Below are 144,179 nucleotides of genomic sequence, written 5' to 3'. Positions count from 1 at the left end.
AAGAAATCTGCCCAGAAATTGCATGTTTAATACTGATGACAGCAAGGCCACTAAGGCGTTCCTGTGACACGGTGGAGCTCAGGTAGGATTTGATGAGCTTCAGCTGTGAAAAGCTCCTCTCTGCTTCAGCTACGGTCACTGGAAGAGTAAGACACATTCTGAGAGCAGTCCACAAATATGGATACATTTCTGAGAGCTCCCTTTCGTGTATAAATATCAGCAGCTCAAGCAGGGCCATGGTCTTCGATGGCATGTCAGACAAGTTCTTCAGTTTCTGTGCAAGCTCTCTGCCATCCAAGTCTGAGTGTTCTTTATAGTGCAGTGTCATACTAAGGGCCTCACATTGTTCTGTCAGCTCCTCATTTGAGAGACTTTGGAAGGATGACAGCACTCCTAACGTCTCTCCCATATTTTCCAATGTGGAAAATCTTTCCTGAAGGGCTGAGGTTGCAGCATCAACAACGACATTGAGAAATGTCACCTCCAGCTTCTACAGGGCATCACTCAACGGCTCATCAAATGATTCGTATGAAAAGTGCCACTTTGTAGACCTCAGTCTTTTTGTTGTTGTACTGTAGATGGCCTCTACATTCATACCCTCGCAAATATCTTTGGCTGATGTTTGTGCGGCCATAAAGCCTGTTGCCCTGTAGTTGCTGAGACCTCTCTCTGTCTTTCTGAGAAGACTGACTGCAACATCCACATGCATACTGGGAGACTGCATCAGCTTGCTCACATGTTGGATCTGGCTCAAGATGTCATACAACACCACTGTACAGATGCTGAAGCGGTACGATGGCCACCTGTTTTTTCAGGATGGCCCATCCCTGTGTGGAGCCTGAGAACAAGGAGTACAGTTTGTGTAAGATGCCAAAGTAACCCGTGGCATCGACAGAGCTTTCAGCAGCATAAGGCACAACCAGGTTCAACGTGTGAGCCCCACGTGGCACAAATAGAGCTCTTGGATTCATTTCCAGGAGTCTGGCTTGGACACCTTTGTTTTTGCTTCTCATGTTGGCCCCAATACCTTAAGACTGTCCTCTGCAGTCCTCAAAAGGAATTTTTGAGAATCAGGGATGCCAAATGCGGACTTCTCTGCCTCCAAAAAAGCCTTAAAATGTTCCTTTATGTGGGGCTCCTTCAGTGACACAATTCTAATCACAATTGACAACTATTCAGTGTGGCTGACATCTGAGGTGCAATCTAGAATCATAGAGAAGAATTTTGCCAGCTTGATGTCACTCACCATTATTGAAAAGACCTTGCTGCTCAACAAATCAATGAGTTAATTCTGTATTTGGTGGCCAAGGTAGCTGGTGGTGTGACTCGAGGTCCTTTTTTGGACATGGTTATGGTGCTCTTTCATGACTGGATAAAATTGTGCCATCAGTTCAACCTCTTTGAGGACATTTCCATTTGATGGAGAGCACAGTGTTTCTGTGTTGTGTCTTAGTGCCAGATTTCTAATTGCCAGAGACTGCACAATAGCAATCAGACGTGTCAACACCTCTCTCCATCTTATCCTCTCAGCCTCCATAAGTGCCATCTCATGCTTTCAATTGTTTCCCTTCTTTTTATCCTCATTGCCAGTTATTTTCATGTTTTCATGCAGTTTGGTGTTCTGGGCTGCCGTCATCTGAAGTCAGCAAAAACTTGCATGATTCCAGTCAGTCAGTCCTGAGTTTGCTAAATTATTGTTCTTCTTAGAAAAGAGTTTGCAGCATAAGAGGCTGTTATTTCTTTCAGAATACACCAACCAACTTCTAGGGATTTTTTTCACCACTCACCAAGGTCTTCCTGAAATACTGGTGGTGGCAACTTCTTCCATCACTCTCATTCCCTGGGAAGACAAAGTCAGGTGGTACCTCACTTGGTCCTCTGAAAACTAGTTGTGTCCGAATTCTGTCAGTCAGAACTGAAGGCCAGTTAGCAGGGTCTGTAGACAGTGGTTCAACCTCAGCAGCAGGGTCTATAGACAGTGGTTCATCCTCAGCAGCAGGGTCTGTAGACAGTGATTCATCCTCAGCAGCAGGATCTGTAGACAGTGGTTTATCCTCAGCAGCAGGGTCTATAGACAGTGGTTCATCCTCAGCAGCAGGATCTGTAGACAGTGGTTCAACCTCAGCAGCAGGGTCTATAGACAGTGGTTCATCCTCAGCAGCAGGGTCTGTAGACAGTGATTCATCCTCAGCAGCAGGATCTGTAGACAGTGGTTTATCCTCAGCAGCAGGGTCTATAGACAGTGGTTCATCCTCAGCAGCAGGATCTGTAGACAGTGGTTTATCCTCAGCAGCAGGGTCTATAGACAGTGGTTCATCCTCAGCAGCAGGGTCTGTAGACAGTGGTTCATCCTCAGCAGCAGGGTCTGTAGACAGTGGTTCATCCTCAGCAGCAGGATCTGTAGACAGTGGTTTATCCTCAGCAGCAGGGTCTATAGACAGTGGTTTATCCTCAGCAGCAGGGTCTGTAGACAGTGGTTCATCCTCAGCAGCAGGGTCTGTAGACAGTGGTTCATCCTCAGCAGCAGGGTCTGTAGACAGTGGTTCATCCTCAGCAGCAGGGTCTGTAGACAGTGGTTCATCCTCAGCAGCAGGGTCTGTAGACAGTGATTCATCCTCAGCAGCAGGATCTGTAGACAGTGGTTTATCCTCAGCAGCAGGGTCTATAGACAGTGGTTCATCCTCAGCAGCAGGATCTGTAGACAGTGGTTTATCCTCAGCAGCAGGGTCTATAGACAGTGGTTCATCCTCAGCAGCAGGGTCTGTAGACAGTGGTTCATCCTCAGCAGCAGGGTCTGTAGACAGTGGTTCATCCTCAGCAGCAGGATCTGTAGACAGTGGTTTATCCTCAGCAGCAGGGTCTGTAGACAGTGGTTTATCCTCAGCAGCAGGGTCTGTAGACAGTGGTTCATCCTCAGCAGCAGGGTCTGTAGACAGTGGTTCATCCTCAGCAGCAGGGTCTGTAGACAGTGGTTCATCCTCAGCAGCAGGGTCTGTAGACAGTGGTTCATCCTCAGCAGCAGGGTCTGTAGACAGTGGTTCATCCTCAGCAGCAGGGTCTGTAGACAGTGGTTCATCCTCAGCAGCAGGATCTGTAGACAGTGATTCATCCTCAGCAGCAGGATCTGTAGACAGTGATTCATCCTCAGCAGCAGGATTTGGTGGGGATGCTGCTACAGGCATTTCTAATGGAGAGCACATAGGCATTAGTTTACACACATTATTCATAGCATTTATAGTGGTGGAACCTCCCACATACATACATACACAGTAATCATAAAATCATCATTGTTACCTACAATATCGAAACTTAAAACTTTGCAAAAGGGAAATTCTTTATTTTATGTTATGCAGGGATGCATACACAAACACATGTGCGTGTACCCACACATACACACTCGTGCGCACAAACACACCTGAAGAATCCTGCTGGGGAGAAGTGGAAGCAAATGGGTCTTCCTCCTCAGGCTCAGACAACATTTGTGAAGACAACTGTGGGGCTGAGGGTCCGAGATTATTCCTGAAAAGGCCTGTGTGGCTGAGGAGGTAGATGGCTCCTCATTCTGAGGCTCTGAGATGATTTCTGAAGAGGCCTGTGTGGCTGAGGAGGTGGATGGCTCCTCATCCTGGCCAGTGCCAGAGTGTGCTTCAAAATATTTCAGGAGTGCCCCTAAATACATTTGTTGCACAATTAAATATACCTGTCATTATGCACAATTTATCAAACTTTCAGAATAGGAACCAAATGAACCATACAATCTCCTTGGCTAATTCTAGGCACAAGACACCCCAAAAGACTCAATATATCACACAATATGCATAATACAGATGTCTTTTAAGTTAGCCTACAGCATTGGAAATTCCCCTTACTGAGCTCAGGACCTAGTCAATACAATCACAGAAAACACTTATGATGTCACCTCAATGAAAGTTAACCAAATCAATAATGTGCTATTTAGGTTGTAATCGTTTTGCTGCAGGCTACACACATTATCATGATGAATCTGTGAAATTATATCCAATGTTATGTAAGCTAGTTGGACAGAAAACTGAATATTGTTGTCCTATGCGTAATAGCATAGCAAGCAACATAGGCTAACAAACCTAAATATTATACTAGCCTACATCATTACATGCATAATATTATACTCATGAAGAGATGACATAGCTGCATACCTTTTATCTTTAGTGTGTTTCTCTTCTTCTTTCCTCTTTTTACTAAACTGGACACCTGGTAGCTTAGACCTTTTCTTATCCATTTGTGTTGATTTGGCACTCGAGCATCAATACATTATCCATCCCCAAACACTGTCAACTAAGAGTCAAGACTGAACCAATTCATCTTGGTGGTGTGCAGACTGGTTTTATATTACTCATAACGAGGTTTGTAATTGGGAGGCAACAGTACGTTCCAGAGTCATAGCAAGGAAGGAGAGTGATGGGGCGGAAGTTATTGAGGATGGTGGTGAGGATGGTGGTGTCCAGGCCTGGCTTTTATAAGAAAGAAGTAACTGCAGCTGTTTTGTAGTTGGAGTGGACGGTTCCATGGGAGAGGTTGACGATGTGTGTGATATATAAACAGGGAGCAGGCAGGCTTTGATGAGAACAGTGGGGAGAAGGTCCAGGAAGCAAGTTGTACTCTTGGATGACATGATGAGTTTTGAGATGTAGGGAGAGTCAATGGGAGCAAATTCGGACAGCCGGGTCTTAGGTGTGACGACTGGGAGGCTGACTGGGAGGCTGACTGGGAGGCTGACTGGGAGACTGACTGGGAGGCTGACTGGGAGGCTGACTGGGAGGCTGACTGGGAGACTGACTGGGAGACTGACTGGGAGACTGACTGGGAGACTGGGGAGACTGACTGGGAGACTGACTGGGAGGCTGACTGGGAGACTGACTGGGAGAATGACTGGGAGACTGACTGGGAGGCTGACTGGGAGACTGACTGGGAGGCTGACTGGGAGGCTGACTGGGAGGCTGACTGGGAGGCTGACTGGGTGGCTGACTGGGAGGCTGACTGGGAGGCTGACTGGGAGGCTGACTGGGAGACTGACTGGGAGGGGCAGCTGAGGGAGATGATGATCAATGATGAGTTTATTTTGGTGATCTTGGAGGTAGTAGAGAAGCTGTTGTCACTGGGCTGAAGTAGTCTGGGAGTTCTTTTTGGAGCTGTTGGGGATGTTGGAGTAGTAGGTGGTTGAAAATAAAAGAGAGCCGCACACTCTTGGAGCTCAGATGCAAATATTTAATACCACGTTTCGACAGCCAAGCTGTCTTCATCAGGGTATAATCCTTGCAGCACTGAAGGCATCTCTGTAGGTGGAGAGTTTATAGGCCTCAGTGTGGACATTTTGAGCACAAACGACCTGATAAGGTGCTCCAGGCAGCGGCTAGCTTCCTTCAGGGTGCGAAGTTCATGGGGTAAACCAGGGGGAGGAAAAGGAGACCGGTTTAGTTTGGAGGGGGGCCAGAGAGTTGAGGGAGAGCAGTATTGGATTGGGCAACTAGTTAATCAAATCAAATTTGATTGGTCACGTAAACGTGGTTAGCAGATGTTAATGCGAGTGTAGCGAAATGCTTGTGCTTCTAGTTCCGACAGTGCAGTAATATCTAACAAGTAATCTAACAATTTCCCAACAACTACCTAATACACACATCTAAAGGGGTGAATGAGAAATGTACATCAAATCACATTTTATTTGTCATACACATGGTTAGCAGATGTTAATGCGAGTGTAGCGAAATGCTTGTGCTTCTAGTTCCGACAATGCAGTAATAACCAACGAGTAATCTAACCTAACAATTCCACAACTACTACCTTATACACACAAGTGTAAAGGGATAAATAATATGTACATAAATATATATGAATGAGTGATGGTACAGAACGGCATAGGCAAGATGCAGTAGATGGTATCGAGTACAGTATATACATATGAGATGAGTAATGTAGGGTATGTAAACAAAGTGGCATAGTTTAAAGTGGCTAGTGATACATATATTACATAAAGATGCAGTAGATGATATAGAGTATAGTATATACATATCCATATGAGATGAGTAATGTAGGGAATGTAAACATTATATTAAATGGCATTGTTTAAACTGGCTAGTGATACATTTTTTACATCAATTTCCATCAGTTTCCATTATTAAAGTGGCTGGAGTTGATTCAGTATGTTGGCAGCAGCCACTCAATGTTAGTGATGTCTGTTTAAGATAGAAGCTGTTTTTCAGTCTCTCGGTCCCTGCTTTGATGCACTTGTACTGACCTCGCCTCCTGGATGAAAGCAGGGTGAACAGGCAGTGGCTCAGGTGGTTGTTGTCCTTGATGATCTTTATGGCCTTCCTGTGACATCGGGTGGTGTAGGTGTCCTGGAGGGCAGGTAGTTTGCCCCCGGTGATGCATTGTGCAGACCTCACTACCCTCTGGAGAGCCTTACGGTTGTGGGCGGAGCAGTTGCCGTACCAGGCGGTGATACAGCCCGACAGGATGTTCTCGATTGTGCATCTGTAGAAGTTTGTGAGTGCTTTTGGTGACAAGCCAAATTTCTTCAGCCTCCTGAGGTTGAAGAGGCGCTGCTGTGCCTTCTTCACAACGCTGTCTGTGTGGGTGGTCTAATTCAGTTTATCCGTGATGTGTACGCCGAGGAACTTAAAACTTACTACCCTCTCCACTACTGTCCCATCGATGTGGATAGAGGGGTGCTCCCTCTGCTGTTTCCTGAAGTCCACAATCATCTCCTTTGTTTTGTTGACGTTGAGTGAGAGGTTATTTTCCTGACACCACACTCCAAGGGCCCTCACCTCCTCCCTGTATGCCATCTCGTCGTTGTTGGTAATCAAGCCTACCACTGTAGTGTCGTCTGCAAACTTGATGATTGAGTTGGAGGTGTGCGTGGCCACGCAGTCGTGGGTGAACAGGGAGTACAGGAGAGGGCTCAGAAAGCACCCTTGTGGGGCCCCAGTGTTGAGATCAGCGGGGTGGAAATGTTGTTACCTGCCCTCACCACCTGGGGGCGGCCCGTCAGGAAGTCCACTACCCAGTTGCACAGGGCGGGGTCGAAACCCAAAGTCTCTAGCTTGATGACGAGTTTGGAGGGTACTTTGGTGTTAAATATAAATATACATATAAATATATGGATGAGCGGTGGCCGAGCGGCATAGGCAAGGTGTAATAGATGGTATAAAATACAGTATATACATATGATATAGGTAATGTAAGATATGTAAACATTATTAAAGTGCCATTATTTAAAGTGGCATTGTTTAAAGTGACTAGTGATTCATTTATTAAAGTGGCCAGTGATTGGGTCTCAATGTAGGCAGCAGCCTCTGTGAGTTCGTGATTGCTGTTTAGCAGTCTGATGGTCTTGAGATAGACGCTGTTTTCTGGTCTCTCTGTCCCAACTTTGATGCACCTGGACTGACCTCACCTTCTGGATGGTAGCGGTGTGAACAGGCAGTGGCTCGGGTGGTTGTTGTCCTTGATGATCTTTTTGGCCTTCCTGTGACGTCTGGTGCTGTAGGTGTCCTGGAGGGCAGGTAGTTTGCCTCCGGTGATGTGTTGTGCAGACCGCACTACCCTCTGGAGAGCCTTGCAGTTGAGGGAGGTGCAGTTGCCGTACCAGGCTGTGATACAGCCCGACAGGATGCTCTCGATTGTGCATCTGTAAAAGTTTGTCAGGGTTTTGGGTGACAAGCCGAATTTCTTCAGCCTCCTGAGTTTGAAGAGGTGCTGTTGCGCCTTCTTCACCACACTGTCTGTGTGAGTGGACCATTTCAGTTTGTCTGTTGTGTACGCCGAGGAACTTAAAACTTTCCACCTTCTCCACTACTGTCCCTTCGATGTGGATAGGGGGGTGCTCCCTCTGCTGTTTCACAATCATCTTCTTTGTTTTGTTGACATTGAGAGGTTGTTTTCCTGACACCACACTCCCAGAGCCATCACCTCCTCCCTGTAGGCTGTCTTGTCTTTGTTGGTAATCAAGCCCACTACTGTTGTGTCGTCTGCAAACCTGATGATTGAGTTGGAGGCGTGCATGGCCACGCAGTCGTGGGTGAACAGGGAGTCACAGGAGGGGGCTGAGCACGCACCCTTGTAGGGCCCCAGTGTTGCGGGTCAGCGAAGTGGAGATGTTGTTTCCTAACTTCAGCACCTGGGGGCGGTCGTCAAAGTCCAGGACCCAATTGCACAGGGCGGGGTTGAGGCCCAGTGCCTCCAGCTTGATGATGATCTTGGAGGGTACTATGGTGTTGAATGCATTTTTACACAGGTATTCCTCTTGTCCAGATCGGAAAGGGCAGTGTGATGGTGATTGCATCATCTGTGGACCTTTTGGGGCGGTAAGCAAACTGAAGTGGGTTTAGGGTGGCCGGTAAGGTGGAGGTGATATGATCCTTGACTAGTCTCTCAAAGCACTTCATGATGACAGAAGTGAGTGCTACGGGGGCGGTAGTCATTTAGTTCAGTTATCTTTGCCTTCATGGGTACAGGAACAATGGTGGCCATCTTGAAGCATGTGGGGACAGCAGACTGGGATAGGGAGCGATTGAATGGGGCGGCAGGGTAGCCTAGTGGTTAGAGCGTTAGACTAGTAACCGAAAGGTTGCAAGTTCGATTCCCCGAGCTGACAAGGTACAAATCTGTCGTTCTGCCCCTGAACAGGCAGTTAACCCACTGTTCCCAGGCCGTCATTGAAAATAAGAATTTGTTCTTAACTGACTTGCCTAGTTAAATAAAGGTAAAAAAAATAATAATAATGAGTTGGGGGTGTGGTCAAGGGGCAGGGCAGAGCAGATGGCATCAGAAAGTTTGAGGGGGTCAACCGCTTTGATGTTGCGGAAGGAGATGAGGCGTTTGTCAGTGTTGTGGGGTGAGGATGAGGTGGAGAGAAATGAAGGATCTTGTAGTCAGACAGTGGGAACAGGGATGGGGACTAACCTACTTATAGCCAGCGAGCATTAGAACCCACAGTCAAAACACATCTGAAACACAACCTTTGCCAGCAGAGCAAAAGCAAAGAGAGAGCGGAAACGTACTCAATGACATTGGCGGCTGGGGCCCACGCGATAGCAAAGTGGTGGCTGGGGCCCACGCGATAGCAAAGTGGTGGCTGGGGCCCACGCGATAGCAAAGTGGTGGCTGGGGCCCACGCGATAGCAAAGTGGTGGCTGGGGCCCACGCGATAGCAAAGTGGTGGCTGGGGCCCACGCGATAGCAAAGTGGTGGCTGGGGCCCACGCGATAGCAAAGTGGTGGCTGGGGCCCACGCGATAGCAAAGTGGTGGCTGGGGCCCACGCGATAGCAAAGTGGTGGCTGAGTTACCAGAGCGAGAGCCAGGGAGAGAAGTGCTAGCCGGCGAATAAGCAGGAGGAGGCAGGAGCTACACCGAGCCGTGGGAGAGTCAAAGAGGGTAATCCAATAGGTATTCCAGAGGGCGAGGGAAATCCAAAATAGATAAATTCCCAAGGCAATAAACCAGAGGTGGGTCAGGGAACCAAGAGCCCAGCGATCAGAGGAAGAATCCAGGCAGGTGGAGGTGATCACAGCAGCGCCATCCAGACTCAGAGGTAGGCCAACATCCAACTAGCAAGCTAGCTAGCACTAATATCCAAGCTTCCACGGTTTCTACGAGTCACAACACTCCAGTAGCCTTAAAGTGGACAAAAACAACAGGCCGAAAAGTAGACAAAACCAACACTTAACGAAAAACAGACGAGTGAACACTGTTACTAAACAGGTACCAGGGAGAAGCGGCAGTCAAGCCAGCATATACTCTGGCCCGGAAATGACATCGCAGTGACTCACTGCTAATGTTTTGCCAGTGTAATTGAGACTGCAGTGCATGCACTTTCTCATCCTACAGTTACAAATAACAACTCCATTCAGAATATTAAGTAGCAGCCCAGTTGGCTCTTGGTCGGTATAGCCTATCCTTCTCTTTTAACTTTTAATTCTGTCATTTTAATTTAATCTCCCATTGATTAGATATCTCCTAACTTTTGCCCCACACGGAGGCTCTATGAATGTAGCCTATTACCGCTTTGATGACTTATGACTGGCCAACAACAAGCTACACGCGCCATTCTCCACTCTCGTGGAAAGCAAGAGCAGCAGCATAAGTTATCACATTTCTCTCTCTCTCGTCTGCAGCTGTCGCATTTGGATCTGTATGGGCCCTTCCGGACAAGTCGGTTAAAATTACACGTACCCAATCAAATCAGACCCAGACCTGTGACATTATCTAGAATTCGGGTCCCGGATCAGGTCTTGAGTACTCTGGTGCAGGTGGATCCGTGAAGACCTCTTAGTTCCAAGGTCTGCCCAAAACAGCCTTTAAACACAGGACTGGTAGTGCTGCCATGGAGGCCCAGACTGTAAAGTCACCCAAGTGTGCAGATCGCCTGCAGTCGGCTGGTTCTCCTTCACCCACCCCACCCTTGCCTGCCACCAGAACCCCCAGCACCCCCCCCGAAAGGTCCAGGGCCACTCATTGGCAAAATATGGAATGGCTGCAGGACAAAAATGGAATGGCACTTTTGGGGGTTGATGGTGTTGAAAATATTTTTACATATTCCCTTTTGATACTGTGATACTTTGTCTCTTACTCTTTACCAATACAGTGTTCCCTGTGCTAAAAGTCTGTCTGGAAATGTATCCTCTGTATAATTCTAGCTGTGGCAAATTGGAGTTTAAATATAACCCATTAATCATGTGAATCTGGTCTTGGCAATGGTGTTTCTTATTCGAACAGAGGATCAGGGAGAGATGGATGCTCAATAATGACTCTGACCAGGATGCATGGCTGCTTTTCTTCTCCTCTTGTCCATGCCTGCTGTGAGATCTGGCCCAGTGTAGAGTATAGACAGAAAGCAGCACTTCATAATGTGTGTATGGAGCCTAGCCAGGACACTACAGGGGCCAAATCCACTCTGGCTCTTCTGTCTAAGCCCCTGGTTGGAAGAGAGGGGCCTCTGTGAAAGCACAGAGCCCCCTGGAGCTGAACAGTGAGGAGGAGTGTGGAGTGTGTCTATGGAGTGTGATAGTGGTGCCTGATCCAGTGGGCTGTCAGTATGAGTGTGTCTGAAGGAGTGTAATATGTGTGAGTTGATCTGAAGGGAACTTTAGAGCCAGAAAACTTGTCTGGGATCAGCAGTAATTGCCCACCTTGGTCGGGGACATTAGCACTTTTCTAGCGCTCTCTCGCTCTGATCTTCCTCCGTACTGTCATCTCTCAGGAAAATCCCCTCATGACTGAGCCCAGAATGTAAATGCGCAATTTTACCTCCCCCCCACAAGCAGGCTTTGTTGCCTCTCCCATTTAGCTTTTTTTACATTTTTATTTTTTATCTCAGCACTTAAAAGCAATTATACCCTAAATATGAATACTTTCGAACAGACGTTGCTATTCAAAAGTATTTTTCCTCCCTTCATCTGTCTCCATTTTGCCTTATGGGCTAAATCAAAGGGAGGACAGTCAAGGTGTCTGGTGTCTGAAGATCTCACTCCCCGGCTGCAAAAAAAGAGTTGTTGTAATGTGATCTCACGTTAAGGATGAGATCAAAACAATGGGGATGCGCCACGTCACTGCAGAGGAACCATGGGAACTGTTTCTGAGCCCAGCGATAAACTGCTGCTACTCACTGTTTATTATCTAAGCATAGTCACTTTACAAATTACCTCGACTAATCTGTACCCCAGCACATTGACTCAGTACCGGTATCCCCTGTATATAGCCTCGTTATTTTTATGTAATTTTGAACTGCATTGTTGGTTAAGGGCTTGTAAGTAAGCATTTTAGGGTAAGGCCTGTTGTATTCGGCGCTTGTGACAAATAAAATGTCATTTGATTTGATTTAACTGCCAGACGAGGGGGGGTGGAACACAGTCACGTGCTGGCCACATGATGAGATAGGACTCTATAATGCAGAAACACTGTTGTGGATAGGAGGGCCACACAACAGTGTCTGATATTCACACCTGGAGATTCAGGCTCAAAGTTACCAGTCTTGTCTGGATGTTTGTGTGATACTGCTGCTCATGAGGATGATGACGATTATGTTAATTGTGCTCGTGCTAGATGATGATGATCACAGTGGTGACGATGAAGAAGAGCAGAGTGATGATGATTTATCAGAGGCTGTGGATTGGTTTGGAATGATCCCTCTGTGTCAGTCCTCAGTTATTAGAAGACACGGGTCAATAGATCTGCAGACCACCCTTGTGTGGCATCTATCTACATCTACAAAGGAGCAGATAAGGTCCCACTTTATTTGGATAGACCAGATAGTCCATCTGTAGATGCTCTACAGATACTATCAACAAAATATTTGTTGATTAGCAACTGCTTGCTAAGGTTATGGTTAGGGTTGGGTTTAGAATAAGGTTAGGTCTAGGGTAAGGTTTAAGGTTAGGGTTGGGTTTAGAATAAGGTTAGGTCTAGGGTAAAGTTTAAGGTTAGGGTTAGGGTTGGGTTTAGAATAAGGTTAGGTCTAGGGTAAGGTTTAAGGTTATGGTTAGGGTTGGGTTTAGAATAAGGTTAGGTCTAGGGTAAGGTTTAAGGTTAGGGTTAGGGTTGGGTTTAGAATAAGGTTAGGTCTAGGGTAAGGTTTAAGGTTAGGGTTAGGGTTGGGTTTAGAATAAGGTTAGGTCTAGGGTAAGGTTTAAGGTTAGGGTTAGTAGATAGTTAGTTGAAATGTTACTAATTGTCTGTAGAGCATCAACAGATGGACTATCCAAATAAAGTGTGACCGCAGATTATCTACAGAGAAAAACATGAGGTTACGCACCCTAAACAGAAAACATAAGTACAGTATGGCATTTTATATTGAAAACGGCACTGTCGTTATTGCCTCTCCATAGCAGCTTCCACTGGGAAGCATAAAGTGAAAGGAGGATTCGCATATCCAGTTTTAACAAGCCTTTGTTTTCCCATGTGACTGAAAACAGACTAAAACAATCATCATTTTACTCACTGCCTGTGCACACAGATGTAAAAAGCGATAGAGATAAAGAAAGAGAGCGAGAGATTGTGTATGTGAACTAGAGAGTGAGCATGTTCACTTCTCATGCAGGAAGTGAACAGAGACCTGGTCCACAGGGATCCCCGTTTCCCCTTTTCGCCTCGCTCCCCCCCCACTCAACTCTAGATTCCACGGTAATGGAGGGAGGCCCGAGAAGAGCCTGGCAAAGGCTAGAAGTGTGTGCGTGTGTAATTTAATGTTGTATGAAGGAAGCACTAGCTCTTCACATGAACATGCGATTGTTATTCAGAGTTTACTGTGTGAGAAAGAGGACAATGTGTATCGATTATCAGGGAACTGTATTGGAAACAGTTCAACTGTGTGGATGTTTTTTTAAGACATTTCTGGGAAACCTTTTTTTTTCTCCCTCTAATTAGTTGTCCTACTGTAGGTCACTGATGATGCACAGATATATAAAGTTGAATCCAAAATAAGGAATCTAACTCAAGAACCTAATACAGTGCATCAGTGTTGTTCTGAAATGGTCTGAAAGAGTTGCTTTGCACTCTATTTCAAATGTTCTGTTTTACTCTATGAATGTGGCCTAATCAAATGAAGGGTAATTTGGTATGAAAATATGAAGCTATGTGGACATTATGTAATGAAGGAACCCACAAGGAACAACTCAAACCCATTAAGTGGTCATAATTAAGAATGTGTATGTTGTGGTCTTGGTCAGTAAACCCCATGACCACCCACTGGACACAGACGTCAATTCAACATCTATTCCACGTTGGTTCAACATCATTTCATTGAAATAATGTGGAAACAATGTTGATTCAACCATGTGTGCCCAGTAGGCATGGTCTTAGTTAAGGAACTTGCGGTCTGATCGTCTGTCCTGCTGTAGTGGTCTTGCAGGGGAGTAAGGGAGAAGCTCTTTTTGTCTATAAAATAGCGCTGCTTCTCATGAAGTTATTATAAATAAATAAAAATGTATCCTCAACTCAAATTCATGTAGGCAGTTGATGATAATATAAAAGTAGCAAATTGAGAAGGGCATGCAACTGTAACAATTATTCAACAGCACTTCACCTGCACCATATACAATGAGAACTGGACAGTCTGATCAAAGATGAGAGCAGATTTTCTAAGCTTTCCCAACCATTTTGTTTCAAACTAAGCTCTGATACTGTGTCTCTCCACACAGGGGCATTACGTTTATCTACATCTGATAGTGTGATTTCGTCAGATAATTTTCTGAGTTGGTCCTTCGCCAATGATCCTCATGGGTCTCCGTGGTAACAGAGGTTTAGCTCCATGGAGAGTTCTTCCGCTGTGGGAACTGCATGGTGTTTGGAGAAACAGAGAACTGTCTCTGTAGAGTTACATTGTATGAGAAACTACTTTAAGTGGGAGATTCTCACCCATTCTTCTTCTGCATCTCTCTCTCTCTCTCTCTCTCTCTCTCTCTCTCTCTCTCTCTCTCTCTCTCATATATCATGTTCCTCAGTGTGAGAGGGGTTGTATCACTACTCTGATAGACCAAGAGCCCTTGGCTCTTCCCGTTCTCGGTCAATGTGTGGGAACCGTGATTTTGGACAGCAGCCGCTTTTCCCACCACCAGTCCAGTTAGAAAATAGACCCAGTCATACTAAGCACCCAAATCAAACCCATTTTAGCCCACTTGCCTCTTCTCACGAGTTCTGGGAGGAGAGATCAGCAGCTCCAGAATAAGCTCTAATGGGTTTCGTATGCAGGTACCGCTGGGCCGCTGTGGTCATGAGAAATTATGGCTTTACGATCATGCACTCTTTCCAAAAAAAACCTTTTACTTACTTCTTCCCAGTTTGTATTTATAAATAGCGTTTCTCATCTTTTCTTCTTCTCTAACTGAAAAATAGTATTTTCTCTTTCAATTGACTCGGTTTGACATCTCAATATCGGACACACCTTCTTTTGCGGGTCATTGGTTGAAGCCTTATTCAATCACACCTAACAGTCCAATAAGAGCTTTGTGGATGTACGCCCCATATGTTTATATAACACCCCGCACTGCTCTGGTTTCCTAATTTTTTGGTTCTTCACGTGTCTTTGGTTACTAGCCTGTTAAGCAGCTTTCTTTGAAAACTAGCTCTAAACTTAACTGTTCCTTTCGGTGTGGGTTACTACCCCACCATGGAGCGTTGAGTGGCAAATTTTTATATTTTCAGGAATTCAGTTTCACTTTACAGAGTGAAGTTACCTGAGTTAGCTTGTTAGCAGAGCTTTTTGTCGTTAGCCAGCTACAGTTCACCTTTTGCCTGGCCAACTCACAATTGGCATTGTTAGCTAGCTAGCTCCACTGCTTTATCATCCTGCTAATATCAGGTTCCCACACATTTTAGCTACTTCTACCCGGGGTCTCTAGCTCTCTGTCAGTTCCCATCACTCAGAGTTAGCTACCTGAACTTTTGAGTGTCCTGAGCACCACTGGTGTTTTAGCTAGCAATCTCTGGGCGAAACCCCCATTCGGTGTGTTTGGCTAGCACGAGCGGTATTGTTTCTTCAGTGTGTTACCACACCATTGAAGCCTTTTTCATTTCCGTGTGAAAGATAACCCAGCCGTCCGTTCTACTTCGAGATACTTGGTTTACACACAGAGTCGGCACTTGGTATCTCAAGCGGTGGCTCGGCTAGCTGGCTATCATCACTCAGGTGAAGATAGCGTCGCTGTTGGCTCTACTTTCACTACACTGAAAGTATAAATACGGCATTTTGTTTCCCACCACCCTGTTAAATAAAGTTTTCTGTTTCTACTTGCCTTGCTCAAGCGCACATTAACCTGTGTTTCTTCTGACTTTCCGTTGTAGTAGCAGTGCATGGAGTGGCTAGCTAGCCCCCTGGTAACTCGATTGGCTTTAGTCTGTCCGGGCGAAACGAGATGTCGACAGGCTTACCGGCCAAGTTATCAGGGAAGGGGGAGAAAAGCAGCACAAGCCTAGCAAAGCTTGCTCTGGCAATTGTGGGCATCACATGTCCGGTACCGATTCCCATCTGCTCTGTACTACTTGCCTCGGCGTTGAACACGCTATGGAGGCTCTTGTCGACCACACAAATTGTGTGCATTGTGCTCGTATGGGCTCCGGTGTCCTTAGAGCGAAGTACATGGAAAGTATTGCCCAGGCCTCATCCTTGCTCGAGGACGACTTTGCTGACAGCGAAGTCCCAGAGGAGGGAGAAGCTACTCAGGCGTCCCCTCTGTCTGTGCTTCAGGCTGTTTTGGAGAACCCTCCCCTTTCCCAGGGGGCGGACCTTAATTCCAACGAATCCGGAAGTGAGGACGACTGCAAGTCTCTTGCCGCATCAGGCAATGCCCTCTCTGACCAGGAGATGGAGTACGTTCTTGAATAATTGATCCTCTCTGCTCAGTTTGTGCTCCCCAGCCAGACTGAAGAGGTAGGGCAGGAGTCAAAACTGACCTCCCCTTATTCGAGGCAATCAGATGCTGCCACCCAACTTGATTTTGAGAATCTCACGCCTCCCCAACTTCTAAGAAGACTAGGATAGATACAATCTCCTCTCAGAGAAATTCTACATCCATCGGACAACGTGTACCAGTCTTCCTGGGTGGAGCCACTCAAGGCACGGCATGGAATCATCGGGATGGCTCAGCCCGCCTTCTGTGGAGCCTTCCCTGGCTGAGCACTTCGACCCGAAGGCTTTGAGCTCTACTTCCTCTGCCCCCAAGCTCACTCATCCCAATGACTGCTTCACCATGTCTATGTATGAGGATCTACCGATCTGCAGCTCAGGCGGGGTGTTCCGTGAACGCAGCTGCCCTCCTGTCCATCTACATGGCGGTGCAGGCTAAGGAGCTGTGCAACTCCCTGGCGAATGGTCGCACCATCACCCAGGAGAAGCTAATTGAGCAAAGTCACCTTGCCGACCATACCACCTGGACCCTCAAGTGTACCGCTGAGGCTTCTGGGAGGGTCATGGCGCACACAAACGTCGACCAGAGAGCCCTCTGGTTGAACAACGCAAGGGTGTCTGAGAAGGGGAAGATTGATCCCACCAGGTTCGAGTCTAAGAAATAGGAGATTGAGGCTCTGGGCTTCCTGATACCACAGAAACAAAGCCCCAGAAGCCCACGTTCTCCCAGTTTGTCACCATGAGGCCTCCTTCACAGAACTGGAGGATCCGTAAGAAGTCTCAGCAGCCTTCTCTGGCAGCTCCAACCCAGGGACAGACTCCGTCCGCTCACCAGAAACATGGTGCCTCAGGGCACAGGCCTCACTCCAAGCAACGAGCAGCAGAGATCCCTTCCATCTAGAGGGAAGGGGAAGAAGCGGCACACCTAGCACAAGGTGCGGCGGCTCAAGGAGCCGGCAGAGCTCCTCTGACCTTCCCACCAAATCATATCACATTTATTCATATAGCCCTTCTTACATCAGCTGATATCTCAAAGTGTTGTACAGAAACCCAGCCTAAAACCCCAAACAGCAAGCAATGCAGTTGTAGAAGCACGGTGGCTAGGAAAAGAAAGGCCAGTCTCCTCGGGAGTCCTGCGACAGGTCACACACGGCAGCGGTGTACAACGGAAGCCCCCCACCTCAAGATCCATAAACCCTCGTTGGGGCGGGTCAGCACCACTGTTCCCCAAGTTCAGTTCTCAAATAAAGAGTTTCCATCACATCCAGGCCCACGGCCGAGGATGATTGTTTTGCATAGGAACATTCTGAACAATCAACCTCTCGACGCCGTCCTTGTTTGGCCACCAGGCCTGGCAGGCCCCCTGTGGGACGAGACCCCCCCAGAGGACAGGCGGGTTCCCTTGCTCCTCACAGAGAGCAGTGACATGAGTGTGCAGTCCTACTCACCGTAGACCAGGAGTACAGACTACAATTCCACAAGGGCAAGCGGGTTGAATCCTCAGAGAGCCGTTTGAATGGTTCTGAGAGAGGAAGCCCCCAGGGCTTTGATGCTAACACATCGCATGCTGTTAGATTAAATTCTGCCAAATGAGTGGTTCACCACAGACCTCAAGGATGCTTATTTCCACATCAGAGTTCATCCTGCACACAGGTGATATCTAAGGTATGCCTTCGACGTGGCGAGAGCGACGGCTTTTCGTCACTGCCTCTGAGTTTGCCTGGGAACATCAGTCATGTACTGGATGTGTCTGAGTCTTCTTGGGCTCATGGCCTCCATGAGTATGGTAGTTCTGCTTGGTCTTCTCCTCATGAGGAGCATTAGGTGACCTCACTCTGCTTGGACCTGTCTCTCCACTGGCACAGGCGCGTGCTTCTCTCTGCAAAGTGTCTATCAGCACTTCAATGCTGGAGAGACCCATAAGGCCTTTCTGCCCTACTGTGAGAGCCTTCATGCGTAAAGTAGTGACAAGGGATGGGGGGCAGTCCACGAACGGAGTACGGTGGGCTTGCCTCCGAACGTAGTTGCCACAATTCAGAGCGCCAGAGCCCCTTCTACAAGGGGTCTTTACGACCTGAAGTGAAGGGTATTCGAGAGGCAGTGTGAGAGACGCGAATTGGTCTCCTTTCAGTGTTCCATCCCTGACATTCTCTCCTTCCTACAGGAATTGCTTGACAAGGGCAAGGCCTTTGTCGTTAAGGTCTACTTGGTGGCGATTTCAGCCTGCCATGTAGGACGAGGTGAGACGACGATTGGGGCACACCCTCTGGTTTGGCATTTTATGAAGGGAGCGTGCCGTCTCCGTCCAGTCTCCAAGCCACTTGCCACATCATGGGACTTGGGACTGGTTCAGGATGCACTTACAGGCAATCACTTTGAACCCCTGGAGACAGTGGATCTTAAGACTCTGTCTTATAAGACAGCCCTGTTGCTCGCCTTGGGTACGACCAAGTGCGTTTAGCGGCCTTCATGCGCTCTCGGTTCATCCGTCATGCACTCAGTTTGCCCCTGACTACTCCAAGGTTATGATTTGTCCTAACGCTGCGTTCATTCCTAAGGTCATTCCCAAGACTTATAGTAGTCAAGCCACTGACCTCTTTCTCCTCCACCCACCACCGTTCCTTTCTCCAGAGCAGCGACGCATTAACACGTTGTGTCCGATGCGCACCCTCCACATCTACATGGACAGGACGAGGCCATTCTGGAGTTGTGACCAACAGTTGTTTTGCTTTGCCAAAACAACAGGTTCAAACAATGCCTCTGGTTCAAACAATGCCTCTCCCATTGGAGGCTATCGCCAAGGCGTACAGTTGTCGGGGTTTGCAGTCTCCCCTGGTTGTCCAGGCACATTCCACTAGAGGAATTGCCACGTCAAGGGCACTGTTCAGAGGCATCTGTCTTGGAGATATGTGCTGCCGCTAGTTGGGCTTCCCCTCACACTTTTGTGAGGTTCTATTGCCTGGACGTTACTGCGCCCTCCCTGGTACACACACTCCTTGGCGCTGGAGCTGAGTAGGATGGATTATGTACATTATTATGTACCACAACAGGCTTTTCAGGAAACGAGCTATTGGCTATCGGGAATTTTTGCAAGTGTCCCATAGTGAGATGTCGAACTTAGTCGACTGAATGAGAACTTTGGGTTACGGTATTTAACCCCGGTTCTGTGAAGAAGATGAGGGAGACATCTCACAAGATTTACCCTCTTGCACAATTCGTGTAAGAGGTGGTTCTTAGAATGAGGAAACTGGAGCAGTGCAGGATGTTATATAGACATGCAGAGCCTGATTGGCCTGTTAGGTGTGATTGAATAAGGCTTCAACCAATGACCCACAAAAGAGGACATGTCCAATGGTGAGATGTCTCCTTCAGAGAACCGGGGTTACATGCCGTAATCCAAAGTTTTATGTTGTATTACTGTCATCTAGCTGATGAGTTGTGTGTTTGCTCACATGCATTTTGGTGTTTGTGTACCAGTATGTTTGATTGCCATGTATCTGTGGGATTGCTCACTGAAGAATAAATCTCCCAATCTCCTCATACTGTAAGACCATTCATCAAGCCGTCTGACTTCTATCACATCCATTCAACTTTGAGTGTGTTTCCCGTCTTCATGGAGAGCTACAGTTTTAGGAAGAGGGTAACAACGAGGGAACAGAGGGAACATTAAAAACACTGAACTCTTCTCGTCGTATGTCTATGACAATGCCAAAGCCAGATGGGAGTTCTTCTGGCCCTCACATGTGAAGCACATGCTCACAGAGTGTGTGAAAACAGCTGTAAAATTCCCCAGAGCTCTAGCTAATTGAAAGCTTACCATCTTCTCTTTGTATTTCCTGAGCCGTGGGGGAGCAGCGTGGAGGGACACTGGCTTTGTGATGAGACTAAAGGAAGTGGATGGGAGTGTTTGAGACAGCACAGATCAGTCATACACTGTGAAGTGGAGCGCCACTCATTCTGTGTGAGAATCTAACCGGTGTGAGATCTGTCAGCGGGGATTCTGTGTGTGTGTGTGGGTGGGGGTGTTCTGAGTTAATTGAATGCAGTGGTGTCTGGAGCCTGTGTGTGCGCATCCTGAGACTTTGTTGCCCACAGAAGGCCTGACAGAGCTAAACCCATACAGATGTAGGATCTTAATTTGAGCCAGTCTGCTACAGCAGGAAAATGATCCTGCAGCAACAGGAAATATTAATTATTATGGGGAGTAAATAATGGATATTTTTGTAGGGTTTGATCATTTTTTTGAAAGGGAAAATCAAGTCTGAAATTTCTAATTAGAAATTACAAACTTCAGAAGCCTTTTTAAACCTCAAATACACCAAGTTTTTAGTTTCCCGCATAGCAGGAAAGTTCTCCCTCAACGTGGTGATCAAATTAAGTTCCTACATCTGTACAGTGAAAAGAAAGGAGAGAATAAAAGAGGAGATGAGAGAAAAGAGTAGCTTGGGAGGAGAAGAAAGAGTTTAAAGGTAAAAAGGAAGAGAGAGAAAGCAGCATACCAGGGAGGGAGAAAGAAACAAGGGAGTGAAGGAAGCAGCATACCAGGGAGGGAGGAAGAAACAAGGGAGTGAAGGAAGCAGCATACCAGGGAGGGAGAAAGAAACAAGGGAGTGAAGGATGCAGCATACCAGGGAGGGAGAAAGAAACAAGGGAGTGAAAGAAGCAGCATACCAGGGAGGGAGGAAGAAACAAGGGAGTGAAGGAAGCAGCATACCAGGGAGGGAGAAAGAAACAAGGGAGTGAAGGAAGCAGCATACCAGGGAGGGAGAAAGAAACAAGGGAGCGAAGGAAGCAGCATACCAGGGAGGGAGAAAGAAACAAGGGAGTGAAAGAAGCAGCATACCAGGGAGGGAGAAAGAAACAAGGGAGTGAAGGAAGCAGCATACCAGGGAGGGAGAAAGAAACAAGGGAGTGAAGGAAGCAGCATACCAGGGAGGGAGAAAGAAACAAGGGAGTGAAGGAAGCAGCATACCAGGGAGGGAGAAAGAAACAAGGGAGTGAAGGAAGCAGCATACCAGGGAGGGAGAAAGAAACAAGGGAGTGAAGGAAGCAGCATACCAGGGAGGGAGAAAGAAACAAGGGAGTGAAGGAAGCAGCATACCAGGGAGGGAGAAAGAAACAAGGGAGTGAAGGAAGCAGCATACCAGGGAGGGAGAAAGAAACAAGGGAGTGAAGGAAGCAGCATACCAGGGAGGGAGAAAGAAACAAGGGAGTGAAGGAAGCAGCATACCAGGGAGGGAGAAAGAAACAAGGGAGTGAAGGAAGCAGCATACCAGGGAGGGAGAAAGAAACAAGGGAGTGAAGGAAGCAGCATACCAGGGAGGGAGAAAGAAACAAGGGAGTGAAGGAAGCAGCATACCAGGGAGGGAGAAAGAAACAAGGGAGTGAAGGAAGCAGCATACCAGGGAGGGAGAAAGAAACAATGGAGTGAAGGAAGCAGCATACCAGGGAGGGAGAAAGAAACAAGGGAGTGAAGGAAGCAGCATACCAGGGAGGGAGGAAGAAACAAGGGAGTGAAGGAAGCAGCATACCAGGGAGGGAGGAAGAAACAAGGGAGTGAAGGAAGCAGCATACCAGGGAGGGAGAAAGAAACAAGGGAGTGAAGGAAGCAGCATACCAGGGAGGGAGAAAGAAACAAGGGAGTGAAGGAAGCAGCATACCAGGGAGGGAGAAAGAAACAAGGGAGTGAAGGAAGCAGCATACCAGGGAGGGAGAAAGAAACAAGGGAGTGAAGGAAGCAGCATACCAGGGAGGGAGAAAGAAACAAGGGAGTGAAGGAAGCAGCATACCAGGGAGGGAGAAAGAAACAAGGGAGTGAAGGAAGCAGCATACCAGGGAGGGAGAAAGAAACAAGGGAGTGAAGGAAGCAGCATACCAGGGAGGGAGAAAGAAACAAGGGAGTGAAGGAAGCAGCATACCAGGGAGGGAGAAAGAAACAAGGGAGTGAAGGAAGCAGCATACCAGGGAGGGAGAAAGAAACAAGGGAGTGAAGGAAGCAGCATACCAGGGAGGGAGAAAGAAACAAGGGAGTGAAGGAAGCAGCATACCAGGGAGGGAGAAAGAAACAAGGGAGTGAAGGAAGCAGCATACCAGGGAGGGAGAAAGAAACAAGGGAGTGAAGGAAGCAGCATACCAGGGAGGGAGAAAGAAACAAGGGAGTGAAGGAAGCAGCATACCAGGGAGGGAGAAAGAAACAAGGGAGTGAAGGAAGCAGCATACCAGGGAGGGAGAAAGAAACAAGGGAGTGAAGGAAGCAGCATACCAGGGAGGGAGAAAGAAACAAGGGAGTGAAGGAAGCAGCATACCAGGGAGGGAGAAAGAAACAAGGGAGTGAAGGAAGCAGCATACCAGGGAGGGAGAAAGAAACAAGGGAGTGAAGGAAGCAGCATACCAGGGAGGGAGGAAGAAACAAGGGAGTGAAGGAAGCAGCATACCAGGGAGGGAGGAAGAAACAAGTGAGTGAAGGAAGCAGCATACCAGGGAGGGAGAAAGAAACAAGGGAGTGAAGGAAGCAGCATACCAGGGAGGGAGAAAGAAACAAGGGAGTGAAGGAAGCAGCGGATCTTTTCATGGCATCTCAAAAGGTAGAACTAGTTTAAGAGTTAGAGATTGTGGGCATTGTATTTCAGGTTAACCACAGAACTGATATCAGACCACCCTACGAGAGAGTGTGTTTAATCCTGTGGGCAGACATCAAATGGCCCAAATAGATGCCATCAGCACTGCATAAATTAACACCCAACCTTACAGTGGAAAAGAACACCGACATTCCTAACTTTGACTCTTTTGTTTTTTAACAAGTGACAACTTGCCAAGGTGCACTGTGCTGAGATTGCCAGGGTGGTGTCAGATTCCTGGGACGTGCTTTATTTACGCCCTGGGTACTGCCGTGTTGACAGCTGCGGCGTTTGTGAGGCACTGAGGAGTGTGGGTAATTTGCCAATGAGAGGCGTACTGATGGTAGACTGGGGGATAATTAAGAGGGTAGGCTTGGGTAATGCACCACCATTGAGATGATGAGATGACAACACAGAGAGAAGGGTTTTGTATTTCTGGGTCTAAGCCTAAGAGTGCATTGGATGAGAACATAATTTGCCAGAAAGTCATGAATTAGAATGCATTGAGTTTGATTAAACTTTTAGATGTTTTCCTGCTTTGTACCCATTAGTCTTCTGAGGTGATCCTGTTTGTATTTCTAGGGGTTGAATTATAACCTTTGCCAACGTGTTACCGTGTTCACTTTCAACACCTTCCCTTTGCTAACCATAGAGGTATTTACAATCCAGACTTTTGAATATTGAATGTCAGAATTGAAGAAGTATTATCCAGTGGAATGTCTTTGCAGTGAAGCTAATCATGTTGAAGAATTTGGTCGTAAATATTTGAGACCCCTCCAGTATTACTCAATGGTTCTATTGTGCTATTGTGTTATAATTTGTGTTGACATAACTTTTCTCCTTTTTTATTTTACCTTTATTTTACTAGGCAAGTCAGTTAAGAACAAATTCTTATTTTCTATGACGGCCTAGGAACAGTGGGTTAACTGCCTGTTCAGTGGCAGAGCGACAGATTTGTACCTTGTCAGCTCGGGGATTTGAACTTGCAACCTTCCGGTTACTAGTCCAACGCTCTAACCACTAGGCTATATTATAATTAGAATAAAAACAACGATCACGGGAAAAAGCTGAAATTGATGTTTTTTTTAATGAAAATTGTTAAAAACTACATTATCCGCACACTTTACAAGCACTTAATACAGTCTTTAAAGATATTACATGGATGAAAATTAAATTAACATATCAGCTTCAGACATACATGCTTTGAGCATTAAGAAAAAGGAAAGAGAGCAAAATGAATTAACATTATGGTATAACAAAATGAAGAGGAGCTTCTTTAAAATAAACATCAAAAGATCCAACAGAAAATAAAATACAATTAAATTGTATCATTTGGCCTCCCCCTGTTTTGCAAATGTCATATGATATACACACAACCTCTTTCATAAGAGTTGTGGACATGTTTTCGACAGATCTTGGAAACCAACCAAGGCTTTACAAAAGTTACCACAAACAATTTGTGTAAAACAACAGATCCAAACTTGCAATGGAACAATATTACAGGCATTTCTTTGGTTTTGATATAACCACATCATATCAGGTACATCTTTGGTTTCTCATAGCTGCATGAATTTTGCCCAATCTAAAGTTAGGCCTTCAAACCCAAAGGGATGAGTAGGAACACAGTCTAGGACATGCAATGTTTTCCCTCCACTCACCAGGAGATAGGAATGAATATTGATATTATTGATGGTCTTGAACAAGAATAAGGCATAGGGAAGTAGATACTGTATGTGATTAACCATCCCTAAATGGTAGAAAATGGGCTCCCAAGAAGCCCCAACAAGTCTCATCCTCCTCATTATCACAAAAAAAAAAAAACTCTGCCAGTTTGTAACATGAGACACCTGTCACCATGACTTAATTAAGTGGCTTTAACACAGCTCATACAAAGATGCTCTGTCCTGACAACATCTTAATCCTGGGCAGAGCCCTGAGCTGCTGGCACTAATGAGCAGTAAATTACAATAGGATGGAGAGAGATCCTGTTTATAAAGGCTTCAAAGGACTCACAGCTCATGAAGAACAAAGGGGCTTGTTTTTTTGTTAGGATTGCCCATGTTGTTGGTAAGAGGATCCCACTTTGACCTCCCTTATCTTCATCCCTACTCTAGGTGTCCCCCTGGGGTACAGGGATCATGGCTGCGACAGCATGGGGAAAGGCCCTTGAGAATGTGCAGACCTGTACCTTTACCTCTGTCACTGCTCAATCTACTGTGATTCTAGTAAGGATATCAGAAGCTTGTTCTCATATGTGTGTGTGTGTGTGTGTGTGTGTGTGTGTGTGTGTGTGTGTGTGTGTGTGTGCATTTGAAAATGAGCTTACTTCATCTCTAATGTTTTGTGAGTCAGTTTATTCAGACATGCCAAAATGGTTTGAGATGAAGCCAATTAAAGTCTGAGGTTTCAGTCGTTCTTCATGCAGGTTAGTATCTTTGTCTGATATACAAAGAAACAAGATCTGCATAGCCACATAATGTGGGTTGGATTGACAACTGTGTGTCTTAGGTATTTAACCATTTTTTTCTCTCTGAAAGGAACATCTGTGTACGTAAGAGTTTATTATGATAATTGAATGTTTAGAACAGTGCGATGACTTTGGGGCCTCAAGGAGGCTGGGGGGGGGATCTTTAATCTTGATAAGTAATGTGATTGGTGAAATGAATGCTGAGATCTGTGGTTCTGATGGTGGAATATCATGAAAGTTTTTAGTGCATCTACGCTACATTGGAATACAAAATAATAACAATAGAAGTGTATTTTTTTCATAATTTAGGAGCAATATATTACACAGATTCAAATTTTTATATTAAACAACAAATGAACAAAATAGTTATATAAAAAGAGAAGTTGGAGAGAATGCTAAATGATTTTGGGCATAAGTGAACATTTCCTTAAATTTGGCTCAAATAAATATAAAAAAGTAAACTGTTTTATCCAGTTCAAACATACTATACTAAAACAGTTTGCATACAGAATGAAAAAAAAAGCACTGAGTGTACAAAACATTAACAACACCTTCCTAATATTGAGCCTCAATTTGTCGGGCCATGGACTCTACAAGGTGTTGAGAGCGTTCCACAGGGATTCTGGCCCATTTTGGCACCAATGCTTCCCACAGTTTTGTGAAGTTGGCTGGATGTCCTTTGGGTGGTGGACCATTCTTGATACACACTGGAAACTGTTGAGCGTGAAAAACCCAGCAACGTTGCAGTTCTTGACACAAACCGATAAGCCTACTACCATACTCCATTCAAAGGCACTTTCATATTTTGTCTTGCCAATTCACCCTCTGAATGGCACACATACACAATCCATGTCTCAAAATCCTTATTAAACCTGTCTCCTCCCCATCATCTACACTGATTGAAATGAATATGTGACATCAATAAGGGATAATAGCTTTCACCTGGATTCACCTGGTCAGTCTATGTCATGGAAAGAGCAGGTGTTCTTAATGTTTTGTACACTCAGTGTATATATCATAAGTAAAAATAAAGAAAACAGTCCAACAAACTAAAACAAAAGGAATCCATAAAATTCCTGCTTAAAAAAAAGAAATCTGCTAATGTCCTGTACAGTCTTCAAAATATCAGCTATTCTACTGCATAGATTATCAATACATTAACAACTTTACAGGGGAGCTTCACTCGGACATCAGTACAAATAGTACATTAAATTGTCAAGCAATGCAGAATTACTTTGAGACCATGTATTGCTTTTAATGATGTTTCATGGACTGAAGGGTGAACCTCCAAACCTCACACCAAATAAAAGCTTCAGAATCAACTGTTATGTTACATTAGCAATACAGCCACAAGCCATCTAGGGCAGGTTCTGAGACACTCGTGAAGCAAACATCATATTTGACCTCTGTTATCACCTGACAGTGAAAGGCCGTTGAGGCAGTACAGTCACTGGTCTGGATGCTTAGCTTGTAATGCCAAGAAAGGTACTGTCATCTGAGGGAAAAGGATCGTTTTGGTCGTGTTGGCTAGTTAACCACAATAGCACTAGCATTTTTTCAGTTCATCAGCTACATAGAGTGAATGGCTATGAAGGTTTTGCCTTTCATAGTCTTTGGTATGCATGTACCTGTTTTTCAAAAGATCCTGATATATTACTATGGCTTTTTGTTGTAACACCATAACATCTATTTACAGTTATTTTGCATGTCTTACTCATCAATTGAAAAGCATGAGATTTGTATGGTTTCAGAGCCTCAGAGAGTAGTCCCTGTCACAGTGCAGGATATATCCATGGCTTGCATAAAGGCCACCTCTGGCCATGGCATCCTGACAGACAGTGAATGTCTTTGGTCAACTAGGAAAAGGGTACGAAGCGAGTGCGCGAGAAATAAAATACAAACATGCAGCATTTATTTTTGGGGGAGGATTCATCTTTTTTTGTTCGTTCATCTTCTTTACTTTTGCTCTTTCTCTCTTCTCTCTCCTGCATTTCCTCTAGCTGTCTGACAGTCAATAAGGCCTCCAGACAGACTCGTCCATGCGTCCAGTGCCGCTCATGGCCGTGGGGGAGTTGCTGTGGCTGCCGTCTGCCTCCACCCCCTCGCTCTGGTTGTTCAGGCCCTGGTTCATCAGGCTGTTGCCCCCTCCAGAGGCTGAGACTCCAGAGCAAGGCAGCAGGCGGGTGGGGGAACGCTCACCCCCGGTCCCGGCCGGGCCCACCATGGAGAACTGGTAGGAGCCGGACCCGGTGCCATAGTACAGGTGGTAGGGGGAGGAGTTGGACTGGAAGTGGCTGCCCTGGTTCTGGTTTCCAGGGTAGGGCGGGGGCAGGTAGGTGTGGTAGCGGGAGGAGGCGGACATGCCTGTCACACTGAGGCCTCCGATGCCCGTGCTGGAGGGGTTGGCTGAGTAGGTGAAGGCCCCTGGGTAGTGCATACGTGGGTCTGAGAAACGGGGGTCGGTCAGCGGGGACAGAGAAGGGAAGGTGGTCCTCTGGGGGAAGAGGTCAGCGGTGGGACCTGAGCGAGGGAGAAAGAAAAGACAGATTTGGTTTAGAAACTCCTGGCGCACATAGATCGAATTCATGGAAATGTTTCAGAGTCAAAGTGAGATAGGGACAGAGTTCCTTCCTTTGACAGGAAGCTGTAGTGAAGTACCACATCCCCAACTGACAGTGTGGGGCCTGAGACATCTGAGACATCAAGCTGTGACAGCACATCACCACACAGCTCTGTGAACCAGATGAAGTTATGAGTGTCCTCTCAGCCTTTAACATAGCCCTCCTACAGAACTGAACTGAACTAGAGTAATGTACAGGAACAGCGTTCTCTGTTGTTTGGAGGAATGAAAAGAGGTATTGTCAGAGCAGAGTGGTGCTTTGAGTAAACACTGACAGCTTGTTGTGCAGCGTGTGCTGTTGTGTAACTCTACATACCGTACATCAAACTGATGAGAGAGAACAGGAAACTAAAGAGGTAACCATCCCATTCAGACAAACAGAGGGAGGGAGAGGGAGAGATTTCTATGTATTTGTGTATTTTGTAAAAGTAATGCAAGCCGTCTCAATGTCACATTCTTGTCAGTGCTAAACTATCCTGAAGTGTAGTCACATAGGTAACACAGCACACAAAAGCCAGCTGTTTTGACTTAAATTTCACAGCCAAACATTCCCTAATTTATTCAACTGATCTTGCTCAAGGGTTTGACTCTGCAGTTTTTCTCGCTGGGATTTGGGGCAGCTCCTGTCACCAGCATATTTCCTTAAACACAACACCATACCGCCCCCCCCAAAAAACATGCATGACTGCAGGGTTAGGCTGATTTGTCAGTTCTTTCCAAATGTGTGTGTTTCAAGTTTTAATGTCACGTACAGTGAAATGCCTTTCTTGCTCTGACCCCAACAATGCACTAATCAATAAGAATGTAATACTAAAAATAACAAGAGAACAAAAACACACAAGAAATACAAATAAGAACAGGAGAAAGTAAGTAAGCATACTATATACAGGGTCAGCCAGTTCATTCGTGTGTTTGTGTGTCTCTCTCTACCATTGATCTGGTAGCTGGCTGTTTTGGCTACAGCATGCTGCCACCTACTGTACTGTAGTATCTGGGTTTGATAGGTACATACAGGGACAGATACACACACCATGCATTGAATGTATGCACCTAGGCCTTCAGCGAGCCTACCTGTTGGATCAGTCGGGTAGAGAACCCATAAAGGCTCCACTTACAATTACCAATATTGACAACAGTGATTTTTCTTCTTCATTCCGTGTGATGTAGGCTTCTGTAAACCAATAAACTGACTTTTAATATCTCTGTTAAACGGACTACCCTTGTATTTTAGTTGGGTTTTGACTGTCTCTATGCACACTCTCAGGACTCGACCCACTCACGCACACTGACACTCCAACACGCACATGACATGCACACACATTTATACTGACCACACACACACACACACACACACACACACACACACACACACACACACACACACACACACACACACACACACACACACACACACACACACAACCTTCGTTTACGCTGCTACTGATCTGTTTATCCTGTATATAACTTCTTACTTTCCCCTGTTCTTCAATTTGTATTTATTGTGTGGTTTCTGTTCTACGCTAGGTTATTTTCAATACTACATTGAGTTTGCAAGAAAGGCATTTCACTGTACTTGTGCACGTGACATTAAACCTTAACTCTCTACTCGATCAGTTTCACTTCTTTTTGGCAGGCAATCAGGAATGAAGGTTTGCTCAGGGTGCGGCAGTCAATCACCTCTGAGAAAGTAGGCCAACGAGCCATAGAACACCTGACAACTGTCACTCATCTCTTAGGTCACGTCTCACGGTTTTCTTGTAACTGAAGCCATGGTTTTTGGAATAAGAAATATATGTTGTATGACATTAAATATGCAGCATAGGCCTATATCTGAGACTTATTATGGCATTTGACTTTATTATGGATTTTGGTTTTGCCAATGCTCACCTGTGTCATCATTGGTAGGTCTCCCCCTCTTGCTATCCTACTGCAATGTAAATCATCCCGTTCCTTCCCTATATGCTGTTGCCCACAGTGTATTGATGTATAAAACATTAAGAACACCTACTATTTCCATGACATAGTCTGAACAGGTGAATCCATGATACCTTATTGATGTCACTTGTTAAATCCACTTCAATCAGTGTAGATGAAGATGTTAAATAAGGAATTTTAAGTCTTGAGGCAATTGAGACATGGATTGTGTGTGTGTGCCATTCAGAGGGTGAATGGGCAAGACAAAAGATTTAAGTACCTTTTAAGATTTAAGCACCCGTTTAAGTGTGTCGAGAACTGTAATGCTGCTAGGTTTTATACGCTCAACAGTTTCCCGTGTGTATCAAGAATGGTCCACCACCCAAAGGACATCCAGCCAACTTGACACAACTGTGGGAAGCATTGGAGACAACATGGGCCAGCATCCCGGTGGAACGCTTTCAACACCTTGTAGAGTCCATGCCCCGACGAATTGAGGCTGTTCTGAGGGCAAAAGGTGTTCCTAATGTATTGTAGAATCGGTGTATGTTTTAATCTAGATGTACATAGGGTAATGGGCTGGATGCTGATCTTGTCAGTAGAACTTTTTGTGGCCTGTAGCATGGGTGATTTTCTAGTACATAGGAAAGAATGGCATATGTGTACTGATGAATAGTTAGTTATTGGGTAAGGTGGACATGCAGGTATGCATGTATGCTCTGGAATTTGATTGACTTCCTTGTCTTTTGCTGTGGCTTGGGAGTGCTCAACCTACATTGTGATTGTCAACAGGTGTGACATGGTTCCTTGCACCTGCCCCCCCCGTCTGAACCTACTCATTTGTTTGTCTAATTCCACTGGATTTGGTTTGGACGGGCTCAGTGTTCCCACATGACTCTAGTATAAAATGTGGATTTGGATGGCAGAGAAAAGACAGGCTGTATTTGTGAAACAGCAAGCGCTTGCACGCCACAGCCCCGAGGGGGGAAGATGCTGAACTTGCGTGCCATAGTCTTGTTGAAATGTCTTTCCCCTACGTCTGGAGAATTGGGTCCGTTTTCAGCAACAAAAAAATATGTTCCTTTGCAATTTCCACGGCTCCTGCTTTCTTTTCTCAAGAACACATTTATTTTCTGCAGTTGAAAATCTCTTCCTTTTCGGATGAAGGGGGGTTAGTGAGGAGGGTTGGGGGTGTTGTTTCTTTTTCCAGAGTCTACCAGGCACCAGAGTCGGGCCCCGTATCTGATTTCACGCAAAGAAAATCCAAACCTTCAGCTGCTGTTGATTCAGTATAAGTGGAGTCGGCCCACTAATTCCTACCGGACTCCCAAAAAGCTCCCTTTCTCTCTCTCTCTCTCTCTCTGTCTCTCTCCATCTCTGTCTCCCTGATAAATATAGGCTTCAGGGTGGAGCCTGTATCTGTGGCACGGGGACTTGATGGCTCTGGCGGCCCACCCCACACATGATCTCTATTTAATTGTCGCCAGTGGAAACGTGTTGACTAAATTGCGGCGGGGAGAGGCTCCTGTATTTTGTCAGGGGAAACTCAACTGGACACTTATCACAACACCTTAATGGGGTTGTGTCCCATCACAACCTTGGCGGTGGGCCAGCCAGTCACCACCACGGGTTTACCTCTCAGCAGCTCAGCTGCTCCCTCTAGAGGAGACGGGTAGATCAGCAACTCTCTACTCACACACAGAACCACAGTTTTGCAATCTTCTGTTAGCTACCCTGATCTACACACACAGCCCCCTCCTCATCTCTCTGCCAGCTAATTATAGGCTGAGGCTCTGCGGCTCCGGGGCTCTGGGGCTGTGGTAACAGCGGGGCTGTGGGTACAGGGGAGGAGGAGTGTTGGATCTTTGGTCCTGATGCGGCCTTGCTGGTAGCAGCGGCCCACCCAACACATGATCTCCATTAGGCTCAGCTGAAACGTGTTGACTAAATTGCAGGGACAGGAGAGGGGATGGACCCCAGAGGGCTGGCTGGTGCGGCCCGCCGCCTGTGATGTTCCCACTCTAAAAGGGGTGGCGGCTGGGAATCAAGTTTTTTTTAATAGAGAACACATTGTTCTAGCGCGCTCCTTTTTCTCCTTCACTCTCCTCTCTCTCTCTCTCTCGCTCCCTTGCTTGTGTGCACGTTCCCATATTGAGTTCTGCCACACCGCAGGAGCGGGGGAAATCTCTTTCTCTCTGTCTCTCTCGCTTGCTCTCTGAGGTCCACTAGTCCACAGTCAAGCGTGTAACCCAGATATGGAGGGAGGTTTGCCTCATTTGCTTAGGGGAGAAACTGATTTTGGTTGTTAACATAAGGGCGAGCTGAGTTCGCCAGTGAGGTGTGTGTATGTGTGTGTGTGTGGGGGGGGGGATGCAAATCCAGGCCCTCACCTGTGAAATGTTTACTCAGGCTGAATGCAAACTGTGACGAGCAGCGTCCAGGGAATGGTGTCTCAGGCAAATAAGTGGAGGGGTGGGAAAGGGGGAGAAAACCTCAGACCAGACTGGCCCAGAGAGAGAGAGATGGAGAGAGAGATCTCTTCTCCTTTCATCTCCTTCCCTCAGACCGCAGCCAGAGAGGAGTGACTGTCCCATGCTTCCCAGACCATCACTGATTTAAGGGTAGATTAGATTTTTTGTTGATGAGTTGTGAGAATGAAAAGTTATGTTACGAAAGTTTGGCCAAGAAATACATTGCCAGGGAAATAATGTTGGTCCACATGCCAAAGAATTGGAGACACAAATGAACACAAATGATCCTTAGATGTTTGTTTAAGCGCTCAGGCCTTGGGGTTGGAGCTTCGCATCTGATGCAAATAGCCTTCACCTCTTACCGTGGCTCTTCTGAACTAGAACAACACGGTCAACAACCCCAAAGCCCTCTCCATTGCAGTCACTGTAGCATGTGAGCCCAGCAGGTTTTGCATGGCTCTACCTATCACTAGCAACACGATTGAGGCATTAGGGAGTTTGTGATGATACAACACCAAGATGTTCCTAATGCATCAATGAACCAGATGTGATTTATGAGTTTGTTAACTAAATCAACTGTTGTTTCCTTATTTGACCAGGTAAATTGACTGAGAACACATTGTCATTTTCAGCAACAACCTGGGGAATAGTTACAGCGGAGAGGAATGAGCCAATTGTAAGCTGGGGATGATGAGGTGACCATTGGGAATTTAGCCAGGACACCAGGGTTACCACCCTTACTCTTACGATAAGTGCCATGGGATCTTTAGTGACCACAGAGAGTCAGGACACCCATTTAACATCCCATCTGAAAGACAGCACCCTACACAGGGCAATGTCCCCAATCTCCGCCCTGAGGCATTTTTTTAGACCAGAGGAAAAGGTGCCTCCTACTGACCCTCCAACACCACTTCCAGCAGCATCTGCTCTCCCATCCAGGACCAAACCTGCGTAGCTTCAGAAGCAAGCCAGCAGTTGAATGCAGAGTGGTATGCTGCTGGCCAATGAGTTCTGGCCAGGTGGCATGTGCACTCTTCAATATTATTATTGATTGTAATAGTTTAAAAATCTGTCTCTCTGTAATTGGATATGAAGTTCATGATTAGACATGAGGACTTCTCCCCACTACCGTTAGTCCCCATCAAACGGCAATTCCACTTTTCACACCCTAGTGAGTATTTTGTTCTGAAGTGAATATCTGTCAAGGGAATGTCTCGCTCGCGTAGTGTCAAAAGTAAATATGTCAATCTATACATTCCATCTCTGCGTACATTCCATCTTCTAGTCATTGAAAAATGATGAAACTGCTGCATTGTGTTTGGAAATCACATCTAAAGTCTGTTTTACAACGGGGGCTTTCTCTTATCAAACCTTTTGAAAACCATGATTTTCCAACAAGCCTAATTGATGAGTCATACAGAAGGGGCTTAGTATGAGGATCATCAAGGAGTAACATTGAATGGTGTGTAAGCAGATGACTCAGCAGGTCTGGTGCAGTGTGCTTCGGTGGTTTCTGGGAAGAGAACGGGTGGGTGGCTGTGGGGCAGGAGAAGAAGAGTGCCAAAACACCAGGGAGGGAGGGAGGAAGGGGGTGTTTTGGAATGTTCTGGGATCCAGAGCTCTGAAGGCAAACCAAAACGCATTCCCCAAAATGTCACAACGAGTGGAACGCCCATTGCATATCCTTCGTCCCAGCTCTTCCATTATCTCTATATTAATTCCACCTTGTCAAAGAGATGATTGACTGACTATTGATATGAAGCAGAGTGTCTTAATTGTTGTTCTCAGCTACTCCTGAAGATGTTGGATAGTGTGAATTGGCTAGGGTAATGTTGTGTATGTAGCCCAAGCCTCCTCAATCATCCCCTCTCTGTACATTTCATGCCTGTTTTCTCAGACTAGTAATTATGGCCATCTCTTATTGCTCACCACGCCTCTCGTACTGCTCAGTGATTGGGCCTGGCATGTTATGATTAAGCCTCAGAAACAAACAAACAACACAAGCAAACCTCTTTCCCATATAGGCCTGTACAGAGATATGACTCTAAAACCGGGGTCATATAAGTAGAGCAGGATACTTGTTCACTTCCTACCGCTGTGCGAGGGTGTGTGACTGAGAGAGGCCGAAAGAAAGAGAACAAAACAAAAAAAAACGAGCGACAACAATAGAGAGAAAGCACAAGTGAGAAGTAAGGCGACGTAGAGCAGTTTGGGATAGGGGCCCCAGGTAGAGTAGATATAATATCTCTCTTACTTGACCATCTGAGGTCGTCCTCCACCTTGCATGTCTTCAGAGTTGGTGGGTCAATCTGGTCAGACCACAGGGCTGCAATGGACATAGATAGTATGTGTTAATGAAGGAGAATTTCGACATGACACTAGCCTGACACTACTGTAGTCTGGGCGTGTATGACAACGACCTCATTACATGAGTGTTTCTAATTCTGATGCACAGTAGAAGAGGATTAGAGAGAATTGTTTCCGGTTATGATTCTGTAGGTTCTGTGCATGTACTGTGTTCGAGTGAGGGGAGTGCAGATCTCTTCAATGCCCTAAAAAAAGCCAGCAACATGTCAAAGCTATCTGAGTGTGGTGGTTTGGCTGTCTACCTGTGACAGGCTTGCCTGTGCTGACTGAGCAGAGAGGAGGGCAGAAGGGGAGCTCTCACTGGAGTGAGACTAGAGAGAGGGCTTGGGAAAACAGGGCTGAGGGGCTGATGGAGCTAACAGAGATATTTTGGTTTCTCAGGGGTCTGGGAGGAGGAGGTGTGAGGCCTTTGTTGGCCTGTCCAGTCAGCCTGTCAGGGAGAGAAGAATCCTTACAAGCGCAGCGCGTGAGACCCTGGTTCACACTCAATGGCCACACCGCAGGAAGCTGACAATTTGACATGCAAAGAGTGTTAGTCTGCTCTCGGACAGAGATGGGGCAATTGTTACAAGCCAAACTGCACGAATGAACCGTGGACCTCAAACACGCATGCTTTTACTTGTACACGCACACACATGCACACACATGCCCACACATTCTCAAAAAAACACTAGTTCATATACAGATTCAGACATACTGATAGCAGAGAAACGGTTAGATGTTGGCAGTCATATACTGTATCTCCTGTTATGAACAAAAATATAAATGCAACATGCATCAATTGCACCGATTTTACTGAGTTACAGTTCAAATAAGGAAATCAGTCAATTGAAATGAATAAATTAGGTCCTAATCTATTGATTTCACATGACTGGGTAGGCATTCCTGCAGTCAGCATGCCAATTGCCACTCCCTCAAAACTTGAGACGTATGTGACGTTGTGTGACAAAACTGCACATTTTAAAGTGGCCTTTTATTGTCCCCAGCACAAGGTGCACCTGTGTACGGATCATGCTGTTTAATCAGCTACTTGATATGCCACACCTGTCAGGAGGATGGATTATCTTGGCAAAAGAGAAATGCTCACTAACAGGGATGTAAACAAATTTGTGCACAAAATGTAAGAGAAATTAGATTTTTGTGGGTCTGGACAATTTCTGGGATATTTTATTTCAGCTCATGAAACATGGGACCAACACTTTATATGTTGCGTTTGTATTTTTGTTCAGTATTTTTTCACACAACACAATGCCACAGATGTCTCAAGTTTTGAGAGAGCGTGCAATTGTCATGCTGACTGCAGGAATGTCCTCCAGAGCTGTTGCCAGAGAACTGAATGTTAAATTCTCTATCATAAGCTGCCTCCAACGTTGTTTTAGAGAATTTGTCAGTACATCCAACCAGACCACGTGTATGGCGTCATGTGGGCGACCGGTTTGGGGATGTCAACGTTGTAAACAGAGTGCCCTATGGTGGCAGTGGTGTTATGGTATGGGCAGGCATAAGCTATGGACAACGAGCACAATTGCATTTTATCGATGGCAATTTGAATGCACAGAGATACTGTGATCAGATCCTGAGGCCCATTGTCTCGCTATTCATCTGCTGCCATCACTTCATGTTTCAGCATGATAATGCACGGCCTTATGTCGCAAGGATATTTACACAATTCCTGTGAGCTGAAAATGTACCAGCTCTTCCATGGCCTGCACACTCACCAGACATGTCACCCATTGAGCATGTGTGGGATGCTCTGGGTCGATGTGTACAACAGCGTGTTACAGTTCCTGTCAATATCCAGCAACTTTACACAGCCATTGAAGAGGAGTGGGACAACATTCCATAGGCCACAATCAACAGCCTGATCAACTCTATGCGAAGGAGATGTGTTGCGCTGCATTAAACAAATGGAGGTCACACCACATACTGACTGGTTTTCTGATCCACGCCCAAACCTTTTTCTAAAGGTACTGTATCTGTGACCAACAGATGCATATCTGTATTCCCAGTCATGTGAAATCCATAGATTAGGACCTAATGAATTTATTCCAATTGACTGATTTCCTCATATGAACTGTAACTGTAACTCTGTAAAATCGTTGAAATTGTTGGCTGTTGCGTTGATATTTTTGTTCAGTATATTTATATTGCAGTTTTGACATGAACATACAGTAACTAAGGCCTGGAGAGTTTCTGGTCATGTCTCTGTCCCTAGCCGGGCTACAGTAACACTACACTATAGTATGAGCTGAGGAACAACATCCTAACCGCTATATTAGCAGTTGTGATCCTGACCTTGAGAGGGGCCAGAAACAGGGGGAGGAGGTGGAGGGGGATGTTCACCTATGCCCACACTGGGCCCAGGCTGGCTGGGGTTGGGGTGTGTAAAAGCTCTCTCACCCCCGGAGCTACTCAACTTCCTCTCCAAAGGCCCGGATCAGCACTTAGCCTCTGAGAGGTCCCGCGCTTCGCCCCACAATGGGAAATTCTTACACATAAATGGGGTTATTCAGAAAGGTTTCGAAGCAGCTGGTGCGATCCGCTCAAGAAAATAAACATTTCCTTCAAATATTTTGATTGGCTGGTGGACAACGTCAATACCAGCGGCACAGATTACCCCTGTTAATATGAGTCTCAGCCCCCTGGGTGGGGATAGAGATTGGGGGAAGGGGGTAGGTGCATTAGGGGTAGAAGACGACGGCTGCGTCACAAATATGAACGTTTTTGGGGTGGCATCAGTGATGGCTGGGAAGACACAAATAAACGCATGCTCTGCTTTTTGAAGTGCATTTGGAGATGAAAGGGCCAAAATGGCGTCTGTCCTCATGACTCCGGATTCGGCAGCGCCTCAGAGACATGTAATGCGCCTGTCGTAATGAAGCGTGTCATTGAGACACAGTGAATGCTGGGCCTTGTGCTGGCTTCCTGTTTCGCTTAGGCCCTAGGCGTCACCACGGAGAGATAGAATGTGAGAGAGAGAGTGAGAGAGAGAGAGACGCCAGCGAGGAAGGGAGAGGGAGAGAGCGTGTTAAAGAGCGAGTGAGAGGGGAGGAACATGGCCTTGGCTCAGCTATGTGGGACATTTGATATGTCTTTTGAGCCCTCACTTAAACATGAGTAAAAACAAACACATCGACTGAAAAATCCTATGTTCTATTTGAAAGCCCCCTGCCCTGCCTCCCTTTCCCCTCTCCTCAGACTCAATAGAGACTGTTCATTGCGCACATGTAGTTTCTGTAATTGCTGAAATGTAAAGCTCGACCCGGCTCTGATGTTAAATTATAACTAACACAAACAGTTGAGTCTGGGGAAAAAAAGCTCTCTTTTCTCTTTTTCCAGCTTACTGTTTAGAGATGGCTTCAAAAGAGTTTTTTTTAAATTGGAGAACAAAAACATTTTCAGTTTGAATAATTCAGATCTAACTAAGGTCACAAAAACAGAGTAACCACAAGTGCAGCTCTTAGGCACCATAACAAATAAACCCCATGGCGACCATTGATATATTATGTAAATACAGCGCTGGAGAAGTAAAACAGAATCTCTCGTCGCTGGTCTGGATTCCCGCTAGTTTTGGTTGCATTTGGCCTGAGAGCTCCTTTCCTGTATGGGTTTGGCACGGACCAGCATGCATTGCTGCCCAAATGGAGCTTGGAGCCAACAGCATCTCCACCAGACTCACAGCATGGCCACCTCTCTCTGGTCTTGTCCTGACAGACAGTCAATGACCCACAAACCAACACAATAACCTAGTAAGCACATCTGGTACTAAACAGAGACATGGAGGCACGATGCTTTGACCTTTCCCTCTATAAGCATGTGCTATGTGCCCGGCTGCATGTTCCAGGGACTGGCATACTTGTGTCTTACAGTGACTCTTTGTTGGTTATAATTGGTTGATAATGTCCTGCTGGGTGTTGGTTTTGGTTTTGAGGTTTGAGGTAGACACAGATCCAGGATCAGATTACCCAACTCCACATCCTAACATTTACCATTAGGAGGATTAAATAATATCTGACCCTGGACTAGCGGTTAGGGGCTCTGGGTCTGATCAGGGCTGTTAGTGGTAGACTGGAGCAGGCATTCGCTTGGGGGGCCAGCCGGCTTGTTTATGTGAAGTAAACAGTGTGGTCACTGTGGACAGGAGAGGAGGGGTAGGACCTCCCTCTAGCTAGCAGGACTTTCACAACCAGAGAGAATCCGGGATAGATTCACCTGTTTGACCTTTCACCACAGCAGAACTGCTGCAGATGTATGCCATTGTATCTACGGTAACTACCAGTAAATTGTTTTATTTTGACCCCTGCTATTTTGTAACCTATACCATACAGGTGCCACGGCTTAGCATTCGACCTTGTGAACAGTATTATATCATTAATACAACTAGAGTGTGTTTTATCACTCACAGCCAACACACACACACACACACACACACACACACACACACACACACACACACACACACACACACACACACACACACACACACACACACACACACACACACACACACACACACACACACACACACACACACACACACACACACACACAGTTTATTGGGCCCTCATCAAAGCAGTGGAGCACTTGACTAGATGGCCGAAAGGTATGCTAGTATCTGATATTCATCTCCAGTCAGAAAAACACAGGTGTTGGAACAAATAGCATGTTAAATGATACTACCTCAAAAGGCAAAATACTTTCTTTGGGATGATTCAATTGCTGCTGTCTTTTTTTCTTAAAACACATTTAAGTTAAAAGAGCAACTTTGTTCTGGTGAGCTTGTTTAGTTTAGTCTCCTTTTGAAAAGGGAAAGAGGAAAACTGAAATCAGGATTATTTCTGTAGCATCCCGTTGAGATCAAATCTTTTTTCCATTTAATCTTAACATCTTTGTCTGGCTGGTAAGACTGGAATGAGCTGTAGATTTTATACCCAGGGTGTGTTAAGGAGATGGCATTCTCTAAAAATCATTAAAACACACATACACACACCACACACCTGACATTTAGTAAACCAGAATAACAATTTTGTTGTCGATTGTCTGAGTGTGAGATTTGCTTGACTGCCCTGGCAGAGCCACACACACAGCTCCCCACACGCCCTCCCGTAGGATCATTCCTCACGGCAGCCTCACCTGTGGTCACGGCTGAACAAAAACAAGCGGCTAGCCGAGCAAGCGCAGTGTCTGCCAGGGCTTGAATCCTGTCACTGCATGCGCTGTAATGAGCTCTTAATTATCCTGGCTGTCTAGAGCGCTAGCAGAGCTTGCAACATTGGCACGTAACTGTGTGTGTGGTGTGTGTTTGTTAGAACATACTGTGTGTGTGTTTGTTACCACATACTGTGTGTGTGTGTACGTCTGAGAATCCTGCGCAGCGTTTAGCAGACGTCTCAAAAGCGTTGTGTTGACAACAACTCTGTCTCTGTTTCATGGCTCAGACAACAATATGAAGCAAAGGGCTTCACTAGGAGATATTGTATTTTCTCACGTTGTCGTCAGCTGGAAAGTCCAGGTTTATGTGTGGATAATGGAAAACATTGTTTTTTTGCAACAGCAAGATGGGAATCAATGTAATTATAAAGTGTTGACGCCTCACTCAATCTATTACCCTGTGATCCTCCGCAAAATACATCTCTGCCTGCGACGACTGCCAAAAGCAGAGGCGTGTGTCGTGTTTATGTGTAAATACATCCCTGTTTCCAAATGTATTTATCACAAAAGGTACTATTTTAGTTTGAGCCGGGTTTGTAGTTGTGTGTTGTCTAAGCTGGCATGGAGATGCCCAGGTTTATATGTCACTGGGTAGCTGAGAGGAGGGTGAATGTATCTTCATAGTTATTGAATTATTATGCATGGAGATGCCCAGGTTTATATGTCACTGAGTAGCTGAGAGGAGGGCGAATGTATCTTCATAGTTATTGAATTATTATGCATGGAGATGCCCAGGTTTATATGTCACTGGGTAGCTGAGAGGAGGGTGAATGTATCTTCATAGTTATTGAATTATTATGCATGGAGATGCCCAGGTTTATATGTCACTGGGTAGCTGAGAGGAGGGCGAATGTATCTTCATAGTTATTGAATTATTATGCATGGAGATGCCCAGGTTTATATGTCACTGGGTAGCTGAGAGGAGGGTGAATGTATCTTCATAGTTATTGAATTATTATGCATGGAGATGCCCAGGTTTATATGTCACTGAGTAGCTGAGAGGAGGGCGAATGTATCTTCATAGTTATTGAATTATTATGCATGGAGATGCCCAGGTTTATATGTCACTGGGTAGCTGAGAGGAGGGTGAATGTATCTTCATAGTTATTGAATTATTATGCATGGAGATGCCCAGGTTTATATGTCACTGGGTAGCTGAGAGGAGGGTGAATGTATCTTCATAGTTATTGAATTATTATGCATGGAGATGCCCAGGTTTATATGTCACTGGGTAGCTGAGAGGAGGGTATCTTCATAGAGGGTTTATATGTCACTGGGTGAATGTATCTTCATAGTTATTGAATTATTATGCATGGAGATGCCCAGGTTTATATGTCACTGGGTAGCTGAGAGGAGGGTGAATGTATCTTCATAGTTATTGAATTATTATGCATGGAGATGCCCAGGTTTATATGTCACTGGGTAGCTGAGAGGAGGGTGAATGTATCTTCATAGTTATTGAATTATTATGCATGGAGATGCCCAGGTTTATATGTCACTGGGTAGCTGAGAGGAGGGTGAATGTATCTTCATAGTTATTGAATTATTATGCATGGAGATGCCCAGGTTTATATGTCACTGAGTAGCTGAGAGGAGGGTGAATGTATCTTCATAGTTATTGAATTATTATGCATGGAGATGCCCAGGTTTATATGTCACTGGGTAGCTGAGAGGAGGGTGAATGTATCTTCATAGTTATTGAATTATTATGCATGGAGATGCCCAGGTTTATATGTCACTGGGTAGCTGAGAATTATTATGCATGGAGGGTGAATGTATCTTCATAGTTATTGAATTATTATGCATGGAGATGCCCAGGTTTATATGTCACTGGGTAGCTGAGAGGAGGGTGAATGTATCTTCATAGTTATTGAATTATTATGCATGGAGATGCCCAGGTTTATATGTCACTGGGTAGCTGAGAGGAGGGTGAATGTATCTTCATAGTTATTGAATTATTATGCATGGAGATGCCCAGGTTTATATGTCACTGGGTAGCTGAGAGGAGGGCGAATGTATCTTCATAGTTATTGAATTATTATGCATGGAGATGCCCAGGTTTATATGTCACTGGGTAGCTGAGAGGAGGGTGAATGTATCTTCATAGTTATTGAATTATTATGCATGGAGATGCCCAGGTTTATATGTCACTGAGTAGCTGAGAGGAGGGTGAATGTATCTTCATAGTTATTGAATTATTATGCATGGAGATGCCCAGGTTTATATGTCACTGGGTAGCTGAGAGGAGGGCGAATGTATCTTCATAGTTATTGAATTATTATGCATGGAGATGCCCAGGTTTATATGTCACTGGGTAGCTGAGAGGAGGGTGAATGTATCTTCATAGTTATTGAATTATTATGCATGGAGATGCCCAGGTTTATATGTCACTGAGTAGCTGAGAGGAGGGTGAATGTATCTTCATTGTTATTGAATTATTTTAGCACTAGCCTTGAGCTACAAAGTCATGATGGTAATATCAGAGATTAAGGTGTGTGGTTTTACAGTCCTCCACGCACGCACGCACACACACAGAGACACAGAGACAGACAGACACACACTCTTCAGAGAGGGCCCCTAGCACCTAATTTGGAGCTCTATACCTCTCATCCCTGGCGGCTCTGAGCCACATTAATGTGTTGTGTCTATGTTGGAGGTGTGTGTGTTTGTGTGTGGGGGTTTGTGCATATATATACGCCCCACGTGTTTGTGAGCGTGCCGTGTGTGTGTGTGTGTGTGTGTGTGTGTGTGTGTGTGTGTGTGTGTGTGTGTGTGTGTGTGTGTGTGTGTGTGTGTGTGTGTGTGTGTGCGCGTGTGTGTTCTACTGGTGCAGGTCTTTGAGATCTGACAGGCCTATGAAGAAGTAATTCCTGCCCTAATCCTCCTGGAGCTATGCAGACAAGTACAGAGCCTTTCTTCACATGCCATCCCAGCATTGTCTGTACACCTCTCCTGCTAGACAGTTTGGAGATATTAAGAAATCCCTTATGGATAAGTCCCTCTGGATAAGCTTACCTGCCATGGCCCTTCCATTGGCAGACAACACGCAGTAAAGTACGTACAGAACCCAAACTTAATATCATGAAATGTATATTGTATCTCTGTCTAAATGCCAACTAATCCTGGTCCTACTGGTCCACAGCACTGGCAGATGGTTTTCCTTGGCCATGTTCAGTACATTACACTTATAGAGAGACAACAGCATCAGTTAAACTAAGTCCAAGCTGGTTCTGATAACCACAGTTGTGTAAGCTGAGCTGTACGATAGGTAGGTCCACAGTGGTGAGTCAGGAGCACAAGGCTAAACCCCATGAGAGATACACTTCCACCCACAGATAGCAAAACACTCCTAAACACACTGATAGAGACTCATTAACTGGGAAGTAGCCTTACTCTGTCTGTCAGCCTTAACCCCCTGCATGAGAACTAGGGAGTGGGTGGAAGAGGACAGCGTGTATGTGTGTGTGCCTCGTGTGTGTCTGTTCGTGTTTTGTCTGCACACATCCAGACATGCCATCACGTTAAGAAGCTCTGACACACAGTACCAGTCAAAAGTTTGTACACACCTACTCATTCCAGGGGTTCTTTATTTTTACTATATTCTACATTGTAGAATAATAGTGAAGACATCAAAACTATTAAATAACACATATGGAATCATGTAGTAACCAAAGAAGTGATAAACAAATCAAAATATATTTTATATTTGAGATTCTTCAAAGTAGCCACCCTTTGCCTTGACAGCTTTGCACACTCTTGGCATTCTCTCAACCAGCTTCATGAGGTAGTCACCTGGAATGCATTTCAATTAACAGGTGTGCCTTGTTTAAAGTTAATTTGAGGAATTCTTTCCTCAATGTGTTTGGGCCAATCAGTTGTGTTGTGACAATGTAGGGGTGGTATACAGAAGATAGCCCCATTTATGGCAAGAACAGCTCAAATAAGCAAAGAGAAATGACAGTCCATCATTACTTTAAGACATGAACGTCATTCAATATGGAACATTTCAAGAACTTTGAAAGTTTCCTCAAGTGCAGTCGCAAAAACCATTAAGCGCTATCATGAAACTGTCTCTCATGAGGACCACCACAGGAAAGGAAGACCCAGAGTTACCTCTGCTGCAGAGGATAATACATCCATTAGAGTTAACTGCACCTCAGATTGTATCAAGTATCAGACACATCTCAACATCAACTGTTCAGAGGAGACTGTGTGAATCAGGCCTTAATGGTCAAATTGCCGCAAAGAAACCACTACGAAAGGACACCAATAAGAAGATACTTTCTTGGGCCAAGAAACACAAGCAATGGAGATTAGGCTGGTGGAAATCTGTCCTTTGGTCTGATGAGTCAAAACGTGAGATTTTTGGTTCCAACCGCCATGTCTTGGTAAGACGCAAAGTAGATGAACGGATGATCTCCGCATGTGTGGTTGCCACCATGAAGCATGGAGGAGGAGGTGTGATAGTGTGGGGGTGCTTTGCTGGTGACACTGTCAGTGATTTATTTAGAATTCAAGGCACACTTAACTAGCATGGCTACCACAGCATTCTGCAGCGATACGCCATCCCATCTGGTTTGAGCTTAGTGGGACTATCATTTGTTTTTCAACAGGACAATGACCCAAAACACACCTCCTGGCTATGTAAGGGCTATTTGACCAAGGAGAGTGATGGAGTGCTGCATCAGATGACCTGGCCTCCACAATCACCTGACCTCAACCCAATTAAGATGGTTTGGGATGAGTTTTACCATAGAGTGAAGGAAAAACAGCCAACAAGTGCTCAGTATATGTGGGAACTCCTTCAAGACTGTTGGAAAGGCATTCCAGGTGAAGCTGGTTTAAAGCATGCCAAGAGTGTGCAAAGCCATCATCAAGGCAAATGGAAAAGAATCTAAAAGAAGAAGAATCTAAAATATCAAATATATTTTAACTTGTTTAAAAAATGTTGGTTACTACCTGATTCCATATGTGTTAATTCAAAGTTTTGATGTCTTCACTATTATTCTACAATGTAGAAAATAGTACAAATAAAGAAACCCTTAAATGAGCAGGTGTGTCCAAACTTTTGACTGGTACTGTATGTCTGAGAGCAAACTTCCACCCACGTACCCCCTCTCCCCTAAGACACACACACCTCCTTCCCGCTGTCTCCATTGCAGATCTGCCCTGTTGTGCCAGTCAGTCTGAGACTGACGTGATTGCGGAGGAAGCGGGCGGCTGTGAGATTCCTGAGGCTGTAGAGTGGTGTGGTGAACCAGCTCCAGCCCCAGTGCCTTGGCCAGGCTGTTTGGCAGTGATCAGGTTGCCACCTGGCCCCAGACTGGACCCTGTGACCGATGCAGGGCATCCGGGGACAGAGCTGGCATGAGTGTGCGGCCCCTGCCAGTAAATGTATTGGACCCTCCCCCGGGTCTGGGCTCTCATATCAGTAGGGAGGGTTATACTCAACCTGGGGCTTCAGCCTGCCACATACAGGCTAACTCAGCCCATAAAGTGAGAACAACACTGTCAGTTCATTATGTGTCACAGTCAGACCATACAGGCTAACTCGGCTCATAACACCACAGCCATGAGCTGTTCACTCCCTTACCGTCAGGGCAGATGATATTGGAGCATGAGGTCTGATACAGGCTCAGAGACAGTTTCTATCTACAAGCCATCAGACTGCTGAACGCTTGAACTGGACTGACCAAATGGACCACCTGGACTGACCCCTGACTCTCTACACCTTAGCAAGCATTCACACACACATAAACTCCTGTATTATACTTATTCCAAAAGGTTTATTCTATTCTACTGAGCCATTTACTTTATGTTCCTATTCTTCTCTTTTATTACTTCTTAATGTTTTTTCATTGTCCAGAAGGAAGCTGCAAGTAACCATTTACTTGTAGTGTATACCATGTGTATCCTGTACATACGACTAATAAAACTTGAAACTGATAGCAAAGTCAGCTCTCACTGTCGGCAGGGAGAAGCATTTGTACCGCTAACCCCTGTATACAGTGCTGTAGCAGAAGGTGGAGTGTTTTGTGATGAGTGAGCAACACTGACTTGGGACAGATGGTGTGAGTGAGTCAGTGTGATAGTTGTTCCTGTCTGGTCAGCGGCCCTACCTTGTATCTGGGACTGGGTAGAGGGCCCCAGGTGGCTCTGGTGCATGGGCCGGGGCTGGGGGTTACCAGGCCCCATCCTCAGGCTGGCCCGCTGGTAGCGCTCAATCTCTGTCAGCCTATCAGAGAACTGCATCTTCTGGGGGTCCTCCATCTTCACCCTGTGTCCTGAAAGAGAGCGAGAGAGGGAGAGAAAAAGAGAGAGAGAGGAGAGCCAAGTTACCACCTACACAGCCGGGAAATCATAGCTCTTTATTATTTTTTTCTCAGCGGTACCAAATGGTCAAAAATAGTAAAAGCAATAACACATCCAAATGTTAGGTCTGCTGTAATATTTGAGTTTTATTTCCTCAAGTCTGTCCATGGGCACCAGCAGTTTACAGCTTATTAGGTTTTGTGAGGGTTTGTTTAGAAGTGGAATGGTTATATTGGCAATGGCATCCCATTCTATTCTAAGACATAATTAGTGTGAAAACAAATAGTACAGTGACAGAATTATATACATGAATAAAGGCCACTGTCCTCCACCAACTAATCTGATTCAGTCAGATTATACAAAAGCTTTCTTAGAAATATAACAATACTCATAGAATGTTGACAGGCACTGGACTTGTCGTTGAGCTAAACTTGCAATTGCCTTTACGTTAAAATCCGATAAACATTCATATAGGAATAGCACTAATACTCCGGTGTATATCAATAGTACTAGCACAATAATATAATTATATTATGGTAATAATAGTATGAAATTGTTTAACTTTACGGCATGAGAAAATTCTGCACTCAGAAGTGCAACCCCAGACTGGGTCTGCTTTCGAAATGGTGACTATACGTCATACAGCGACTCAGGTCTGACCAAGCAGTTACTCAGTGAGGGAAACACCCAGGAATTGCTCCTAGACTATATTACTCATCAGACTGGAACACACTGTGTGGACGGTGGCGTGTGTGTGTGTGTGTGTGTGTGTGTGTGTGTGTGTGTGTGTGTGTGTGTGTGTGTGTGTGTGTGTGTGTGTGTGTGTGTGGTGTGTGGTGTGTGTGTGTGTGTGTGTGATGAGAGGTGGGAATGTACGAGAAAAAGCATATTTGGCACCTCGATTACATTTGATCTGAACAAGATCAGAAAGACAAATCACTACACTCAAACCCCAATCACTTTGTATAGTTTTTCTTAAAAGTTATACTTGAAAGGCTAATTCCAGTGCAATCTCTCTCCAGCTTTGCTTGATCTTGGCCAGGTCGCAGTTGTAAATGAGAACTTGTTCTCAACTGGCCTACCTGGTTAAATAAAGGTGTTCTCAACTGGCTACCTGGTTAAATAAAGGTGAAATAAAAAAGACATGTATTTAACATGTGGTGTCACAATAGAAAATTAAATAGTTTACATAAATATTGCCAGTGTATATTCTACACACACCTAAATGCCATACGTGAGTCCGGATGAGGGACTCCTCTAATGGAGGATATGTAATATGTAACTATCAATGCAACAGACACATGTCTGAAAGAGCATGTAAACATTGTGGTTTTCTCCCTGGCATCTCTAATGTGAAGTAATGGCTGGATTTGAATATTTTATCACTATATAAAGGGGGCCAGCAGACAGACTGATATGGATTTTGCCCATCCTCTCTCCAGACTTAACCCAAGGGTAATATATCCCCCTGCCTGCGACTTGAACCAAGGGTAATATATCCTCCCTCCCTGCGACTTGACCCAAGGGTAATATATCCTCCCACCCTGCGACTTGACCCAAGGGTAATATATCCTCCCTCCCTGCGACTTGACCCAAGGGTAATATATCCTCCCTGCCTGCGACTTGACCCAAGGGTAATATATCCTCCCTGCCTGCGACTTGACCCAAGGGTAATATATCCTCCCTGCCTGCGACTTGACCCAAGGGTAATATATCCTCCCTGCCTGCGACTTGACCCAAGGGTAATATATCCTCCCTGCCTGCGACTTGACCCATGGGTAATATATCCTCCCTGCCTGCGACTTGACCCAAGGGTAATATATCCCCCTGCCTGCGACTTGACCCAAGGGTAATATATCCTCCCTCCCTGCGACTTGAACCAAGGGTAATATATCCCCCTGCCTGCGACTTGAACCAAGGGTAATATATCCTCCCTCCCTGCGACTTGACCCAAGGGTAATATATCCTCCCACCCTGCGACTTGACCCAAGGGTAATATATCCCCCTGCCTGCGACTTGACCCAAGGGTAATATATCCTCCCTGCCTGCGACTTGACCCAAGGGTAATATATCCCCCTGCTTGCGACTTGAACCAAGGGTAATATATCCTCCATCCCTGCGACTTGACCCAAGGGTAATATATCCCCCTGCCTGCGACTTGACCCAAGGGTAATATATCCTCCCTCCCTGCGACTTGACCCAAGGGTAATATATCCTCCCTCCCTGCGACTTGACCCATGGGTAATGTATCCTCCCGTTTACCACTCCCTCTTCTCTTTTCATACAATATAGAATTCTCTATCTCGCCCCTGCCCCCCTTCCCACACACACAGACGTACACACACCAATGATGTGGACTGAGCTTGGCTCCCAAGTAGAATTGAACAGTATACAATGCTTCCAATGGCTAGATGCAGACACATTCAAATCAACACTCACATGCATGCACATAACAAAACATAGATAAATACCCATAACCCGCACAATCACCTCCCCCATCACACACACCAACACATTTTCTCTTGCCAGTAAAAAAAACACCCACACATGTTAACTCACATACTCACACTGGGATCAACACCCTCCCCTGTGTGTGTGTGTGTGTGTGTGTGTGTGTGTGTGTGTGTGTGTGTGTGTGTGTGTGTGCGTGCGTGCGTGCGTGCGTGCGTGCGTGCGTGCGTGCGTGCGTAATCCGTTACATGTTAAAAAAAAACACTGTAATCCATTCCGTTACCAGCTAAAATATTGTAATCCGATGACAGATACTTTTGAAACTGCAAGTCAGAGACCACTATGATGACACACCGCATGTGTTTGATGGATCACAGGAAAATAGCAGGAATCGGCTTTAGTAGGCTAAGCTATGTCTTCCAATGATGCGACCAATAGTTATCCAACTTGAATAAAGGTAAGAGGTCAGGATGACAGTAGTGGTGTAGCCTCCGGGCGATATGGATATCACTTATAATTGATATCTACATAGCACATTGATGTGAATCACACTGCTGCTCTCTCATTTAGGTATTTGCTCCTTACGGATTGTGGTTGTTGTGGATGGCTGTTCACAAATGTGTATGTGTATTTGAACCCAGTAATGGTTGAATTGATTACGTTTAAACTGCCCATCAATCATTGTTTTTGCAACTAGTGCAGATACAAGCCTATGAAAAAAAGGTTTGATGGGGTCCCTCCATCTAAAGTCCTCTGAGGTATTGTGTTCCATACCGTCAACCACTAGTTTCATTTAAAAAGACTAGTGGGGCATTTATTGTTAAATCGAATGTGTGCTGATAAAAAACATAGGCCTAATGGACAAATGCTCAAACTTGCACACTTTTGATAGACTTACATATCTGCATATATTATCAAGAAATCAAAGTGTAACCAACAAATATGTAAACAATAGGTCTATAGCAAATGCAGTATATGGCATTCATTTTTCACATTCAAATAGCACTTTTATGTAGTGCTCATAGCAAGCCATTCCATGAGTGCAGCATTTATTTTTCAACTCGAGGCAATGAATCCAATCAGTCCTCCATGACAACAAAAATCATAAACAACAGAGTAGGGCTTTCTAATAAGTCCTTAGTTTTGGGCGTATGCTCATGTAAAACAATTTGGCTAATCTATATTTCCAAGTCCTATTTTGGAAGGGGTATTACATTCATTGGAATGACTGGAAATCTGACAGACTTTGGAATTTAATGTAAATATACAATTGCATTATTATTGTTATATGTAGTAGAAAGCGATATAGAAGAAGCCTGCATAACCAACCCATAAAGTAAAATGCAACACCCATTTATGGCCAGCTATGTAAACTCTAACATTGATTTATCCTGCAATAGATGTCTTTCAATTGGTAATATAAATGTTTGTCTTCTAATGCCTCTTTAGGGGAAAGTAATCTAAAAGTAACGGAATGTAACCAGATTACGTTACTGAGTTTGGGTAATCCAAAAGTTACATTACTGATTACAATTTTGGACAGGTAACTGTAACGGATTAAATTTAAAAATTAACCTACCCAACTGTGTGTGTGCGTGCGTGCGTGCGTGCGTGCGTGCGTGCGTGTGTGTGCGCGCGTATGGATGAGAAATGTGTCTGAATGCGGAGACCAGGGCTGTTGGACATCTCCAGCTGTTTGTGTTCCCTGTGTTGGAAGTCAGACTTGTAGTAGGATGCAGTAAAAGTGAGTGACCCCACCTATACACCCACCATCTCACTATGACACAGGGACACAGTCTACTCCAGACACACCCGCTTAAGCACACTTATACTCACACACTTTTACAACTAGTATCTTGTTATTCACACATTTCTGAACCCAGTCCCCCTCCCAGTCCCCACACCACCGAGAAGGAAAGTGGGACACACACAGGCAGCTACAGAGCTTAGCTGGCTCCATCTCCCACACAGACACTGTGGCTACTGTCTGCTCCACCCCAGAGCAGGGGAGGCCAGGAGAAACGGCCCTCCAAATATAGACCAATAGTTAGTGCAGTTATTAAGAGATTTACACCACCTCAAACGGCTGAGGTCAGGGAAATGATACATCCCAGCTCTGTGGAAGAAGAAAAAAAACAACCAGGGGGAAAAAAATGTAGAATTGGTCACTTTTTCTGTGGCCTGTGGTGGTCTGGGATGAATTGGTTGGCGCTTTGGGGATGAAAGTGATTGTACCGCATGATCACACACACACACACACACACACACACACACACACACACACACACACACACACACACACACACACACACACACACACACACACACACACACACACACACACACACACACACACACACACACACACACACACACACACACACACACACACACACACACACACAGCAGTGGATCTAGTGGCTCAGGTCCAGCTGGCAGGGAGTGTGTGGCGACACACTGTACTGTACTTCCAGTAGAGGGTTTGGCCAGCCATGAGAGAGAACTATAGGAGCAGAGCTGAGGCTTCATTAGGACCATGCCTGGTGCTCATTACCCCAAACCCCACAGTTACTGTTAACACCACTAATCAACTCACATGGTCGACTCTAGCTCTCCTCTCTTCCCCCTCTTCATTCCCGACTTACTCTCTGTCTGTCCCCTCTTTCTCCTTTTCTCTCTCTCGCCCTCCCTCCCTCTCATTTACTTTTTTTTATAGAAGAGAAAACTTCAGCAGTTTCCCATCTGGAAGCTAACACAGTTTATACAGTATACACAACCTTCCTCCTGTTTTCTTCTGTTAGATATCATCACCACTCTAAGCCTCAGAGAGAGGAAATGGATTGGTGCGATGGAGGGAGAATGGATGATTGGCTTTTCTAGTCCCTGTCTTGGCCTTGGTTAAGAGACCGACAGAGCCCATGGCCTGCTTGCTGTTCAACGCAGTGTTTAAACCTCTTTTCGGGTCTGACCCCAGCTTTTCCATGAGTGTGTCTGGTAGATTGCCAGAGGTTGACTCCCACTTTGCAGGGTCTTGACCATGGGTTTCTGCGTACCGCGGACCCATTTCGGAGGGGATTGTGTGGTGGATGAATATTTTATGTGTCAGGGTGCACTTAGGAGAGAATGCACCGTTTTTTCTCTATGATATCATAACCACAAGATAGAGCTGGGAGATGGAGGCCAACGGGGAGGCAGGGATGATGTGGTTCAAACACCAGCCCTCAATACATGGAAGAGGTAAAATGGATGCCAGAAGCTGTAGATTTACTAGCTTCCTCTCTAGATGGCTGTTGCATCATCTTACAGCATTATGAGGACTGTGACGAACACATAAAAAGGTTGATACAAAATGTCTGGTATTAATGATGTACTGAAAATCCATTTCACTGAAAATCGCTTTAGAAATAATGGCTGTGCCCTTCCCACCCACCCAGCGTTTGTGTTTTTTTGTTTGTTTTGTTGCCCAATACAATACCATTTTATCAGCAGATTAACTAAAGACATAGGGCCTTGATGTCCCCAATGTTTTTCTGTGCTCTTCAGAACATGTAGATAGGTTCAAGTATAACAGATAAGATACATTAGTGTGGGAAACTGACCCTGTGACTGGTCCCTTTGAATTGAAACACTGAAGAGCAAAATGATCAACCCTGATCGCCTACAAATTGCATTGAGCCACAAGGAGCGGGATGATGAAGGTTAGTAATTTGGGAATTCTAGAGCTGTGCCTATGGGCAACTCTTACTCAGAGCTCACAACCCCTTCAGACGAGCCAATCTCAGCAAGTCCCGCCCTAACCCTCTAAAGCCCATATCAGTGGAACACATAGACAGTGTTTGCTCAGAGAGTGTTAATGACAGCTCATAAACACGGCCCGGGTCCAGCTGAATGATCACACGATACAGCTTTTTTTTCTAACATTGAAAGAAAGAAACATATGTTCCCTTCCAAAGAGAGACACATTGAACACAAGCTTTTTTTAGTAAAGGGCTGGGCGAGTTTTCAGGGGCAAAGTGAAACTCTATCTGGACTGCAAAGGGCAATACGTGCCTTGGCCCGGACCCAGGGCTGTGCTGAATATATTTGAAGTGTAAATATTTGTATTCGTCGTATAAATGGACTTGAAAGGCACTTGATAACAGACTAGAATTGGTTGAGTGCCTATATCAGACTGAAAACGTCTAGCACACCTCTATAAGGACTATGGGCATGTCCATGTAAATGGACCCAAGTTCATAGGAGCTTATCAAATTGGGTGTAAAATGAAAGCTAAGAGTCTATATTTTGGGGAAATTAAGGCATAGTTACATTTTTTTTAAAAACAATTGAATAAGTAAAGGCTTTGATTTCTGGATAAACAGATTTAAAAGGGGTCTTACCAAAAAACAACATATTTTCTCATTTCTCTCCCTCATGAGGGAGGATAATAAAAGTTCACAGAAGTAACAAGTAAAGGTAGGCCTATCAATTGGTTATAGTGTTTTACTGATATACATTTTGTTTATGAATTATTAAGTGATTAAAACTCAAACTCCAAATTGATAACGGAATTACCAAAAATGCTGTAATGGAATTACTGCAACTGAATTGGCTACAATGGGAAATCATCACAAACCACAGTTAGGTCACCTGCTACTATCCGCCCTTCCACTGGCATACTGTTATGTTCAGCTCATAACTGTTTTATTTCTATTTCTGTCAAACCAAGAGTGTTAATAGTCTGAGTCTGGACAACCTCTCTATCTCTCTCTCTCTGTCTCTCTCTCTCTCTCTCTCTGTCTCTCTCTCTCTCTCTCTCTGTCTCTCTCTCTCTCTCTCTCTGTCTCTCTCTCTCTCTCTTTCTTTCTTTCTTACCGACACCTACCCATGAGCCCCCTTTCTTTCCATTTACTATTAACAGCTTCCTCACCCACTGGGCACCGACCGACGCCGGACGTTGACATTTGGTCAGTCCACCCTGGCCTTGATATTAGCCTCCACAGACGGACCAGAGCTCTGCCTTTATACAATATAGGTGTACATAGTAAGTTAGGTACCTTATATGTTGGCACTGTACCAACAGCTGTAGAGCAGATTTCTGTGTTTGTCACTCTATTGTTATGACATGTTGATGTCAGCCTCTCCCTGTCTGTCGTGTGTGGATACAGCTGCTGAGATGATTCATAGAGTCACAAAAACAACACATACAACTAACATGCTGCTGTTGACTCTGTTCAGTGATGTGTCTGAATATGCGTGTATTAAGGGAGGAACCTTTCAAGGCAATAGGCCTTGTACTTTCTATCCTGAACTATGAACTCTCTCAAATGGTTTCTTCGTCAGTCAGAAACGTCAACCTGCCTCAGAATGACAGTTGAGAGGGTGTTGGAGTGGCGTCGGTCGGTTCGCTAGCAAACTTCCGCTTTGTGTTGGCACTCGAAGACGTTTCAACATCTGTTGAGCGAAGCATTGCGCACCTGTCTTCCTTTTCCTCCTCTCTTGACTATTTTGCCTCCTGCCTTTCCCTACCCCCTTTGACTTCCCCTTTCACTCTACTACTGGTGCCATCGAGACGCCTGAGGCTTTAGCGATCACACTGCCCCTACAACTCAAATCAATGACAGAGTTGGGTTTTAGAGGCTGTCCAATCATAGATCAGTTTAAGGCTGACCCAGAAGGATGTGAGGTTTATTTCTTAGTAGTGTTTGTGGCTGTCTAGTCTGGCTAAATGAGTTTTACAGACACACACAGAGACACGTAAACACACACACACAATGAACTCTTTTAATGTCTCTTGTTATATATATTGACGTCCGGTGTCCACGTCATGAACTGAATGGATGCATTATTTCAGACTGTAAACTATCACCATGAGACGGAGGGCCTTTAGCAAGTAGTAAATTCCACCATGGGATTCCATGATACTTACGTGGCTGTGACTAGTCGACTGTCACTCTGCCCATGTTGCACACTGAGGTCTGTGTACTGGTGGGATTTCCACAGCCTACACCAATCTATCAGGGGAAGCTTAGCTAAGCCTGGCTCTCTTCCCAGCCTGTTACTGCTGTCTGTCTGTCTATCTCTGAGCAGATGCTAGCAATGCTTCCCCTGGGGACCATCCTCAGCCTGAAATCCTCCCGTCTACAGCAGGGCTGAGAGAGAATGTGAGACCGTGATCCAGTCTTCCCGTCTTGATGAAGGGATAAGGCTGTGTGTGTGTTGGTAGTGTGTGTGTGTGTGTGTGTGTGTGTGTGTGTGTGTGTGTGTGTGTGTGTGTGTGTGTGTGTGTGTGTGTGTGTGTGTGTGTGTGTGTGTGTGTGTGATTAGTGAGGAATAGGGGCTATGCCACACAGGGACAGCCCTACAGTGGTGCAGGTCAGGGCAGGCAGTGTGAGTGGAGGGGTGTAGGCTAGGCCCCATACATCCGGATCCACTAACAATAAAGAGAGGCCTGTAGCACTGAGCAATCAGCCCTCTTTTGTCCCACTACACTACTGTACGTGTGTGTCTCTCCTCTGGGGAGGGGTGATGTGTGTCAGTAGGGCGGAGGCAGTAAAGGTGGGTGAGGAGGGGAGTTGTTTTTCAGCACTTCTGCTGCAGAACAGAGAGGGCCCTTTTTTGCCCCGGTGACAGATCCTATTAAAGAAATAAGCTGCACTGAGAGTGTTGTTTTAGCTCTGGAGGTGCGAGGCTGTAGGGGTTGCAGGGATGTGTGTGCAGGGGTAGCAAGGGCTGGCTAAGCAATGAGGTGTTGGTAATGGGGAGGGGAGGTGTCCTCTCAGGTCTGTGTGAAAGGAAAGCAACCATCGTCGTCACATGCGTCAACGCAATGCTAGCAGATGTGTCAAACGGTTTCTTATTCACACCTCGGTGCGCATGAACTTAGCTACGAGTACACGCAAGACCCGTCTGCACGCACACAAGACCCGTCTGCACGCACACAAGACCCGTCTGCACGCACACAAGACCCGTCTGCACGCACACAAGACCCGTCTGCACGCACACAAGACCCGTCTGCACGCACACAAGGCATGTCTGCACACACACAAGGCATGTCTGCACACACACAAGGCCCGTCTGCACGCACGCAAGACCCGTCTGCACGCACACAAGGCATGTCTGCACACACACAAGGCCCGTCTGCACACATGCGCTCATGGGTCGCACACACACTGCTCAGTGACAAATGACAGGAAGGTAGACTCCAGATGTGTCAAATGGGAGGTGTGAATTTTCTTGTGTATTTGCGTGTGTGTAAGTGCATGTGAATGTTTACAAGCACGAGTTTGTTTTATTGTTGCAATATCATGTTGTTCTACACTTTAATCTTGACTCCGATCAAGGTCAGCAGAGTGCCACAGGAAAAAGGCCCTGTCCACATTCTCATAAGGGGAAATTCCAATGTCTTTTTCTCTCTACACCCGCTATTCGTTTGGGTTGAAGATCTAAGAATTGAAGGTTTGGCAGAGGTGTGTCTACAGATATACCGTATTCTGACCTTGACTTAATGCCCTCATAATTCCACCCCCTTTACATGAGAGGACACCACGAATAAGGACGAGCGACCTGTAAGGTTGCGGGAAAACGTTTACTTAAAAAAAATGTACGATAGAAATAACACCCATCTCCATGCACTGTAATTTATACATTGATTAGAACTACTGTATTGATAAGACCTGGGTATATGACTAATCCGTTTGGATAAGGGGATTGGAAATATAAATTACAATGATTTTTTATCTATTTTACCCTATGATCACTGAAAAGTGAATTTCGGCCTCTTTTCCACAGTAAAGTATAAATAGCTGTATTTATTCAGAATTTGAATTGTAGGCCTATAGCTTCGTCATTTTTGGGGGGGATCACATTTGGAGACCCAAGCCCAGGCTGTAGCCTATGGAAACATGTTCACACTGACAGTATCGTTGAAGCCCCAGAGTTTATTTATGCACTGTAGAATGTTTTTCATTATATGCCCAGACCTTTCCTCTTTTTTTAAATGACCATTTCTAGCATATTAAATATGAAACACTATCAGCAGCCACCGTCAGTAATACACACATACAGTGCAATGACTGTTAGTTTTCTTCCATTTGTAGCCTACTTTTTGCATCATTCCATTCCATTGACCTTTCTTTCCTCTGTCACGCCCGTGTGCCTTATGGCGTATTGCATGATTGTCAATAATTAAGGGCATGTAGCCTATTTGAATCATTCTGGAACGCAGACCATATACCTAGCAGTTTAAACCTGAGGATTAGGGCAGACTGTTGTTCAACTCCTGTTGTACACTTTTCTCACCTTCCAATATTTCATGGATTGAACAATTGAATAAGGCACATTTCAGGATGAATCAAACCCCTGTATTTTTTATTCAACAATGTATTTTGTTCATAAAGGCTCTCCAACCCTGTTTATGTATGATTAATAAATATTTTCCTAACCCTAAATAATGTACAAGATCAGAGTGTTTTTTTAATCTACCGATTGGCGCTGAAAGGAGATGAATATGTGTGTACTTAGATGGCTTTCTGTCATTGATCCCTATTCTGAACCTGTCTGTCGAGAAAATGATATTTAAAAGGTACACCATATTTACAGGGGATGGCTTTAGATAAATGTCCTTACTGAAAACACTATTGAATGAAAACTCCACAAGAAAATATTCTGGCCAGCAAGTTGGATGGTTTTCAGCAGTTGAATTACATTTATTCAGTGTGCGTAAGGGAACCACCATCTGCAAAGCCCATTATGCACCTGTATATGTTAAGTCTGAATACCAACTACTGAGAAGAGTTTAAATCAAAAAGCGTAAAAAAGGAATAGATTTCCTAAATCTGAATTGGGCCCATAGTCCGGACCAGACATTAATATGCTATAACAGGCTGGCCAGTGGTTAGTATTTGCTGCCTTTGTTAAAGTGATGTTTGAACCAGAGGCTGAAGAGCCAAGGCTTCTCTCCCCCATGTTTACCCAAGGGATTACTGACTCCTCCAGCTCTGGAACCAACATCTCCAAAACACATATTATTTGCTGACTGTTCCTTACCATTAAGTCCCAGAAAAATAAATATGTCAACCGCAGTCATCCACAGCGTTTTCCAGTAAGCCACAGGTACTCCTTCACACTATTCACCCCCTCCCCTCTCCATAGAAAAACTGTTTGTCATAATGCAGTAAGAGAGAGAACATTCCAAATCATGGGCTATTTATTTGTCTATATCGAGGTCTGAACTTTTATTAAATTAGGTCTAAAAGGTCGTAATGACTCCCTCCTGTATGGGTGAGTGTAAATAAGGAAGAAGCAGTAAACAGAGTGGGCTTATACTTCCCTCCATTGGTAGGTAAACAGGAAAGACATTTGGGGATGAAAGGGGGCTGAGTTTGGGTATGCAATTTGCCGTACTTCTCTCTGTTTCTGAGAAAAAGCGTCTAGGTTGCCTCACTTGCACCATCAGGCAGAATTAAAAGTACGGGCAGAGGCCTCTGTAAATAATTCTGTAATTCTTTGCGTGTCCACTTGCTGCGTATGACGTCAGCGAATACAAAGTGAAAAGGTTGTTGGAGGAAACCCCCCCGGGGCATGTGTGTGCACATAGCGAGGTGTGTGTGTCCACCCAGACAGGAGCAGACTTGAGCCTATATAACTAACATGAGGAGTAGAAAGGGGGCATAACAAAGCAGTAGACAATGCTATGCTCGTCCTTTTCTCCTCCTTGATAGAAACGTCTGCAGTCATGTCACAACGACTTTCAGAAAAGCAAACAGAGAGACACAGATGGGGAGAACTGAGGAAAAAGAGCCTGTGATGGGCTCTTTCTCTTCGTCTGGACCAGGCTGAGGTATTTAGGCTCATTTGCAGTGCTTTCACAAGGGAGCTTTAGTGGGATTATCTACAGTGGTGTGTTGTGTCTGTTTCTGTCTGCCTGTTTGTCTCTCTTAGTGCGTGTATGGAGGGTTTGGGGGTAGCTGAGAGGTTTGGGGGTAGCTGAGAGGTTTGGGGGTAGCTGAGGCCGAGTGTTTCCCTTTAGGAGGTCGTACTCGATGCTGATGGATGGGTGTATAGGTCGCATCAGCCAGGGTAAAAGAAGCATCACCTCCACCCTCTCAGCCGTACCTCTCCACTAATGAAGGAACTTAATCATGCCATGGCTCTACAGGCCTCACCTCGGGCCTCTAACTCTATGGCCGAGGACACTAGCAGATGGAAGTATTATAGCAGAGTCACTGTATACATGGCATATGCCAGCTCCCTCTTGCCCCACTCCTGTACCTAGTCAGAGTGAATGATGTGAATGTTTGTCCCAGAATATAGGTTTCTTCTGAAACCAATCGAACATATTCAATTTACCGACTGCATTCCAGCGGATTTGTCAGTCAGTCAATATTTGCTCTGTTTCTAATCGCAGAGGCCAAGTGTGATGGAGAGACTGAGTCCAGAGAGAGCGCTCGCCATTGCCTCACGTCATTCCAAACAACACTCTCTCCATACCTCCGGCTTGACTGGCCTTAGAAATGTGTGTCCTTTATGTCTTTAACAGCCCCTGTCCAATTCCACATCAGATGACATCACGGGTCTCTTAAAGGAGGTGTTTTTCTTCTTTGGCATAAGTGCTGCTGCTATGTCACCATGTCTGCAGGTTGTGCATCTGGGAGTTTTAGTGAGGATGGCTGGGCTGGCTATGTGGTTAGGCAGGAAAGCACCCAACGTCAGACAGACGTGACACTTTTTTCTCTCCTGGCACTGGTACACCTGTAGGCTTTTTCAAAAACACCCATCTCAATTTCAACATCAAAGTGGCCTTTGAGATAGCAATTGGCACTGAGGGCGAACCTTTCATGTGATTTGTGGAGCATAGGCGTGGCCGAGCTGCTGACTTAGGGTATGGACACACCTGGCAGGTGCGCACACACACACACACACACACACACACACACACACACACACACACACACACACACACACACACACACACACACACACACACACACACACACACACACACACACACACACACACACACACACACACACACACACAGCTGTGTGCATATAAACACATTAACACTCGCCTCTCTTTGTTTACTATGAAGAGAGACTGCACTGTCAAGAAAAATAGCAATGCAAATGTCATTGTCTATTTGCATTCTTTGTACAGTCTGCGTGCCAAATGCAAATAGAATCTACCTGCCCCCCCAATCTTCTGAAGCTGTGTGAACACACCCAAACAGAATAAATATTGGCAACAAAACACAGCAATGATCAAGTGAATTCTGTAGAAGTACAATACTGTGTGTGGGAAAGAGTGTGGTAGTATCATAGAAACAGGAGAGACAGCAGTAAAGGGCCTGCCATGACTGAATGCATGAATGTGCATACACATGTCTCTGTTTGCATGTATGCAAGCTGATGAACTGTACACACAGTGTCGTGCACCATGGCTACCTCTGCTGCCTCTCACCTAGGGTTGAGCTACGAAACAAGTGGTCCTCTTCCTCTGTTTTTCTCATAGTCATGTATGTTCTCGGCCCAGCCCTGTGTCCTTCGTCTCTGGTGAGTTCCTCTTTCTCAGGAACTGATTAACTCTGGGTGAGATACATAAAGTACTAACAGCCCTTCCCCTCGGAGGATATGTGACGGGTGATGTCATCACTCAGAGAGAGAAGACGGAGGCTAAATACGGTTAGGGGATTAATTCAGCTGAACTCGGTAGGGAGGAGAGGGGAGAGAGAGAGGAAAGGGGGAGGGAAGGGTGGGGGGGGGCAACTGCATGCGAGCAGCGACAGGGAGGGTCTCAACACTTCAGTCATATCTTGCTTCCTATCGCACGTCTTCCTTCTCTCTCTCTGATCGTCAGCAGAACATTGACGTACACAAAGCTGCTTCTCAGAAAGCACGGGGTGGCTCTAATCAAAGAGACTGTGCTGTAGGGTTCACTTTGTAAAATGTTGCTCATAGGCCTACTGGACAGCAAGTGGAGTGTTTTGGGACGAAGTGACACAAAAGCAACATAGTGTATTTGAGGGGAAGAGGAAAATGTCTAATACTTTCAACATTAGTTGGAAAAAATAATGTGTGTCTGCAAAGCATTTGTGTGTGTATTTGTGTGTATTTGTGTGTGTTTCTGTGTGTTTCTGTGTGTTTCTGTGTGTTTCTGTGTATGGGTTTTTGGATCATGCTGTGTGAGGTGAGCGTTGTGTGTTTGGCAGATCATTGCCGCTGGGGAGCTTCCTTCCTGTCCGTCAGGTTTCCTAGCTGGATTTGTAAACGTTAATAAAACGCCTCCCTCCCCCTGTACCAGCCTCTTTGCTGGCAGCCATGGCAATGCAGGCCCTACACAAACACACAGTAAAGCCCTGAGCAGCCTGACACGCTCTACTCTGCCAGCCAGCCAGCCAACCGACAGGTGAACGTATGCAGGCCAACCAGGGAACAGGCTCTCATTCATCTCACAATGGGATAGAGGGATGGTCATCTGCTTTGATGTTATACTTAAACGTATATGCAGACAGCTGGTTAACTGTGGATATCATAAAGTCTGTGTTGTGTGTTTTTAATTTTTGATGTATTTTTTTTTTACACTGAAATATTTAGGAAGGAATAATGTAAGGATTGTCATTATAAAGTACAAACGTGGTGGTGCCATTCTCTATTTGAGTCCACTCATATCATCCTTTTAAACCTTTTTAAACACAACATTTCCCTTCCCTAGATTAAACCATGTCAGTGTATAGCAGGATGGGGCCTGGCCACCAGGGTGTATAGTGAATAAAAGGCCACTCTGATGCCTTGAGTGCAGACATGACATGTAGACAGAGAGGAGACTCTGCTTTACCGTATGTGCATGCTTGTTTCTAACTACAGGAAGCCAACACACTGCCTGTTTTTCTTCCGCAGTTCAATGCACGCAGACACAAACAAAATGCAGTACATATCATTTACTACATACAGACATAGCCAGCAACTCTATCACATTTCACACAAACACAAAGGATATTATTATCTATTCCTCCCCCTTCCCTTTCTCCACGCTGTTCTCCTCCATTTTCAACGCCTCCTCAAATAGCCTCCAGCCTGGCAGGCGATGCGCCACCCCTCGCCCTTCACCCCCTCGCCCCTTGCTAGGATCCCCATGTCCCCTCCATGTGGCATACAGAACCGCCTGGCTCCCTGCATTGGCCAGTTGGTCGGTTTTGACTGGGCTGAATCCACCCTATCCCAAATAAGCGTAGCAATTCACCCATCCGGGGCAGCCACTAAAAACCTGTACAGTAGAACCATAATAAACATGATTTCTCAACAGGAAGGATCATTAAACCCTATACCCATCTGATCTGACTGGTGTCAGCCATGCATGGTCACACACACACACCAGCAGCCTTTAGAGGTTGACTCATCCTTGTAACACAATCCTCCAGTCTTTCACATGATCACACATTAAACCACTTTGATATGCATCACTACCCAAATGATGGCTCTAACGGCTTTAGCATATTGGGCTAAATCTGTTAGCATAAACCATCTCTTTAAGAGTATTAAGTCAAGGAGCCACTTATGTGGTCACCCAGGTATGACCATTTGACCAGAGGCAGCAGGTTGAGGCCATAAGCGTTTGGTATTAGCTGCTTGGAGACACACAGCTCCTCTTAGCGGTCTCTGATTATGCATTAATACACTTTACCGTTTCCTCTGACAGTGCCACTCCCCACACCCTAATACCACACAGACACGAACACTGCTGCACCATCCAACACACAGCATTGTCTCCCATTAACTGCAATTGCTGGTCAACTGTTGTTGATCCTCACACACACTGACCGTACCCACACACACACACACACACCCACATGGACACGCACTCACACGGCTACATGTTCTTGTATCGTCTGCATATGACTCATGTATCTCTTTTAGTCTCCAATGATGGCACCCTGTTCTCTCATCCCCTAACACCAAGAATAGCCTCTCTCTTTCTCTGTGAATCCCTCTACACACAGCTCCTGATATAGCAGCACATTAGACTTCTGACAAGACAAATATTCTCATGTACCCTGTAAGTACTCACGTCTGGGTTCCCTGGGACCATCCACAGTCACTTTAATGGCACGGTGGTAGGTGGCCACCTGAGGAGGACCGGTGAAGACTGTGATGGTTAGAGTGAAGCTCTTTCCTGGGTTAGACAGAATAGAGAGGGCCTTGGTAAGTGAAATGCATCAGTAAGACATAGATTCAGGAGGAACATTATGTGTGATTAATTGTGGAAATAAGCAGATTTTTGTGGAACAAGCACTTTGGTAATGACCACCACAGTCAACTTGCTGAATTAAAAGTGCCTTCTGATATGCCTCCCTTTTAAGTTTGTGAATTAAAGGGACCACCTCTTTGATGAGCTGAACTGTGGGCATGATTTGAATTATTGAGAGAATGTATTCCAGATTCTCTGAAAGGCTTACAGCAACAGTTTATTGTTCAACAAGACCGATTGTTGAACAATAAACTTGAGCTCTCATCCTTGAGCTCTCCATCTGCATGAAAGGCGTGGGGAGAGCGCTGGATCATGCAACGGTCCGTTTTTCATCTCAGGCTATGAAGCGGCGCTTTAATAAAAACAAGGCATAGCCTATCTTGTTAAAAGAGACTGTTGGGGAAAAGGGAATCTTGGGGTGGGATAATTGACTACAAAAATGAAAGGATCTACTAGAGCGTTTTCCATTCATCAGTCAGCAACTATTTAAAGTGTGAATGCGCGGGCCATGAGGAAGGAGAGGGAAGAGAGAAGGTTCTGGTCGAACGTCAGCTATGTGAGCGCTAGTTTTTAAAGGTGTGTAAACAAGCAAGTCCCAAGCCTTGAACGGAATATTCTGGTCCAGGCATTTTGGTGATTTGGACATGTAAAGACAATGGTATAATGTTCATATAATATACAGGCTGCGGCTACTAACCCGATCATCTTTTGAGAGGGGCGTGCGTGATGGTCAATTATAGAAATAACTGTGGTAATGCCTCACTCAGCATTAGGCTGTAGTTTGAAATTGGGTTTCGCTCTATGTCTATTAGGCATTTTCAAACGAAATCTTAACATTTGGAATAATTATATTGTGCTCTGGATTTCCCGTCTTCCAATAAACACTTGTAATGGTTGTACGCTCTTTAATTACACCAGGATATGAATTTCGACGTGGTTTTCATCTGATTCTCACGTCCCCTAACTTTTTTATTTTATCCATTAATTTATTTGATCACTTTCTTTGTTTAAAATCGATTACCAAAATGAGGTATACTCGGGCTATAGTCAGTGCAATGACGCATGCAGGAAGGTGTTTTGTATGTGAAGTAAACTCTTCATTATTAATGATGTAAGATAGAGAGGTGCGTGACTCCTTCCGCTCACCTCGTCCGCTCCTGCCCACGAACCGCAGGTCGTTGAAGCGGGCGACCTGGTTCTTCATCACCGCAGACGCGTTCCTAAGCTCCGCTGAGTAGTTCTCGTCGTTCCCCGCCATCACTGTGACCAAAGTCCCGTCGGGCACATCACCGAGTGCGACAACCTGTGAGAACACAACGCGGTCAACCTGGATCACCATGCTAAACAAACACAGACTACACCAAACCACATCCGGTGGAAGAAAAGAAAACGCACCATAAAACTAAAATATTACACCTGATTTCCAAACCATTAATTTTTTTTAAAAATATTTAATAAAAAAATATTTGGATCCAAATATAAAGGCCTATTGTTCTATAGGTGGGTTAAATTACATGGTAAGATGCTTCCTTGAAGCAAGCTTGCAATTGAAACAATATTTTAAGCTATGGAAATGACTTTTACATTTGGTCGACCAATATCCAAATGGCTTTTAAAAAGAATGTTAGCACATTTTAATAAATAAGAATACGACCTCAACAAGCATTTTTACATTTGGATGTGATACAATAAAATATATTTAGGCTATTTTACAAAACATTACACTTTTAGCCCACGAATTCTATCACTTCCTGGTGTATAAATATAATTGATAACGTGCAGTGAGGCATCGTTTCATTGCTTCGAAATATGCAGATTTTATTCTGCACTGAAAGGCCTTTCAAAATAGCAATTTAATAATAACTAGTTTATCAACTATAATGAATTAATTGTATTATTATCATTATTATTACTAAATTATAATTATTTGTATTATGTTGTATGCTAATTGTTCCTTCATTGTATGTAGGCCTATTTGCAGTTCGTGCAAATCCAAACACTAGGCTGTGTAAATGTCATATTCAATTGGGTCAAATGCAACAACAAAAAAGCTACAAAAAAAAGCTACTGCCAAGTTATCACTTTGGTAGGCCACTAGGATTTTCACAACTCGATTTAATTACATTATTTATATTACATAACATGGATCTGCGTAAACTTTGTAATACTAATGCCAGTTTATGCCCTGTTGGCTATATGAAGCTCAAGAAAACATAAAAAATGGCATTTGACACTTGAGTTCAAATTATTCTGCGGTAGCAGTAATACGTCATTAGCTCGTTCATTATTTTACAAGTGCCCATTTGTAATTAGTAATTTGCCTTACCTTGAAAGCCACAGGGAGTGTCTTGTTGCACCTCCAGTGTGAGGGCAGCACGGAGCAGAGGAAGTTTGGGCTGTCCGTCCGGACCAGTTCGCCAGCGTGGTCTGACAGGACGTCCACCACATTCCTGGCCTCGGGTCGTGTCCTCAGCGGTCCAGGGGTGCCCATGGTCCCGCTGCCGTCTCCAATCTTGCTGCAGGGGAACGACGTGGAGGGCGGTGTGAACCGTCTGGTGGTGGTAGGGTCTACGGGAATATGCATCACAACAGCTTGGGTCACGGCCACTTCTCTAGGGCTTTTGACGAGTGTTCGGGGGTCTTTAAAAAATATATATGTATATTTTCTCGTTCTCTGACACTTGCTCCTTTGGTCTCGGCGAAGTCCAGTGGTTTACGCGATGATGGAGCTGAGCGCACGCAGCCCCCGGTTAATCTATCACGATGAGTCCTGGACTGTCCAGTGCGTGTAGTAGATGTCGTACCTTGCAGAGACGATACAGTTTAATGGTTGCGTGTTATATCATCTGCTCAGGATGTAGCTACCTGACAAACATCAAGTTGGTTTCTGTTTCTCACTGACTACAACAAAACCAAGAAACCGCAAACTCCGATCTAACCTCTTTCTCACTGTGCTCTGTTCTGGTTGCCTATGCTATGGCTCACTTTCTATTCTGCACTATTCAGCACTTGATGCGACGCCCCTCCACACTACAATTTTGGCCGCATATTAGAAAATAAAGGTCTAAGGCAAATGATAAAATCCAGTCGTTTTTGCAATATTCACGGAAGCTGACGATTCGAGTGCTGCTTGTTTGCGCTTCAACTTCACAGCAGAATGTTCTCAATCTTGTTTCAACCTCGGTGACTGAATGAGCTCCTTCAATTGAATTATGCTCATCGAGTCTCGCCAAAGTAGTCTAGAGTGTACTCAGTAATTCACAGTTCTCGACGCAGAGTTTGATACGAAGAATTCCGATGGTTACACGCGGACGTCAAGTGAAGAAGTTTTTTTATTCAATGATTTTTGTTCCTCGGTATCAAATGTCCTGCCACTTGCCACATATTATCCTTAATGAAACTAAAAAGTAATTCGAGATCCCAAAACTATTTTCTTGTGAACTATTCTCTCTCTAGGTTGAAATAGGCGCTTGACTGAGTGGTGGTGCGAGAGTGAAGACTGCCGTGATATTATTTACTCAAGTCATTTTACTGTTTAGTGGTTGGAGTGTGCGGATGACTTCGACCAATGAGTGGCCTGGGTTGGACTTTCTTTCATTAGACCAATCAACGTCTCCGGAATATAAACGAACTGAAGCGCTCTCTGCTTACTCTGTTATACTCACACGATATATTATTGACAGACTACGTATCTTGTGCTTTTCTACACTATGTGCTTAGTTGTTTTAATGTTTTGCACAGTTAGGCTACATTTATACGTAAAATTACAACTGTTCTCATGCATTCATTATAGTGTTGAAATTACATCCGGCATCGCGGCTGAATGGTGAAGTTATAATGCTAAATAAAAGTTCGGCCTATTTGTTTATTGAAGATTTTAAAAAAACGTCGTGTTATAATTGATCAGTCTTCCTTCTGTATGCTTATATATGACACCGGTAAAATTATATAGGCTACTAACTTCGAAGAAATAGAATCACATAATGCATTCTGCTTATATTAGCACATCACCGCAGTGTGTTTACATACAGTGTGAAAAGATAACAATAATTCAAGCTGGCGCATTTATTTGGTGACTGCAGAAGAGACATTTAGGGAAACATATATCATTCATATTTTGATGATAAGTAGGCCAGTCATATAATACAGCGTAGGTCTACTTATGATATTGTTATGGGCTTATACTCACTATTAGCTAAATGTAGTTTTACTAAAATGAATAGGCTGCTACATCTGAATGCATAATTGTCAATCAACTGCAATGTGCTATTTATCATGTCAGGAGTTCATGCACCTTTCAAATGACATATGGTTGATCAATATGAGTTGTGAATTTGATATGATTTCCCATTCTTGTCCCTGCAATCTACTCCTGCTTTTTTCAGAGAACATCAAAGCCATCTATGGATGAATGTGTTTGGTTTAGTATTATGTAATATAGAGTAATAGTGGAATTAGCAATATACGTTTTGTTCTCTTTCTTTTCCTTTTAAAATATTATTTGTTACCCCCATATCCAGGGAAATGGGCTGAATTAGGCTAATGATGAGTACTATAAATAAATAATATTGGCCTCCATTTGACACAATATGCATTGTAGGTGCATCTTTGTAAATATAGCCTATATAATTACATATAATTGTCTTATCACTTTCATTCCATCACGCCAAATTGAAACTAATAGGCTTACATAACAACTACAATTGTGCCAAGTACAGTAGCCACAGACAATTATTAATTGGAATTCCATCCATTAATAGGTTACTTATGTACTGCACAAGAAACGACACACCCTGTTCACTCCTTCCCAGGCAATGATGTCTCGCAGGCGCTAGTTGGCGCAATTTGTCTTTGTCAAATGGACCTGCCTTCAGTACAGAGGGGGTCTGGATAGAGAAACGGCATTTATACCATCAGAGAAATTAGAAATAACAACATATATACTATATACCTGCACCAAGACGAGAAAATGTGAGTCATAGACGACCTATTATCACCTGTGTCGAACTTGACGTTTTTTTGTTGTTGAAAATTCATCAGAAATTGTACTCGGGATCCCAAATAATAACATTTACATTATTTTCTGAATTGATGTATAGGCTTCTAAGGGGAAGTAAAAATCACTCAAGCTTTATTCGTTTAATGTCACCTTTTACTTTCTAATGAAGTTATGAATAAATGTGTTGTTTTACTCCCATAGCCGATCATTTCGATTAAGGACGTGGATTTTGTTTTAGAATTTTGACTTTTTTCCACCGCAGGTGTATGGAGGGATATTTACCATTTTGTCCAACGCACAATAAATTATGGAACAAACAAATATATGACTGTATAGCCCACATATCAAATAGCAGTTATTTAGTAAGCATACAAAAGTCAGCAAAAAACATTATGGAGATTACCTACAATCGCATTCGATATAGGCCTAGAGTACATATTAATACAAATTCAAAATTAAAATGAAATGTCAAATATTTGTGGATAACTTGTTTTTTAAATCAAGAGGCATTTGATTGTTGGGGTTATTTTGTGGTGTTAAATGATCCATAGATGCACACAAACCACAAAGATATTAAAAACCGCTCCCATCAGAATTATGTCAGAAATGAATAACACAAAACACATCCAAGGATGGAATAAATACCTTGCAACGATTCATTGATGCAAGCTGTTACAATTTACCTCCCAAAGTGTGGATCTAAGGTCAATTTACCTCCCAAAGTTTGGATCTAAGGTCAATTTATCTCCCAAAGTGTGGATCTAAGGTCGATTTATCTCCCAAAGTGTGGATCTAAGATCAATTTATTCGCCTTCAATTTTCCAAAGTACTGTTTAGTTGCAGGCAGTAGGCTCTATATTATTGCGTTACTGAAGTTAATTCCGAATGCGATTACTAATGTAGGTTAATAGTGTTTGATATATAATTATCCATGACAATAATTAGACTACTCATAATTAGACTATTTAAATGTACATTCAAATGTATTTTTCCCACTTATGTTGAATATACTAAGTGTGTGTGTGTTTGTTTGTGTGCGTGCGTGCGCGCGCACGTGTAGCGCGTGTACGTTTCTTCTGTTGTTTTTTATTTTAGATAGTAAGGAAATTGTGGTAAGGAAGGGATGGGAGTGGGTTTAGATGTACCCTTCATTTTCTTTATTATACTGATGTCAGTCAGACAGTCACGAAGCCAAAGTCTTGCGGGTAGAGTGGCGAGGGAGATGGGATGAGACAATTATACACTCTTCACGCCTGCCAAGGCCGAGACCGTTAGGAGGGAAGCCATTTTAAATCATATTTTAACAACACGAATTGGCGCCAAACACATTGATAACAATTATCACACAGCCATTGTCTGTCCATACAGTGCCTTCAGAAAGTATTCACACCCCTAGACTTTTTCCACATTTCGTTGTGGCCTGTGGCCTGAATTTTAAATTGATTGCATTTAGATTTTTTTAATCACTGGCCTACACACAATACCCCATAATGTCAAAATGTAATTATGTTTTTCGAAAATTGTACAAATTAATACAAATTTAAAAAAGCTGAAATGTCTTGAGTCAATAAGTATTCAACCCCTTTGTTATGGCAAGCCTGAATAAGTTCAGGAGTAAAAATGTGCTTAACAAGTCACATAGTAAGTTGTTTGGACACACTCAGTGTGCAATAATAGTGTTTAACATTATTTTTTAAATGACTACCTCATCTCTGCTACTCTGTACCCCACACATACAATTATCTGTAAGGTCCCTCAGTCAAGCAGTGAATTTCAAACACAGACTCAACCACAAATTCCAGGGTGGTTTTCCAATGCCTTGTAAAGAAGGTCACCTATTGGTAGATGGGTAAAAAATAAAGCAGACATTGAATATAATATCCCTTTGAGCACGGTGAAGTTATTAATTACACGTTGGCTGTTGTATCAATACACCCAGTCACTACAAAGATACAGGTGTCCTTCCTAACTCAGTTGCCAGAGAGGAAGGAAATAGGTCAGGGATTTCACCATGAGCCCAATGGTGACTTTGAAACAGTTACAGTTTAATGGCTGTGAAAGGAGTAAACTGAGGATGGATCAACAACATTGTAGTTACTCCACAATACTAACCTACATGTCAGTGAAAAGAAGGAAGCCTGTACAGCAGTTTTTCCCAAACTCGGTCCTCAGGACCCCAAGGGGTGCACGTTTACTTTTTTGCCCTATCACTACACAGCTGATTAAAATAATGAACTCATTATCAAGCTTTGATTATTTGAATCTGCTGTGTAATACTAGGGCAAAAACCAAAACGTGCACCCTTTGGAGTCCCCAGGAGAGAGTTTGGGAAACGCTGCGTACAGAATAAAAATATTCAAAAACATGCACTAAAGTAAAACTGCAAAGAAAATTGTCAAATAGATTTACTTTATGTCCTGAATACAAAGCATTATGTTTGTGGCAAATACAACACATAACTGAGTACCACTGTTCATGTTTTCAAATATGGTGGTGTATGCATCATGTTATAGGTCTGCTTGTCATTTATTTGCAAGGACTATGAAGTTTTTTAAGATAAAAATGTACGGAATAGAACTAATCACAGGCAAAATCCTAGAGGAAAACCTGGTTCAGTCTCCTTTCTAGCAGATACTGGGAGACAAATGCACATTTCAGCAGGACAATAACCTAAAACACAAGACCAAATATATAATAGAATTGATTACCAAGATGAATGTTCCTGAGTTGACTAGTTCTTTTTTTTTTTTAATCGGCTTGAAAATCTATGGCAAGACTTGAAAATGTCTGTCTAGCTATGATCAACAACCAACTTGACAGAGCTTGAATAATTTTTTAAAGAATAATGTGCAAATAATGTACTATCCAGGTGTTCAAATCTCTTCGAGACTCACCCAGAAAGACTGATTCTAACATGTATTGACTCAGTGGGTTGACTACTTGTCTAATCAAGATATATTAGTGTTTTATTTGTCATATATATATTTTTCAAAATCTTAGAATGACAATTTAATCCATTTTAATGCCACTTTGTAACACAACAAAATGGGGTTTGAATACTTTCTGAAGGCACTTCTGCTAGGCGGTTGTCTAGAGTGCAGACTGCATGGTGATGTGAGCCCTCAACGGGGTGAGCTGTCAGCAAACCTGTTTCTTTATGAAGAGAGAAAATTCTTAATTGCCAAATGACCTCAAAGATCAAGGCCTGTGGCTTTCGGAGAACAAGGGACATTTGTCTAAAACAGGTCATTCTTCTAATTATAAACTCATATGCCTAATATCTTCTGAGTTTCTATCTGAGTAGTTAGAAAGTAACTATTCAACCAACTGTTGAATACAATAATAACATCTTAAAATGTAAATGCTATATGATCTCAAAATGTAGGCTAAATTAGCTGAAGCTGCAGGGTGCATATTTCAGGACCTCATGTCTTCAAAAGTATCGCCTATCATTGTTCGCTATTTTGAGGCAATGAAAGAACTAAAGTGAGACAATGACATTGGCAACATTTCAGTCATCCTCCTGCCTCCGTTTATTATTAATATATGACCACACGACCAGCTACCCTGCGCAGCGGTAACACACGCTTCGGGTTCCTGTCATATTTATACTCCTACATTGCAACACGCAGTTTCTATAGTTTCAGCCACACAGACACTGAGGACGTAGCCTGTCGTGCCCCTGAACGATTTTTAATGATCCAAGTGGGTTCAGCTCAACTGAATGCAGAACTCCAGGAGGATGTCTAGCCCCAGACCCACCTCACGCAGACGCTAGACTAGTTTTTACCCTCTACTTTTAAAACCCAGAGTTTTCAGCACTAGCCTCTATAGGCCCAGTCAAAACACTACATGCCTCCAGTTTGGAAAGAGTTTGGGGGGTTAGAGTAAGAATGGTTAGGGAGAGCTCCAACCAAAATGAATAGATTCCCATTTAAGTTTCCTCCTTTAAATAATATGAACTCTTACTGTGAACTGTGCACTGGCATATAAACCTCCAGCCCTTCTGTCCCCCTCTGTTTTCAAGAACTTAGGACCATATTACCATCAAGGTTTTCAGAAGAGAAATCACAGGAGAAAGCATCACACACTTTCAGCCCTTTCATTCCCACTTGAGGCATGTTTTCAAATGAGCGTACTCAGGCCTGCCTTGCCCTGCAGTCGCCAACCAACACCCCGAACCATGGAAGATCAAGGGGAGTGGCAAAGTTATCTTCCTCTCCATTTTCATATGGTTTGGCTAATAATGAGACAGAATGTAAAAGCTAATAGTTTGAATATCATCCCCATTAGCTGAGAAACCCTCACACGCCTTTGAGTTGTAAACCTATACCCGACGCTATCATACCCGCCACCCAGCCATATCTCCCATGGCTGATGTCACTTTAAAGAGGCTTTGATGGGGAGACACTTTCAGATATGTGAGGAGATACAAAAGTGAAATGTTAATTCTCAATATGTATATGAATAACCACATAAATACACAAGCTATTTTCAGGCGTGTGCACATGTGCCATTGGAGGGGATCTTTTCTTTTGAAAAAGTGGGCTGTGGGGCAATTAGAAATAGTTTGAGGTTAAATGATGACATAAGACTAAGATTTCTATCTTTAGCTGCTGTGGCGGTCGCACATTTCTGTACATTCACAAATTACAGGGCGAGTCTGGCCCTCAACCCACCGAACGCATTCCTTCCGAAAAGTGTCTGCTCGAATTTCAGCCGGGGGTTTTCTGCTCAGTGGAAATATGAGTGTTCTGAATGGACGACTCCTATGAAATGGAGTTTTATTCCTCTAAGATTAAATGAGCTCTACATTTGGGATCAGGGTATTTTTCTGTACCAATGATGGATTCTGTGGTATAGTTGAAATGCCAGAGCTGTTTACCCGCTGTCGTTTTTTAAATGCAGTTTGCTATGAAATGGACTTCTGCAGCTTGATATGACAAGAGTGTCAGTGATTAGTTTTCCAAACATGACGTAAGTCATCAAAGCATTCTGTCCCTCGTCCCAAAGCCAAATCATATTCTAGCATTTGGATGTTTACACACAGACTATAGAGAGACTTTCAGAAGTAATCCTTCACAGAGAAACAGTAAAGATTGTTTCATTTTGTATGGGGATTCTGATCTCCGATTGCTGATGTTTTCTCAAATGATGATTATATAATGTGTCAGCACATTGCAGTTGGTGGTCATTGTTGTCCATTATGATGTAGACCAGCAAATAGGAGCCACATTGCTAGTTTTTATCATACCTTCTTCTCAGATCTAAAGTGTTAGCCAATTACTCCTTCATCATACGATGTTCCATTTAGCTGCCTCAGATACGAGCACCACTACTCCTTTATTGAGATTACACAATCTGTCTTTTCTAATGACTTTAAACTAATTTGGGGTAAATCACAAATTGAATACTGTAGGCCTTCACTTAAGTATATGCATGTGATTCATGAGAAAGTCACGGTCTCATTGGGGATCCGTTTAGGCAGTCAGAATATATATCCCATAAACTGATGAATGAGCCTGTAACATTTCCAAAACCAGCAGCTAATTACTATGTAAGCATGACGAGCTGAAATAGTGCAGTCGCAGAGATAGACAACCAGCACATTCAGCTCATTCATCTTTAATCCACAGCCTACATGTTTCAAAAGGTGCGGAGTGTAGCCATGGGCTTATTAAAGTAAAATAATGGCGGCTGGGGTTGTCTCTGTCTTGTCTCTGGGCCTTACAGCTAGCTACAGTAACTGAGTGAAGACATTGGTCGCGATGAAGAGGCCAGTCAGATCACTGTTATCGACACACTCCGAGACATTTGACATTTAACTCTCAGCACTTGAGAGAGAAATAGGACAAACACCAAATTGGGACTGCATGCAGAATTCTGCAAAAATATCCGCGGTGTACAATGTAAAACACCAAATAATGCACGCAGAGCAGAATTAGGCCCATGCCCGCTCATTATCAAAATACAGAAAAGAGACGTTAAATTCTGCAACCACCTAAAAGGTAACGATTCCCAAACCTTTCATAACAAAGCCATCACCTACAGATAGATGAACCTGGAGAAGAGTCCCCTAAGCAAGCTGTTCCAGGGGCTCTGTTCACAAACACAAACAGACCCCACAGAGCCCCAGGACAGCAACACAATTAGGCCCAACACGTGAGAAAACAAAAAGATAATTACTTGACACATTGGAAAGAATTAACAAAAAAACAGACAATGCTATTTGGCCCTAATCAGAGAGTACACAGTGGCAGAATACCTGACCACTGTGACTGACCCAAACTTAAGGAAAGTTTTGACTATGTACAGACTCAGTGAGCATAGCCTTGCTATTGAGAAAGGCCACCATAGGCAGACATGGCTCTCAAGAGAAGACAGGCTATGTGCACTCTGCCCAAAAAATGAGATGGAATTTGAGTTGCACTTCCCAACCTCCTGCCAAATGTATGACTGTCACGACTTCTACCGAAGGTAGCTCCACTCCCTGTTCTGGCAGCGCTCGGTCGCCGGTCTACTAGCCATCACCGATCACTTTTTCCTTTTCTGTTTGTTTTGTCTTTGGTTTTGTTTCACACCTGATTTCCTTTACTTTATTTTCTGTGTGTATATATTTACCCTGTTGCCTGCTTATTCTTTCATTGTGATGTGCTCGGTGAGGTTGTGCCGTTCTTTGTTTTCATGGATTCTTAAGAGTGTTATTGTCGGAACTTTGTTTGTTCCTCTGTGCGTTTGTTGCGGGTTCTCTGTTGTCGAGGACGTTGTACCTTTTTTGATTGTGCCATTCTTGTGTTGGTGGACTTTCCTATTAAAGTACACTTCTCAGACATCTCTGCTCTCCTGCGCCTGACTCCTACACCTACCTCCTAAACGCAACACTATCACAATGGCCAAATTATAGACACATATTTCCCTCAGATTACACAGATCTACAAATAATTCTAAAAACAAACCAAATTTGGATAAACTCCCATATCTACTGGGTGAAATACCACAGTGTGTCGTCACAGCAGCAAGATTTGTGACCTGTTGCCACAAGAAAAGGGCAACCAGTGAAGAACAAACACTATTGTAAATTTAACTCATATTTATGTTTATTTATTTGACCTTTAGTACTTTAACTATTTGCACATAATATGACATTTGTAATGTCTTTATTCTTTTGGAACTTTTGTGAGTGTAATGTTTACTATGAATTTTTATTGTTTATTTCACCTTTGTTTATCACTTGCTTTGACAATGTTAACATATGTTTACCATGTCAATAAAGCCCATGTTGAGAGAGAGAGAGAGAGAGAGAGAGAGAGAGAGAGAGAGAGAGAGAGAGAGAGAGAGAGAGAGAGAGAGAGAGAGAGAGAGAGAGAGAGAGAGAGAGAGAGAGAGAGAGAGAGAGAGAGAGAGAGAGAGACTCTCCTCTAGAGGGGGCTGCTGCAGACGTGACTAGGGGTGAGGTGACTGTACTGTATGTTCTGTTGTAGTAGTACTCATATACTCTCCCTCTGATACACCCTAGCATGTGTCCAATTCTTCTAAAGGCTGCACTAAACCAGACAAAAAAGTACTACACCATAACGATTGCATAATAATTCAATTTGGTAGCATGAACATTATCGGTATACAAAGATCAATTGACTTGTCGGTAGTGTGACCTCACATTGACATGCTTTATCAATACCAGATCAAAGATCTTGTGTAAGAAATAGTTTCAAGTGGTGCGTGTTTGATTTGAAGGTTTAGATCAGGGTGTAGGGTTTACTCCGTGGTTAGACCCCACCCCTGTCACCCCTGTCCTTTAGTAGCAGTTCAAGGGGACACCTCCAGGCCTGCCCTGAGGACTCTCTCTGTGAACTCTCATGTCACCATTGGTCCGCCCTCACACATCATCTGTCGGGTACACTCGCTCCACGATGACAGTTAGAAGGCTGTGATGTGGTTATGCATGGTGTTTATTCATTGGAAAGCCACTAAGAGTACCATTGGATGATAAAGTCACGAAAAGAGCTGTGTTATTATAGGAGCACGTTTGGTTGAGTTTTGATCCAGTTGGTTGCGTGTGAGTTGTGGGCCCTTTCTTGCCGAGCTAGCGGATCCAGGATGATGTATTGTTGAGGGCAGTAGACTGATGACCTGACCTGAAGGTTGCCTCATCAACTCCGTTATACTGCCACGTCTGATTAGGCTTTGAACCATGTTTTGTATACATTGACGTCATTTTGTAATTGGTAAATCATACACTTCAACTTCTGCACTCTGCAAACTTAAAGAGACTTGTTTATCCTCCAATAGGAATATTTAGCTTCATGGTGAAGTAGCTGATTGTATTTAGAGTGATCCTTACTTGGCCCTAACTGTCCATGACCTTAGTCTCTAAATGTGTCTCATGAATGCACCAACTCATCCATCGTTTGAGGTTTTTTAGTATGACTTGTAATCATTTCTCTTATTTCTTTGTCTCTTTGTCTGTCTATAAGTTTGTCTGTCTGTGCAGGCACCCATCCCAGTGTTTCTTCCTCTCTCTGGTGAGTTCTTCTGATGCAAGGAAGGCAATCTGTAATCTGTAGTAATTGCATGTTGCAGAAAAACATTTTTCCGCTGTGGTAATTGCTGCAATATGTGCCTCGGCATTGCCAAAGTGACAGCAGCCCCACCCCCACCCCCAACACACAGACACACACACACCCCCGACTGGCTGACTCACTCTGGCTAGCCTCAGCCAACTGTGTCCGGCTACAGGAGCCGTGATCTTAGCCTCCTCTGGATGGGGGAGATACGGTAGACAGACGGCTGTAGAATACAGAGGAACTAACTGGCAGGCAGCACACCTGTGGCAGCAGCAGCATCACGCTACATTCACCTTCAGCAGCAGATTTATAGTTCCTCCCAGTGACAGTTTAACTGCCATTCCACACCACTGCCAGAGCTGTGCCGGAGCCAGATCACAGCTCCAGCTAGCCTCAGCTACCACACGCAGGCTGAGGCCAGGGCCAGGGAACCGCTTGGGACAGGGAGGCAGCTCCAATTCTATGTCTGTGTGGTAGAGTTTTCAGAATGTGTTTAGTTGCGCATCGCACAAATAGGCTAAAAGGATATTATGAAGATACCGATATTCTGTTTCTTTGACAGTTATTCTTGCGACCAAATTCCCTTTAGTTACTTTCCTTAAAATGTTCTTTGCTTAATCATTGTTAATAGGCATAATTGAGCCACTGGTGAGGAATTCTGTGAATCGAGCTAAGGTCAGATAAAGGTAGATATGTCTGCTGCTTCGGGCTATGGCTGGGCTGTTGATGCATGTTTATCAAGCCATCGTCCACCACCCTACCACTCTTGTAAGTCGCTCTGGATAAGAGCGTCTGCTAAATAACTTAAATGTAATGTAAATGTAAAACTCCGACACTCCACCACTAACACTCCACCACTCTAAACTTCACCACTCTAACACTCCACAACTAACATTCTACCACTCTAACACTCCACCACTCTAACATTCCACCACTAACATTCTACCACTAACACTCCAACACTCCACCACTAACATTCTACTAATAACACTCAACCACTCTAACACTGTTTATCAAGACACCACCCTACCACTCTAAAACTCCGACACTCCACCACTAACACTCTACCACTCTAACACTCCACAACTAACATTCCAACACTCCACCACTCCACCACTCTAACACTCCACCACTCTAACACTCCACCACTAACATTCTACCACTAACACTCAACCACTCTAACACTCCACCACTAACATTCTACCACTAACACTCCACCACTCTACCATTCCACCACTAACACTCCACCACTAACATTCTACCACTAACACTCCAACACTCCACCACTAACATTCTACCACTAACACTCCAACACTCTAACACTCCACCACTAACATTCTACTAATAACACTCCACCACTCTAACACTCCACCACTAACATTCTACCACTAACACTCCAACACTCTAACACTCCACCACTAACATTCTACTAATAACACTCCACCACTCTAACACTCCAACACTAACATTCTACCACTAACACTCAACCACTCTAACACTCCACCACTAACATTCCACCACTAACACTCCACCACTAACATTCTACCACTAACACTCCATCACTCTAACACTCCACCACTCCACCACTAACATTCTACTAATAACACTCCAACACTCTAACACTCCACCACTAACATTCTACTAATAACACTCCACCACTCTAACACTCCACCACTAACATTCTACTAATAACACTCAACCACTCTAACACTCCACGACTCTAAAACTCCACCACTCTAATGCTCCACCACTCTTAACACTCCACCACTAACATTCTACCACTCGAACACTCCACCACTCTAACACTCCACCACTAACATTCTACCACTAACACTCCATCACTCGAACACTCCACCACAGAAACACTCCACCACTCCACCACTAACATTCTACTAATAACACTCCACCACTCTAACACTCCACCACTAACATTCTACCACTAACATTCTACCACTAACACTCAACCACAAACATTCTACCACTAACACTCCACCACTCTAACATTCCACCACTAACACTCCACCACTAACATTCTACCACTAACACTCCACCACTCCACCACTAACATTCTACCACTAACACTCAACCACTCCACCACTAACATTCTACAACTAACACTCAACCACTCTAACACCCCACCACTAACATTCTACCACTAACACTCCACCACTCCACCACTAACATTCTACCACTAATACTCCACCACTCTAACATTCCACCACTAACACTCCACCACTAACATTCTACCACTAACACTCCATCACTCTAACACTCCACCACTCTAACACTCCACCACTCTAACATTCCACCACTAACACTCCACCACTAACATTCTACCACTAACACTCCACCACTAACATTCTACCACTAACACTCAACCACTCTAACACCCCACCACTAACATTCTACCACTAACACTCCACCACTAACATTCTACCACTAACACTCCATCACTCTAACACTCAACCACTCTAACACTCCACCACTAACATTCTACTAATAACATTCCACCCCTCTAACACACCACCACTCTAACACTCCACCACTCCACCACTCTAACACTCCACCACTCTAACACTCCACCACTCTAACACTCCAAATCAGTAACACTCCACCACAGTAACACTCCACCACTCTAACACTCCACCACTTCACCACACTAACACTCCACCACACTAACACTCCACCACTAACACTCCACCACTAACATTCTACCACTAACACTCCATCACTCTAACACTCCAACACTCCACCACTCTGACATTCCATCACTATAACACCCAACCACTCTAACACTCCACCACTAACATTCTACTAATAACATTCCACCCCTCTAAAACTCCACCCCTCTAAAACTCCACCACTCTAACACTCCACCACTGACATTCTACCACTAACACTCCATCACTCTAACACACCACCACTCTAACACTCCACCACTCTAACACTCCACCACTCCACCACACTAACACTCCACCACACTAACACTCCCCCACTCTAAAACGCCACCACTCCACCACCCCACCACAGTAACACTCCACCACTCCACCACCACACTAACACTCCACCACTCTAAAACTCCACCACTCCAACACTCCACCACAGTAACACTCCACCACTCTAACACACTAACACTCCAACACTCCACCACAGAAACAAGCCACCACTCTAATGCGTCACCACTCCACCACTAACATTCTACTACTAACACTCCAACACTCTAACACTCAACCACTCTAGCACTCCACCACTCCACCACTCCACCACTAACAGTCTACCACTAACACTCCACCACTCAAACACTCCACCACAGAAACACTCCACCACTCCACAACTAACATTCTACTAATAACACTCCCCCACTCTAAAACTCCACCACTCTAAAACTCTGCCACTTTAACACTCCACCACTCCACCACAGTAACACTCCACCACTCCTCCACACTAACACTCCAACACACTAACACTCCACCACTCTAACACTCCACCACAGTAACACTCCACCACTCTAACACTCCACCACAGTACAACTCCACCACTCTAACACTCCCCCACTCCACCACACTAACACTCCACCACTCTTACGCTCCACCACTCTAACACTCCACCACTCCACCACCCCACCACAGTAACACTCCACCACTCTAACACTACACCACTTTAAAACTCCAGCACTCTAACACTCCACCACTCCACCACACTAACACTCCACCACACTAACACTTCACTACTCTAACACTCCACCACTCTGAAACTCCACCACTAACACTCTACCACTCTAACACTCCACCACTCTGACACTCCACCACTCTGACACTCTACCACTCTGACATTCCACTACCCCTTCACTTTTACACTCCGCCACTAACATTCTACTACTAACACTCCACCACTCGAACACTCCACCTCTTCACCACTCCACCACTCCAAAACTCCCCCACTCTAAAACTCCACCACTCTTACACTCCACCACGCAACCACTAACATTCTACTACTAACACTCCGCCACTCCATAACTTCACCACTCTAAAACTCCACCACTCCTCCACACTAACACTCCACCCCACTAACACTCCACCACTCTAAAACCCCACCACTCTAACACTCCACCACTTCACCACAGTAACACTCCACCACTCTAACACTCCACTACTCTAAAACTCCACCACTCTAACACTCCATCACTCAAACACTGTAACACTCCACCACTTTTACACTCCACCACTCTTACACTCCACCACTCCACCACTCCACCACTCTAACACTCCATCACTCAAACACTCCAACACAGTAATACTCCATCACTCGAACACTCCATCACTCTAACACTGTAACACTACACCACACTAACACTCCACCACTCTTACACTCCACCAGACTAACACTCCACCACACTAACACTCCATCACTCTAACACTCCACCACTCCACCACTCTAACACTCCATCACTCAAACACTCCAACACTGTAACACTCCACCACACTAACACTCCACCACTCTTACACTCCACCACTCTTACACTCCACCACACTAACACTCCACCACTCTAACACTCCACCACTCTAAAACTCCACCACTCTTCACCACTCCACTCCACCAGTCTAACACTCCACCACACTAACACTCCACCACTCCACCACTCCACCACAGTAACACTCCACCACTCTAACACTCCACCACAGTAACACTCCACCACAGTAACATTTCACCACGCTAACACTCCCCCACTCCACCACACTACCACTCTAACACTCCACCACTCTAACACTTCACCACACTAACACTCCACCACTCTAAAACTCCACCATTCCACCACTCTAATTCTCCACCAGTCTAACACTCCACCACTCCAACTCTCCACCACTCTAAAACTCCACCACTCTAACACTCCACCACTTTAACACCCCACTACTCCACCACTCTAACACTCCACCACTAAAATTCTACTACTACTACTCCACCACTCTAACACTTCCCCACTCCACCACTATAACACTCCTCCACTAACACTCCACCACACTAACACTCCACCACGCTGGTTTGCTATGTGTGATTGTGGCGCATGTTTATGAGGTCACCATATCAATCCCCTCCACCTCCGCCCCACATCCCACACACTGTACTGTGAGACTGTGGCATGAGTCGATGAAGTCCTCGCCCACCATTTCACCAATCCAACAAACAGCTTCTCGATGTGCAACTGTGGCTAGACGTGGCCCACGTTTGTGAAGTCATTACGCACTGCATCACCACCCCTGTACTCAACACAGCCCCAAGACATGTTAGCTCACTGATGCTGCACTTCCTCACTCCACACTGGGTAACCACACACCTATGGTGGGCAGGGACAAAAGTAATGCCATGAGACATTTCTAGATTCAGTGTACAGACACTGTGATTACATCCAGACTGTCCACAGTGAGGTGAGCAACCCTTTCCTCTCTGAGCTGCTGCCTGGTGCCCTGCTGCACAGCACTGCCTATCAAACCACCCAGCAGTTGAACTTCCCTCGGTGTATTAAATGGTCTCTGAGAGATCAAACATGTCACCCTGACGAGAAGAGGAGACAGCTCGGAGCTCTGGAAGCCTTTCAGTCTGACAGCCAAGCACGTTTGACTGGCAAACAGAGACATTTTTTCCCTTCCCCCTGCCAAAATGGGAGTATGTCTGTGATCCTGTAGCTCGACATCGCACACAAATATAGAAGCGCAATGAGAGACCCAGCGAGGGGTGAACCCTAGCCCGCCGGCTCTGAAAATAAGTTGAGGCGTCCCTCTCGCACAAAGGCAAAGCCCCATAACTCAGTTTTTTTCCCAAATGAAATCGCATGTGAACCGAATATTAGGAAGTGTGCATGGCTGCCAACAGCCGCCAAGCCATTATAGCCGGGCCTGTTAACCACATTTTCACCAGCAGACAATGCCCCTTTGTCCTCGTGTGTGGCTGTCCCCTCTGCCGGAACCCAGAGAGGAGCCCTGTACAATAAACAGTGTGGATGAGGAGAGGGGAGCAGAGGAGAGGAGAAGAGAAGAAAGATGGAGATTGGGGAGAGGAGAGCAGAAGAAAGGGGAGGAGAGGTGGAGAGGAAAGAGGATGTATAGACTGGAGTGTCAGTTCTGTTCTCTAGTTAATTAGTCACAGTCGTGTCAGCAGGAGGCAGGGGAGCCTGCCTTCATGGCCAGAGGAACCTTTCATGTGGTTACTCACGGAATGCTGTTGTTCATTCCTTCCTGCAACAAAAGCCACATGTTTTTATTTTTTTGTAGAGTATAGGCTGTCCCCATGGAAATATGAAGGAACAAGACAAGGTATGTCACGTATGAGTGGTATGACTGCTAAGAAGAAAAAGGCTGTCTGGTGAGGAATTCACCAAACAATCCTGACTGTGCCAATATGATAATCTTTGGTTCATGTTGTTAAAAACATTTTGGACCATAAACTGGCCACCACCCCCTTTGCCTTCAGGACATTCTAACACATTGGTGCCTACTGTAAAATACAATATATTTAAGTAAAAATACTTAAGTAATGTAAATGATGTCTGTGTGTTGGAGTGTGCCCTTGGTTATCTGCAAATAAACAAATAAAAATGCATTCTTGTCTGCATAATATAACTTTTTTTTTTTAATATTTGAAGAAATTATATTTATTTTTAATACTTAAATATATTCAAAACCAAATACTTTTAGACTCTTAATCAAGTAGTATTTTACTGGGTGACTTTCAATTTCACTATTTCACTTGAGTCAAGTATCTTTACTTTTACTCAAGTATGAGAATTGGGTACTTTTTCCACCACTGTCTGTACTGTCTACTCACTCACTCACTCACTCACTCACTCACTCACTCACTCACTCACTCACTCACTCACTCACTCACTCACTCACTCACTCACTCACTCACTCACTCACTCACTCACTATCTCATTTGCTGTCTAAGTAGCTACCCTGCCCTGTTAAACTCCTTCATCCTTGTTTGGGTATTTACCGGAGGTCATCCCAGGTTCTGTCACGCATTCAAGTGTAAAGATGCATCAAAGAATTTCTAGATATTGAAATCGCACGTATTTCTCTTCACTGGAGTTCAATCTCCTCGGCCCTGTCTAGCTCACTGGAGAGCGAGACTAGAATAAAACCGTGACCCAGCGCCTGTTTCCTGACAACTGTCCATGGTACTTTCCACTGCAGACTTGAGACAACTCTGAAAGCAGCGAGCGACTGCACTGGGCCTGAAGGCTTTCATTCCGATGCAGGAAGGGTGTGGCTCCTCTCAGTCAGAGAGTTTAAAGAGTCTCACAGACATACATTATTTTCATCACCTGCAATAAAACCACTCATTTGAACACAAAATCATTACTGTCAATCATCAAATTGAACCCAATTGAGTTTGAATGAAATCATGAGAAGAGAAGAGACCAGCTGTCATCACTGTGATTTTACTTGAACTCTCGTCTCTTCTCTGAACTTTTACTGTGTCCGGACAGACGGGACACTATCTCTCTCCATTGCATGCAGCTCTCTCTGTCTCTCTATGAGTTCCATGTGTCCATGTGGCTGAATGTTTCCTCTCATAATCTTTGTGACTAATCACTAGTGATGTTGCCCATGAGTGGTTAGCACCCTGCCCCATGCAGTGCAATGTAGCGTACTTTCCTCACTCTCTCTGTGACTCAGAGCCTCTGAGGAGCCCTAACTGCTCGCTAATCCTCTGATTGCTGTGTTTGGCCCCTCGGGCTCCTCAGCGCCAGGGCGGGCCAGGCTAACGACAGGCTAACGACGACAACAGTGAGCGTTTATAAACCAAATTAGGAGGCTAGAGTCTGGCTTGTCGTGTGGTGATTAGCCTGATCAAACGCTCGCTGACTGACTGGCTGACTGTTCGCTGTGTCATTATGCTGATTAAAGGAGCCTCGGTTGGTCCCTAGCTACATGTAACACACATCTTTCTGCTGGGTTGGTTAAGTTAGCAGAGGTAGCCCTGCAGTAGTCTTTATCGTGCATGAAAGCCAAGGGGATGGTGGATGAGATGGTGTGAAGATAAGAGGTTTTGTGTTGATGGTGAAATTAAGGTTCAGTGTAGGTTGTGTGGCCGCAAAAAGAGGAGTCTGGTTTGTGAGGCTTTACATCTCAGTGGTTTAACTCTCTGGTGATGTTCTGGTTTGTGAGGCTTTAAATCTCAGTGGTTTAACTCTCTAGTGATGGTCTGGTTTGTGAGGCTTTAAATCTCAGTGGTTTAACTCTCTGGTGATGGTCTGGTTTGTGAGGCTTTAATATGACAGCATGTAAGAGGTGATAGTACCTGATTTCTCACCACTGCCAGGTAGGACGGCTTCCATCACATTAATACAAAACAAAATACATTAAAACAAAACAAAATAAATATGCATGTACAATCAAATCTCTGTTATAATTTAGCTTTTCAAAAATTCGGTTTGAAAATTTACTACACCAGTATTAGTCATTTCAAGTCTGTGTTTACTCCAACTGTGGGTTGTCCTTGACTGTGATAAAAGCAGCAGGAGGCTGTGAGCTCTTAGAGATTATTACACTGAGAGAGAGAGAGAGAGAGAGAGAGAGAGAGAGAGAGAGAGAGAGAGAGAGAGAGAGAGAGAGAGAGAGAGAGAGAGAGAGAGAGAGAGAGAGAGAGAGAGAGAGAGAGAGAGAGAGAGAGAGAGAGAGAGAGAGAGAGAGAGAGAGATGGTCATCACGTTGACACACTGTACATCACTCCTCTCTGACTCAAAGTCTGTATGTGTGTGTCTGTATGTTGTGTGTGTGTCTGTGAGAAGAGTTTCAGAGCCAGACAGAGTGACCTAGCACCAGACAGAGAAGGGAGAGAGAATGGGAAGGGATAGAGAGGCCACTTCTGCTCCATAGCCGAGAGGGGATTCCCTCGTGTAGGGCTTTCTGCTGAGTTTTTACAGAACTGAGCAGCTGGAGAGAAAGTACAGCAACAGATCCACACTAAGGTTACCTTAGGTCAGTCTTTTATGGGGGGAAATGTATTCATATATTTAATTCTGCACAACTCATATTACATAGTTTTTTAGAATTCTTGTCATTTTTACTGTCAATGGGCATTTCAGTATTAAGTTTCAGTATGCAAGCATTGTTGTTCATTTTTAACTACCCTTTTAACAAAAACTGTGCGTTGCCATGGTAACTACACTGAACAAAAATATAACGCAACATGAAATAATTTCAAAGATTTTAGTGAGTTACAGTTCATATAAGGGAATCAGACATGAAATAAATTCACAAGGCCCTTATCTATGGATACCACATGAACGGCAACACAGATATGCATCTGTTGGTTACAAATACCAATACAAATGACTTCGTCGTCAGATGGACGGTGTTTCCTCCGACACATTGGTGCGGCTGGCTTCCAGGGTTAAGCGAGCAGTGTGTCAAGATGCTGTGCGGCTTGGCAGGGTCGTGTTTTGGATGACTCTCCACCTTCGCCTCTCCCGAGTCTGTAGGATAGTTGTAGCAATGAGACAAGATCGTAACTAACAATTGGATATCACGAAGTTGGGGAAAAAAGTAGGTAAAGTACAAATAATTTAAAAAGTAGGGGCGTGGATCAGAAAACCCGTCAGAATCTGGTGTGACCATTTTCTTCAAGCAGTGTGACACATCTCCTTCGCATGGAGTTGATTAGGCTATTAATTGTGGCCTGTTGAATGTTGTCCCACTCCTCTTCAATGGCTGTGCGAAGTTGCTGGATATTGGCGGGAACTGGAACACGCTGTTGTGCACGTCGATCCAGAACATCTCAAACATGTTCAATGAGTGACATGTCTGGTGAGTATGTAGGCCATGGAAGAACTGGGACATTTTCAGCTTCCAGGAATTGTGTACAGATCCTTGCGACATGCTGAAACATGAGGTGATGGCAGTGGATGAATGGCATGACAATGGATAATGGGCCATAACCCCACGGCAACCATGGGGCAATCTGTTCACAACGTTGACATCAGCAAACCGCTTGCCCTCACACGACGCCATACACGCTGATACACGCTCGCCCCCACACGGCGCCATACACACTGATTCACCCGTGAATCTTCCCTAGCATGCCAGTGGCCATCGAAGGTGAGCATTTGCCCACTGAAGTCAGTTACGAAGCCGAACGGCAGTCAGGTCAAGACCCTGGTGAGGACGACAGCACACAGATGAGCTTCCCTGAGACAGTTTCTGACAGTTTGGTAGAAATCCTTCGGTTGTGCAACCCCACAGTTTCATCAGCTGTCCGTGTTGCTGGTCCTAGATGATCCCGCAGGTGAAGAAGCCAGATGTGGAGGTCCTGGGCTGGCGGGTTACACATGGTTTGCGGTTGTGAGCCTGGTTGGACGTATTGGAGGCGGCTTATGGTAGAGAAATTAACATTCAATTATCTGGCAACAGCTCTGGTTGACATTCATGAAGTCAGCATGCCAACTGCACGCTCCCTCAAAACTTGAGACATCTGTGGCATTGTGTTGTATGACAAATCTACACTTTTTAGAGTGGCCTTTTAATGTCCCTAGCACAAGGTGCACCTGTGTAATGTTCATGCTGTTTAATCAGCTTCTTGATATGCCACACCTGTCAGGTGAATTAATTATCTTGGTTAAGGATAAATTCTCACTAACAGGGACGTAAACTTTTTGTGCGCATGGAACATTTCTGGGAACTTTTATTTCAGCTCATTAAACATGGGACCAACACTTTACATGTTGCATTTATATTTTTGTTCAGTATACCTACTATGCATGTAAAAATGTCTCAAATCCTGTGGCTGGTAGAGCTGAATCACCTGTAAAATACATTATGACCACCAAAACTGACTTACATTTGTATTTGTATTTATTAGGGATCCCCATTACTCTTCCTGGGGTCCAAACACCAAAGCACCCACATTACATATAAAAGAAAAGATAAAACAGTGAACTATGTTTGTACTGAATGAGCTAAAGATAAAACAGTACATCATATACAGTTGAAGTCGGAAGTATACAAATACATTTATCCTAGATTTTCACAATTCCTGACATTTAATCCTAGGAAACATTCCCTGTCTTTGGTCAGTTAGAATCACCAGTTTACTTTAAGAGTGTGAAATTTCAGAATAATAGTAGAGAAAAGGATTTATTTTATTTTATTTCAGAAGTTTACATACTCTCAATTAGTATTTGGTAGCATTGCCTTTAAATTGTTTAACTTGGGTCAAACGTTTCGGGTGGCCTTCCACAAGCTTCCCACAATAATTTGGGTGAATTTTGGCCCATTCCTCCTGACAGAGCTGGTGTAACTGAGTGAGGTTTGTAGGCCTCCTTGCTCGCACACGCTTTTTCAGTTATACCCACAGATTTTCCATATGATTGAGGTCAGGGCTTTGTGATGGCCACTCCAATACCTTGACTTTGTTGTCCTTAAGCCATTTTGCCACAACTTTGTAAGTATGCTTGGGGTCATTGTCCATTTGGAAGACCAAGCTTTAACTTGCCAACTTGATGTCTTGAGATTTTGCTTCAATTTATCCACAATTTATCCACATTACTTTCCTTTCTCATGATTCCATCTATTTTGTGTAGTGCACCAGTCCCTCCTGCAACAAAGCACCCCCACAACATGATGCTGCCACCCCCGTGCTTCATGGTTGGGATGGTGTTCTTCGGCTTGCAAGCCCCCCCCCCCCTTTTTCCTCCAAACTTAACAATTATGGCCAAACAGTTCTATTTTTGTTTCATCAGACCAGAGGACATTTCTCCAAAAAGTTTGACTTTTGTCCCCATGTGTCGTTGCAAACCGTGGTCTGGCTTTTTTATGGTGGTTTTTGAGCAGTTGCTTCTTCCTTGCTGAGCGGCCTTTCAGGTTATATCGATATAGGACTCGTTTTACTGTGGATATAGATACTTTTGCATTCGTTTCCTCCAGCATCTTCACAAGGTCCTTTGCTTTTGTTCTGGAATTGATTTGCACTTTTCACACCAAAATACATTCATCTCTAGGAGACAGAACGCGTCTCCTTCCTGAGCGGTATGACGGCTGTGTGGTCCGATGGTGTTTATACTTGCGTACTATTGTTTGTACAGGTGAACGTGGTACCTTGCTCCCAAGGTGAACGTGGGAAATTGCTCCCAAGGTGAACCAGACTTGTGGAGGTCTACAAATGTTTTTCTGAGGTCTTGACTGATTTCTTTTGATTTTCCTATGATGTCAAGCAAAGAGGCACTGAGTTTGAAGGTAGGCCTTGATATAAATCCACAGGTACACCTCCAATTGACTCAAATTATGTCAATTAGCCTATCAGAAGCTTCTAAAGCCATGCCATTCTAAAGCCATAAAGTACGTATCTCAGAGCATCGTAGCACCATTAGGTGTAAAAACTTTGCGGCCCACTTCTTGGAGGCAGGCCAGTCGATTTCGTCTCTGCGTTATATTGGCATTGAACATGTCACCCTCCCTAGGAGAGGGGGTGACCTTGATAATTTATTGTTAAAACGAGAGGCTGCCTGGATCTTTAATTTAAAGACCCTTGAGCCCTTCTGTCTCAATGTAGACTTTGATCTGAAGCCATTCTTGTGATTATTGTGACTTTGCCATTGTAATTGTTTGTAAACTTGTATAGTCAAATTAATCTATGATCGTATGCTATCCATTTGTTTGTATGCTGTTCTTTGTATGACATTTTCATATTTGATTATTAACCAATGATATTAGGCCACTCCTGGCCATGATTACAGACACCTGTGTCTTTTGACACTATATAAACGAGTCATCCCGCAGTGTTTGTGATTATACCCTGATGAAGACAGCTTGGCTGTCGAAACGTTGGTATTACATTTTTGCATCTGAGCTCCAAGAGTGTGCGGCTCTCTTTTATTTTCAAGTTTCTACTCCGCTAGCCAGCACCTCGTCTTAATAGGTGTGCGTTTCTTCTTCTTCTAGATCATTCTAAAGCCATAAGCCATGCCATACAGTCAACTTAGTGTATGTAAACTTCTGACCCACTGGACTTGTGAATTATAAGTGAAATATTCTGTCTGTAAACAATTGTTGGAAGAATGACTTGTGTCATGCACAAAGTAGATGTCCTAGCCGACTTGCCAAAACTATAGTTTGTTAACAAGACATTCGTGGAGTGGTTGAAAAATGAGTTTTAATGACTCCAACCTAAGTGTATGTAAACTTCCGACTTCAGCTGTAACATCCCTACACCACCACATATCCACAACACAAATGTTCAATACCACCATACAACAATATCACAATGTGTGTGTATGCATGTGTCTGTACCTTTGTGTGCGTCTCTTCACAGTCCCCGTTGTTCCATATGGTGTACTTTTACCTGCTTTTTAAATCTGATTCTACTGCTTACATCAGTTACCTGATGTGGAGTAGAGTTCCATTTAGTCATGGCTCTATGTAGTACTGTGCGCCTCCCATCGTCTGTTCTGGACTTGGGGACTGTGGAGAGACCTCTGGTGGCATGTCTTGTGGGGTATGCATGGGTGTCCGAGCTGTGTGTAGTATTTTAAACGGACAGCTCGGTACATTCAGCTTGTCAACACCTCTTACATAAACAAGTAATGATGAAGTCAATCTCTCTTCCACTTTGAGCCATGAGAGATTGACATGCATGTCATTAATGTTAGCTCTCCGGGTACTTTTAAGGGCCAGCTGTGCTGCACTGTTCTGAGCCAACTGCAATTTTCCCAAGTCTCTCTTTGTGGCACCCGACCACACTACTGAACAGTAGTCCAGGTGCGACAAAACCAGGGCCTGTAGGACTTGCCTTGCTGATAGTGTTGTTAAGAAGGCAGATCAGTGAATTATTATGGACAGACTTTTCCCCATTTTAGGTACTGTTGTATCAATATGTTTTGACCATGACAGTTTACAATCCAGGGTAACTCCAAGCAGTTTAGTCACCTCAACTTGCTCAATTTACACACCATTCATTACGAGATGTAGTTGAGGTTTAGAGTTTAGTGAATGATTTGTCCCAAATACAATGTTTTTAGTTTTGGAAATATTTAGGACTAACTTATTCCTTTTTACCCATTCCGAAACTAACTGCAACTCTTTGTTAAGTGTTGCAGTCATTTCAGTTGCTGTAGTAGCTGACGTGTATAGTGTTGAGTCATCTGCATACATAGACACACTGGCCATACTCAAAGCCAGTGGAATGTCGTAGGTAAAGATTGAAAAAAGCATTTACTTTACTGTAATATACTGTATTGTACTGTACTGAACTATAATCTACTTTACTGTAATGTACTGTACTGAACTATAATCTACTTTACTGTAATGTACTGTACTGAACTATAATCTACTTTACTGTAATGTACTGTATTATACTGTACTGAACTATAATCTACTTTACTGTAATATACTGTATTGTACTGTACTGAACTATAATCTACTTTACTGTAATGTACTGTATTATACTGTACTGAACTATAATCTACTTTACTGTAATATACTGTATTGTACTGTACTGAACTATAATCTACTTTACTGTAATGTACTGTATTGTACTGTACTGAACTATAATCTACTTTACTGTAATATACTGTATTGTACTGTACTGAACTATAATCTACTTTACTGTAATGAACTGTATTGTACTGTACTGAACTATAATCTACTTTACTGTAATGTACTCTACTGTGCTGTGCTGTTCTGTGCTCTACTGTGCTGTACTTTTATGTCCACATTTGTGAAACATAGATGTCTATGATTCGTTCAGATATGGTCTGGACCAACCAAATTTGGTCTTGTTTTGGGGAAGAGCTCATTAAAATAATAGTCAGTGTGTAGAATAATACCCAGATATGCAGAGGAGGATATTGCACATTTCTACATTTGTGTACCAATTTAGGATACATCCCCATTTGTATTTGTATCTATTAGGGATCCCCATTAGTTCCTGCCAAGGCAGCAACTACTCTTCCTGGGTTCCAAACACATTAAGGCACTTACATCACACATACAACAAAAAGACCATGAAGAGAATGGCATTCATGTCCATAACTATGCATCTCTGAGTAGCACAGATAAGGGACCCATGATGAAATTCCTTTACTGTAATCCAGGCATTAATCCACTTCATTTACTGCAGTTCAATGACCAAAATAATAAACCCAGGGTAAACCCAGGTCATCATGTCATAGCTGACACCTTCTTCTTCCTGCAGACATCTTTGAATCATAATTTGGAGCAGATTTGAAAAATGTTTTTAGAATACATGAACACATACATTTGCCCCTGTCTAAAAAGTCAAGTTGCAAAAGAAGTCAAGTAATCATTTCCCATTTCTGAAAAGATGATCTCTTGAAATAACTTTTTCTACTTTTTGGGAAGGTTGTCACGTCCCTAAAACATGTTTTATTGCACCAAAGATAATTAACTAATGCAAACAACTTGAGATTTTTCTGGGGAAAACGGAGAAAATATTGTATCAAAAACAATTTCATAGCTGGCAGCTTATATATCCTACCATTATCTGCATCTTTGCTCCACCGTAATTAACTTTTTTCTTTATTGCTTTTGGGAAGAGGGATGGGCTATGGACATTTTGAGCATGAGATTTATCGTAATGAAGGAAGAAGAGGCTTCAGTCTTTAGTTCAGTTTCACATTCTGGCTTGTTGAGCTGTTTTGCTGTTGAATTGTTCGATGTCTCCACGTTGAAAACCAGATGTACCATACTGTATATAGGCAACTGAAATTAGCTGCATGTGAAAATACAACTATGCTGAAATAGTTTTCATACGCTATGCTAAATGGGAGGATTCTTCTTCATGTTGTGTCTACAGATCGGATGTTGTTGGAAACATCTGTTTAACGCTATTACTCAGCAGGGAGGGGTGTCATGCCTTATGAAAAACAACAACATTCTGTAGAAGCTTCAAATTCACTTCAAATGGACTCTGTGGACTCTAGTGTTGGCTTCTTTTGATAGACAAGACGGTTCAAAAAAATATATATAATTCATTTATTTTCAAGAAGGATCTTCATTTTCATTAATTAACACTTAATGGCATGACAAAATTACTTAATAGCACTTATATAAGCTTCCGGTAACTTAATTATTGCCAAACTTAGGTCACCATGCATAATCACTGGTGGTATTAGACTGTTGCTTGTCCCTAATTGTCAGCTGCCTCAGTGTATGAAACTAGCTGTGGTTCAGGGCAGCTGTTATACAACTGCATGATAAGTGATTGAAAACATTACAAGCCTGGGTTTGTTCATAATTCAATTCTCTCAGACAAAAGGGATGAGGTTATTAAAAGCATGATAGCAGGGATTTAATCAATACCACAGTAAGGGCCTAATGAAATATGACCATCTCATAAGAGAACGTAATTAAGCGTAAAGAAATGACTCATCGGAATATTGTAACTATAAACAGTAGATATAAGACTTTTTAAAAAACAACCAGAAAATGATATTGTGATCATTTCCATCTCCTTGTCCAGTTATCCAAATACTTTCGTCGTCTGAATACTTTCCTGCCTGCATGCTAGTGTTCCTGTTCCGATATTTATTTTCCACATCGGAGGGTCCCAGTTAAAATAGCTTGTCTAGACGTTATGAATTCCGCTGACATCCCAGTGCATTGTATCATGACAAACTTGGACATTTGTGTCTCTCACCATACCAATTACGCCGTAGTTATTAAGTAAGGGCATGATATGTATTTTCTCCTTTTTGCTTGTCTGAGGGAGGGGTGGTAATGTATTTACCATACATTCACAGAGGTCATTCCCCTCAGAACTGCCATAGACATTCACAGAGGTCAGTCCCCTCAGAACTGCCATAGACATTCACAGAGGTCAGTCCCCTCAGAACTGCCATAGACATTCACAGAGGTCAGTCCCCTCAGAACTGCCATAGACATTCACAGAGGTCAGTCCCCTCAGAACTGCCATAGACATTCACAGAGGTCAGTCCCCTCAGAACTGCCATAGACATTCACAGAGGTCAGTCCCCTCAGAACTGCCATAGACATTCACAGAGGTCAGTCCCCTCAGAACTGCCATAGACATTCACAGAGGTCAGTCCCCTCAGAACTGCCATAGACATTCACAGAGGTCAGTCCCCTCAGAACTGCCATAGACAATCAGAGAGCTGCTCTTAATGTGAAGTCTAACTCTGGATGAACTGTGCTAAAGGGGTTGAGACGCCACACAGAGCTTTCTTAATGCTTCAGTCTGGCACAATGCCTACTGACTCACTATACACACCAGCCATGCCATACTACGCAAAGTCTACCTTGAGTTTGTTTTCAAGATGAATTTCAGAAACATATGTTGATCACCCGTCCAGTGCTGTTTGTTGATAGAAAGTTGTCCGCCCTTCCGAAACAATTACTTGTTCAAACTAAATTGTTACCAAGAGACCAATACAGGAAATATACACATTATCAGATTGGAGACCAGCTCCAGAGAATCTGGCCCTTGTGGTTGCCGGTCGACCACCAGAACATTTGATTTACTACAACACTTAGCACAATTTTAACCTTGACCAACGTTATATAGAGTTTAGCGTGCTCAGCCAAACAATTTAGGGGAGACGGGGTTTGGAAATTGGTTGACCACATAATCAGCAGATGCCGCCTCCCTTCCTCTACCTGGAAGCCATCTTGTTGGCGACCCCTGAAGGTGTTATCCATCAACAGGTGTTGACAGATCTCATCATTTTGTTAAATTCATCTTGAGGCTTATCTGTAATGTGAGAGAATTCATTTGAGGGTTTTACCCAAAGTTTATTTTTCTCATACAATTCTAACAGTTGTGAGTCTTTTAGCTTTTTATTTCCGAGTTGTAGAACTAACCAGACCACCTCCCAGAATCCACCAAAAATAAACTCACTACTACTGTGGCGAAGCATGGCGTGTTTCTCACACAGAAACCCTAACTTTCATTCATACAGTGCAACAAGCCAAACATATAAAACCATTCCCACCCTAATAAACTGGGGCCTTTTTTCTGCCACAAAGGGAACTGGCTCCCATGAGCGTTACACTCTAAACCCCCCCCCCTGTCTACAGGGCCTATTGGGTAAAAAGCTTCCTTTCCAGCGAGGAGGAAAAGCGGTCAGGGAACCAAGCCAAGGATATGACCCAGTACCCACACCCAATCAGAGTCACTGTAAACCAGGAACCTCACCTGACTCAAACGCTGAAGACAGCAAAAGTGGCAGGTTTGTAACCCAATAAAAGTTTATACATTTTTCTCTACAGAGTGAAATAGTTGCTATTTTCACTCGTATCACCTGGTATTTCACTCGTATCAAGAATTTGGGATACCAAGCTGCTAATGTTAGTTCTGTGAGTATTTAGCATACCTCATATGTGTATGTCTGGATAATTGGTCTGTTGTGAGAGAGGAGCAGGTGTAACCTCATTGTGGTTATCGGGGAACGGCAGGAGCTCTCTTAGACTGCATCAGATTAGCGCGTTTAGAGAGCACCTCCATCTCACATACAGCCTGCCCTAGTGTGCTAACTGTCAGGGCCTCGCAACTGTTTTTGGAGGTGCTCTCTTTCTCATTACAAATAGCGTGAGAGCTTCAGCGTCCCTCTCTCACTTCTCTTCTCTCTCTTTTCTCTCTCCTCTTCTCTGTGCTACAGGAGTGAGGTTTTTGAGGTGAAGCACATTCTTTTCTCACACAAAGCGACATCACGTGCTCACATGTGTTCACTTCTCAGCATGAGATATACTGCTGCTTAATGTGATGGAGCTAAGAATATCATTCTATACTTGCTTATGGACAGGGCTCCTGTCTACTTGTATTTATGTATTCAGATGATCGTGTCTGAATGCATATTCATCTATGGGTAGCCTATCTCTCTTGAGTTGCCAATCATTAGATATAGATCTCGCAAAAATGATGAAGAACATGAGATGTTTGGGATTTGACTTTTTTTTTACCAGCTAATTTTAAAAGAAAGTACTTTAGAAGCACAGTCTATAGGCAGAGTTTAACTGTAACACTATGCCTTCTGAAAACATGTATACATGTATTTCCATGGTATTAAATTCAGGAATTGGAAACAAACAATATCCTCTTTAATTTCAGTCCATTTTTTAAAAGTATTTTCCAAACTGCTTTGCCTGTGTAATGCAAGTTGTTAAACTAACCGCCAGAGTATTTCTCTCACATGAGGCAGTCTATTTGAATTGCTTTCAAATTGAACTGGAGGATTTAATGACTTTTGGCCTTTGTTCTATTACAGTTTGCTTTCATTTTCTCCACTGAATAAATTGTAAAAGGATATTGCATATTCATTAATGATTTCCAATGGTGATTACAGCTTTAAACACTCTCTATTTTTCCATCCTATCTTTTGCATGCACGTTGGTTTTCCCCCGTCGCTACAGTCAAAATACAAATTCAAGCATCCGAAGCGCTTTACATAAGAGGCCCGCTAAGCGTAAGATCTGATCCCAACTCGGTCCTTATTCAGACATTAGAGGGTTGCACACTAAGTAAGGCCGTAATGCTTTAAATGAGAATAATCAACAGCCAGACCTCATGCTCCAGTCTGAATTGTAGCGGGAGAGAAACATTTAGTGATGCGGAAGAATGAGAGTGAGAGAAAGACATGGTGCAGAGATGCGGCTTTGTCAAGAGGAAACTATAAATGACTGAGTATCTGTCTGAGCTGTGAGAACACTGAAACACCATCCTCTGTCACTCTGCTCACTGCTCCAGTAGGGATATCAGAGGCTTGTTCTCATATGAGCGGCAGATGTGTGTGCGTGTGCGCGCGCTTGTGCGCATGTTTATAGAGGGGGAAACTGGGCTCCAGAGATTTTAAGATTTATTCTGCAAACAATTAGGAGCTGGTAGTGCTTATCCAGTGGTTCTCTAATTACCACAGCAACCAGGATGTATTTGAGGGTAGATTTTCTGTTGCTGTTTTTTTTTTTATGTAGTAGGGAACCAATCTCCCAGACCTCCTCAGATTAATACTCTCACAGCAACATGCCCTCGATAAAATGACAGGTTGGGGACTTTTTTAAATTAATAGCAAAATGATGCAAACACATTTTCAAGCAGCTAGAAAGTGAAGAAGCCATGTAAAACTTCTGTTCTGTTTGTCACAGGAGAATATCTGACTTGCACTCTAAATCTAACTGTTGAAAACTCTGAATTAACTGTATAAACTGTTGGCTGAGGCTTTTTGCAATTGAACACAATTGAATCTTCTTTCACTATATGTAATCTAATTTATTACATTGTTATTTAATAATCTTATCATTTATTGTTTCATTATATCAGCGGGAAAATTCTCTCCAAACTTAGCCAACAGTTTATACAGTTAAATCAGAGTTTTCAACAGTTAGATTTAGAGTGGAAATCAGATATTCTCCTGTGACAAACAGAACAGACGTTTTACATGGTTTCTTCACTTTCTAGCTGCTTGAAAATTTGTTTGTATCATTTTGCTATTCATCTAATTTGAACACAATTGAATCTTATATTACTATATGTAATCTAATTTAGTACATTGTTATTAATAATCTTATAATTTATTGTTTATATTATATCAGCGGGAAAATTCTCTCTAAACTTGACTTCAATCTAGGCTTTAATCCAAGTACTGCAGGACTGAGGTAACCATGGAAAAAAATGGCTCCTTCATTAACAGCAGTCTTTAGCCTGAGTGTAACGCACTCACCTCACCACACAGGCCAAGAGTACCTCCTGTAAGTAGTGAAGGAGACAGACCAATGTTTTTTCTCTTTCTGTTTTATCGTATCGCTGTGTTCCAGTAAAGGCCGGTCCGATGGAGCCTTCCTTCCTTCTATTCTCCCAGAGAGCTAGAAAAAAAACCTCTTGATGGCTGTGGTGAGAAGCCCATTATTGGTGTGCTCCATCAAGACTATATCAGACGCAGCCCTGAGGCCCACAGCTGTAAGGGCCCTGTCACTAACGGCCTTGGCTACTGTATGGACCCATGCCTCCTTTTACACCCATTTAATAGGAACGTTAGGGCATTCAGCGTGTGTGGTACGATCCTTTCAGAGAGGGTCTACTCAAAGACCAAAACAAAGTCTCTCTTTTAGAAGTGTTGCTGTCCCTGCTGTTTTGGAAAACGCACACACCCCCACACTCCTTCGTGTTGCCAAACAGACAAGGCCACACATTTTAAACAACTGGGAGCGGGTGGACCGCCAGAGCCGCCAATATCATTCTCTCTCTGACGCCTCGAGCCACAGACATGACAGAGGAGAGAGAGAGAGGGAGAGAGAGTATTGAGGGGAGGAGAGAGTGCTTACCTCTCAGTAGAGTGGGGCCGTAGTTCCCGAAGCAGTCAAAGATGCTGTTGGAAGCCATGTCCTCGTGGCTGAAGTGGTGCCAGAGCCGTCGTCAGCCCTCTCTACAGTCGATAACGACCAACCTTGGAGAGAAACGGTGGTTGAAATAGAGAACGAAAGAGTGAGAGAGAGGAGAGCGAGGGAGAAGGATAGATCCTGGAACTCGGAGCCCATTTGCAACCAAGAATTTGGGGTTTGTAACTACCGCAGGAATCCCTCGCCACAAGCCTGCAAAGAGAGCAGTATAAGTATGCAGCACCAGGGGTATGAGACATTCAGAAAGAAAGAGAGGAAGAGGGAATGATAGGGGGAGAGGGAGTGAAAGAGAGGGAGAGGGAGAGAGAATGGTAGGCTGGGGGGATGAGGGGGAGGGAGAGAGAATGGCAGGCTGGGAGGGTGAGGGAGAGGGAGAGTGAGAGAGAATGGGAGGGTGAGGGAGAGGGAGAGAGAATGGTAGACTGGGAGGGTGAGGGAGAGGGAGAGAATTGGCAGGCTGGGAGGGTGAGGGAGAGGGAGAGAGAATGGTAGACTGGGAGGGTGAGGGAGAGGGAGAGAGAATGGCAGGCTGGGAGGGTGAGTGACAGAGAGAGAATGGCAGGCTGGGAGGGAGAGGGAGAGTGTGGCGACACTGAGATGCAGCGGTATCCATCCCTCTCCAGGACTCTGGCCTTCCAATGCACTCACCGTTGTTGTATCGGGTCTGGACGTCTTGTTAGCAGGCCACGGTGGGGTGGCAGGGAGGTGTGGTGCTGTGCTGGTCCGGTCCGTCAGTGGGCAGGGGCTCTGAGGTTAGCCAGGTAATCTCTCTCTCTGTCAGGAGACGTGGTGTCCCACGGTGGTGACCTGACTGGAGCGTCAGTGTTAGCTAGCGCCGGCTAAAGCCACAGCTCTCTTTGCGTCCTCGCCATCCTCCAACTCCCCTCCGTGAGTGGAGGAGCCCACGTCACATGTCACATGAGGTCACAGGGCCTCTCCTCCCCTCCCCTCTCTCTTTTCGCTCTTACTCGGTGTAGCTTATTTTTTCCTCTTTGCTTTTACTTTTTCAGCTCTCTGCTTCCCTCTCTCTTTTCTCTCTCTCTTTTGATTGGTCGGCCAAGTTTTGGAAATGTTCTGTTTTCTTTAAGTTCAAACCAGGCAGTGGCCTACACCATTCAAAGTCTGTGAGGCTTTCAGAGGGCGCCGAAACCCAATGTGAACAACCAGAAAAGCATTGAACACGCATTAAGAGAAATAGAAATAAGAGAGAATAAAGAGTGAGAGTGAGGGAGAGAGAGAGACCGAGAGAGAGCGTTGACTGTGGAGACTGGGGCTTGCCACTGCGCAGAGAAAGGAAAGGAGCAGAGCAGAGTAGAGAGGGTTCTGTCTCTGAGCGCTTTCAGAGAGAGACTGTGTGTATGTATGTGTTTGTGTGTGTATGTCTGACTCACTGCGCATCTGTGTTTGTAAGAGCTGGTGGTTTTGGGCCTAGAAAACCAACCCTCCACCCTCACTTACCACTTGATAGTATCGTAATCTTAGCTGCAGTGCTGCTCTGCTCTGCTCTGCTGTCCCCTCTAATTCTTACTACCTCTCTCTCACACACTGTCCCTTTCACTCTGCTTCTCACCAAGTCTATTCTTACCTACCACACAATACAATTATTTGGGAATATTTATTTCACACCTGTAATACAGGACAAAGGAGCAATACACAAAGGTTGATGAAATATGTAAAAAATACAGTATATAAACATAGATCCACTACTACATAACTTACTAAAAAGCATTTTGGCTTTACACACAGCCTGAGAGTGAATAGCATATTTCCAGTGTGTTGTGGGTATGTCAGAGTTTCCCCCCTCAAATATCTAAACCGGATTTAACCTGATTGTGGTTTTGACACTTTCAGAAAACACAATCTGGTCAGGGCTCTAAAAAGAGAAGCCTATAGAGCCCTCCATGTGATATATTGCATAACTACACAAGTGTATGAAACATGTGTTGCTGCCTTGTTATCTTGTTGTCTTAGGCCTCTCTTTATGTAGTGTTGTGCTGTCTGTCTTGTTGTGATGTGTGTTTTGTCCTATATTTATATTTTATATATATTTTTTATTTTTAATCCCAGCCCCCGTCCCCGCAGGAGGCCTTTTTGCCTTTTGGTAGGCCGTCATTGTAAATAAGAATGTGTTCTTAACTGACTTGCCTAGTTAAATAAAGGTTCAACAAAAAAACATTAAGAACACCTGCTCTTTCCATGACATAGACTGATCATCCCTTATTGATGTCACTTGTTAAATCCACTTCAATCAGTCCAGATGAAGGGGAGGAGACGGGTTAAAGAGGGATTTTTAAGCTTTGAGCCAATTGAGACGTGGATCGTGTGTGTGTGCCATTCCGAGGGTGAACGGGCAAGACAAAACATTGAAGTGTCTTTGAATGGGGTATGGTAGTACGTGCCAGGCGCACCGGTTTGTGTCAAGAACTGCAACGCTACTGGGTTTTTCTCTCTCAACAGTGTATATGTAATATGAATGGTCTACCACCCAAAGGACATCCAGCTGTCAACTGTGGGAAGCATTGGAGGCAACATGGGCCAGCATCCCTGTGGAACATGCGTCCATGCCCTGACGAATTGAGGCTGTTCTGAGGGCAAAAGGGGGTGCAACTCAATATTAGGAAGGTGTTCTTAATGTTTTGTACACTCAGTGTATGTTACAAGATGATACAAGATGCAAACCAGACAGACACACAGACAGAGTTGCAGACAGACATTGTCCTCTAAAGTACTAGACACTGCATGTGCGAGTCATGTAATTGGGTGTGCCTTAGCTAGCCAAGCTGTCCAAACTTTCTCTCTCTCTCTCTCTCTCTCTCTCTCTCTCTCTCTCTCTCTCTCTCTCTCTCTCTCTCTCTCTCTCTCTCTCTCTCTCCAGTCACGCTAACCATGTCTGGACAACAGGACCCACAACCACTGTCTGGACAGTCATGTGACCCACGGTTACCCTGGGCAACCAGTGTTTGTTTGTGTGTGTCCGCACATGTATCTTTTTTATGCTACTTGTGAGTTTGTATGCATATGTGAGTATTGTTGTAAATCATTTTAGGATTTGCAGCATTTTGCATGTCTATGACTCATAGCCATGTTTGTCGATGTGTAGTGAATGACTCGTGACCCGCACGTGCTCATGTGCTAATTGCTGGACAGGGCTGTATGCTCCATGCTCTGGTCTGTGTGTTAGTGTGTATCTGTGCGCCTCAGAGCCCACACTGCCCTGTAAATGAGCAGTTGCCGTTGGTTAGGCGGCAACGCGGGGACGGGAAAATGACATGGCGTCGGGGAGTGTGGCCGTAGGCTGAGGTCACAGCACGGCCCCAGGGCTTTATTCAGTACTTCTCCTCGGCCACTACAGGCCTCCGACAAAACCTCACACCCACAGCACAGCCTCCCCTTCTCACACCTCTGCAGCCCACGCTGTGCCAGGCCACCAGGGGATTACAGCTCTGTGGAACTGTTATGTACTGTACCAGAGAGCCTGGATAAGACATCCTGGGCGGAAGTTAGACATATTTGACATGTTCTGTGAAGAGGTCGTATGCTATATGGATTCCAGCTCTAGGGAAGACCCTTTCTACGTTGCACACACAGCCCTCAACACAGAGTTGTTCAGTCGGGCCAGTCAGGCCTGATCGACTCTGAGGAGAGACTGACTGCATCACTTCTTCTTCTTTTTTAGAAGAAACATGAATGTATTGGAAATCCCAAATTGTTTGCATAGTCAATTTACACACACACACTTATCCCACCAGACATGCCACCAGGGGTCTTTTCACAGTCCCCAAATCCAGAACAAATTCAAGAAAGCTTATAGTATTATATAGAGCCCTTATTGCATGGAACTTCCTTCCATCTCATATTGCTCAAATAAACAGCAAACCTGGTTTCAAAAAACAGATAAAGCAACAACACCTCACGGCACAACGCCCCTCCCCTATTTGACCTAGATAGTTTGTGTGTATGCATTGATATGTAGGCTACATGTGCCTTTAAAAAAATGTATGTAGTTCTGTCCCTGAGCTGTTCTTGTCTATTGATGTTCTTATGTCATTATGTCATTCTGTATTATGTTTCATGTCTGCTAAATGACTTAAATGTAAATGTAAATGTATGTTTTGTGTTGAACCCCAGGAAGAGTAGCTGCTGCTTTTGCAACAGCAAATGGGGATCCTAATAAAATACCAAATAGAGGGAGCACCCCACTATCCACATCGATGGGACAGTAGTGGAGAGGGTAGTAAGTTTTAAGTTCTGTGAAAAGACCCCTGGTGGCATGTCTGGTGGGATGTGTCCCAGCTGTGTGTAAACTGACTATGCAAACAATTTGGGATTTCCAATAGATTTATGTTTCTTCTAAAAAGAAGAAGAATGATGATGCAGTCAGTCTCTCCTCAGAGTCGATCAGGCCTGACTGGCCTGACTGAGCAACTCTGTGTTGAGGGCTGTGTGTACAACGCAGAAAGGGTCTTCCTACTCTCTCCTCTATTACTCTCCACTACTCTCCTCTAATTACTCTCCTCTATTACTCTCCTCTACTCTCCTCTATTACTCTCATTTATTAATATCCTCTACTACTCTCCTCTACTACTCTCCTCTACTCTATCCTCTACTAATCTCCTCTACTCTCCTCTTCCCTAGAGCACTAATCTCCTCTATTACTCTCCACTACTACTCTCCACTACTACTCTCCTCCACTACTCTCTACTACTCTCCACTACTACTCTCCTCCACCACTCTCTACTACTCTCCACTACTACTCTCCTCCACTACGTTCCTCTACTACTCTCCTCTACTACTCTCCTCTCTTACTCTCCACTATTACTCTCCTCTCTTACTCTCCACTATTACTCTCCTCTCCTCCACTACTCTACACTACTACTCTCCACTACTACTTTCCTCCACTACTATCCACTACTACTCTCCTCTACTACTCTCCTCTACTCTCCTCTATTACTCTCCTATTAATCTCCTCTACTTCTCTCCTCCACTACTCTCCTCTACTACTCTCCTCTACTACTCTCCTCTCCTACTATTACTCTCCTCTACTACTTTCCCTATTACTCTCCTCTACTACTCTCCCCTCCACTACTCTCCTCTACTACTCTCCCTCCTCCACTACTCTCCTCTATTACTCTCCACTACTCTCCTCTATTACTCTCCACTACTCTCCTCTAATACTCTCATCCTCTACTCTCCCTCTACTACTCTCCTCTACTACTCTCCTCTATTACTCTCCTCCACTACTCTCTTCTACTACTCTCCTCTACTACTCTCCACTTCTCTCCTCTATTACCCTCCACTACTACTCTCCACTACTACTCTCCTCCACTACTCTCTACTACTACTCTCCTCTACTACTCTCCACTTCTCTCCTCTATTACCCTCCACTACTACTCTCCTCCACTACTTTCCTCTACTACTCTCCTCTATTACTCTCCTCTACTCTACTCCACTACTCTCATCTACTACTCTCCTCTGTTACACTTCTATAAATCTCCGCTACTACTCTCCTCTACTACTCTCCTCTAATACTCTCCTGTACTACTCTCCTGTACTACTCTCCTTTACTACTCTCCTTTACTACTCTCCTCCACTACTCTCCTCTACTACTCTCATCTACTACTCTCCTCTACTACTCTCCTCTACTACTCTCCTCTACTACTCTCCTCTACTACTCTCCTCTACTCTACTCCACTACTCTCATCTACTACTCTCCTCTGTTACACTTCTATAAATCTCCGCTACTACTACTACTACTCTCTCTATCTCCGCTACTACTCTCCTCTACTACTCTCCTCTATTCCCCTCATCTACTACTCTCCTCTATTACTCTCCTCTACTACTCTCCTCTATTACTCTCCTTTACTACTCTCCTCTACTACTCTCCTCTACTACTCTCCTCTATTACTCTCCTCTACTACTCTCCTCTATTACTCTCCTACTTACTCTCCTTTACTATTCTCCTCTACTACTCTCCTCTACTACTCTCCTCTATTACTCTCCTTTACTACTACTACTCTCCTCTACTACTCTCCTCTATTCTCCTCTACTACTCTCCTCTACTACTCTCCTCTATTACTCTCCTTTACTACTCTCCTCCACTACTCTCCTCTACTACTGTCCTCCACTACTCTCCTCTACTACTCTCCTCCACTACTCTCCTCTATTACTCTCCTCCACTACTCTCCTCTCTTACTCTCCACTATTACTCTCCTCTCCTCCACTACTCTACTTCTACTACTCTCCTCTACTACTCTACTACTCTACTACTTACTCTCTCCTCCTATTACTCTCCTCTCCTCCACTACTCTCCTCTATTACTCTCCTCCACTACTCTCCTCTATTACTCTCCTTTACTACTCTCCTCTAATACTCTCCTCTAATACTCTCCTCTAATACTCTCCACTACTCTCCTTTACAACTCTCCTCTACTACTCTCCTCTGTTCCTGAGCTGTTGGAATGGAGGGCCTCTGTGGCTTCCTGGCCTGTTTCATCTGTATGTGTTTATGGAGGGGGAGACCAGAGATCAGTAGTAGAGAACCGTAATAGGATCATTGGTCTCACAGTAGGGGCTTTGCCGGCTAGGTCTGTGGCAATGCGTTTGGGTGTAGCAGAAGTGGTGTACAATGTTTAAACTTTACATCGGAACAACAGTGTATGTGGTTTGTATGCATAATTTAAATATTGTTGTTCGTGGTATGTCAATTATATATTATGCATTCACATTTAATTGATTCCTTTTCAATTATATTGGTATTTTGGAAGTTTACAAGAAGAAAACCACTTCAGACAATCAACAGTTTCCTTTTTTTGCTGTTGCTGTGTGTGAAGAAATTGCATCTGGATTTTCCATGGGGGAACATAGAAAAAGGAATCAACCCCAGCCTTTCTCTTACTGTAGTTATACTACATGTGACCATATTGTTGCTGAGCAATAAATATCATTGGCTCTGTCCATCTAGTTGCCCTAGCTGAATCACAAATTCAACTGAGTGGATTCAAGGCTTTGTCTTTGTCCTCTCTTCTCTCTGTATTTGCTCTTTGCCTAGGTAAACATCTGCTCCGTGTTTTGAAATGCATCCCAGTTGCTCTGCCCATGACCGTGAGAGAAATGGTCAGAAGATCATTGTGGTCTTTTGGATCATTTTTTCTGCTGCCCATGCCTTGTTTATCAAGTCCCTGTATTTAAGCTCAATATAACTCCTGTTTTGCTGAGAAAACTGTGGTGGTTTAATCACTGTCAGTGGTCCTACGCCTTTCGGGTGTGGCTCGGGAGGCAAAAAGGACCGAGTGCGGTCGTGCGTCCAGCTGCAAAGGGTCTTATTTTGTGGTCTAAAAATTGCAGGCTTCCCCATATGTTCCCCATAAACGTGGAATGCACTGTGGGACTTGAGGAGGCTTTTATAATGAAGTGGCCGTCATTGCATCCATCGCCGGTGGGGATATGGGCCGCCCTTTTGTCCACTGGTCCTGGGCTTGGATTGGATTTAGACAGTAGTCAGGCTTAGTATCCTTACTGTTCACAACCACCTTGTCTTCTCTTGCTATACCAATACTGCCCATTCGTAAATGTAGAAAATAGATGTGAGTGCTTGTTACTTTTCTATGTTTCTGTGCATATAAAGTTTTGTACACAGGTTGTTATTAAGGATTTGATCTGGGACACATTTTAACACTGCAGATGATGTACAATTCAAAATACCACTTGGAATCAGTTATTCTGACTTTTTGTAAAGCAGACATTTTCTTGGAAATTCTAAACCTTCTCTCTCTCTCTCTCTCTCTCTCTCTCTCTCTCTCTCTCTCTCTCTCTCTCTCTCTCTCTCTTTCCCAGTAGTGGCACCTCCAGAACCCTCACTAGGAGGAAGTTGGTGTGCCGCCATGTGTAGAAGAATGATAACGTGTGAAAATAACATACTGTTAAAAACACAGCCAAACTGTCAGTCATTTCCTGAACTCATTGAGGGCCTTGTGAAGCATTGTTACTGCAGTTATTACCATCCCAAACGGAGCAGAAGCCCACGCCGCTAGGCCTTGTGTGTTTTTGCTAAAGCAAGGTACTCCCAGATGCAGTGCAGTGGTTGAGAATTCAGTATCGTGGTTGGAAGTGATCACTCTGCCCATTATTTATTTATTGGCTCTAGCAGACATAGAGACTGTGGTGAGCCCACAGAGAGCAGAGCAGGCCGTTGTGTCGCTCTATCACACACCATAGGGGAGCTCTGCCCTGTGGCAGCTAGGCCTGCACAACAGACCCTGCAGGCAGGGCCGGAACTCTGGGAGACCACTGTCAGGGGAACATACTGTAGGGATAGAAGGAGAAACTCTTTAAAGACAAGCCAGGTTTTATGTTGTGGTGGAGCAGTAGGACTTAGTGGAGGGGAACTTTAGAGGATACAGACTAATACACTCTGATATAGATCATGTTGAAAATAGGTATAATAAAGTACAATACTGACGGTGGAATTTTAAAACAAAGTTTTGAAGATTAGTTGTGTTACAATCTCTTTACTATTTTCTGGTTCTGTGGTGCACCCCCCCGCTTGCTTTACCCTAGCTCTTCCTGTTTCTCAGGCACAATGTGCCAACCGAGACACTAAACTCTCTGCTTCTCACGAGCCGCCAAATAATTCACGGTTTGCATGTACTTTGGATTGTGACTTAAAAATATCAAACGGGTGTCATTGTATGAAGTTGTGCTGTCTCACGTGTATTTGGAAAGGGTTTTGATTTGTTTTGGTTTAACCATCAGTGCGATGGTAACGACACCGTGGGGTACCATACTATGGGGTGCCACGGCGATACTGCAGCTGTACTTGGGACAGAAAATGGCTGTGTGTGTGTGTCAGCGTCGGTTTCTCTTCACTGGCGGCAACAGTGATTGATGGGCGCTGAGTGGGCGGAGCTGCCTTCTGTGGGGTTTCCATCTCTTACAGTCGATAAGCTCCGGAGCCTCTCAAAAATCCCCAGCAACCCCGAGACCTCAAACACCCAAAACACCAAGCCCACATTCCCTAAACCAAACCAGGCCGGGCCCAGCTCAGACCAGACCAGATCAGACCTAACCCAGACCAGAATACGGTCTACCATCAACCCAGGTGCTCTTCACCAACCTCACAATGCTGCCAGGAAACGCAGAGGAAACATTGCTGCAACGTTGCGCATTTGCATCAAAACACTTCTTCTACATGATTGTTGTTTCTGTCTTTCCAGCTGCTTGTAACTCATGTCAATTGCACACTATGTCTGTTTGCAGGGAGGTTTTGGCAGAGCATTTGTTTTACACAGTTACTAAGTCATTTAGGCTGACCGTGTTTTATTACCTGTGTGTGTGTGTGTGTGTGTGTGTGTGTGTGTGTGTGTGTGTGTGTGTGTGTGTGTGTGTGTGTGTGTGTGTGTGTGTGTGTGTGTGTGTGTGTGTGTGTGTGCGCGTGCGTGCGTGCGTGTTTCCTGTGGTTCAGACAGAGGTTTGGATGTGATAGACTGGTCTGCTCACACGCTCGTCTGTCTGTGGAGGCAGGATGCTGCTCCACGCTAGCTACTCAATTAGTGCACAGACAGCTGCACGGTGACTTACTTTCTGTGTCTGTGTCTGTGTCTGTGTGTGTGCGTGCGTGCGTGCGTGCGTGCGTGCGTGCGTGCGTGCGTGCGTGTGTGTGTGTGTGTGTGTGTGTGTGTGTGTGTGTGTGTACGTGTGTACGTGTGTACGTGCGTGTGTGCACGTACTGCCTGTACTCTTTCACATGTATACAGTACTTGACTTGGACTGAAATAGGTTCTGTTTATATTATATTATTTATACTGTTTATATTTAGGTGCAGGAGCTCCACAATACTTTTGCTCTAATATTCTATAAGAGGAACAGGAGCTCAAGCAGTAGAACATTTGAGGTGCCGGTACTCAGCTCCAGTGAGCTCCTGTCCAAGTCAAGCTCTGCATGTATGGCAGAGCCTGGTGCCATTCATACAAACAACGGTGATGTGTAAAACAGAATAAACTTCAGGTGTCACTTTCAGTTGCAGTTACGGAAAACTGTCACTTTCAGATTGTGGGCGGTTCTGTGGGAAAGTCAACCTGAGCATGCCCAAATAAAGTCATTTAGTAATTAGTCATTTCCAAAATGTAACCATGTTTACATTTATCTTTAAGGTCTATATGCTGGAGTTCATGCTTTATATGAAAAGTTTAAGGAGGAAATTGCATGAATTTTGGCCATTTCAGAGTAAACGTATTTTCAGTCAATCATATGTGACCAACCGGCTCGATTCTGTCTTAAGTAGCAAAATCTGAAATTATGTTTTTTTACATTGGATAAAAGTAGAGACTCAGAGCTAGAAAATGGTATATCATACACTACAGTTGAGGAACAAAGGTAAAGTCATTCTGCTTTGAAAGTTGATAAACCTTTAACCCCAATCCTGAGAAAATGTCCCTGTTTTGGAACACCTACCGCAGAGCTCTTCTTTGTCTACACCCATTCAGAATTGTTCACACCCTCTTGTCTTAGCCCCACCCATCTCTATAAGGATTCACATGTGAGGCCATGTGCTAAACAGAGTGAGTATGGTAGTGTACTAAGCAAACAAAGATTTCAAGACTAAAGGCAAGTTTAAACTATGTCTATCGACATGTCTGTAGACGGTTGTCACAGTGGCGTCATGAACATTCTATTGTCGTCCGACATCAAACTTGTCGTTGCCGTTATGAAAAAGTATAAACACAAAACCTACAGGCTGCATGACATCAGTAGCCTGATGGTTCAAAATAAACCCATCCGTTTATAAATGAATTTAGTATGTGTCAGTCTTGCAAACTAGGCAACTAAAAGCAACTTTATAAACAATGTTTTGGTTCGTTTCTAGCTTGTTAGCTAGCTAGTGAACGTTAAGTTATCTGGCTAGCCAGTTCAAATAATGACCATATGTGACCCGTTTTAGGAAGCTAGGCATATGTCGCACGTCATTTGAGCATATTTTTTCTTCTTCTTTAAATGTGTTTTTGGGCAGAAATGCCTTCTGGAACATGTGAACTTTCATGTGCCTCAATAACAAATGTGTAAAATATCTGTATATACAAATACAATGGTTAAATTACGAGCCTAGTTGGTATAGTCACAGAAAAAAACAGGAACCTTCCCGCTAGCCATGATTGGCTGAGTTAATGGGTGGGCTGGACATGCCGGGCGAGGAGTTTGGATTGGTCTGCCATGTAGTATGCTTCTGTCTATAATGTGAGCTGCTCAGCACGTGTCCTTTCTACATGGCATTTTTGAAAGAAATAACATTAGCCTTTGAGAACTACAAATGTTTTGCTGCTTTTCTCAACAACATTGATGGACTATCGACAGATCAGTTGGAAAAAGTTGTAATGGGATACTTTCTGCACACTCCACGGTCAGTGTGAACCAGAGTGACTTGACACAATGCTAGCTAAACAAGATGTAGCAAGAAACAAAACTGAGTTAAATGGTTCCAGTCTGCCGTGAAGCGTTCATCCATATATACAGGTAAGAGTCTAGCTAAATGTTCAGATATTATACATTTCTAATTTTGTCAGAAAGTCGTTTTCATTGCAAGTTAAAGTGTATTTTTTGCCCGCTAACGAACCCTCGCTGGCTCGCTAGCTAACGTTACGCTTATGATCTGTGTAGTACTATTATTTGAATCAGAAATCAATTTGCATTTGCTAGTTATAGCCTATCATTAGCTAGCTACCATTGAACCTAGTTAGTTAGCTTTAGCTAACTGCAGATTTATACTACAGCTATGACAATGTTTGTATTGGTATTAGTGTGAGTTGGGATTATGCTGGTTCATTGTTTAGCTAGCTATGTCCAAACAAAAAAAATCCACTTTGACAGATGATTACATGACCCATCAAGTTAGCCAGGTGTGTCTGGGGGTGATTACGGCCATCTATTGTCGTTCATGAACATGTCTAGGAAATAGCGACCCATCCGCTTAGTTAGATGTGACTGGGGGTGGTTATAGCATTTATTTCACATGACCCATCAATTTAGACAAGTCTGTCTGGGTAAACATGATCTAATAATTATTAAATATTTTTATCTAGACATTTTCTTTTTTTGATATTGCTACTATGCAAGTGACAATTTCACTGTACCATTCTGTATCCTGTGCACACCTTCTGTATCCTGTGCACACCTTCTGTATCCATTTCACACCTTCTGTATCCTGTGCACACCTTCTGTATCCATTTCACATCTTCTGTATCCTGTGCACACCTTCTGTATCCATTTCACACCTTCTGTATCCTGTGCATGTGACAAATAAACGTAGATTGTATTTGATATAGTGTGTGTTCACCAGAGACAGTAATGTGAAGAATAATGTGACCTGCACCAAAGACAGATTAGGATATACAGTACATTCGGAAAGTATTCAGACCCCTCAACCTTTCCACATTTTGTTAGATTACAGCGTTATTCTAAAATGTATTAAATTGTTTTATTTCCTCGTCAATCTACACACAATACCCCATAATGACAAAGCGGAAACAGGTTTTTAGAAATGTATATTAAACACTGAAATGTCACATTTACATAAGTATTCAGACACTTTACTCAGTACTTTGTTGAAGCACCTTTGGCAGCGATCACAGCCTTGAGTCTTCTTGGGTAGGATGCTACAAGCTTGGCACACCTGTATTTGGGGACCTTCTCCCATTCTTCTCTGCAGATTCTCTCAAGCTCTCGTCAATCTACATGGGGAGCGTCGCTGCACAGCTATTTTCAGGTCACTCCAGAGATGTTCGGTCGGGTTCAAGTTCGGACTCTGGCTGGGCCACTCAAAGACATTCAAAGACTTGTCCCGAAGCCATTCCTGCGTTCTCCTGTCTGTGTGCTTAGGATCATAGTCCTTTTGGAAGGTTGAACCTTCACCCCAGTCTGAGGTCCAGAGCACTCTGGAACAGGTTTTCATCAAGGATCTCTCTGTACTTTGCTCCGTTCATCTTTCCCTTAATCCTGACCAGTCTCCCAGTCCCTATCGCTAACAAATATCCCCACAGCATGATGCTGCCACCACCATGCTTCACCGTAGGGATGGTGCCAGATTTCCTCCAGACGCTTGGCATTCAGGCCAAAGAGTTCAATCTTGGTGGCATTCAGCCCTTCTCCCAGGATTGGTCAGTTTGGCCAGGCTGCCAGCTCTAGGAAGAGTCTTGGTGGTTCCAAACTTCTTGATTTAAGAGTGATGGAAGCCGCTGTGTTCTTGGGGACCTTCAATGCTGCAGAAATGTTTTTGCTCTGACATAAAATGTCAACTGTGGGACCTAATATAGAGAGGTGTTTGCCTTTTCAAATCATGTCCAATGAATTGAATTTACCACAGGTTGACTCCAATGAAGTTGTAGAAACATCTCAAGTATGATCAATGGAAACACCTGAATGCACCTGAGCTCAATTTCGAGTCTCTTAGCAAAGGGTCTGAATACTAATGTAAATAAGGTATCTGTTTTAATTTGCATTATGTCAAAAAATTAGTTTTTGCTTTGTTATTATGGGGTATTGTGTGTAGATTGATGAGCGAAATGTTTTCTTTAATCTATTTTAGAATAAGGCTGTAACGTACTAAAATGTGGAAAAGGGGAAGGGGTCTGAATACTTTCCAAATGCACAATACATCAAGTCCCTCCCCCAGTTGTAGGTCAGTAAAACTGACTGTCGTGCCCACACACTCTACCATAGAACACACACTCTGCCATAGAACACACACTCTACCATAGAACACACACTCTGCCATAGAACACACACTCTACCATAGAACACACACTCTGCCATAGAACACACACTCTACCATAGAACACACACTCTGCCATAGAACACACACTCTACCATAGAACACACACTCTACCATAGAACACACACTCTGCCATAGAACACACACTCTACCATAGAACACACACTCTGCCATAGAACACACACTCTGCAATAAAAAAACATATTCTGCCATAGAACACACACTCTGCCATAGAACACACACTCTACCATAGAACACACACTCTGCCATAGAACACACACTCTACCATAGAACACACACTCTGCCATAGAACACACACTCTACCATAGAACACACACTCTGCCATAGAACACACACTCTACCATAGAACACACACTCTGCTATAGAACACACACTCTACCATAGAACACACACTCTGCCATAGAACACACACTCTGCAATAAAAAAACATATTCTGCCATAGAACACACACTCTGCCATAGAACACACACTCTGCCATAGAACACACCCTCTACCATATAACACACACTCGACCACAAAACACACACTCTACCATTGAACACACACTCTACCATAGAACACACACTCTACCATAGAACACACACTCTACCACAGAACACACTCTCTATCGTGGAAAACAGATCCAGAGAAGTTTGACCATTGTGGTGACAACATGACTCACCTTTCTGAGAAACATAAAAATAAGTACCAAAACACCTTTCCTCTGAACAGCTACATTATCAAAAAATGCTGCCTTTTCTTTTCATGTCAATGCATGTGGGCGCAGCAACAACAACAAAAAAGATGCTAAACCATTTTTCTTTAGAATCAGAGAGTGATTGCAATATCTAAAATATGCTCAGGGTAGGCTATGCTAAATGCACAGTGCCTGTGATTTTTAAACTGTTCCTACATAGCAATACATGTATTTTCCTGTATTTCTGTTCTCCAAATCAAACCATATGCAGTGCAGGGAGGGTTAGGGTGGCTCAGGGTAAGGAAGGGACAGGCCTGGTTTTAATAGTGAGAAAACATCAGCAGTCCTGTAACAGAGACCTACAGACGATTAAGCGCTATTGTGCTTTGAAATGATAAACATTCTTCTAGTCCAGGAGCAGTGTTCATAGACTGGTCTACAGCTGCACATGTTGAGTCTATAGTCTAAATGTGATGCATTTTGCTTTATGAGAAAGTTCACTGTAAATGAGCTAATGGTTTGTTTATGTGTGATGGAAAGCTCCTATATACAATGTCGAAACTCACACCTTTGGAAGTGACAACCTAGAATGATAATTGTGTTTGAGGTTTCAACAGAAATGAGGACTCCCTGCAATAAAACAGAAAAAGACAGAAGCCAACAACTGTCCCCACTTGAAACTGGGAGGAGAAACGGATTCTCTGTAAGGCGAGCGCACACACACACACACACACACACACACACACACACACACACACACACACACACACACACACACACACACACACACACACACACACACACACACACACACACACACACACACACACACACACACACACAAGCTGTGTGTGCAGTAGCCCTTGGCACATACTGTAGCTACATGCAATGCCCCTGCAACAGTTTCCTGGTGTTAACACCTCTCTATCTTTCTCACAGAGGCTGGTACAATGATCCTCTCACACCCGCCTGTCTTCTTATCAGCCCTGCCTGAGCCTGAACCATTATCAGATCTCTGCTGAGAGATGGAGAAACTGCCAACCAACTGATTATGCTGTTTGTTTACACATGTTGTAGACTTAGCCAAATACATTTAAACGCAGTTTTTCACAATTACTGACATTTAACCCAAATAAAAAGTCCCTGTCTTAGGTCAGTTAGGATCACCACGTTGTTTTAAGAATGTGAAATGTCAGAATAATAGTAGAGAGAATTATTTGGTAGCATTGCCTTTAAATTGTTGAACTTGGGTCAAACGTTTTGGGTAGCCTTCCTTCCACAAGCTTCCCACAGTAAGTTGGGTGGATTTCGGCCCATTCCTCCTGACGGAGCTGGTCATGTTTGAGTCAGGTTTGTAGGACTCCTTGCTCACACATGCTTATTCAGTTCTGCCCACATATTTTCTATAGGGTTGAGGTCAGACTTTGTGATGGCCACTCCAATACCTTGACTTTGTTGTCCTTAAGCCATTTTGCCACAACTTTGGAAGTATGCTTGGTGTGACGACCCTTCCACTCTGTCTGCCGAATTCTTTCTCTTTGCTCTTGTTTTCCTTAACAGGATGTCGGTGGGCGGAGCTGGAAGGGTCATCATGTGAAATGGGACACACCTGGGCTGTGTCCCAGGATAAATGCACCTGTTCCCCATTCATTGAGGAGACTCTCTCCATGCAGACACAGACAGATTTTGGTTTTGACATTTTTGTGGCTATTTGATTTGTTTGCGTTGGCACCTTTCAACACCCCTCATTATCACATGTATACACGCGACCACTCACTTACACTACTGACTACGGACTAAACACACACCAGTGTTGATTGTATTAACTTTAATTCAGTTAATAAATATATTTTGTTCTTTATCTCCACGTTGTCTCCCTTTTTGTTACTGGCTTCGAGCCAGTTCATGACATTAGGGTCATTGTCCATTTGGAAGACCCATTTGCTACCAAGCTATTAACATCTGATGTCTTGAGATGTTGCTTCAATATATCCACGTGATTTTCGTTTCTCATGAAGCTATCTATTTTGTGAAGTACACCAGTCCCTCCTGCAGCAAAGCATCCCCACAACATGATGCTGCCACCCCTGTGCTTCACAGTTTAGATGGTGTTCTTCGGCTTGCAAGTCTCCCCCTTTTTCTTCCAAACATAACAATGGTTATTAGGGCCAAACAGTTCTATTTTTGTTTCATCAGACCAGAGGACATTTCTCTAAAAAGTTCGATCTTTGTCCCCATGTGCAGTTGCAAACCCTAGTCTGGCTTTTTTATGGCGTTTTTTGAGCAGTGACATCTTTCTTGCTGAGCGGCCTTCAGGTTATGTCGATATAGGACTCGTTTTACTGTGGATATAGATACTTTTGTACCCGTTTCCTCCAGCATCTTCACAAGGTCCTTTGCTGTTGTTCTGGGATTGATTTGCACTTTTCGCACCAAAGTACATTAATCTCTAGGAGACAGAACGCGTCTCCTGTTTATACTAGCGTACAATTGTTTGTACAGATGAACGTACAGATGAACATGGTACCTTCAGGCGTTTGGAAACTGTTCCCAAAGATGAACCAGACTTGTGGAGGTCTACAATTTTTCTCTGATGTCTTCGCTGATTTCTTTTGATTTTCCCATGATTTCAAGCAAAGAGGCACTGAGGTTGAAGGTAGGCCTTGAAATACATCCACAGGTACACCTCCAATTGACTCTAATGATGTCAATTAGCCTATCAGAAGCTTCTAAAGCCATGACTTCATTTCTGGAATTCTCCAAGCTGTTTAAAGGCACAGTCAACTTAGTGTATGTAAACTTCTGACCCACTGGAATTGTGATACAGTGAATTATTAGTGAAATAATCGCTGTAAACAATTGTTGGAAAAATTACTTGTGTCATGCCCAAAGTAGATATCCTAACTGACTGGCTAAAACTATAGTTTGTTAACATGAAATTTGTGGAGTGGTTGAAAAACTAGTTTTAATGACTCCAACATATCTGCATGTTAACTTCCGACTTCAACTGTAGGTATATGGGCGATTCCAGCGTTATGGACATTACATTTGCACGCAAATTCACAAATGTAATTTCTTAAAGAATGGGGGGGTAAATCCAAGATATCGGTCTTCAAAATATTGGCATGTAGGAGAGATAAAGCAAATAAGAAGAGTGATGTATGTTAGATGAGGCTACCCTCATCTCATATGTATATACTGTACTCGATACCATCTACTGCATCTTGCCTATGCCGCTCTGTACCATCACTCATTCATATATCTTTATGTACATATTCTTTATCCCTTTACACTTGTGTGCATAAGGTAGTAGTTTTGGAATTGTTAGCTAGATTACTCGTTGGTTATTACTGCATTGTCGGAACTAGAAGCACAAGCATTTCGCTACACTCGCATTAACATCTGCTAACCATGTGTATGTGACAAATAAAATTAGATTTGATTTGAAGTGGACAATCTTTTTGGTGAGATTGTTTTTAAAGGTCAGCAGACGGCTCAATAGTATAGAAGGCAAGTGTAATGAGTGCGCTGAGAGTTGGGAAGCAAGTTCAGGGAGTGATTATTTTAATAAATAAAAGAAACAATGAACACGAAACACAAACAACCCACTGACATGAAAACAGAGTCAATAACACCTGAGGAAAGAACCAAGGAGAGTGACAGATAAAGGGAAGATAATCAAGGAGGTGATGGAGTACAGGTGAGTGTCATGAGGCGCAGGTGCTCAAGACGATGGTGACAGGTGTGCGGGATAATCAGCAGCCTGATGACCTCGAGGCCAGAGAGGGAGTATACGTGACAGCAAGGCACCACACCTTAAACCATTTTTTTTTTCATTTTATGTATCAAAATGAACATTTACCAGTTGAATGTAGACACAAATATAAGAGTTTTTTGTAATACAATTTCTCTGAAATATTGTAACAAAATTTTGCAAATGATACAATATGCCTATATTGCCAATCCACTTGTCTGGACACTGAATAGAGTTGGTATACAGTGCAATCGGAAAGTTTTCAGACACCTTCCTGTTGTCCACATTTTGTTACGTTACAACTTCATTCTAAAATGGATTAAAACAAAAGAAATCCTGATCAATCTACACACTATACACCATAATGACAAAGCGAAACAGGCTTTTAGACATTTTTGCACATTTATAAAACATAAAAAACTGAAATACCTTATCGAAATTAGTGTTCAGCAGGGTTGGGGAATATTATTGCATTATTGTGCTTTGAAATGATAAACATTCTTCTAGTCCAGGAGCAGTGTTCATAGACTGGTCTACAGCTGCACATGTTGAGTCTATAGTCTAAATGTGATGCATTCTGCTTTATGAGAAAGTCCACTGTATACAATGTCGAAATGCACACCTTTGGAAGTGATAACCCAGAATAATAATGGTGTTTGAGGTTTCAACAGAAATGAAGACTCCCCTACATGTAAGGGATTACAAAGAAATGGTAACTGTAATTCGTTAGTGGTTACATTTAGTGGTCCCATTTCTCCATGTCCCTCCCTCAGCTTTTTGCCAACAGAGACGGGGCGATGATTGTGTTATTGTTTCATTTGTGGATTTGCTCTTTAAACAGCTGCATATTATCAAGATATCAAAGTGTCACCAACAAAAAGGTAAACAGTAGGTCTATATCAAATGCAGCACATGGCATTCATTTTTCACATGTAAATATCACTTTCAGTAGTGCTCAAAGCATTCCATTCCATGAGAGCAGCATTTATTTTTCAACTCAAATCAGTGAACCCAATCAGTCCTCCATGACAACAAAACATTAACAACAGAGTAAGGCTGGCTAATAAGTCCTTCGTTTTGGGTTTGTGCTCAGGTAACACAATTTGGCTAATCTTCCATATTTTAACGTACATACTTCCGGGTTGGAGCGAGCGGTCGCATTCGCACTTCGCTCCGCAGGTTGTATAACTTTTTCATTACATTTCATTATAGTACAACGGTTGATTTGTCTAATCTTAGCAATTTCTTCTTAGCTAGCTACATAGCCGTCCTTGTATCAGAGATAATTGCATAATTATCGTATTTCGTCGCCCTAACGTAGCCTTCACTGCTATTCGCCCAGGAGCTAGCAAACGCTAGCTAACGCCCACAGATTAGCATCACTGTAGTGCTATTCACTCAACTGAACGACTTGATTAGTTTAGTGTTAGCTAGCTACATAGCTGTCTTTGTTTCAAGATAATTGTGTAGTTTAGAGTGTGTAGTCTTGGAGTGATTATCTTAATTCACTGAGGTTCGCTAGCCAGCTATTTGTCGTCCTTAACGTAGGAGACTCTGCTAGCTAGCCAACAGCTAACAGCTAACAGCTAGCCAACGTCACCACACACACGTCTACTGAATCGAATTCAACAACCCGGTCAGGTAGTATCACATTTTCATTTCATTTCATTACAGTACAACGGTTTGATTTGTTTGATCGTAGCTAGCTACATAGCTAGCTACATAGCCGTCTTTGTTTCAAAGATAATTGTGTAGTCTAGAGCGATTTCCTAGGTTAGCTAGCCAGCTATTGTCGTTCTTTAACGCAACGTAACGTAAACAACACTGCTAGCTAGCCAGCTAGCCCCGAATAGTAGCACTGTAGAAACTATTACACTCAACGGAACGACTTGATTAGTGTAGTGTCAACAACGCAGCTACTGCCAGCTAGCCTACTTCAGCAGTACTGTATCATTTTAATCATTTTAGTCAATAAGATTCTTGCTACGTAAGCTTAACTTTCTGAACATTCGAGACGTGTAGTCCACTTGTCATTCCAATCTCCTTGCATTAGCGTAGCCTCTTCTGTAGCCTGTCAACTATGTGTCTGTCTATCCCTGTTCTCTCCTCTCTGCACAGACCATACAAACGCTCCACACCGCGTGGCCGCGGCCACCCTAATCTGGTGGTCCCAGCGCGTACGACCCACGTGGAGTTCCAGGTCTCCGGTAGCCTCTGGAACTGCCGATCTGCGGCCAACAAGGCAGAGTTCATCTCAGCCTATGCCTCCCTCCAGTCCCTCGACTTCTTGGCACTGACGGAAACATGGATCACCACAGATAACACTGCTACTCCTACTGCTCTCTCCTCGTCCGCCCACGTGTTCTCGCACACCCCGAGAGCTTCTGGTCAGCGGGGTGGTGGCACCGGGATCCTCATCTCTCCCAAGTGGTCTTTCTCTCTTTCTCCCCTTACCCATCTGTCTATCGCCTCCTTTGAATTCCATGCTGTCACAGTTACCAGCCCTTTCAAGCTTAACATCCTTATCATTTATCGCCCTCCAGGTTCCCTTGGAGAGTTCATCAATGAGCTTGATGCCTTGATAAGCTCCTTTCCTGAGGACGGCTCACCTCTCACAGTTCTGGGCGACTTTAACCTCCCCACGTCTACCTTTGACTCATTCCTCTCTGCCTCCTTCTTTCCACTCCTCTCCTCTTTTGACCTCACCCTCTCACCTTCCCCCTACTCACAAGGCAGGCAATACGCTTGACCTCATCTTTACTAGATGCTGTTCTTCCACTAACCTCATTGCAACTCCCCTCCAAGTCTCCGACCACTACCTTGTATCCTTTTCCCTCTCGCTCTCATCCAACACTTCCCACACTGCCCCTACTCGGATGGTATCGCGCCGTCCCAACCTTCGCTCTCTCTCCCCGCTACTCTCTCCTCTTCCATCCTATCATCTCTTCCCTCTGCTCAAACTTTCTCCAACCTATCTCCTGATTCTGCCTCCTCAACCCTCCTCTCCTCCCTTTCTGCATCCTTTGACTCTCTATGTCCCCTATCCTCCAGGCCGGCTCGGTCCTCCCCTCCCGCTCCGTGGCTCGACGACTCATTGCGAGCTCACAGAACAGGGCTCCGGGCAGCCGAGCGGAAATGGAGGAAAACTCGCCTCCCCTGCGGACCTGGCATCCTTTCACTCCCTCCTCTCTACATTTTCCTCCTCTGTCTCTGCTGCTAAAGCCACTTTCTACCATTCTAAATTCCAAGCATCTGCCTCTAACCCTAGGAAGCTCTTTGCCACCTTCTCCTCCCTCCTGAATCCTCCCCCTCCTCCCTCTCTGCAGATGACTTCGTCAACCATTTTGAAAAGAAGGTCGACGACATCCGATCCTCGTTTGCTAAGTCAAACGACACCGCTGGTTCTGCTCACACTGCCCTACCCTATGCTCTGACCTCTTTCTCCCCTCTCTCTCCAGATGAAATCTCGCGTCTTGTGACGGCCGGCCACCCAACAACCTGCCCGCTTGACCCTATCCCCTCCTCTCTTCTCCAGACCATTTCCGGAGACCTTCTCCCTTACCTCACCTCGCTCATCAACTCATCCCTGACCGCTGGCTACGTCCCTCCCGTCTTCAAGAGAGCGAGAGTTGCACCCCTTCTGAAAAAACCTACACTCGATCCCTCCGATGTCAACAACTACAGACCAGTATCCCTTCTCTCTTTTCTCTCCAAAACTCTTGAGCGTGCCGTCCTTGGCCAGCTCTACCGCTATCTCTCTCAGAATGACCTTCTTGATCCAAATCAGTCAGGTTTCAAGACTAGTCATTCAACTGAGACTGCTCTTCTCTGTATCACGGAGGCGCTCCGCACTGCTAAAGCTACCTCTCTCTCCTCTGCTCTCATCCTTCTAGACCTATCGGCTGCCTTCGATACTGTGAACCATCAGATCCTCCTCTCCACCCTCTCCGAGTTGGGCATCTCCGGCGCGGCCCACGCTTGGATTGCGTCCTACCTGACAGGTCGCTCCTACCAGGTGGCGTGGTGAGAATCTGTCTCCTCACCACGCGCTCTCACCACTGGTGTCCCCCAGGGCTCTGTTCTAGGCCCTCTCTTATTCTCGCTATACACCAAGTCACTTGGCTCTGTCATAACCTCACATGGTCTCTCCTATCATTGCTATGCAGACGACACACAATTAATCTTCTCCTTTCCCCCTTCTGATGACCAGGTGGCGAATCGCATCTCTGCATGTCTGGCAGACATATCAGTGTGGATGACGGATCACCACCTCAAGCTGAACCTCAGCAAGACGGAGCTCCTCTTCCTCCCGGGGAAGGACTGCCCGTTCCATGATCTCGCCATCACGGTTGACAACTCCATTGTGTCCTCCTCCCAGAGCGCTAAGAACCTTGGCGTGATCCTGGACAACACCCTGTCGTTCTCAACTAACATCAAGGCGGTGTCCCGTTCCTGTAGGTTCATGCTCTACAACATCCGCAGAGTACGACCCTGCCTCACACAGGAAGCGGCGCAGGTCCTAATCCAGGCACTTGTCATCTCCCGTCTTGATTACTGCAACTCGCTGTTGGCTGGGCTCCCTGCCTGTGCCATTAAACCCCTACAACTCATCCAGAACGCCGCAGCCCGTCTGGTGTTCAACCTTCCCAAGTTCTCTCACGTCACCCCGCTCCTCCGCTCTCTCCACTGGCTTCCAGTTGAAGCTCGCATCCGCTACAAGACCATGGTGCTTGCCTACGGAGCTGTGAGGGGAACGGCACCTCAGTACCTCCAGGCTCTGATCAGGCCCTACACCCAAACAAGGGCACTGCGTTCATCCACCTCTGGCCTGCTCGCCTCCCTACCACTGAGGAAGTACAGTTCCCGCTCAGCCCAGTCAAAACTGTTCGCTGCTCTGGCCCCCCAATGGTGGAACAAACTCCCTCACGACGCCAGGACAGCGGAGTCAATCACCACCTTCCGGAGACACCTGAAACCCCACCTCTTCAAGGAATACCTAGGATAGGGTAAGTAATCCTTCTCACCCCCCTAAAAGATTTAGATGCACTATTGTAAAGTGGCTGTTCCACTGGATGTCATAAGGTGTATGCACCAATTTGTAAGTCGCTCTGGATAAGAGCGTCTGCTAAATGACTTAAATGTAAATGTAATGTAATGTTAAAGTCCTATTCTTAAAGATCAAGGTGCATATCATTTATTGGAATGACTGGAATTCTGATAGACTTTGGTTTTTAACCTCTTAGGCCGCCCCATCCCGCATACGGGATCGTGACTACAGCCTCAAGCTCATTACCATAACGCAACATTAGCGATTTCTGAAAATTGCAAAATAAATGAAATAAATATGCCTGTCCTCAAGCTTATCCTTTTCTTAACAATCCTGTCGTCTCAGATTTTCAAAATATGCTTTAGAACCAGAGAAAATCAATAATTTGTGTAAGAGTGGTGATAGCTAGCTTAGCATTTAGCGTTAGCATTTAGCACGCAACATTCACAAAACCAGCAAAGGGATCAAATAAAATAATTTACCTTTGAAGAACTTCAGATGTTTCAATGAGGAGACTCTCAGTTACATAGCAGATGTCCAGTTTTTCCTGAAAGATGCTTGTGTAGGACACAACGTTCCGTTTTGTTACTATGCATTTGGCTAACCTAACGTTCAGTCACCTAAACGTCGAACTTTTTTCGAATTAACTCCATAATATCGACTGAAACATGGAAAACGTTGTTTGAATCAATCCTCAAGGTGTTTGGTCATATATCTCTTCATTGAAATGCCAGTCCTAGACACGTGCATTCTTCTCTGATATGGAAAAATACTGGGACCTGACTTTTGCGCACCAATTTCCACGCAGACACCATGCGGGACACTTGGTAATTGTAGGCTCTTATGGCCAATCTTCCAATGATATGCCTACAAAGACGTCACAATGCTGCAGACACCTGGGGGAAACGATAGGAAGTGTCCGTTGATTCCTGTGCCATTCACAGCCATATAAGGAGATCATTGAAAACGTGCCTTCAAAAAATCCTGTTGATTTCCTGGTCACTCAAACATCTTGGTTTTGCCTGTAGATATTGTTCTATGGCACTCACAGTGAAAATCTTTACAGTTCTGGAAACGTCAGAGTGTCTTCTTTCCAAAACTATCAATTCCAAGCATAGTCGAGCATCTTTTCGTGACAAAATATCGCGCTAAAAACGGGCACGTCTTTTTATCCAAAAAATGAAATACTGCCCCTAGAGTTCTAACAGTAAAGATATAATTTAACGTGTTATTATATGTAGTAAGAAATCGATGGGTTTAGAAGAAGCCTACGTAACCAACCCATAAAGTACAATTTAACATCCATATATGGCCAGCTATGTAAACTTTAACATTGATTTATCCTGCAATAGATGTCGTTCAATTGGTAACATACATTTTTTTTCTTTTTCTAATGCCTCTTAAGGGGAAAGTCATCTAAAGTAACTAAATGTAATCAGATTACATTACTGAGTTTGTGTAATCCAAAAGTTACGTTACTGATTACAATTTTGGACAGGTAAATAGTAACTGTAACAGATTACATTTAGAAAGTAACCTACCCAAACCTGGTATTCAGACCCTATGTTATGAGACTGAAAATTGAGCTCAGGTGCATCCTGTTTCCATTGATCATCTTTAAGATGTTTATACAACTTGATTGAAGTCCACCTGTGGTAAATGAAATTGATTGGACATGATTTGGAAAGGCACACACCTGTTTATATAAGGTCCCACATTTGACAGTGTATGTCAGACCAAAAAATAAGCCATGAGGTCGAAGGAATTTTCCGTAGAGCTCCGAGAAAGGATTGTGTCGAGGCCCAGATCTAGGAGTGTACCAAAAAAATTCTGCAGCATTGAAGGTTCGCAAGAACACAGTGGCCTCCATCATTCTTAAATCAAAGAAGTTTGGAACCACCAAGACTCTTCCTAGAGCTTCCTAAACTGACCAATCGGGGGAGAAGGGCCTTGGTCAGGGTGGTGACTAAGAACCTGATGGTCACTGACAGAGCTCCAGAGTTCCTCTGTGAAGATGGGAGAACCTCCAGAAGGACTACCATATTTGCAGCACTCCACCAATCAGGCCTTTATGGTAGAGTGGCCAGACGGAAGCCATTCCTTGGTAAAAGGCACATGACAGCCCACTTGGAGTTTGACTCTAAGACCATGAGAAACAAGATTCTCTGGTCTGATGACACCTAGATTTAACTCTTTGGCCTGAATGCCAAGCATCACTTCTGGAGGAAACCTGGAAGCCATCCCTACGGTGAAGCATGGTGGTAGCAGCATCATGCTGTGGGGATGTTTTTCAGCAGCAGGGACTGGGAGACAAGGATCGAAGGAAAGGTGAATGGAGCAAAATAAAGAGAGATCCTTGATGAAAACCTGTTCCAGAGCGCTCAAGACCTCAGACTGGGGCGAAGGTATACCTTCCAACAGGACAATGACCCTAAGCGCACAGCCAAGACAACGCAGAGTTTGGCTTCGGCACAAGCCTCTGAATGTCCTTGAGTGGTCCAGCCAGAGCCCGGACCTGAACTCGATCGAACAACTCCGGAGAGTCCTGAAAATAGCTGTGCAGCGGCGCTCCCCATCTAACCTTACAGAGCTTGAGAGGATCTGCAGAGATGAATGGGAGAAACTCCCCAAATACATGTGTGCTAAGCTTGTAGCATCACACCCAAGAAGACTGGAGGCTGTGATCGCTGCCAAAGGTGCTTCAACAAAGTACTGAGTAAAGGGTCCATTCTGTAAGACATTAAAGTTGTGAATTTGCGTGCGAATGTAATGTCCATGACATTGGAATCACCCATATACCTAAACTCAGCAAAAAAAGAAACGTCCTCTCACTGTCAACTGCGTTTATTTTCAGCAAACTTAACATGTGTAAATACTTGTATGAACATAACAAGATTCAACAACTGAGACATAAACTGAACAAGTTCCACAGACATGTGACTAACAGAAATTGAATAATGTCTCCCTGAACAAAGGGGGGTCAAAATCAAATATAACAGTCAGTATCTGGTGTGGCCAACAGCTGCATTAAGTACTGCAGTACATCTCCTCCTCATGGACTGCACCAGATTAGCATGTTCTTGCTGTGAGATGTTACCCCACTCTTCCACCAAGGCACCTGCAAGTTCCCGTACATTTCTGGGGGAAATGGCCCTAGCCCTCACCCTCCAATCCAACAGGTCCCAGATGTGCTCAATAGGATTGAGATCCGGGCTCTTCGTTGGCCATGGCAGAACACTGACATTCCTGTCTTGCAGGAAATCAAGCACAGAACGAGCAGTATGGCTGGTGGCATTGTCATGCTGGTGGGTCATGTCAGGATGAGTCTGCAGGAAGGGTACCACATGAGGGAGGAGGATGTCTTCCCTATAACACACAGCATTGAGATTGCTGCAATGACAAGAAGCTCAGTGCGATGATGCTGTGACATACCGCCCCAGACCATGACGGATCCTCCACCTCCAAATTGATCCCGCTCCAGAGTACAGGCCTCGGTGTAACGCTCATTCCTTCGACCATAAACTCGAATCCGACCATCACCCCTGGTGAGACAAAACCGCGACTCGCCAGTGAAGAGCACTTTTTGCCAGTCCTGTCTGGTCCAGCAATGGTGGGTTTGTGCCCATAGGCAACGTAGTTGCCGGTGATGTCTGGTGAGGACCTGCCTTACAACATGCCTATAAGCCCTCAGTCCAGCCTCTCTCAGCCTATTGCGGACAATCTGAGCGCTGATGGAGGGATTGTGCGTTCCTGGTGTAACTCGGGCAGTTGTTGTTGCCATCCTGTACCTGTCCCGCAGGTGTGATGTTCAGATGTACCGATCCTGTGCAGGTGTTGTTACACGTGGTCTGCCACTGCAATGATGATCAGCTGTCTGTCCTGTCTCTCTGTAGCGCTGTCGTAGGCGTGTCACAGTACGCACATTGCAATTTATTGCCCTGGCCACATCTACATTCCTTAGGCATGCCTCCTTGCAGCATGCCTAAGGCACATTCACGAAGATGAGCAGGGACCTTGGGCATCTTTCTTTTGGTGTTTTTCAGAGTCAGTAGAAAGGCCTCTTTAGTGTTCTAAGTTTTCATAACTGTGTCACGCCTTGGTCTTAGTATTTTGTGTTTTCTTTAATTATTTGTTCAGGCCAGGGTGTGACATGGGGTTATTGTATTGTCGTATTGGAGTTTTTGTAGGCATTGGGATTGTGGTTGATTTGGGGTGTGTCTAGTATAGGCTTGGCTGCCTGAGCCGGTTCTCAATCAAAGTCAGGTGATTCTTGTTGTCTCTGATGGGGAACCGTATTTAGGTAGCCTGGGTTTCGCTTTGTATTTCGTGGGCGATTGTTCCTGTCTCTGTGTAGTTTCACCAGATTGGCTGTAATTAGGTTTCACGTTCCGTTTGTTGTTTTTGTATTTGTATAGTTATTTCATGTGTCACTGTTTTCATTAAAGTCATGAGTAACCACCACGCTGCATTTCGGTCCGACTCTCTTTCTACATACAAAGAACGACGTTACAAACTGTGACCGTAATTGCCTACCGTCATTAATTGTTTATGGTTCATTGAACAAGCATGGGAAACAGCGTTTAAAACCTTTAGAATGAAGATCTGTGAAGTTATTTGGATTTTTACGAATTATCTTTGAAAGACAGGGTCCTGAAAAAGGGATGTTTATTTTTCTGCTGAGTTTATATAGTCTATTTCCCATCATTCTAAATCCTCTGGGAATAACTTGTCGTTCTTTAAACTTGCAGCCCACTCCGGAATACTACACTGCCTTAATTTCCTTTATTCGATGTGATGTGGATGTGGATTAGACAAAATGTGTAAACAAACAGCATAATCAGTTGGTTGGCAGTTTCTCCATCTCTCAGCAGAGATCTGATAATGGTTCAGACTCAGGCAGGGCTGATAAGAAGACAGGCGGGTGTGAGAGGATCATTGTACCAGCCTCTGTGAGAAAGATAGAGAGGTGTTAACACCAGGAAACTGTTGCAGGGGCATTGCATGTAGCTACAGTGCCTTGCGAAAGTATTCGGCCCCCTTGAACTTTGCGACCTTTTGCCACATTTCAGGCTTCAAACATAAAGATATAAAACTGTATTTTTTTGTGAAGAATCAACAACAAGTGGGACACAATCATGAAGTGGAACGACATTTATTGGATATTTCAAACTTTTTAACAAATCAAAAACAGAAAAATTGGGCGTGCAAAATTATTCACAAGGCACTGTATGTGCCAAGGGCTACTGCACACACAGCTTAAGTGTGTGTGTGTGTGTGTGTGTGTGTGTGTGTGTGTGTGTGTGTGTGTGTGTGTGTGTGTGTGTGTGTGTGTGTGTGTGTGTGTGTGTGTGTGTGTGTGTGGTGTGCGCGTGTGTGTGTGGTGTGTGTGCGCGTGTGTGTGTGGTGTGTGTGCGTGTGTGCGTGCGTATGTGTGTGCGTGTGTGCGTGCGTATGTGTGTGCGTGCGTGCGTGCGTGCGTGCGTGTGGTGTGCGTGCGTGCGTGCTTGCGTGTGTGTGTGTGTGTGTGTGTGTGTGTGTGTGTGTGTGTGTGTGTGTGTGTGTGTGTGTGTGTGTGTGTGTGTGTGTGCGTGCGTGCGTGCATGCGTGTGTGCGCTCGTCTTACAGAGAATCCGTTTCTCCTCCCAGTTTCAAGTGGGGGCAGTTGTTGGCTTTAGTCTTTTTCTCTTTTATTGCAGGGAGTCCTCATTTCTGTTGAAACCTCAAACACAATTATCATTCTAGGTTGTCACTTCCAAAGGTGTGAGTTTCGACATTGTATACAGGAGCTTTCCATCACACATAAACAAACCATTAGCTCATTTACAGTGAACTTTCTCATAAAGCAAAATGCATCACATTTAGACTATAGACTCAACATGTGCAGCTGTAGACCAGTCTATGAACACTGCTCCTGGACTAGAAGAATGTTTATCATTTCAAAGCACAATAGCGCTTAATCGTCTGTAGGTCTCTGTTACAGGACCGCTGATGTTTTCTCACTATTAAAACCAGGCCTGTCCCTTCCTTACCCTGAGCCACCCTAACCCTCCCTGCACTGCATATGGTTTGATTTGGAGAACAGAAATACAGGAAAATACATGTATTGCTATGTAGGAACAGTTTAAAAATCACAGGCACTGTGCATTTAGCATAGCCTACCCTGAGCATATTTTAGATATTGCAATCACTCTCTGATTCTAAAGAAAAATTGTTTAGCATCTTTTTTGTTGTTGTTGCTGCGCCCACATGCATTGACATGAAAAGAAAAGGCAGCATTTTCGATAATGTAGCTGTTCAGAGGTGTTTTGGTACTTATTTTTTTTTGTTTCTCAGAAAGGTGAGTCATGTTGTCACCACAATGGTCAAACTTCTCTGGATCTGTTTTCCACGATAGAGAGTGTTTTCTGTGGTAGAGTGTGTGTTCTATGGCAGAGTGTGTGTTCTATGGCAGAGTGTGTGTTCTATGGTAGAGTGTGTGTTCTATGGTAGAGTGTGCGTTCCATGGTATAATGTGTGTAATATAATAATAATAATATATGCCATTTAGCAGACGCTTTTATCCAAAGCGACTTACAGTCATGTGTGCATACATTCTACGTATGGGTGGTCCCGGGAATCGAACCCACTACCCTGGCGTTACAAGCGCCATGCTCTACCAACTGAGCTACAGAAGGACCATATGGTAGATTGTCTGTGTAATATGGTAGATTGTGTGTTCTGTGGTAGTGTGTGTTCTATGGTAGTGTGTGTTCTATGGTAGAGTGTGTGTTCTATGGAAGAGTGTGTGTTCTATGATAGAGTGTGTGTTCTGTGGTATAGTGTGTGGGCACGACCTGCTTTTAGGACCCCCCCCCACCTGTCAGAACTGTGTCACCACACTCATCTCTGTACTCAGGATGGTTTTACTGACCTACACCTGGGGGAGGGACTCAGATGTATTGTGCATTCTGTAAGGTATTCAGACACCTACCCCTTTTCCACATTTGGTAACGTTACAGCCTTATTCTAAAATAGATTAAATAAAACATTTTGCTCATCAATCTACACACAATACCCCATAATAACAAAGCAAAAATAGATTTTTTGACATTTATGCAAATAGAAATAAACAGTATTCAGCAGGGTTGGGGAATATTATTGCATTATTGTGCTTTGAAATTATAAACATTGTTCTAGTCAGTGTTCATAGACTGGTCTGCAGCTGCACATGTTGAGTCTATAGTCTAAATGTGATGAATTTTGCTTTGTGAGAAAGTCCACTGTATACAATGTCGAAATGCACACCTTTGGAAGTGATAAACCAGAATGATAATGGAGTTTGTGGTTTCAACAGAAATGAAGACGCCCCTTCATTGTAAGGGATTACAAAGAAATGGTAACTGTAATCCGTTACAATACCAGCTCAAATATTGTAATCATATTACAAATACTTCAGAAAAATGTGATGATTTCTTCGAGTCAGAAAGGATGTTTGCGATTTTTTGTTGTTGTTGACACTTCTCTGTTTTCTTATTGACATTCAAATCAGCATTGAAAAAAGACGCTGAGCAAGTCTGACCACAAGTCAGAGACCACTATGATGATACACCAAATGGGTTTGATCAATCGTGGGAAAAGAGCAAGAATTGGCTTTGTAGGCTACAGTCCAAGCCATGTCTTCCAATGGTAGGACTGCTGTCAGCATCCAAAGATTATCCAACTTGAATAAACGCTTGTAGGTAAGGATGACAGCAGTGGTGTAGTCTACGGTGATATGGATATCACTTATTATTGATATCACGCATTGATGTGAATCACACTGCTGCTCTCTCATTTACCTATTTGTGCCTTATGGATTGTGGTTGTTGTGGATGGCTGTTCACAAATCTAAATATGTATTTGAACCAAATAATGGTTGAATTCAAGAAGTTTAAGCTGCCTATCCATGATTGTTTTTGAAACCAGTGGACAGCCAGTGAAAAATGCCCTCTCGCAACAGCTGCATAGTGCGGATCCAAGCCTATGGAATAAAAGTGGGGCTTCTTTTCCTCAATCTAATTGATGCTGATAAAAAAAAACATCCATATGCCCAATGGACACATGTTCAAACTCGCACACCTTTGATAGACTTAAAAGGGGCCTTGTGTCCTCCGAAACACAACCCAACCATGCCACACTGCTTCTTGACACAATGCCTGCCTTACCCGGAAGCCAGCCACACCAGTGTGTCGGAGGAAACACCGTACACCTGGTGACCTTGTCAGCGTGCATTTACATTTACATTTAAGTCATTTAGCAGACGCTCTTATCCAGAGCGACTTACAAATTGGTGCATTCACCTTATGACATCCAGTGGAACAGCCACTTTACAATAGTGCATCTAAATCTTTTAGGGGGGTGAGAAGGATTACTTATGCGCCCGGCCCGCCACAGGAGTCCTAGAGCATGATGGGACAAGGACATCCCTGCCAGCCAAACACTCGTGTGGGGAATACACTAGATCACTCCTACTCTAACGTCGGCGATGCATACAAAGCCCACCCCGCCCTCCCTTCGGGAAATCCGACCACAACTCTATTTTGGTCCTACCGTCCTATAGACAGAAACTCAAACAGGATGTACCCGTGACGAGAACTATTCAACGCTGGTCTGACCAATCAGAATTGAAGATTGTTTTGATCAAGTGGACTGGGAAAATAACATTGATTTATACGCTGATTCCTTGAGTGAGTTTATAAGGAAGTGCATTGGAGATGTTGTACCCAATGTGACTATTAAAACCTACCCTGACCAGAAGCCATGGATACATGGCGGTATTTGCGCAAAACTGAAAGCACATACCACTGCATTTAACCATGAAAAGATACATTGGGAGTATGGCTGAATATAAACAGTGGAGTTATTCACTCCGCAAGGCAATCAAACAAGCAAAATGTCCGTATAGGGACCAAGTGGAGTCACAATTCAGACACAAGACGTATGTGGCAGGGTCTACAGGCAATTATGGACTACAAAAAGAAAAACAGCCACGTCACAGACACGACGTCTTGCTTCCAGACAAACTAAATACCTTCTTTGCCCGCTTTGAGGATAATGCAGTGCCACCGACATGGCTACCAAGGACTGCAGGCCCCCCTCTCCTTCTCCGTGGCCGATGTGAGTAAGACATTTAAACGTGTTAACCATCGCAAGGCTGCCGGCCCAGATGACATCCCTAGCCGCGTCCTCAGAGCATGTGCAGACCAGCTGGCTGGTGTGTTTACGTACATATTCAATCTCCCCTATCCCAGTCTGCTGTCCCCACATGCTTCAATATGGCCACCATTGTTCCTGTACCCAAGAAGGCATAGATAACTGAACTAAATGACTATCGCCTCGTAGCACTCACTTCTGTCATCATGAAGTGCTTTGAGAGACTAGTCAAGGATCATATCTCCTCCACCTTACTTGCCACCCTAGACCCACTTTAATTTGCATACCGCCCCAATAGGTCCACAGACGATACAATCGCCATCACATTGAACACTGCCCTATCCCATCTAGACAAGAGGAATACCTATACCCTCCAAGCACATCATTAAGCTTGAGTCCCTGGGTCTCAACCCCGCCCTGTGCAATTGGGTCCTGGACTTTCTGACGGGCCGCCCCCAGGTGGTGAAGGTAGGAAACAACATCTCCACTTTGCTGATCCTCAACACTGGGGCCCCACAAGGGTGCGTGCTCAGCCCCCTCCTGTACTCTCTGTTCTCCCATGACTGCGTGGCCATACACGCCTCCAACTCAATCATTAAGTTTTCTGTCCACACAACAGTAGTGGGCTTGATTACCAACAACGACGAGACAGCCTACAGGGAGGAGGTGAGGGCACTCGGAGTGTGGTGTCAGGAGAACATCCTCTCACTCAACGTCAACAAAACAAAGGAGATGATTGTGGACTTCAGGAAACAGCAGAGGGAGCACTCCCTTATCCACATCGAAGGGACAGCAGTGGAGAAGGTGGAAAGTTTTAGGTTCCTCGGCGTACACATCACAGACAAACTGAAAAGGTCCACCCACACAGACAGTGTGGTGAAGAAGGCGTAACAGCGCCTCTTCAACCTTAGGAGACTGAATAATTTTGGCTTGTCACCTAAAACCCTCAAAAACTTTTACAGATGCACAATTGAGAGCCTCCTGTCGTGCTGTATCCCCGCCTGGTACGGCAACTGCACCTCCCACAACCGCAAGGAAGTCTGTACAACACATCACCAGAGGCAGACTACCTTCCCTCCAGGATACCTACAGCACCCGATGTCACAGGAAGGCCAAAAAGATCATCAAGGACAACAACAACCCGAGCCACTGCTTGTTCACCCCGCTATCATCCAGAAGGAGAGATCAGTACAGGTGCATCAAAGCTGAGACTGAGAGACTGAAAAACAGTTTCCATCTCAAGGTCATCAGACTGTTAAACAGCCATCACTGACACAGAGAGGCTGCTGCCTACATACAGATTCGAAATCATTGACCACTTTAATAAATTGATCACTAGTCACTTTAATAATGTTTAGATATCTTGCATTACTCCTCTCATATATTGTATTCTATACCATCTAGCCTATGCCGCTCAGTTATCACTCATCCATATATTTATATGTACATATTATCATTCCATCCCTTTCCATCCCTTAACTTGGCAAGTCAGTTAAGAACAAATTATTATTTTACAATGACAGCCTATCGGGGAACAGTGGGCTAAGTAAAGAGAGATCCTTGATGAAAACCAGCTCCAGAGCGCTCAAGACCTCAGACTGGGGCGAAGATATACCTTACAACAAGACAGCGCAGGACTGGCTTTGGCACAAGCCTCTAAATGTCCTTAAGTGTTCCAGCCAGAGTCTGGACTTGAACCCAATCGAACAACTCTGGAGAGTCCTGAAAATAGCTGTGCTGCGACACTCCCCATCCAGCCTGACAGAGCTTGAGAGGATCTGCAGAGAAGAATGGGAGAAACTCCCCAAATACAGGTGTGCCAAGCTTGTAGCTTCATACCCAAGAACACTGGAGGCTGTGATCGCTGGCAAAGGTGCTTCAACAAAGCACCTTTGTACCACATTATGTAAATGTGGTACATTTCTAAAAACCTGTTTTTGCATTGTCATTATGGGGTATTGTGTGTAGATTGATGAGCAAAAAAACAATATTATACATTTTAGAATATGTCTGTAACCTAACAAAATGTGGAAAGGTCAAGGGGTCTGAATAATTTCCAGAATGCACTGTGTGTGTGTGTGTGTGTGTGTGTGTGTGTGTGTGTGTGTGTGTGTGTGTGTGTGTGTGTGTGTGTGTGTGTGTGTGTGTGTGTGTGTGTGTGTGTGTGTGTGTGTGTGTGTGTGTGTGTGTGTGTGTGTATGCACATTTGTATTTGTGTGATTGAACCCTAAGATCAGGGGACCTGCACCCATTTGAGAACCAGTAATATGACAGCACACACCATTTCTTTCTGAATGTCGCTCTCACTTTCTCTCTCACCCCCTTACACTCTCTCTCTCCCTTTCATTTCTCTCTCTCTCTGACAAATGAGAGCAGCGTCCATTAGGATGTTTTATGAGGTGATGGTGACACGGGGTGCTCTATGGCCCCTAACGGCTCTTTGAGGCCTTTCAACTCCCCAGACTCCCATCTCTAGTACCCCCTGTATGGTTTTCTCTCTCTCTCTCTCTCTCTCTCTCTCTCTCTCTCTCTCTCTCTCTCTCTCTCTCTCTCTCTCTCTCTCCCTACTCTGCCCTGTAATATTGGAGCTCATCGCTCTTTGTCAACCTTGGCGGGCCTGATACAGATTTGTGCATGTGCTGTCTCTTCATGTGTAAGTGTGTGTGTATGTGTGATCCTGAATCCCCTGGCTCATACGATCCCTCATTGCTTGTAGTTCCAGACGGTGCGGCTGATGTATGGACCTCGGCTGTCTTTTATTCTGCATGGGAGACAGCGCTGCCTTTGTGACCCTGGAGGAGGCAGAGAGGTAGGAGGTAGAGGGAGGCAGGGCCTGCCCCTAATGAAGACCACTCAGGGCAGGTTTTCACTTGGCCTCTAATGCGTTCCAAACCCCCTGGACTGATGGGCTGCTCAGAGGTATACATGTACGCATGGTGTTGGAACAGTGTAGTGAACCACCCCCCTCCACCTCTCTTTTTCAACTTAGAGACATAAACACTTTGCCGGGTGTCAAATACCGCCTTGAGACGGCCCCTAATGCCTTTCCTCCTCAGATGACTGTTTGAAGTGGATGGGCTCTCTGGGTGTCAGGGCGCTCTGGGAGAGGACTGGACTGTCAGTCAACGAGGGGCTGGTGGGGGGCTGGGGGGCTGGTAGAATGGATTAGCCTGGACATAGGAGCACAATGTAAAAGGGAAGAAGGGGGTAACAGTTTACCATTGACCTTGAGACATACAGGACTGTAGTGATTGACAGGTCCCTTGTGTGTCAGTGTGTCTAACTGCAACTGCTTTACAAGGAAAGGAGACAGCTACAGAGCACTGAGTGTGAGTGTGGTTTTAACACCTAGGTCTTCAGTGCTGTAGTGGGTTGTACAGTACAGACCAAGACTGAAATTCACACCCTCGAGACTGTTTGCTACTTTTTTCTGTACAGTATTAACATCAGACACAGTTATTGCATGGGCAGCAGCAAAGATAATGGTTTCTGAGTTTGTTTCATTTAACTGATAACAAAATCACTTGGGTATTGGTGGGGTTAATGGTTTGTAGGACATATGGGACAACAGAAAACCTACAAATCAAAATCTAGATATAAACAATAAGGAAGGGGTCTACCGTGCCTCTGTCCTTTCTTATCTCCACGCTACCAAAGTACAACGCTTCCTCTGAATCTCTGCCTAAATCCTATCTGTCTGCCCAAACTCTTTTCTTAGGGTTAAAGTGTGTGTGTGTGTGTGTGTGTGTGTGTGTGTGTGTGTGTGTGTGTGTGTGTGTGTGTGTGTGTGTGTGTGTGTGTGTGTGTGTGTGTGTGTGTGTGTGTGTGTGTGTGTGTGTGTGTATACTTGTGGGGACATTTCGTTTTTTTCTAGGGGGTTTAGGGTTAAGGTTAGAGTTAGTGTTAAAATTAGGTTCAGGATTAGGAGCTAGGGTTAGGTTTAGGGTTAAGGTTAGGTTTTTGAGGTTAAGGTTAGGGTTAAGATTAGGGTAAGGGTTAGAGTAAGGATTAGGTAAAAGTTAGGTAAAACATGGTAAAATATGATTTTGAATTGGACTGAATTGTGTGTCCTCACAAGGTTAGTTATAAATGTGTGTGTGTGTGTGTGTGTGTGTGTGTGTGTGTGTGTGTGTGTGAGGCATCTATTCAGCTTATCAAAGTAGCACCTAAATTGTAAATGTAAACTTTGATACGGAACAGATATGCTGTATGTACATTTAAGCAACAGAGCATGCAGGGTAATGTGCTTCACAACACCTCTAACTTCAAGCATCATGTTTAGGGTAGTTTCCCACGCTCACTGCTTTAAATAGGCCTACAAGCCGGTGGGTTCCACTGACACACTCGCTGACACACACACACACAAATTGGAGCACAGGCACGACAAGCCATGCAGCACTTCATTCTCAAATGCCTCATGCTCATGCCTTGCTGGCAGCAGGTGCTTGGTGCATCTTCTTCCTCATAATTTTAGGAAAGAGCCAAATTGTGCAACTTGCGTGCAGTATGTCGCATGTGTGTCTGTCTGGGAGAGATTGTAGCCAGGTGCTTGCTGACATACTGGGGCTTGTGGTTGTGGTCAGTGGCTTGCTGGCTGCTCGGCTTCACTGCTCTGTAGACAACCCAGAGGGAACTGTCTCTTTTTGTTTTTCTGCTTAACCTTTTTTGGTGCGTGTGTATGGCAGTAACAGAATGCTTGCAGTGTACCCTAAACACCATTCCACATCACCTGCCTGTCAGACAAGAGGCTTTCGTGACAAGACTCTGAGGTTTGTTTTCCGCCAATGGTGTGCGTGTGTGTGTGTGTGTGTGTGTGTGTGAGTGTGTGTGTGTGTGTGTGTGTGTGTGTGTGTGTGTGTGTGTGTGTGTGTGTGTGTGTGTGTGTGTGTGTGTGTGTGTGTGTGTGTGTGTGTGTGTGTGTGTGTGTGTGTGTGTGTGTGTGTGTTGTGAAGCTCGTAGCTACATTAGAACAAGAGTGTTCTAATACTGGCTTCTTAATGTCAGTCCTGAAGGCCTCCTCAACATGCAGGATTCCATTCTGAAGTGAAGCTATTGTATTACCACTGGCTTTACAGATACAACATGCTGTGAACATTACAGAAACAAACTGACGTCACATATAGGACCAGACACAGTCCAGGGGTCCTGAGGACCCACACTGGAACCATATTGTAATCTGCTACTATAATAATATTGGTGCTGCATTGTTGTTGTTGTAGAATCACTACAAAGCTAACTACTGGTGCAAGTAGGAGGTTTAAAGGGCCCCTGTCTGTTTTTCCTGTGGGCTTTGCTCTGGTAGAGGAGCCACCACTGATGGTGACAGATGCCAGAGATGAATGAGTGCTGGGCCCAGGCAGGGTTTGTGGGCATACACCAATGCACAATATCTAAAGACATGAATTCCCTATAGTGGGTCTATTAAACTACAGTAGTTTACAGGCTAATATGATGATAGGAAGATTAACATGTTGTACGTCACAACGGAATGAATAGGAATTGCAATGGGATGCCATAACGGCAACATGTATCTGAAGTGCAGATTCTGAGTTTCACACAGGGTTGGTTAGAAACCCGTTTACCCAGAAGTCCTGGCCAGGTTCTGCTCAGATGAGTCATGTAGACGTATCAAAAGGTCTGCATTCACCCCCACACAAACCACTGCTCATGATCTGACTCACTGAACATCAGCCTGCTTAAACTCATAGAGACTCACACATACTCTGGTTCACACACATTCACTTTCCACAGCATAACCTGTGCAACCCACTGCAACATCAAATCATTAGACTTCCACAGATATATCAGTCACTGTGATTCATGTGGGTATGACAATGATATAGCCTGTTGCATAATAAACTGGGGATCAGCCAAACATATTGCAACATGGCTTTCATCAGTTGACCTTGGTGCAAAACAGTATGATGCTCATAACCAGGTGTGTGTGTGTGTGTGAAATACATAGTTGACTACGTTATTGTTATCATTATTAGTGAAGTATCCTGCCATAATATTATTTGTTATAGTGCAGTACACTACTGTACCATTGAGTTATCATAATGTGTCACCATGGGTCTACTGCTGTATGTGTTCTATTGTATGCTCTTCTGCGTTGTGGTTCATAGAGAATACATCTTTCTGCTTGTTTGATCTGTGCATTCAGAGGTTGGCATGAGAATGCTTTGCCCCGGCCTGGCCGCAGACCAGTTCCTGTATGAGTGGATGGTGTTCCTTTCTTGCTTTTCGACCACATATGTGAAGGACAAAACCATGCAGACATGCTGTGTATTTTCTCACTCAGTCATACAATATCCTCTTGGATTCGTACACACACACACACACACACACACACACACACACACACACACACACACACACACACACACACACACACACACACACACACACACACACACACACACACACACACACACACACACACACACACACACACACACACACACACACAATCGTCTCTCGCTGTGCTCTCAATCATATCTTCGCCACACCGTGCAGTACTGACCTCTTCCCTTAGTTAGACTGTCATCAGAGGGATTCTACCCATTTCTCTCCCAATGGTGCTCAGCCACATACTGTAGGTGACCAACATATGAACATGAGGTCAAATTTTCACAGAAATCAGACATTAAAATCTGTATTCTAGTCTGTCTTTCCCCTTCAGCTGAGAAAACTTCAGAAAAACATGACTGGACCAACAAATGTCTTGTGTCATAAGCCATTTAGCTACATTGGCGATTCATTGAGCTTCTGACGACTTTTGGATTTATTCACTGTCTGACAAGTATAGCTGCATGACTCATGGTTTACATAACCGTTGAAAGACCAAACGGTCAACAGCGAGATGAGAGAGAGAGCGGTGATGAATCACTCCATCCATCACTTGTGGTCTTCTGAATGTCTCAGTCGTTAGGTGCATGTTTCCATTATGCTAATGAGTAAAACAGACCCTGTTCCAAACACTATGATGTGATCCCTCCAGACTGACTCAATGACAAGCTTCTGTAGACAGTCATTCTGTGGTAGAAGAATATCCAACATGGCTGAACAAGCTACCGTATCTTTCCGTAATCAGAGCTGATGATGAGCGCTGATGAGACTGGAAATTATTTCATAATATAATTGACCTGCAGTCATGACAGTCAATCTTAAGAAGGAAAAAAAGTTCTAAATAATAATTTTATCAACTTTATAGGTGGGGAAGCTCAAATTGAACAGTTATAATTTGTACTTTTTGTGGGTTCTAGAGTTTTCACTTTCTAATTGGTGGCAGCAGACAGCACTCTTAGACATGAATCATCACATTAGACTTCACACTGTACATATCAGCATTAATATTATTTGTTTTGTTCAGACAGCGATATAGTTCGGGGAGTGGAAAACCACAGACGGCGCATTGTGTGTTTGTTTCACCAGCCTTCCCCAATCTCGAAAGCAGAAGTGAAAAACGGTTTAGAAGTGCGACCGACGCTTTCCTGTGACCACGGAACCCAGACGACTGTCTGAGAAGCTCTCACGCGAACGCTGGCCAGGAACCATGGTGACGGCAGGTTACAGGCGCAGATGTGGAAGCAAGCAGGCGACTGAGGAAGTCATTGGTTTTTTGATGGCAATCAACGTGGTTTCATGTCACTCCGCACCAGTGGAGGGACATGGTCTGCAGGCGTGGGAAAGAACATTGATTACACCGATCAACGCAGATGACCAGTCTGCTGATGTCTACATCCAGGACCAAGACTCATTCACTTCCCTGTTGACCTCATCACATTTTAGATGCAGTTTCTGCTGTTGATTTAATCTGCAATCAAAATATATTGCAGTGCACCAGTCTGTGAGAGCCCCATATTTTACAGCCATCAGTGCTAAGTGCTAAGGACAGGGACAGGCGGCACATCTTTCTGTCTGAGTCTGAGGCCATAAATACATCAGCAACAACAATAGCAGGGACCCAACCAGAGACATGCAAACCACAGAGACTTGTGTTACTATCGTCTGCTACCATGGAAACAGTGGCGCAGGTCTCACCTGACTATTCCACCCTTCACTTTTACTCTGTCTCTTCTCAGAGGGGGACATGCTCCAAACAGACAATTACAAGTTATCTGACCAGAGAGGCTTTAGTGGAGTCTTACAGTACTAGCAGCCAGGTTTGATGGGTTTTGACAACAACCATAGAGGTTTTACTGGCTGCAGCGCAGGCAGGCTTCCCTCCCTCCTACAGAGGTTTTTGTGGATTCAGCCTGTTATAGAGTTTTAATAGGTTCTGACCCCCAGTTAGATGGACTCTGTTGAGATTTTAATGGTCTGGTCTTGGTTTCGGCATCGCAGAGAGACAATTGATCATTAACATATATTCGGCAAATAAGCACAAAGTAACTGCAAACTCATGGCGGTCGCTCCCTGGCCCTGGCTTTCTCGCGGTTGTCTGGCCAGTGCCGGGTTTCATGGAGGGAAAGTATCTTAAAACTTAGATGGAATTTCATCCCAACTCTTTGCATCTCCTTTTTTTCAGTGGATACCGAGAGCTTGTTTCTGCTTTCAATTTCTATCCATCTCTTCGTGTTCTATATCCTTCCTCCTCGTCAGACCGTGATTGAGGCGAGTATAACATATCTACTGGATGTCCTCGACTGTCTCTCAAGAAAACATATCCACCAAAAGAGAATCAGGCTTTACTACTCATTCCATAAGCTCAGCCCCCATAGCCATGCTTTTGTATTTTAAAGAAGTATTACTAGTCAATCTGGAAGTAATATGCGTTACATATATCGTATTGTGTTGAACTTCGCTGTACATTTGTGTTAACTTGTTTTGGCTATGCTGTATTTTGATGCACATGAGTTTCACAATGTCCGTGTCTGTGAGAGACTGTCTCATCAAGTGATAGCAGCATGGGGTGGCTGTCATCTCCATAGCGGTGAGTCTCCCTTAGCCACACCTGCCGCAGCATGGCTAGAGCCTAGTTTCCTTCAACCCAGCTCCTCCATCACTGTGACCAGGCTGATCTATCATGCCACCAACCAGTCTAGCTCTCCCTAGAAGGCAACCAAAAAGAGGAGCCGAGGGGGAAACCACTCTGTGCCTCATAGGGTTCTGTGGTCCTCTGACACAGTGCCCAGCTTACAGATTTGGTTCCTTGGAAGTTGTGGGAACATACGTCTTTAGGTTGCACGGAGGTTCTGAGAATGTTTTACTATGGTTCCCTGAAAGTTTTCCTGGGAGGTTTCACATATTTGTGATCATTTTGGAGTGGTCCCTGCAGAGTACCATAAAAAATGAATTGATTGGAACAGTAGAAACAGAACGTCTACATATGATGCAACAAACGCGTCTAAATAGCAGTGTTGTCTGAAAAGCATCTAAACGATTATAAGGTCATCACAACTGTATTCCTCGATTTCTCCTTTTATTGTGAAAGATAAATGCGGACTTCATCATCCGAGCATCACATGGAACACATCCACAGCCAAACTCATTCCATAAACCAGTCTAAATAACAGGTTTCGCTGACAAAAAAATGAAACATAAATAAGCGACCGAACAGCTAGCCTTGTTTACAACGTACCACATCTCTGGTGAGCAGAAGGGAGAAATGTAATATTGTTCAGAAAAGAGATACGTGTCAGCTAAGTTATGAGCAGGTAAATTCTTTATGATGGCAGCCATGTTTGTTTATGTTTGGCAAGCAAAAACCCCCTGATCCCAGAATGCCATTCACTGTAAAATGCAAATAAACAAAGTCAAAGATGGCTGTGCCCATTGCCCAAATAAAATCAACTTAGTTTGGCCACTTTTCAGCATATTACAAATCTTCGACGTGCTTGTAACAGTGTATACAAGAACCAGAGCAGATTACTTAAAAAGTAGTTTACAGTTTTTGACAATTCACAAAGCAAATAAAATGTTATATTTCCAAGCCTAGCAGACAATGCGGTCTTGATGCAGTGAAGGATGCAGAGAATAGCTGCAAAATGCAACAATCAAATTCTAGAACAGCAGCATGGAATTCTGGTACCGCATGCAAAAAGAACTCACGCTGTAAGGGCCATTAATAATATATAGAATTTACGCGTCAAAATGATTTTAATAACACTGTTAGCTTAGGTTAACTGTTTTGAACTCCAAGCACAGATAGGACACATGGACATTTATTTATTTAAGCATCAATTAATCATGCAAATACATTTATTTTTTATTGTGGTATGGTGTCAGTGAGATTCAAACCTATAATCTTGTGTTCTCTATCCATGGAATTAGTCCACTGCACCACCAGGATGGAGCTAGCATGCCATGTTTTTTCAACTCATACAAGCTGTTCATTTTGGTTTATTCAAACAGACCCCATTTCAAAGGAAACAAGCACTCATTAAGATCAGGTGTGGCCAATTAGTGGTCGCAGCCAACACACCTGAACACACTTAATAAGATAGAGGATAGAAAGAGTTTTGTTGATGCTGAGAATGGAATGTATATGTTTTTAAATAACATTCTTACTCATGGAAGGTTTTCTTAATGTTCTGAGAACATGCCTTTTAATAGAACCATAAGGAAACCGGCAGAAAATGTTACGCTAAGTACCGACATTCCCACCTAAGAAACATATGGTCCTCAGAACGTTGTGCTAGCTGGGTATCCTGGACCATTCCCAGAACTTGTGGGAAGATTGTATGCAAAATAACCATAGGACAACCACACTCTCAAAAATCTCTAAGAAACATACGGTTCTCAGAATGTTGTGTGCTACCTGGGTGTAGACCCACAGCCCAGCCATACTCGGATTAAGCCAAAACAGGGGTGATGCAGAAACAAACACATTAATACAGGATTATAAAGAGCGAGAAGTGTGTATGTGCATGTGCTTGCAAAAGAGAGAAGAAACAGAGAAACGGTCTCTTTGTTTATGTGCTAAATACCAGACTAACCACAGGTGGGAGCTCCTCTGTTGACCCCATAAAAAATAAAATGGAGGACCAGTCTTTGTTTGATTTCTTTGTCATTTATAGATCCTTAAAGTTCCAACAGTAGCTAGGCAGAAGCTGCAAAGCTTCTGGCTAACACACTGAGTGCGAGGAACCACAGCTCCGGATGTTCTGGCACAACTGAAATTAATTATTGATGTATGACTCCAGTTTGATTCAGTCATAACCCAGCAATTTAATAATAGACACTCACTGCCCTGATCGGGACAATACTACGCACTCTGTTTGAAAATCATGCAGAGCATTCAGGTTCATTTTGATGTCCTGTGGTTTGGTGACAGGTTTGGTGTTAAGTCTTATGGAAAGCCCCCCATTGTCATGTGACCATCACCATAAAGGTTACTGGTTGCAGCACATCTCCCAAACTGAACGCACCATAGGTGATGATGAGTCATTCAGTGGTTTTTCCAGGACTTTTTTCTTGCTCTAAGGAATTTCCCCCAAAATGGTCATACAACCCTCAGAGTAATTGATTTTGTAAATCTGATTGTCTAGATTTTGAAAAGTGAAAAAAAAAAACATTCAAAATCATGTTTTTCATTCAATATGATGATATTTGAATGAAAACAGATGAAAGCAGAACTACCAAAGGGGTGCCAAAATTTGACTGCAGCATGTCAGCAAATATAGTTTGAGTGTTCCTCTATTCAGCTAAGGCAGAAATACTTAAAGGTTTCCGCTTTCATCTGTGTCTGGTGTTAGCTGGTAACTGACTAGTTACAGTCCCTTCAGAAAGTATTCATACGACTTGACTTATTCCATATGTTGTTGTGTTACTGCATGAATTCAAAATGGATTAAATTGATTTTTTTTCTCACCCATCTATCTATACATGATACCCCATAATGAGAAAGTGAAAGCATTTTACTTTTTTTCCCTCAAATTTATTGAAAATGAAATACAGAAATATCTCATTTAAATAAGCATTCACACCACTGAGTCATGTTAGAATCACGTTTGGCAGTGAGGGAGTCTTTCTCAGCTGTGGGTGTTTCTGGGTAAGTCTCTAAGAGCTTTGCACAGCTGGGTTGTACAATATTTGTACAATATTCTTAAAACAATTCTTCAAGCTCTGTCAAGTTGGTTGTTGATCATTGCTAGATAGCCATTTTAAAGTCTTACTATAGATTTTCAAGCCGATTTAAGTTAAAACTGTAAATAGGCCACTCAGGAACATGAAATGTCGTCTTGGTAAACAACTCCAGTGTATAATTGGCCCTGCGTTTTAGGTTACTATCATGCTGAAAGGTACATTTGTATCCCAGTGACTTTTGGAAAACAGACTGAACCAGGTTTTCCTCTATGATTTTGCCTGTGCTTAGCTCTATTCCATTTATTTGTATTTTTAAAAACTCCCTCGTCTTTGCCAATGACAAGCATACCCATACCATGATGCAGCCGCCAACATGCTTAGAAATATGAAGAGTGGTACTCAATAATGTGTTGTGTTTGCCCCAAACATAACACTTTGTATTCAGGACATAAAGTTAATTTCTTTGCAACATATTTTGCAGTTTTACCTTTAGTGCCTTATTGCAAACAGGATGCATGTTTTAGAATATTGTTATTCTGTACAGGCTTCCTTCTTTGACTCTGTCATCTAAGTTGGTAATGTGGAGTACCTACAATGTTGTTGATTCATCCTCGGTTTGCTCCTATCACAGTCATTAAACTCAAACTGTGTTAAGTCACCATTGGCCATATGGTGAAATTCCTGAGCAATTTCCTTCCTCTCCAGGAACTGAGTTAGGAAGTATGCCTGTATTGATTTTATTATTTCTTAATTTATTTAACTAGGCAAGTCAGTTAAGTTTTGTTGTGACAAGTTAGGGAGGTATACAGAAAAAAGCCCTATTTGGTAAAAGACCAAGTCCATATTATGGCAAGAACAGCTCAAATAATTAAAGATAAACGACAGTCCATCATTACTTTAAGACATGAAGGTCAGTCAAAACGAAACATTTCAAGAACTTTTAAAGTTTCTTCAAGTGCAGTCGCAAAAACCATCAAGCACGTGGCGATGCTTTGCTAGTGACACTGTCTGTGATTTATTTAGAATTCAAGGCACACTTAACCAGCATGGCTACCACAGCATTCTGCAGCGATACGCAATCCCATCTGGTTTGCGCTGCGATACGCCATCCCATCTGGTTTGCGCTTAGTGTGACTATAATTTGTTTTTCTATAGGACAATGACCCAACACACCTCCAGGCTGTGTAAGGGCTATTTTACCAAGAAGGAGAGGGATGGAGTGCTGCATCAGATGATCTGGCCTCCACAATCCCCCGACCTCAACCAAATTGAGATGGTTTGGGATGAGTCGGACCGCAGAGGGAAGGAAAAGCAGCCAACAAGTGCTCAGCGTATGTGGGAACTCCTTCAAGACTGTTGGAAAAGCATTCCAGATAAAGCTGGTTGAGAGAATGCCAAGAATGTGCAAAGCTCTCATCAAGGCAAAGAGAGTGGCTATGATTTGTATAACACTTTTTTGGTTACTACATGATTCCATATGTGTTATTTCATAGTATTGATGTCTTCACTCTTATTCTACAATGTAGAAAATAGTTTTTAAAAACTTGAATGAGTACAGTAGGTGTTCTAAAACCTTTGACTGGTTGTGTCAAATATTGATGTCAGACAATGTTCATATTTCATGACTACGATATTTCATGATGTCAAGCAGTTTGTATTAATTTCCGTTTGGCATGTCTCTAGATGTAATGACATGACAACTGTGCCATTTTGGTTAACCGTTCCCCCACTTTTTTCCGATGCTGGCTGAAGACCTACAGTGCCTTCC

General features: G+C 44.1%; 1 protein-coding gene and 1 long non-coding RNA gene across 20 annotated transcripts; one reads left to right on the top strand and one right to left on the bottom strand.

Moving 5' to 3' along the window:
* Positions 1 to 24,064: 24,064 nt before the first annotated feature.
* Positions 24,065 to 99,268, bottom strand: LOC118368408 (runt-related transcription factor 3-like). Of its 3 annotated transcripts, none has more exons than XM_052496920.1 (8): positions 98,603 to 99,264; positions 97,880 to 98,001; positions 65,359 to 65,600; positions 64,179 to 64,335; positions 62,838 to 62,957; positions 46,166 to 46,330; positions 34,723 to 34,794; positions 24,065 to 27,983 (listed from the first exon to the last, which is right to left on the bottom strand). In XM_052496920.1, the coding sequence occupies exons 2-8, from the start codon at positions 97,935 to 97,937 to the stop codon at positions 27,475 to 27,477; spliced, it is 1,323 nt and encodes a 440-aa protein (XP_052352880.1). In that variant the 5' UTR covers positions 97,938 to 98,001; positions 98,603 to 99,264; the 3' UTR covers positions 24,065 to 27,474. The 3 variants fall into 3 exon arrangements, with proteins under 3 accessions (XP_052352880.1, XP_052352881.1, XP_052352882.1); XM_052496921.1 differs by having other exon boundaries at positions 62,853 to 62,957; positions 98,603 to 99,257; XM_052496922.1 differs by lacking the exon at positions 34,723 to 34,794 and having other exon boundaries at positions 98,603 to 99,268.
* On the top strand, positions 34,803 to 46,155 carry LOC127915952 (uncharacterized). Of its 17 annotated transcripts, none has more exons than XR_008093115.1 (8): positions 34,803 to 40,701; positions 40,782 to 40,861; positions 40,942 to 41,261; positions 41,373 to 41,612; positions 41,693 to 41,772; positions 41,865 to 42,024; positions 42,105 to 42,264; positions 42,345 to 46,155. It is a non-coding gene; the product is annotated as an uncharacterized LOC127915952 (long non-coding RNA). The 17 variants fall into 17 exon arrangements; XR_008093103.1 differs by having other exon boundaries at positions 40,782 to 41,021; positions 41,102 to 41,261; XR_008093105.1 differs by having other exon boundaries at positions 40,782 to 41,261; positions 42,105 to 42,184.
* Positions 99,269 to 144,179: the final 44,911 nt, after the last annotated feature.

This window comes from Oncorhynchus keta, chromosome 35 (genome assembly GCF_023373465.1).
Source record: "Oncorhynchus keta strain PuntledgeMale-10-30-2019 chromosome 35, Oket_V2, whole genome shotgun sequence".
NCBI classification, from domain to species: domain Eukaryota; kingdom Metazoa; phylum Chordata; class Actinopteri; order Salmoniformes; family Salmonidae; genus Oncorhynchus; species Oncorhynchus keta.
This window is presented reverse-complemented; position numbering and strand designations above follow the sequence as displayed.

Coding starts and splice junctions, on each gene's coding strand:
- LOC118368408 (XM_052496920.1), bottom strand. CDS start 97,937: ATGGCTTCCAACAGCATCTTTGACTGCTTCGGGAACTACGGCCCCACT. Junction 62,958..64,178: donor CGTGGGCAGGAGCGGACGAG/GTGAGCGGAAGG, acceptor TGTCTAACCCAG/GAAAGAGCTTCACTCTAACC. Junction 27,984..34,722: donor GGACGACCTCAGATGGTCAA/GTAAGAGAGATA, acceptor TCCCTCGCTCAG/GTCCCACCGCTGACCTCTTC.